The following is a 133,231-nucleotide window of genomic DNA, read 5'->3' as shown; positions in this document are numbered from 1 at the left end:
CACACATTGCAGATTGAGGCAGGAAGATACATCAACCAAACAGTAGAAGAGAGAAAATGCCACTACTGTCAGGAAAAACAAATAGAAGATGAAAGCCATTTTCTATTAAAATGTTCTCTTTATGCTGATTTAAGAAACAAGTTCCTCCATACCACAAAGGTCATTACAACAATTGACAAATCTGATATTGAAAACACTGTAGACATTCTAAAAACAAAAGATAAACAATCACTAATTCATTTGGCAAAATATATCTTTGAGTGCTTCAATTTAAGAAATGACACTCATAAACAAAAAATACCAGCTGCTTTATAATTAATATAACTTATTAAGATACCTTTTCTGTTTTGTTTTTTTCTAACCATTTCTTGTTCTTCGTTTTTATTTGATTTTATTATGTTTTCACTTTGTCTTCATTTGTATTTTTCGTCTTGCCATTCTATATGTATTTGAAACTTTATTGTATTTTAAAAATCCAGATCCTGAACAGGATATGATTTCAATAAAGGCATTACTTACTTACTTACTACGTTCAAACATATTTACATTTTTTTTCTCGAAAAGTCGATCATTACTGGACATGGTACTTACTACGCTCGTACATATTGACTACAAATATGTTTTCGTGCGTCAAGTACAAAAGTGAGGAGTCGGCCATTTCGGTACAGACTTCGTTCGTACATAATGACTACAAACATTGTTTTTCGTGTGTAAAGTACGAAAGTGGGAAGTCGGCCATTACAGTATAGACGTAAGTCAGAAGTCGGTTTTTACAGTACAGATTGCGTTCGTACACTTTGATTACGGAAAATGTGTTTTCGTGCGTCACGTACTATTAAAAAAAATGTGAGTAAGTAGGAAGTCAGCCATTACATTACAGACTAGGAATTCAATGTATTTAATTGTTATTTTAACCATATCCGTCTCCCAGAAGACGCGATTGTGTCTTGAATAAACTAAACAGTTAGTGAATAACATGTCTTTCTATTTACAGAGTACTGAAAGGATTTCAGAGTGAATGCATCGGACTAAAAATGTTTTTCTTGTTTGTGTTTAATCACAGTCCCTCAACACCCAGAACTCTGTGCGAATCCCCCTTGATTCTGGCTGCTGGCCATTTTCGTTCATGAAATCGTTGGATATCATCAGAAAACGCGGGATTTGTGCAGTTTTGAATAAAACCAAGTTAGCGATTATGAACAATGGTTATTAACGTAACACCTGACCCCCTCTACCCCAGTTTCGCATTTTAAAGTAAGAAATCGACATTTGAAACCGACAGGGTGTCGATTTACTAGGTGCCGTGTTTCACAACTTGTTTATTTATATACGTATAGCGGATGATTTTTTTTGAAAATTAGTATTTATTGATTTTCAGCCTCCAAGTGACTGTGCAACTGACCACCGCCGCCGCTAACGACCAACTCAGACCGCTATGTGAATCATGTATGTAAATGTGTTGAGATGGGCATAGTGCGAGTGGTTAGTGCTAGTAGCACTAATCCGAAAAAGTACTAGATCTAGTCATGGAACTATAAACCATGGTTTATAGTTCCATGATCTAGTGGTAAAAATGGCACTAGATCTAGCGCAAAAATGGCACTAGATCTAGTGCTAAAATGTGCACAGTGCGAGTGGCATTGTTATCGCATTGTCAACGACGTCGAATAATAGGAGGGGCATCAACAACCACTTCATATGCAAACTGCAAACAGTATAAAACATCGGCAATATCTGTGAGATATCCATAATAATACTTTCTTTATATAATACCGGATTCTGCTGTAAATTCGCTCATCAGAAAAATCGTCCTGGGGATTTCACTGCTGGTGGGCGCTTATTTGGGGTTCAAAATTTCAAAAAATAATCATCAAATATTTTTGGGGGACTTATTTTCATTGAAGTATCCAACTACGCAGACTTTCAACGCCGTTAGTTGGGCCACCCAAGACGAAAGAAACTATTTCAGAATTAACAATAATTAATAATTCTTGCTGAATTAAAAAGTAGACTGCCTGAAATGTCATTACAGTGTCGCCCAGTGTCATTTTTCAAATACATTTGTTTTTATTTTATTGGTAACGAAAGAATATTTTAAACGAAGTTTCATATAAAAACAAACACAACTGCATTGCGTAGTAGCAAACGATCAGTTGCGTAATCCGATCATGCTGCGTTTGACAATTGTTGATTATTACTCAGTAGTGATTATAATAACGCACAAAAAATAAATTCGTTGAATTGTTATGAAATTCAAATAAAATTCAACTTAGTTTCATCGTAAGCAAATGATTCCGATCGCATATAAACGCTCGATGCTGTATGGTATCCGCCATGTTTCTCTTGCATGAGTTGAGGTCAAATCGCTAATTAACCAATCAAAATGCTGAATGATGCCAACGTGTTCAAATCACCATAGCTCATTTAAATATGTTAATGTTATTGAACGCAACGCGGAGAGATTTACCGATGTTGTAGTACGATCTTTTGGCTTGGATTTTGATAGGGAAATGCCATGATTTTTTTTTTCAAATCTAAAAATAGTTGTTTTCAAAAGATGAACTGAGCATTAGAAGAATAATTTAACATTGTTTACAGTGATAACAGCTCTTTGTCCAAACGAGGCTTACCCATTCACACTAGTCACAATAAACACGCTCTTGAATAAAGATGTGAAGGGTTAAAATACGCATTTCACAACCGGAAATTCAACAGACGAACTTGTTACTTCACAGATTTTACATGTTTTAATTATTAGCAACTGTAACAAGAACAAGATTTCGAGAGTCTACAGCAAAAAATCCTAAGAACTCCTAACAAATATCATTGCAGAGAAAGTGTCTAGACATATATTATATGGTCACGTTAAAAAAATCGGCGAGGTATATCATATTCCGCTAACTGGTTACTTGTGTAAGCAATCGCAAACTATCATCGACATCAAAGATGAGCTAGACAATGTCCATATCAGGATTAACTTGTGTTGAAACAAAAGGAAATAAGCCAGGCTTTATAAATGGTCACTTGAGATGCGTCGTGGACCCTTTAGTACCTCCATGCTCCGAATATTACCGAATGCTTGAGATTAGCGTAATCCATTGTAAAAGGGGGCTAAGAGCTAACGAGACCAATGTTTGTGAACGAATATTGACAAACGATCACAGGGTAAAGCTAAAACAATAGCGTCGTGGCTTTTTCCCGTTAGTACCGCCATGGTACAATGTAACAACAGAATTGCGTGAATCCACTTTTACCATTGGTTGATTATGTCCGCAAAGGTCAATGTCATGACAACCAGACAACGGTTCATTTTCTGTCTAGTTCCCAGCGGTACTGAGCAACATGTCCATTCACAGGTCGCCGTACACACAAAATCCGCCGAGCTTTACAGGGACCCGGGACTTAGACTAGCAGTATACACATTTTTTATTTAGTTCATATATGCCATCATAATTTCATTTACGAAGATCTATTTTTATTGAGTGTGGCGCCGACCAGAAATAAAACGGCACGTCAGCGATTTTAAAAAAAAAGATCAATGCTGAATTCCACCATTTACATACAAGTTACAAGTTTACATACGCCGAAGTTGAAAACACAAACTTCTACACAATACCATTTCATACAGTGTATCTATTCACAATTTGTAAAAATTGCGAAGTTCGACCTGCAGTTTCACTGACCATGGAGCTAGTTTCCCGGCCGATCGCGTTGTTACGATACACGTGGACAATGACATTCATGTACATACTCAGTTTTCCCACTGTAGCACATTTCCAATAAATGAAAGATACAACAACTTTACGTAAATATTAATTTATTTTCAGACAATTACGGGATGTCTCGACGTCGTTGACAACGCGATATCAATGCCACTCGCGCTATGTACATTTTAGTACTAGATCTAGTGCCGTTTTAGCACTAGATCTAGTGCCATTTTAGTACTAGATCTAGTGCCATTTTAGCACTAGATCTAGTAATTTTTCGGATTAGTGCTACTAGCACTAACCACTCGCACTATGTCCATTTCGACGCATTTACATACCTCGAATACGTTCAGCAAACATGGATGAATGGGAGATGGGAACCACACACTTGGTGCGTATTTAGACGAGCTATTAGAACCAACAACGACTTGGAGGGATGGCATAACCGACTAAACACCAAAGCCCAACGCGGAAATATCCAATTTTATCTACTAGTTCAGCTGCTCCACACAGATGCCAAACTTATTACATTACAGCAACAACTAATCAGTGAGGACAAACTTCGACGTTATCAGCGAAAACAGACACGGCTCATGGAAGGAAAATTAAACAAGTTATGGCGGAGATACAGAAGAAAATAAATCACAACGTCCAGATTGATGAAGGCAGCGTCTTACATCGCAGCACCGACACGCAACTCGATTACCTTTTCGTTATGTACTTTTCATGTTTTGAAATAAACTTAAATGCTGACTAACAAATTTCTCTAGTGTTTTTTTTTCAGCGCCGTTTACTTTCGTTTATCATCGCAACTCGATTACCTTTATGTTATGTACTTTTCGTGTTTTAAAATAAACTTAAATGCTGACTAATAAATTTCTCTAGTGTTTTTTTCAGCGCCGTTTACTTTCGTTTATCATCGCAACTCGATTACCTTTATGTTATGTACTTTTCGTGTTTTAAAATAAACTTAAATGCTGACTAATAAATTTCTCTAGTGTTTTTTTTTCAGCGCCGTTTACTTTCGTTTATCATCGCAACTCGATTACCTTTATGTTATGTACTTTTCATGTTTTAAAATAAACTTAAATGCTGACTAATAAATTTCTCTAGTGTTTTTTTTTCAGCGCCGTTTACTTTCGTTTATCATCGCAACTCGATTACCTTTATGTTATGAACTTTTCATGTTTTCAAAATAAACTTAAATGCTGACTAATAAATTTCTCTAGTGTTTTTTTTTTTAGCGCCGTTTACTTTCGTTTATCATCGCAACTCGATTACCTTTATGTTATGTACTTTTCATGTTTTAAAATAAACTTAAATGCTGACTAATAAATTTCTCTACGTCTATGTTATATATCTTATCGAAATTCCATTAGCATTTATAATATGTAATGTGTATTTCAGGTTTTGACTATTTAGATTTTTGTTGTAATATCAGTTACGTTTATGTTATATATTTTTCGTTGTTCTATTAAAATAAACTATTTTGAATAATTCTATCACTTTGAAACGTCTCTAGTTTTTTTATTGCCATTTTCTGGCAACGGAACTGGGCTACTTTTATGTGATGTATTTTTACTGTTTGGAAATAAACTATGGAATGCTTGACTTTAAAATGTTTCCAGTTTGATTTTATAAATAATTGTCATCCAACATCCGTAAAAAACAGAAATAAATAAGTATCTGTGATCCGTAGTCTAGACTCAAGCCAACGTCCCTCCATTTCCACATGATGTGTCAGTTGGCGGCGAGATGACTGTAAGTTCATATCACTTGTTTGGATGTAGTAGCTAAGACAAAGCATTGTAATCCAGCAATAATCGCTTAACATTTTGGAAGAAAAATACATCTATTTTATGAAACACCGTACATGTACTGAGAAAACGTTGTTAGTTGCCATTTATTAAATCATGGATCTAAAAAATAGCTCCATGATTAAACGTACATTATACGTAACGAAGACGGCAAATACATTTTTTTTGTTCACGTTATAATGAATATAATGAATATAATGAATATAATTTATGTGTATAATAAATGGCAACAAATGACGTTTTCTAATGTACATCATTTTATAAAATCATACGGCAGTTCAAACAGTCGAGTTGACGTGAACTTACACAACAACTATGAAAGTAGCGGACTTCACGGGCAGCAGTTCAAATACGCAGTTCAAGCACTTCCATTGTGATACATAACTTCACACTTTCACACCCTCGGCAAGTTCAAATATTAACAGTTTAGACAATGAGTATAGTTGTGATAAAACACGACATTATTTGTTCCTTTTAGATAAATCATTGTCATTGTTATGTATTCTGTGCAAAACGAAAAGACTTATATTTTATGCACAAAACATAATTAGTTCTTTCTGGCTAAATAACTATGACCTTACAGGTAATCTTCCCTCACTGAACTTCCGTTTTGCCATAAGGTTTTACTGAAAGAGAAAAACAAACATTGTTCTAGTAATCACCATGCACCAACACATTGCCACCCCCGTGAAAAAGGTGGTAAAACCAGGCTATCCACGTAACAATATGGCCGCCGGCACGTTCTCTCAACCACAGGTTCGCACTGTTTATTATTCATGGAACACATGTGTGTCACTGCAAGATTTCGTTTTAAAAAAATGAAGATCTAATGATAACGTATGATAATAAATATCTGTCAAAAGTTTCTAATAAGTATTTCAATGCGATCACCCTGAATGAGTCCCAAAACTGCCATGTATCGGCGAATGGTCAATATTTTTGCTTGTCGAATGCTGTGATGTAGGGGTCGCCTGGTACCCAACAGCCAGACATGCAGTGGTTGTACTATTATAGTAGGTAGCCTATATGAACTCAGCAATTTGCTCTGTAGCTTACGAACATAGATTTGTACAGTCTCCCTGCCTAGTAGTAGAGTTGAAGTGGCCGACTTCTCCGCCCGGCCGACATCTCCGACAGGCCGACCTGATAACAGGCCGACTTCTCCTACAGGCCGACTTGGCGATTGGCCGACTTCTCTCGTATTCGTTATAACACATAAAACGGAGCCCGACACAAAGCATTAGCCGCCCTTTGCAAGAGGAGCTTGAGTGAATTACAGAGACTATGGCTGTTAGAATATCCGTCAACAAAATCAACGACCAACTACTGACATGTTCTATCTGTTTGGAGCGCTACAAGAACCCAAAGATTTTACCGTGTCACCATTCATTTTGTGAGAATTGTTTGGTGGGGTGGATGGAACAACATGGCGGACTGGAGTGCCCTAACTGTAGAAAAAGATATTCTGTACACATGGGAAGCATTCAAACACTTCCACCTAGTATCGTGACAAATTCTATGATAAGATTAATTGAGGAACAAGAAAATCAAGGTGGTGGAACATGCCATGGTTGTGCAGAGTATTCATCAGCAAACAGGTGCGTCAATTGTGCTATGGATCTCTGCGCAACATGTACCAGAGCGCACACAAAAGCACCAATCACGCGACATCATCGCATCGTTGCTGCTGATCACTTTAAACAATCTAAAGGGTCTGCAGATTTGTCGGTAGCATACTGTACTACTCATGATGAAAAAATAATTGAACTTTACTGCGAAACGTGCCAGACGTCAATCTGCCATTTATGTCTGAGGTCAGAGCACAAAGGCCATTCCGTGGTCGATTTACAGGGAGTAGCCGATGAACTTCGCAATGTGTTTGCAAGCAACATTTCCCAGTTGAATGCACAACTAATTGAATTGGAAAATGGAAAGCAAAATGTGGAAATACAATCCAAAGAATTAGCAAAACAACTTATGATTCAAAAAAAGGCGATAAAAACACATTCACGGGAAATAATAGAGCAGTTAATAAATGTAATAAAGTTGGAGAAACGTGATCATCTGCAAAAAATAACAAATGACTATGATAAATTATTACAAGAAATCAACAACGAAATGCATCAGTATGACACAACTGGGGCACTACTGGAAAGTACAATAACATTCGTGGACAATTTATTACAATATGGTAGTGATGCACAGCTGATGAAAGAAAGTGACGAGGCATCAAAGAAAATGCACACTGTGATGTCACTTAAAACAAAATGGAAAGATACCGATAGAACACTACCACTGTTTTGTCCTGGTGTCACCACAGTGCGTGGCAAGTTAGGAATATTCAAAAAACCCAACAGTAGAATAAGGAGCATTTTCAGAATATTTTTTCAATTTATTCTGGGTATTGTTTGTTTATATCTATTCCGTTTATTAGAATTTGAGAAAGCGCCAGTGCCACTACAGTTAGAGGTTATTTCCACTGATTTCATTCAGCTTGTTATTTTTATTATAAGTATTATTATTATTCTCGTATATATATGTTGTTGCCGCAAATCAAAAGCTACGTAACCAACATTGTATTGTGGTATGAAACGGTGCATCCCAGATTCAAATTGTTCAATGATTCTTTAAACCTTAAATTTTTAAAATACGTAAAGATGTGATGTTGTCATCTCTATTCTCCTCCAGAACCACACAGTCTATTTCGGCACATATGGTTATTAGGCTGGAAGATGAAAAAAGCCCTGAACGATACTTGATCAGTTATTAACTTTTTTGCAGATAATTTTATGTGCAATTATCTCCAAGAGTTAATGTTGTATAATGTACCTTTTGCACCTGGAATTTGACAGTCAGAAATGTATTTCCTTTTTCATTATTTATTTGAGACTAATTGGGTTAATTACAGAGAATACGTAGTGTCTGCATATTTGTATGATTCCTGTATGAGTGTTTTCCCCATGTAATGCATTATCGTGCTTTCCCATATACGCTACGCAGCAACAATGATTGACAACACCGCAAAGGATGATGGGAGAAAACCAGAGGTACAAGAAACAAAAGCGCGGGAGCATGATGCCAACTCTTCACTCTGCCGTGTTTCACTGAAATAACGGACTGTGCGTTACAATCTTAGCACATACTGGTGAACGATAATACTGAGATCTGCCAGGACTCGTGATTTGAGTTGAAATTGATTGCAACTCGTAGAATACCAAAAGTTCAAGTTACCGACGACTAAAGAAACCGCAATATTGGGAGCACGAGACCGTACAAACAAGTACAGTGTACGCGTTCAAGCCAGTGAACGTTTTCCGCGCAGAAACGACACAGTGATCACGAAGAAAACCGTTTTAACGAACCGATTCGCATCGTAGATGCTATCCTAACCCCAACACCGAAGTAGCAACCTTTATCGACAGGTACCGTTCCCTTTATATAGCGTGAAAAGTTTCACTGAACTCCACCGATAAATATAAATAAATCGAGTTGAAGCCGCACTTCGCATTACAACCCCGTGTGATTCGGAGAGTGTTTGTAGATTATAATACGAGTTCTGGATAGATTCAGGCCTTTTATTTCGTTCGGTGATTCACAAAACAGGCTAAACTGAGTTCTTTCCGACGAGATATTATAATCGAATGAATTTGTGTATATGTGAGGCTACGTATTCTGTTTTAATTAGAGTACTTGCTAGGCCATATTTTGAAGTCACATTTATTTAACAGCCACAGTGAAAGGCTATTTATGCTCTGGTTAACCATCACTGTTATTGCTAATTTTCTGAGTAGTTGTGAATGCTTTTCTGACGTTGTTGTATTATTATTGTTTGATCAATATATCAATATTTGAGCGTGGAACCACCACTCTTACGGTTCTGAAGACTGTAATTAAGCAGATTGATATTACTTTCTTTATTGTAAGCGATATCGCGTTATAGTAGTAACTGTGTTCGTGTTCTACAAATGCTAGAGCACATTCTGGTGAGTTACCTTTACCAGCATATTGGTCGCCTGACAGAGCAGTCAGACAGTTCTTGGTATTAACGGAGAGCGCCCTCATTGGTCAGTTCTCATTTGACTGGTCTTTCGTTTTTTGATAATTACACGGAAGTGCTTTTTCAAGGTCATACATTTGTATTTCCTGCAGTTGTTGAGCTTTTCCAATACCCATTGTGATAGTGCATTGTGGGTAGCATTGTACTGTTTGCCGTTAGCGGTCTGTTGATTAAATGTTGTTCCTATGAGATTTGGGGAAGACTGAAACACAACTTTGACAGGTGTGAGTGTGAGTTTATTTCTATAACAATAATTAACATTTTATTTTGTGGTGCTATCACTCTCAGAGCCAAACAAGTTATTAATGATCTGTGAAGATATATAGGTTTCCGAGTACCGTATAACAGATATCCCGGTGCAGTGGTGATTGATACCATTCAAAGTTTTTACCCTTGCTACACCGAGTTTGGGGTGTGGCATACCTAAAATATTCAAATTAAAGATATCATTTCAGCATATATTTCTGAGAATGTCAGGACCCCCCATGTGTTAATATGAAAAGGTTTCTAGTCGTATTGTAAAAATGTTATGACTCAAGATATTTGGTTTTACACATGAAAAATTGTCGTTTGTGTGTTATGGAGTTACCGACTGTTCATTTGACTTTGTTAATTCTACATATATTTAATTCTCAGAGATGTATTTCAGATATGCATGTGTTACTATCTAGTGGACATGGTTGTGCATATACCAGTACTACTATTTTTTGTTAATTCTACATATATTTAATTCTCAGAGATGTATTTCAGATATGCATGTGTTACCATCTAATGCACAAGGTTATGCATATACCAGTACTACTATTTTTTGTTAATTCTACATATATTTAACTCTCAGAGATGTATTTCAGATATGCATGTGTTACTATCTAATGGACAGGATTATGCATATACCAGTACTACTATTTTTTTGTTAATTCTACATATATTTAATTCTCAGAGATGTATTTCAGATATGCATGTGTTACTATCTAGTGGACATGGTTATGCATATACCAGTACTACTATTTTTTTGTTAATTCTACATATATTTAATTCTCAGAGATGTATTTCAGATATGCATGTGTTACCATCTAATGGACAGGGTTATGCATATACCAGTACTACTATTTTTTGTTAATTCTACATATATTTAATTCTCAGAGATGTATTTCAGATATGCATGTGTTACCATCTAATGGACAGGGTTATGCATATACCAGTACTACTATTTTTTGTTAATTCTACATATATTTAATTCTCAGAGATGTATTTCAGATATGCATGTGTTACTATCTAGTGGACAAGGTTATGCATATACTAGTACTACTATTTTTTGTTAATTCTACATATATTTAATTCTCAGAGATGTATTTCAGATATGCATGTGTTACTATCTAGTGGACAAGGTTATGCATATACCAGTACTACTATTTTTTGTTAATTCTACATATATTTAATTCTCAGAGATGTATTTCAGATATGCATGTGTTACTATCTAGTGGACAAGGTTATGCATATACTAGTACTACTATTTTTTGTTAATTCTACATATATTTAATTCTCAGAGATGTATTTCAGATATGCATGTGTTACCATCTAATGCACAAGGTTATGCATATACCAGTACTACTATTTTTTGTTAATTCTACATATATTTAACTCTCAGAGATGTATTTCAGATATGCATGTGTTACTATCTAATGGACAGGATTATGCATATACCAGTACTACTATTTTTTTGTTAATTCTACATATATTTAATTCTCAGAGATGTATTTCAGATATGCATGTGTTACTATCTAGTGGACATGGTTATGCATATACCAGTACTACTATTTTTTTGTTAATTCTACATATATTTAATTCTCAGAGATGTATTTCAGATATGCATGTGTTACTATCTAGTGGACAGGGTTATGCATATACCAGTACTACTATTTTTTTGTTAATTCTACATATATTTAATTCTCAGAGATGTATTTCAGATATGCATGTGTTACCATCTAATGGACAGGGTTATGCATATACCAGTACTACTATTTTTTGTTAATTCTACATATATTTAATTCTCAGAGATGTATTTCAGATATGCATGTGTTACTATCTAGTGGACAAGGTTATGCATATACCAGTACTACTATTTTTTGTTAATTAGTCCCCGTTCGGACGCAGTCCGAAAACGGGGACTTATGTTTTGCCCTGTGTGCGTCCGTGCGTCCGTGATCACCTGTATCTCGAACATGCATGGACCGATTAAGTTCAAACTTCACTCATACATCACACATTATATGGGACATATGCACATGCATTTTTTTCATGATCCGATTAATGATAGCCGAATAGCGGCCATTTTAAGGCCGAAAATGCATCAAAATCGCACATTTTCACCATTCCGGACCCGGATCTCAGTTATGCATGGACGGATTTTGTTCAAATTTGGTACATACATTAAACATAATAGGACCTTGATGCACGTCATTTTTTTTTTTGGATCGGGTTCGAAATGGCCGACTGGCGGCCATTTTGTTTTAAAGAATTCAGTTCTGGATCCGTATCTGAGACATGCTTGGATTGATCGAGTTCAAACTTCACACACACAAGGTACATCATGTCACAAATATGTATGTGCATTTGTTTCATGATCTCATTAACGATAGCCAAATGGCGGCCACTTTAAGGCCGAAAATGCATTGAAATCGCACATTTTCACCATTCCGGACCCGGATTTCAGTTATGCATGGACGGATTTCATTCAAATGTGGTACATACATTAAACATAATAGGACCTTGATGCACGTCATTTTTTTTTCCGGATCAAGTTCGAAATAGCCGACTGGCGGCCATTTTGTTTTAAAGAATTCAGTTCTGGATCCGTTTCTGAGACATGTCTGGATTGATCAAGTTCAAACTTCACACACACAAGGTACATCATGTCACAAATATGTATGTGCATTTGTTTCATGATCTTATTAACGATAGCCAAATGGGGCAGCTTTAAGACCGAAAATGCATTGAAATCGCACATTTTCACCATTCCGGACCCAGATCTCAGTTATGCATGGACGGATTTCATTCAAATTTGGTACATACATTAAACATAATAGGACCTTGATGCACGTCTTTTTTTTCCGGATCAAGTTCGAAATGGCCGACTGGCGGCCATTTTGTTAAAGAATTCAGTTCTGGATCCGTATCCAAGACATGTCTGGATTGATCAAGTTCAAACTTCACACACACATGGTACATCATGTCACAAATAGATATGTGCATTTGTTTCATGATCTGCTTAACAATAGCGGAATGATGGCCATTTAAAGGCCGAAAATGCATCAAAATCACGTATTTTCACAATTCCAGAACCGGATCTCAGTCATGCATGGATGGATTTTGTTCAGATTTAGCACAATGTGTTGTACATATGCAGGTGCATTTCGGTCATGATCTGCTTTGAATGTATATGTCACTCAAATATGAACGGAACGGGGACGTGTCATTGACAATGACTTGTTCTACATATATTTAATTCTCAGAGATGTATTTCAGATATGCATGTGTTACTATCTAGTGGACAAGGTTATGCATATACCAGTACTACTATTTTTTGTTAATTCTACATATATTTAATTCCCAGAGATGTATTTCAGATATGCATGTGTTACTATCTAGTGGACAGGGTTATGCATATACCAGTACTACTAATTGTATATTGTCAATATAGATGAAGAAATGTGGATGGACAATTAGTATAATCTTACTAATTATGCACATAATTGATACCCAGAGATCTATTACCGATTTATATTTACCACTAACTGGATAAAATTTGGATGAACTATCAGCTGACCATGTCAGGTTCACAAAGATGTGTTTCAGATTCACATTTACTAGTTTCTGGATATTATCCACATAGATAAAGTGATTACGGTTACTTAGCTGGTCGCATAACACCAAAAACTATCCATATATTATTTCCAAAGATACATATATAAGTACATATAGGATATAAATGTACAACTCACTGGATATTATCCACGTAGCGTGTCATTGACCTTGTTAATTATGCTCATATTCTAATGTTTTGCAGTTACACATGGACAAAGAAATGTTGATAAACCATTAGCTGATCATGTCATGTCATTAATATATGCATAGTAATTTCCCAGGGGTCTATTACTGATAAACTGCTAAGTATAGTACTGTGTTGACGAGTGATCGCAAATGAAAATGAGTTGATTGGTTTAATCTGGTTATTCTATAAAAATAGTCTAGTTACGCAAATACGTCACTGGTTCGAATACTAGTCTGTGCCGCCGAGGGCGCATGCAAGGGACACAAGTTTTGTTTTTTCCGCGATCATTCTACTATTTCCAATTTTTTTAAAAAAAATCTGCCTGTGTGTCATTTTATGCTCATATTTTTGTAGTCCAAACAGCGGATGCTCGTGAGTGCGCAACTTCCAGATTGAACACACCATGACACCATCAGAGAAACATTAACGTGTTCTCAATGAACAATAAATATGTAACACAGTTTATAGCACAGTTATCAACTTTATAACATAACCACCAACACTGATAACACTTTTGAATTATTTGAGTCACAATAGACCACATGTTTTGGAAGGTAATATCCTACTGTAACAAGCCGGTAGGCTGGTTGGCGATCTGCTCCGCTCAAAAACAAGCAACATGTTTTTGGCTGTTTCCATGGTGTGACATAAACGTGAAGCTAACGTCGGTTTATAACTAATACGAAGTTCGCAAACACCATTCAGTCTTTAGAAGTCACTTAGTTTATTACTAGGACCACAGCCACTCTACTAGTAGAGTGACTGTGCTAGGACGTATTCTGCTGTTACATTTTTTATTTCCAACCGTTTTGCGATAGCATTTTCTAGAATGAAGCGTTTCCTGTAAATGCTGGAAAACGAAATGGTAAAAATTTACCTAAATTGCAGTGTGTTGACCTTCATAACAATATACTTCATAATGCAAAACACTAGTCACGGTGAGTTATTTAAATATACCACTCCTAATCGAAAAATATGACCACAGTCCAGAATTTCAGACGGATATTAAGCAACCTAAGAGCATATCAGAAGCATTTACTCTCAAATATAAAAAAGAACTGCAGTCAAAAGTCAAGAATGCCAGCAAATAAAGGACTCTGTCCCACAATCCTTTGTGCGCGTTATTACGGACACGCGCAAAAAACTGTACCACGCTTGTCAAATCTGGGTCAAATATACAGTACGCTACTATCTTGCCACAGATTGTTTAGCAGTGGAGTGTTCGGTGACCAGTGAATTAGCCCGTGATTCATATTTTATGTGTATTAAATTATTCATCAATTTTCGTGACTGACAGTACTGCCCAAATTTTAGTCCAAAAAATGCAACTGGTGAAACGGAAGAGCATCGCAAGGCATGGACGCATAGAGGTCAAAATACGCGTTCTATTTTTACATGTTAAATTTGGCTCTTCCGTTTCGCCCCCTCCGGAATGTTCTACTTTCGCAGCCTAATCGCAGGTTTTTCGAAAAACGTCGAAAAAACACAAGAATTAGTAGAAATGTTCCTGTTTTGGGCGGATTATTGATGGAGAATAATGTCTTTATTACAAAAATGCTGAAAAACCGTGAGTTGTTGCCTTAGTTATTTTTTTATTGGCGAAAAACTGCGAACTCGGCAAATTTGGTTGCACAACTTCCCTTTATCATATACACCCAGCGACACCGATGCCAGCTGACTGTGTACAAAACTGGTAGGAGGTAATACATTTGGGGCGAAAGTATTCAAAAATCAGTTTTTGGATGTTGCAATGACAGTGGTGGGCCAGGATTGTTTTCCAATTAGTGACGGCACGACCTACCTGTGAAGTATGAACAAAACCAGCCGAGCCGTTGCTGGTGAAAAGTTACCCCAACTTTGGGGTCAAATTTCTCGATAATGAAAACAGATATCAAAAATTCAAATAGTAACTTTGTGCCCACACTCAAGCTGAGTAGAATGAGCTATGTTTGAAGTGTTTTATCCCAAATTTGTAGGAGGAGATACATTTGGCGCGAAGCTATCCAAAAATCAGTTTTTTGGCTGTTGCTATGGCAACGGTGGGCCAACAATTTTTTTCAGATTTTTCCTTATAACTAGGGTGAAGGTGTGACCTACCTGCCAAGTTTGAAAGAAATCGGCCAAGCCAAAAAAATCACAGAAGAAATCATACGTGAAAACACTGGAAATGTACACACACAGACACACAAAACGACAAAAGTGATTATAAGGGCAATCCTAGCGGAGCGGATCGCCAACAATTAAACTTCTCATAGACAATAATGTAACAACATAATATTAACCATGGCTAATGAGTGAACGACTCAAAACAAATTTAAGTCTTGGATGTTGAAATACAAGCATCTCTTGCAAATTTTATTTGTTGATGTCTACGTAAAAACCAACGCCTGGTTGTGATGTGGAACGTAATACTTGGCTGCTATGTGGAGACGAGTAGCCAACTCTTAATGAGAATAGAGTCAAATTATTTTTGAAGCCTTTGTTATAAAATAATATGCATAGCATTGACGTTATTTACCTATGAGACCATTCATCTTTGAATGTCGTAACGCATGGAATATATCTATCCACCCACCTTTATTAATACAACAAAGTCATTACAGATTACAATAATAACAGACCCATGACATTCACATTTGTTTCTACCAATACATTGTCCTTATTTTAACAGTTTAGTTCCTCATTGTTGTTCATCACATTGCGAGGCAAGTTGGAGACATTTTAAAAAATAACAATGGACTAAGAAAAATTATTAATATAAATAATTGGTTTAGTGATTTGAATTACTGTAATTGCGTGTATATACTGTTGCTTGCAGAAAGAAATATGACTTGTATCCTATATTATATTCACATGATATTTATGCTAATATTTTTTTAGAAACATAGAATCTTCGTGACACCAAAGAACTGAAGATAATGGTAAAAAAACAAAACATCGGCATTAAGCAATTAAACACTCCAGGGAGTTTGCTTTTCGTAAACACTCAGATACTACCCGGTAACACTAAAACATTTGTAACAATCTTATTGAAAATGGGTATATTTATCGATATTTATAATTTAACTCACAATCAATGCTTCAACTTTTTGACATGTGTTTTGTTTCCTCCTTCTTAATTAATATATATTTTAATTATATTCCTAAATTGAATAAAATTATTTAACATAGTTAGTGGTCTGTGGTGGCTGAAGTGGTATATTGTAATTTTCACATACATTTTTTCGAATCAAATTATATATGATCTAGAAAAAATGTGTGTTTTCGTTGATAGAGATTACATTCATGATTCTGGGAATCCAAACTGAATGTTGCCAAGTCTATATCCGATTAAGTGGAGTTGGTAACAATTTCATCCATGCTTTTAGGAATAACATACATGACAATAAAAATAATTCTTAAAAAATAATTTATTTATAAACCTGTTTACAATTAAGAAAATATAAATATTCTCAGAAAATTATATTAAGTATGATAATAGCATATAGCACGATGTACACTTATTCGTATTCCCCAAAAATGTTGTTAGAATAGATGCAAATACAATATGAGACGACATATTTCTCCCATTATAATTTATTAAACATAATTAGTAGCATTTATCTACTATTTGTGACATGATAATATTCTAGTTATAGTAATGTAATCATATCAATTTCAACACTAATATTTCCATTAATGTTGACGGCTTTATGGAAGGGAATATAATGTCTTTTTTTTTTAGAATTTAGCAATTGTCATATATGTACATGACATAACAGACAGCACTCAAAGTGTCGGCACGTTCATCCAAGCGATGCATTCTCTTACGTCATATATGGCACTAAACTACAAACTGTATCACATTGTGGGGGATTGGTTGGAAATGCTGACGATGATTTGACGCACTCGTCCAAGTTTTCAATATTGTTGCCATATTGTTGTCATCGTGTATAATTTTGAACTTTAGGACGTTGTAGTATTTGATGAGCTTCTACCGCATGAGGGTGGTCTTCCCCAAGCACCTAGAGATTGAAACACACACACAATGACAATATAAACATAGGCTACCACAATAAATCACATACACAAGTAATGATATTTACTGAGAGTTAATAGCAGTACATAATATGAGGTTATTACGAGGATACGGCAAAGTAGGCACGAAGACAGTACAGCGGGAGCGTCGACCAACGCGCAGCAGATGTCGATGCTACTGCGCGCTATTTGAGTGCATATACTTTGCAGTATCCTCGTAATAACCCTATTATTATACATCTTTTCCTCCCAAAGATACATCATGGGAATGCCGAAATCCAAAACGTTTAGAACAGAATCCGGAATTGTTGGAATTGGATTTGGAATTCGCGTTTCCTAATATGGTTGGATGAAAATATCCAGTGCAATACCGCAAACTTATTGCACGCTATAATGTAATTTAATGTAATGTAAGTATAATATAAGCATAATTTAATAATCATTGATTGTCCTTACCTCATTCAAAATTTTGACATTTAAAATATAATGTTTCGCAGCTCGTTCATATGCTTTCTCTTTTTCAAAATATTCTCCAAGTCTATAGTTTATTTTTGCTGTTAATAAATGGTTTTCACCGTATGCCTTCAGACATGCGTCAAGGGCGTCTGTGTATGTCTGTTAAAACAATTAGACACAAGATACAATCAATTTAAAGAAATGTGTTTTTATAAATTTTATAGATGTCTAAATATGTGCTCAATAATTGAGGCATGACTACATATGCTAAACATGTGTACCAGAGTTTTTTTGCAGCTACTTCGCCGTATGTGCTATTATCTTATACATATCCTGGTTAAAACATCATTACGTCGCATGTGATTTCCTGTTTCGCGGAAATGATCATTTTAAATGCATAGTTAAATATTATAGTATTTTGTTTTGGGAAGTTATTTATACATTGTAATTTGTGTTAGTGATCACGAGATTAGGTTTTTTCTTAGACCCGGCATCTTTTTTTTTCAATTTAAACTTAATAAGCTTTTCAGTTTAGCCTTTGATAAACGTGTTACAATTAACCTGCAGTTGTTCCTCTCCTCCCAGCATTGCTTTGGTCATCACGGATTCAGCAAACATGCCGTAACTCTTAACCTTTAAAAAAGATGAAATAATGTTGCAGTACAGTATTGGTATTAATTTAATTCTAATCTATCAATACGTCTATCTATCAGTACATCTATTTACTATTCTATTTTCAAATGCTCGACAAAATAAATATACGTCGTAATCGTACCTCTCGACTTATTCTAATAGCCTCTTCTATATGTAAAATTGCTTCTCTTCTCGCTTCATTCTCTGTGAATGATTTATCTGCACCAATGTGTATCCACCAGTATAGGTCTTCAACATATTTTATTTGACTCATAGCCATCTTGTACTGTTAAAAACACCGCAAACATGTTAGTGACATAATAAGCAATACGACGCCAATTAATGAGGTTAACTGACCAGGTATTAGTTTATCCGGTTCTTTTTATTCACGTTTTAAACCTAACCTACAAGTTGTATTTTTTTTTTAATAAAAAAAAAATGAGGAAATATAAAAAAAAACGATCCCTGAAAATAGCCAAAATAGAAAAACAAATGATTTGTGTTCCTTACATGGGCCCTCAATGGCATGGACTAGGTTTCTAACCAATGACGTAATCCTCGTAACACGGATCTATTTCTAGAATAACCATATGCAGATAATATTTTCCGTTCAAACTTTTATTGCTCAACGTGTCGCGATGACTATATCATTGTTAGCATAAGGAAGAGTAGCCTACATAAAAATCAGTGATTTGGGGTTCGTTTGAACAGACACAAGTCTTTTGTATTTTCACGATCACTCGCTAGCACTGCACTATTTTACTTATTTCTTATCCATTTTCATCTTTTTTTATTTTATAAAAAAAGAATAAGACTTGTAAGCAAATCTATCAATGAAACTGAATAGCCAGCTTGAAAAGGCCTGTAGTGAACATCTTCTGCCGTGTCTAGATTCAAATACACACAGGCCTGAAATTCGGACAAATATAAAACACCTCTTTCGCATAATCACGCCAAATAAAGAAAACCATAAAACAACAGTCTTGTTTAATTTGTTTTCATTCATTCTGTTATGTGCTTTTATGAAATAGAGAGTTGTTTACCTTGTGTCTTTCTTTCGTAAAATAGAAATTATGTCTAATTTTGATAGCATCTTTATAGGACCTAAGTAACTGCCTTAACTGATCTCTTTGTCCACCAGTAATGGGTTTGTAGGTACAATGTAAATACTGTAGAATATAAAGAATATGTCTGTTACATACATATGCACATTTCCTGAATTTGTAAATGATATGTGTATTGTTCTATACATTCATAATTGTATTGTTACATACATTTAGTTGGTATTTATTTCATAATATTGAATCAATATTATGTTTATACAAAGAATTGCTATAATTTTTAATTCATACATAAAAGAATATTTGTAAATGACTAATTATGTTCGTATAATATATGTATTTTTATTTGTGTTCTATCGTAATTATTTCATTTCGAAGACAACCGAAATCATGCTTGAATTAGATTTGCTAAATTATTAGCTTGTCTAACCACTGATCATTTACTTACTTTATGTTGAATATCACCTGCAAGCGTGTACATCTCAACCAACTCTTCGTTTGGGTTTGTCCTGCAACGTTTCTGTAATTCTATGGCTCGTGAAATTAAATCTTTTGCACCAATGTACTGTTCGCCTAATAACCTGAAATAGAACAATTATATGTAGTTATAATTTTATATGTATTTATGTTTATTTTATCCTTATTTTTAAAAACCTTATAATAATAATTAATAACAAAAATTGATATCTAATATAGACTACATACATTATGAACACATAAAGGCGCGGCACACGAGAATCGAATTCATGACCACGGAAAAGCGCTTCCGTCGCCGCTGTAAGCAAACACACCTCGCCTCGTCAAAAACCATAGTGAGCCATGAGAGCGGATTTAAATTAATCCAGTATCTACTTACCTGTTAAATATATAATGATAAAAATTGTATACACAATATACAAGTATTATAATATCTGATTGTTAGTATTCGAAAACAATAATGTAAAACACGTTAAAATAGCTACATGCCATTTTAGCGAACATCACTCTGTACAACAGTCGTGAATTAGAGAAATTACGGATTAGCGAAATTATCTAAAATACTAGTAACATGCTCGCTAAAAATACGTGTTTTACAGTACTTTATTATAATAGGTGGAAATGTGGAATTGATACTGCAAACCAAACAATATACCCACACAAGTTACCAAGAACATGACTTTAAAATTATTTCGCTCTCATACTAAAATAACCATCCCGATTACACCGTTACATAACTTACAAAAGTTTGGCAAGTTGGCTGTATCTGTGGGCTATTAATTCTTTGCTATCTTCAGTTTCTTCTAATTCTTTCATGGATTCTTTGTAAATATCTACCATAGTGTTATGGCCGCCGACCTGAAACACGACATTGTAGGTCCTCAAGAATAGTAAATATGGAATATTCAAACATGCCCGTATTGTTTTGAAGAGTATACAGTAAGCCAATTGACCAAATGATTGAGAGTGCAGTAATACAAATAATAGTACGTGTATCTGAAAATTTACAGCATTGCTAGCTTCAAGCGCGGCAGTCGTCGCGCTGCGCATGTGCCACATTTGTGTTGATAAACATTGATTTTCCCACAACCCAATGCGCTCTTCAAATGGAAATCATAAGTATGAGGTTTGACCTGGACGCGACTTGCACTGATTACCGCCGATGACTCCTTCCATACCTTCCAATAACATGAAAATTACTTAATTAAAGCTTGGAAAGGTCTCAGTTCGTACTCGTTGATCTGCGCAACAGTCAAAGTCGCCATTTTTGTTTACATGAGACCCATATATCTCGCACATGCGCAGCGCGACAACTATCGCGCTTTAAGTTTGTCGTTGAAGACATTTCACACAATTTAAGCTTATATTTTCTCGGAAAGTTACTTATTTTGTGTTCATACAGCGTGCTGAATATGTCTTAAACATACAGATGATGATGAAAATGGAATTTGTAGCAAAGATCGGCGTGTGTACAAGGGTATGTTTAATTGTAATGTGTGCTTACCTGTTTCCATACACCTAGTACCCTGAACATATCGTCTTGTAGTAGGGAATCCAATATTTCCCAGTCTGTCAGGCATCTGTGGATTTGATCCTGTTTTCCTACTTTCACAACTTGGTAGAAGAATTCCTACAAGAATTTCAAATAAAGACTCCGTTTACTCTAACTATATAAATAACTATACACATTTTTCGCTGTACATGTACTTATATAAGTGATATTTTATGTTGGATCACCAATACAATATAATATCATTCTATGCGGATATTCATATTTATTTCATCTGCTGACTTCTAAGATAAAACGTACAGAGCATAGTATTATCACCCCAGGTATACCTCGGTTTTTCTGTCGTTTCCTTCAAGTTCAAAGTAGTCAGACAGCTTACAGTGCCACCAATCTTTGTTCTCTTTCCGTTCTGTGTCCGTTATCTTGAAACAATCATCATCTCCGTCACCAGAAAGAAAATTCCTGAATAAATACAAGAAAAAAGTACACACATCAACGGAAAGTCGTCCACTTGCACTATAAGTGTTCTTTAATTAGGTAATTTCATCAATAGAGGGCGTTTCAAAAGACCATGGCTTACATTCTGCGAACTGCGTTCTTGATCGCATGATGGCGTAGATCAAGCTTGATATCTTCATCGTCAATACCGTCATTATCCCTTTTAACGTAAATTTTAAGTTTCCTGGTGTAGTGACGCAGCGCTTGATACACGGCATTCCAACGTTCTTCGGCCACTTGTTCGTATACCCTATTGAAAGCTTAAACAAATGAAATTTGGCAATGTGACTGCAAGCTGCAAAACGTGAAGCTCAGATAAGTTATGCTGGCCTGATCCCCTATAAAAACAATTAAAAAGCTATGCCAAGTCCTTTTTTGTGCAACAGTATTCACCAAACGTTAAATGCAGTAATTGCTGAGGTTAATAATCAGCAATTTCACGTAAAAATTCACAAATGAAATAATAAGTCACGAAAAATAACTAATAATATGATAACGTGAATGCAATAGAACAACAAGGTTATTATGCAGGTATTGTATGCCGCATCCAGGGTTCAACAAATTTTCACCACGACAAACCGCATATATATAGGAGTTATTAAAATTGACATTCTGCAAAAGAATTCCTTGTTTTACAGCATTCGGCCTGTAGGCTGTGAAACAAAACAAAAAACTCTGAAACGGGGGTTTAACATCATTATGGATTTGTATGATGCCAACACGAGAAATTGGCCAGTTTTATTATTCTTTTGTCTACAAACTACGACTATCCAAACACGTTAACAGACTCTGAACCACTACTGTTCATACAAAAGAATACACCGTTTAGTATTTTGTCCGAGTTTAAGCAAATCTGTAAAGAGCTTCGGAATAATTAAAGTATAAAAATAGTTCAGGAAATATTGCTGCTCACTTATTTTGATATCTCCCAATCCCGCAACATGTACCGGAAATATGGTACTCTCGTCACCAAGAATCCATTTCATTTCCGACACCAGCATGCCTTGCGCGGAAAAGCTAAGAAGAAAAAGAAACCCGGCTACCAATCGATCCGTTCGATCACCTGATACTTCGAATCGCTTAATCACATCCGCCAACATCCTGTTAAAACACAACATTCAGAAATCAGCAAATTTACATCCATTCCTGTTCACTGCATTTAAAACATATTGCTATGAATTGCAATGATCTAATAATAAATGTGACGTAATTACGCACATATTTTTTTATTATATTCACAACCTGACTGGACTTTTTTTTTAAATTTCAAAATGACCTTTCCGTACAAACGATCCATGCACCACTGTTCTCTGAGCCTACATTAAAACAATACTTATAATTGTCACCATATTACTAGTATACTTAATTAATATCCTAATTGTTACAGATTTACACATAACATCTGATATGTCATGTCATGTCTTCACTTACGTGTCAATGTTAGGCGGTATGTCTTCTATTCGTTTCGTCACCATTCCGTCTTCCTCTATTGCAGCTAGTTCGTCGCACGCCAAATTTAGCCACAGTAAATTTGCAGACGACTGTTTAGCCGACAAACAGACTACTTGATCAGCGGAAAGCTCTTTGCCAAGTCTGTGCATAATAGTTTTAATTAGTTCCTGAGGAAAAGTTACAGGGTATTCATTACAATATACATAGAAATTATGAGATTATTAATCAAATTTCGATCATTTTAAATTACTAGTAGTACTTTCACCCAACAGTGGTGATGTTTCACCAATTTTCACCAATTTCTTCAATATTTTAGACCAATCAGGCGAAATTCGACCTTTTTACAGATTATAATCAAATATATTGAAAAAAAACAAAGGATAAAATTGCAATTATCCGTGCGCGTCGTCGTCTCACCTGTCGTTCCGACGGACTCGGTGGTAGAATATGAACCTCTTTTATGGATGGTATTCTTTCCTTCAGTTTTTGATGGACAGCTGTGCCTGTTTCTGTGGAGCAAACTAAACGTACTTTTGATGACAGTTGTTTGGGGATCCACCTTACGACGTCGTCGTCTTCAAAGAAATCGTCAAACTAGAGTTAAATAGGTTAAAGACAAGAAATGATTAAATTTAAACGTAGCACTAAAAAAATACGTATACGCCAAATTAAAGATAAGGAATTTTACTAACCACGTGACACGCAAGACTAAATACATTGTAACGCAGGGTGTGCTGATGACATACATTTACGTCACGCTCATATCTGTCGCTGTGATTATAATATCATTTTAATTTCAGACAGGCATAATTGATTGGATGGACAGCCAATTCATTCATTCATAATTAATTCCAAGGTCATACGATTTGCTTACTGCTTTGGTGCACCTTTATTCAAGTTTTCTTACTTTTTAGATTAAACAAATGTTCAAATTCAAAGTATGCCACAAACTGTATTTGTTTTTCATTTTATTTGCGTCGTGACTCGCTGCTATCGTGACAGACATTGCCACGTGCAGTATTGGATGTCATCTTACCTGGTCTACCGCATCCATTACCAATATCATGGGTTTGCATAGAGGATTGGATAATGCTGCGTACGAAAGTTGTACTAGTTCAGTCATACTTTCTGGCACTGTGAATTCCTAACAACAATAAATATATAGAGTGGTTCAAATAAAAGTATTTGATAAATGTGTCGATTATTTAAACATCATGTCTATTACCCATGGCCCACTGTTCATCGATGGAAAGAAACAAACCCAAGATGTACATAACATTTAAAAAATACCCTCAATTATAAAAATATAAATAAAGTTATTAACATTGTTTTACGCGATCGACTGGGCAGTTTTCGGCTATAAAATATCAATCTAAAAATAGCCTGAGAAACCGATGGGAATACAACAACACCCTCCCAGCTAAGTAGTTTCTATTTCATTGTCAGCGTTCGGAGTATTCTTGTATTTTAGTCGGTGTTTGTCCGCAACTGTGTTACTGGTACCTGTAACTGTAAGTCAGTGCTGTATCAATAAATATTAATATATTCACTCACAGTTGCAGCACCGATTTCTAAGACTAAGCGCCTTAGCATATGGTACAGGTTCCCAGAACCAGGAATAACTCTGACGAAATAGTAGAAGACATGCCAGTGTTGACCGTTTGAACTATAATAAAGACAATACAAGCCATCAGTAAATCACAAATATATAATAATTATGTAACGCACTAACACATACTGTGATTGTGGAGTAAGATCACCAGTTCAATTTTGATGGAACATCATATGACACCACATCCCGCAGATTCTAAGCTCTCGCGTGACATTGGTGCCGTAAAGAAGAGGAATAATATGTAATACGCCTCTGGTCTTACCTGTTGTGTTCTCTGTCCCCAACCACCTTCGCCAGAAGTGACGTTTTCCCTTCTCCCGGTTCGCCATGCAACAATAACGGCACATGTTGTGGAGGGCCAGTAATGTACTCCAATATTTGACCCAGTATGTCAATACGGCCAATAAAGTCATTTTCCAGATTTCGTACAATTTTCTGAATAATACGTAGATCACTTATAATTACAATTATATTTCACAGTGAAGATGGCATTTTACTATACATATTAGCTCTAATGTAAAATGGCTAAAATATACGATAAGTGATATAAGTGTTGTTTACAAACAATATCTACCTGTTGCAGGTCCACGTGATCAGAAGCATCGATATCTTCTGCCTTGGCTGAATTCTCCTCGGCTACTGGCTCGGACCCATCGTAATACCAATTCGAGTCCGTCGGTTCGACGGCCGTATTGAACTCTGGTACCATGGACGATGTGACGTCAGAGTCGTACAATCTGCTATCGTCAGCCGTAGTAGAAATCTCATGACCGATTTTTTTCTTCGGAAATTTTACCAGATTTGTAGATTTGTTGGTGTTGATAACTGTTGGCTTCGATGTGCCACACCCCATGGCTGATATCAGATCATGTCTATGCGTCGTTCGATAGCTGGAAACATGACAATATACTAGTAGTATATTTTTATAACTTCATTTTTTTGTATTGGATTTGTGTTCAGGATGATGCTTCGCAGCAAATTATTACCCTCAAAAAACAAACTATGACATTTTAGTGCACACCATTTTGTTATAATATTTTTTATATTTAGAAAGTTTTAGTGACTATTAAAAACGATTCAAATCTATTAAAACATCAAAGTACACTTGGTTATGTGCTAAATTGTGCCTTAATTCAGGTTCTTTAGTTGGTCACGGTGAAGGGTTTTCAAAACTAAATAGCTCCTAGAGTTTTTTTTTATCTTCCAATTCATTTGAAATCTTCACACTTAGTTGGCGGCATGTAAGGCTAAACTTAATATAGGAACCAATGCCAATGCCAGTGTTAAATATTTGAGTAAAAACATTCATTTTGACTCATTGTAAGAGAAACACACTATCATTACACCAGACGCTTTTTTTTTATAAAAAAAAAAGATATCATCATTACTTCAATTATACTTATATTTTGGTGCATGCGCAGTACCCTCGCACAGTCACGTTAAGCAGGCCGTTCGAAAATTTACCTTTTGTTAATTTTTTCAGCAATTTGATTTTTATAAATTAATATGTTCCACTTTTAATAGAGCTATGTATGTAGTTGGCTAATACATATACCGGGAAGTATTACTTCTATACGGTCAATACATATAACCTTTCTAGTCCCACTCTTTCCCATGACGGTGTGACATCGGTATGCGCCAATCGATAGCATGGCGGTGCACTATGACAATGGTTGGCGTGGCTGGTGAAATTACTGCATATAATTCATGTGAGTTACTCATGCAATACAATAAAAGACAGATGGATATTGTCATCGAGCTCTTAGGAAATATATAACAAATCGGTGAAGTTAGTGTGGTTTAATACTCTACGCAGTAAAGTTTAGCATGTGACAGGATCGAACTAAGTTGTTTTATCTATGTGATTCTATCGTAACATAGGATCTATTGAACATATTACTATCTACTCAGTACATGCAACTGATTTTACTCGTAATATAATATGAATGCGTTATATTATTATACTATGAGGTAAATGTAATTAAGCGGTGTGAAACGATTAACTGTATGTGAATTGGTGAATCGCATTATTCAAATCACATTCCAGAGCTACGTCATGTGACCAATGCGGAAACAGTACAACAAAGCTATGTGCGCGCAGTGTGGAATTGTTGACGTGAGTCGGTTGTGACCTCGCTGTCGTAACATGAGTTGATACTATCAATAACTGATACCAGAGTGTGGATAAGTGGTTAAAACATCAGGCACAGTCACTGTCAGATAACAATACTTACAGTTAGTCAGAGCGTAAACAACTTCGCGATCATGTGCTTACATGCGGACAGCCCGGTCGCCTACTATCCACTTTTGCCCCTCCGATCTTCGTGGCCAATACCACTCCAAATAGTCGGTTACAAAGATATATCAACCAGTCATGACTATGTCTTAAGAGTGCTAAACCAATGCTTACGCGTAATGAATGACAACCACACTATTTAGTTAGAGTACTATAGTTGTTCAGCTGGGCGGTAATTGTTGAAGCGTTGCCATAAGCGACACATGTCAGACGAGGACACACGACTGCGCCACCAACGGCATGTTAGAATTTGTATTTAATATGACAGAGTTTGATTTATAAATATGAGAATCCACGATATTTAATTAATCACACAGGAATATTAACAGGACTGTGTATACGCCTCGTTCCTATGCACCCGACTGTTATACACAGATCGCCCGCTTTGTCAAGTAAATAGGCGTTGTAACGGCAAACCGTTAATTGATCATGATTGGCCTCATTAGCACCAATACATGATTTATAGAAGATAATATTTGGTAATCGTAGTCCTAAATAACTATTAAAAATAGCTAGACGTTTCGAGCAATGACTTTTTATCGATAGCATAGAAGAAAAATAGCAGTAAATATAAATAAATATAAATTTATAAATATAAATTAAATATAAATTTATAAAAATAGCAGTAAATAAATATTTGTTATTTTTCTTCTATGCTATCGATAAAGAGCCATTGCTCGAAACGTCTAGCTATTTTTAATAGTTATTTAGGACTACGATTACCAAATATTATCTTCTATATATCATATTTATCAGTCCGAGCAGCGTTTATTTATTTATAAAGCACCAATACATGTTGTGTATCGCAGTTAACACAAAGGAACGAAAAGGCGTTTGACAATTTGAAAACAAATTACGCATTCATGACAATTTCGATGGCGTGAGGGGGGGGGGGTGCTGATTGTTACAGAAACAAACATAAAAGAAAATTAGAAAACAACAAAACCAAATATAAAAAAAACACTAAAATTACAATTACCATCCACAAGAAACACGATTTAGGGTTAGATTACGACTCCATGAACTTGACCTGTTTAACGTAGTACACTACTTGCATGCACATCTGTTCATTTCTCCGACCTATTTTTTTTACAAACATATAATTGTTTATAAACAACTGTGTTGCTTGGACATGTGCACGATTAAAATCTGCATAAAATTTCTTTCTTTTAGATTTGTATTATGTTGTTTAGGTATGTGTGACCTATAAATTTTCAGTTGTGATTAGAAACAGGTTAGGAACGACTTGTCGTCAATAGGACTGGAATAAAAATGAAGGTTGGTAAAATAGACCAGAAGTTAGAAGATCGAATATTTCTTTACCGTAAAAATAAACAAATCGAAAAAATGTTCTACTAAGTTGCATTATATATGAAACTCAGTAAAGTTTCAAGAGTTAAAAAAACTTATATTTAAGGACATGATATACGAGTCAACATTTGTTGTAACAAAAAATGCGTCGTGTAACATGCCATGTTGCATGTTGACTGATTTTCGTCAACATGTTGCAACTTGTTGATTTAAATGGTGATATGCTCTTTTCTTGATAACAAGTTGCGGGTTGTTGAGGACACTGTCAACTTGCAACATTGCACGAAACACGGAAAAACATTTGTTGTCAACGGAAGTTGCAGCTTGTCGATCCGTGTACCCGTGCCTTTACAATCCTTTATATAATAACCATTTAGCGAAAAAAATTTCATTTAAAATCACATATTTGTTTATCATTTTGCTATGACACCGTATGGGACACCGTATATTTACTCGTTTTAATGTAGTTTGGTGGCGCGGCGAAAGGTACACGGGGCCAATATACTTAATATTCGAGATTTATAGCAGTCTTATTTTCCCCTACCCATGATTACAACGTCATGAGGAAGGGGGCATATTGTGATCGCCCCTTCAGTCAATTGTGTTTGTAGTGAGTGTAAACTAAACTACGGGGGTTTGGGGTACAAATCATGTAAAGCCAACAGAGAGGGCGCCAGAGAAGGTGACCACTGAACCGCGATGTGCGATCTTATTAAAGGGCGGTGGTCATCGCGACACGTCCTGTTCGATATGGGACTCATAGCGACGTATACAACGCGTGTAAAATGCATTATTTACATGGAATTCGAACACGCGCTGCGCGATGACCATCGCCCTTTAAAGGTAAAACTCTCTCAGCAATTCTAATCTGTAAAACAATGTTTCCATAATTTAGTGTAGGGTTATAGAAAAGGCTAAGGTATGATACAAGTCACATATCGGTAATACTAGTATACCTAACCCATTTTTATTATCCCTAAGCTACGTAAACCATTATCAATCAAGTTACAATGAATATGATGTCATTTCTACTACTTTGAGCTTCATTTAATTAAACTCAATCAAAACGCATCCCTATACAGAGTTCTTATTTATACGAGTTTAATTAAACTATAAATCGCATCGCAATGGTGGTCTACTGAAAACCTTCAGAGAATATAGGTTTATTGGTGGCCTTCAAAAAATGGCGGTTTAGTGGTGGACGTCAGAAAATGGCGGTTTGGCGATGACGGTGAGAAAATGACCAATGTTTATTGCTGGACATCAGGAAATTGCAGTTTGGTAGCTCAGGCTGGTAGAGAATGGTTGTTCAATGTAGGCAGTCAGAAAAAAGGCGATTTAGGGGTTTTCACAACTTGACAAATTATGTGCAAGTTGAGTGTTGTATTTGAAATATAATAATAATAACTTTATTCTTTCATACAAGTCACTCTACAGGTTATGGTAAACAGTGATATTTTATTATAATAGATACTTGAAGTTAATAAAATGAAATCTGTAATACTTATATTCTTTCTTTATTTATTTCTTTATTTCTTTATTTCTTTATTTCTTTATTTCTTTATTTATTTATTTATTTATTTATTTATTTATTTATTTATTTATTTATTTATTTATTTATTTATTTTACTGTTTTTCCTTTTTTTATATTTTTTCATATAAACAATTAGCTTCTTTTCAATCAAAAATGAAATTTTTATTTGATTTGAATTATGTTCCCGTTATTAAAAAGCTTATTCCTTTAAATATATGTTTATTACTCGAATGTAAATGTCAATATACTGAATCCAAATAGTTACGAATACAAATTCGAATGCAAAGCGTGTCGGGTACCTGTGGTTTTGCGTCGTTTTGGGTCCGGATAAATCTTGTCTGTGAAGCCCACGAATTTCAAATATCCTGACACAAAACAAAAACCGCAGCTATAGTATTTTTTCAAATTTCCACAAGCCCAAAATATTAGAAAATACATAAAATTAAACTGTATTTGACATACAATGGTATTTATTATAGCAATTAATTCAATTTTTTTTAAATATTGACTTGGTGACAGATAACAATAATTCTAGCCAGTCTATACAATGATGTCATTTCCATTTTATTATGAACAAAATATGTTTGAGATACGACTATTAGAGGGCGTGTCGGGTTATCTTGATAGGTAGCTCCAAGTTGGCATCGTATTAGCATAGTATTAAAAATATACCAAAAATAAGCATTTTTATTTTCAAAGTTAATTGAGCTACAAATTTGCATACATGTACTTGTTAACATGTTTTCAATACCTTTACTTCAATCTTCACGAAAATTGAATTTGTATTCATCGCGTGTAAAATACATTGTTTATTTACATGAAATTCGAACACGCGCTGCCCGACGACCACCGCGCTTTAGCAACTCATTCTGTTGTTCTAGTGAAAAATTCATGTTGCTCATCATTTTTTGTATTGAAGAATACCATTGTAAATTGGATTTCTTTTGTTCAAGGTATGTTTGTTTTGTGATATTATTGCCTGGTAATTTACTGAATTATCTACTAAGATATCTACTAAGAGTGGAATTATCCTATTTCGGCTCTGCGTGCAATATTTGCCACAATTTGTTCAATCCTAGTATTTTGTAACAATTCAATTGTGTTTTTTTCTGTTATTGTTTTGTCCCATTTGTTGTAATCTTGAATTTCATGTTTCTATATTTCAGACCCGTACAATAATATTGGTTGAATACACCTTTTAAAAAGATGGATGTAAGTTCTACAATTTGTTTCTGGTGGTAGGTAGGTTTCAATGCATACATTGCTCGGGCTGCTTTAGCTGCTAAATTTCGTTTGGCTTCAGTGTAGCAGCTTTTTATATCCAGGTACTTGTACATTGACCGTACACTGACATGTGCCTTAATTTGATATTTAGCACAAAAGTAAAATAAATATACAAGAGTAAATAAACAAGAGACTCAGTGCAAGTCTCGCAGAGGCGACGGCACGACCTTTTGCATGGGTGCGAGATCTGTTCACCTTCCAATACTAGGGGGTCCGAGGGCACATGCTTCCTCTTAAAAATTTTGAAATCTGGACCCTCTGCATTTTGAGAGGCAAATTTTGTTGACACAGAGGATTTCAGCTTGATTTTAGAGGGCGACGCCCCCCCCCCATTTTTTTCGAGGGGTCGACTGCACCCCCCGTGTCGCCGCCACTGTTCAACAAGTTCTTATCATAATAACGTCACTTCCGGAAATCTTACTACCTGCGAAAACCTGCCTCCATGATGCGATTGACTTGCACATTATTTAGCTATTTGCCTAGTTTGGGGAAGTTTCTGACTTAGTTTGGCCGAGTTTGGCTTGTTAAGGGGTCGCTTTCTGCTCGGAAATAACACAACTGCCAAATTCCGGAACGTACAGATTCCACAGAAAACTACCAGAATTCGGGAAATACAGAAAACGTCCTGGGGAAGCCCCAAACTGTTCTAAATCTACAAAGTGGTGCAAGGAACCCTGGGAATAAAACGGGGAGAGTCCCGTACTTTGGTCACGTGACGACAAGGACGGAAAGTCCCTTTTACCGAAGCCAATTTAATAGAAACACGTAGTTCTTTTCCGAAGTGGTTTCTGTCACTCCCAAATTGTACCAGAATCATGTTCAAGTATAACATGTGTAAAAACCAGCGAGGGTTGGACGACAAGTCACTAGACGCGCTTGTGGAGAAATATGGCAAGGATAAATTATTGGAGAGTATGACGGAGGAGGAACGTGCAGAATTTGAAAAAATGTACCAGCGTGTACTATGCTCCGATAATTATCGTGGGTTAAAGTACATGCTGGAAAGAGGATGCCCTGTAGACATGGAATTCAGGGAGGCATACGGAGGTATGAAGTTCGAAGTTGGTGAGTACCTGAAAGAAACAAGGATCGCTACTATAACAGGTAGCATGACGGACCCACCGTTCAATCCCATCACACCTCTAGCCATCGTGTCGATTTGCAGCGAGATGGACAAAGAACCCAAGCTGTTGAAGTTGTTGATAGAGTATGGGCTCGATCTGAGAAAATGTAAAAAGTCTGAGTATGGGGAAGTGTCCAGAGAGAGATACAGGGGGGTGAAAAACGCGTCAGCACTGTACTGTGCGACTGTTAGATGCAACACCGAACTAGTGACCATGTTGCTAGAAAATGGTCACCCACCCGAGGACGAGCTACTCTACGTGCTGTCCACGAGGCGATACCTGGCGCATACTCCCAGGGAGAAAGAAATCCTATCGTTGCTTATAAAACACGGCTGTGATGTCAACGCAAGGAAAGGCGAGAATGGCAACACACTGGCCCACATGGCGCTTGCGTTGTGGTTCTGCTATGTCGAGGGCCTTCTGAAGAATTGCGATGATCTGGATGAGGGTCCTTTCGGGGGTGTCCAATTAACGGCTAAACAATGGATTTTTTTAAACTTAGAGAAGATGTTCCTAACAAACTACATTGAGTTTCTCGGTAACCATGGGTTTGATTTTAATGGAAAAAATGACCGTCAACAGACATTATTGCACATTTTCTTCAAGAACGTGCGTATGCTGAAAGAAATCTTCCCAAGACCTTTCTTAGTCGTCGGCCATATTATCAAAGATCTGCTTCCGATGATAGTTGATAAAGTAGATGATGTGAATACGGTTGATTCAGATGGGAAGACAGTATTGGATGAATTCATAACAGGGGCTAGAAAGGACCTGCTTGTCGTCTATAAACCCACCAACTTCGAGTGGCTGAAAACGCTGATCATGAAAGGAGCTTGTTTCTCGCCCATTGACTACTATGATTTAATTATGGCAATGAGTTCGTTGTATTATCGCCATATAGATACAGTAGGATTTATAGTAAACTCATTTGCAAACTGGAATTCCACTATGTTTCTAATTCATTGCGAGGCTGCCGTCACTAATTACGTAATAAAGCAACAAAAGTACCACTGGGACCTAGCCACTCCTGATGATCTCCTTGCTGCGTTAGATAGCTATATCTTGTTGTGTAATAAAGTGTGTCAAATGAGAAGGATTCCGCGGACTCTTCAACATCAGTGCCGGCATGCACTTCGAGTGATGCTTGGAAAGAAGTATGTAGATGCCATAGAGAAATTCACTCTTTCCAGACAATTGAAGAACTTCCTTCTGTTCACAGATCCACAGCAGGTGGACTTTTCGTAAGTTACAGTTGATGCATATAGTGGTGGGCAGAAAGCTGGGGGTCAGTTTTATAAATACATATTTTTATAAATCAAAATTGATGTTAGAATTCAAATTTAGCAATCAAGCAATGATGATGTGGTGGTATCATTGTTAGTTCTGATTAATATTAATGAGATAATTAACATTATCCAATCAGCAAGTGCCTAATTTTGATTATATGTGCATGTGCAATTTCAATGTCAAGTGAAGGCATATGCATGCATTTTTGGGCATAGACAATGCTTAGGTCAATCTCTATTTAATATTTGAATTTGTTTTCACTGGATGTCCGCCCAAGGATATGATTGGACACATATTTCACAGGCACTTCCAATCAGATCTATTACATGATCATTCATACATTCCTACACAGTAGGCTTTGCGAAAGAAATTGCACTTTTTTTTTTACTCAACCATTTTCAGGTGGGTTCCTTAGAAGGAGGCTGAAAGTTGATTATCTGGCCTTCTACTCACTCACTAACCACCTACGGTACTTTTCTAAATACTGTGCGTGAACAAGTATGAATTTATTTGCCTATCAGGTGTGATAACCCTGTGTACCGTAGTTGTAATTCTTGCGTAAAAATTGAAAAGCCAGTCTCCATAGAAAATACCATTAAAAAGAGCACTATTCAAAAATAGAATTAATATTAATAAAAATTTCTATATTTTATCTTTGTAGAGAAGCAGTAGAAGACTGAAGATAGAAGTTATTCTTGGCTGTCCTCCTGACCATGAATGTTATTGTACTTATGATGTGGAAGGCTGCCCTCCTTTCTGGCGATGGGAATATTGGTAAACAGAAGATGTTTATCTTTTTTTGATAGTGATTAAAGTGTCCAAGCGTGAATTCAAAATTTGTATTTTATCATCAAGACCACTTATACTTATATACCTATACTCAACTAACTTGAAACAATTGCAGGGGGTATTGCTGCAAGCACCTCATTAGCATGAAGTGTGTTTTTAGCACATGCAATGATAATTTTGGTAGGCCTTCCTAATGGATTTATTTGCTAACACAGCTGTATAGTGTTTTTACCTTGTACAGATTCATGATTGCCTTGTTCCAGTTACTCGTACTCACAAGGGTACATGCTGGTTATTTCTCAAATATTTCACATATATGCAATTAAGCTTAATCCTTTGAGCGTCATTTATAATCTTTTTTTTTTCCAAATGAAATTTTGCAAAAATTTCAATTTTCGATCAACAACTAGAAGTCATGTCACATTTTGTCTGTGTGGTCCAAAATTAAGAATTCAGTGAAAATTGCAGAAAATTTGAACAAATTTAAAATGATGTGCTCAAATGGTTATTGATATCAAGGTGACACACCTTGAATGTTATTAACAGTTATTGTTTTAGGTGCAGGGTTTGTTTGTTTGTTTTTTTAAAAAAAAACAAAAAAACTATTGTGATAATTTGCTATTGTTACTAAGGTCAGATGTTGTTTTTTCATAATCTAGACAGACATATTCAGTGTTTTATATTACCAAAGCCAATATTAATATACCATGCTGTACCTTTAATTTGAAAAGTTGATATGAAAAATAGAAGAAAGCAATTGTGATAATTTGCTATTGTTACTAAGAACAGATGTTGTTTTTTCATAATCTAGATAGATATCATATTCAGTGTTTTATGTTTATATTACCCAAACCAATGATAATAAATCATTCTGTACATTTAATTTTTGATATGAAATTTTAAAAGTTGATATACATCCTAAATTAAGATGTATGTGCATTTTAAAGCATATCTTTTCAAAATGTTAATAACGTAGCGAACAGAATGTGTTAACTAAATTTACAAATGACGACTAATTGAGCTAACTAGTGCACATGGTTAGAGTAGTTTAATACTGATTTTTATCATTATTGTATTTACTACTTTTTGAAACTGTCTATACATCTTACTATAGATCAATCAAGGTTGTTTCTATAGCATAAATCAATCGATTAAACATAATGTAAATTTTTGAAAGATGTTTTTTTTTTTTTTTTTTAACTCTCAATTATTTACAAATGGGAAGAATGATAGTTAGGTTCAACTCGGCAATGAAAAAAGATTTTATGCTAGTGCCGAGTGTAATTTACCGTTTAAATAGCATCTCGTTTTTAAAAGTCTTACATATCTACTAGTAAATTGTACAGAACAATCTTTCTAAAAATGTCCTTTATTAGTAAAACAGGTAAATATTACAAAGAATATTATGGATGATATTCATTTTAAAATTATAAATTTTAATGAATAGTCAAAGCCATGCCGATAGCCAACTTGAGTTTAGTTATGCCCAGGACTGCAGTGTACATTGTTTAATTATTACATTTATTAATAAAGACATTTATATGGTGGTGGGAGCAAGGGAAAATGTTTCAAAGTACAAAATATGTATAATGATAGAATTATTGTATTTATGAATGCAAGATGAATAATAAAGATCTCTTATAATTGCTTTCATCTTGTAGAATTTCTATAATGACAATTTGGATGAACAGTTTGTGATTGCTTCCACCTAAACTTATAAGTGCCAGCTTGAGTGAGACAAGTCAGTGGAACTGGTCTACCAGGAGTTCAAAGCAAAAGCCACAGCAAGGACACAAAACAGACTGCTTTATCAGTATTCTCTTTATTGTGACAATTGTTTCCTAATTTTGAGCTATTTTATACATGATATCTTACTGGACTTTTTTTTCTTACAAACAATTCAAATGATACAATTAATAATGTACATAAAAAACATCTGCTCCCAATAATTATGCAAAGACCAAATATGGTAAGGTTTTACCAAATATGATATTACGATGTCAAAGATGGAAACATGGAGTATCACATATGAATAACTGGGTTATGACAAGTTTAAAATACTTTATGCCATGGTAGGTTATATTGTTTTACTTCAACTACGGTACCAAATTGTTTAGTCACTTTGTAAACAGACTGGGGATATGACATTTTTCAATTTAATGTCTGGTATTGAAATGTCTTTATCACATAACCTTGGTGGTATATCTTTCATAGAATAAATGTTCTGTGTCAATTTCACATTAACCATTGCAATATGGATTTAGAGAAAACCAATCTGTGACGATACTGTTTAAATTAATGCAATATGGAAATTACGGACTGGATAATTAGAATTACCATTATATGGTGGAACTCGTAATAAACATGATTGAAAAAAAGATCACCGAGAAAGTTATTTCTGTCAATGTTGAAGCCATTGGCAGCTGTAATTGCAAACGCATGTTCAGACCACGCTTAAACAATACTCCTAATAAGCGTAAATTAACATACAATTTTGTAAGCAGATGACACTGGGGATTCATCTGTGTTTTCACGTTGACATAAAGGGACACCAAAAACAATTATTTATAGTTTGAAATTGGTAAAAAGTTAAAAGTAAATCATTATTGGTGTTAGTAAGCAAAAGCCGAGATGAGACATCTTCTAATATGCTTAACAATGTCAAATTATATATAATTACATATTGTCTTATTTGATTTGCATTGTTGATATGGGTTTGTGTATCGAAAAAAACAACATTTTTCACATATAAAAGTCCACATACAGCAATCTATAAAACAGTGTATACGGTGATACAAAAGTTAAAATACTAAAGTCAGGTAAAAATAAAATGTGTGAATAACAGTATAGATTCTCCTCTTTCTTAAATTTTAATACAATATATACATTGAACAAACTGTATTGCATATTATAAACTGAGATTAGACACCCCCCCACCAATCATAACAAATAAGTTACATTTTAACAGTGCTTTCAGCTGTCAATTGCCAGCACTTCAAGTATAAAAAAAATGCCTGATGATATAACAGTGTGATAAAAACTTGTATTAAAAGTAGAATATTCTTTAAATCATAATTTTTTTCTAATTTCAAAAAGCAAATGGATGAAAATTTGCTGATCATTTTCACTAAAATCAGCCTCCATTCTATTCTGACAATTAGGTATATTACATCCACGTGTTTACTCATAATTATTATATATTATTTTTCACTCTAAATCTTATATAATTTCTTAAAACATGAATAGTATTTGTAAATGTAGTACTCAGTATAAATATCCAGAAAACATAAATATATTTGCACATAATATATACCATGCATTGTATTGGTACTTTGATTAGGTTAAAAATGTCAGACTTACAGACAGTTTAGAGTTCACCAATAAAAATGGGCTCTTTCTGAAATCAATACATGTATTTAAAGCATCAACTATCCATATAACCATGGTAACATTTTATTGTCGTGGTAACCTCATATAAGATAAAAAACGTTTTTGACTATTGAAATAAAACTCCCACACAATGTGATTATGGTCTGTATATTTAGGGACTGACTAATATAAACTGGGGGGGGGGGGGTTAGGTGAAAACAAATCTTACGATGGAAGTGACATGGAGTAATTAAAGAAAAACTATATATATATATATATATATATATATATATATACCGTATATATATAAACTCAAACATAAAAAAATAGTTTACGTAGTTTTTCTACTATGCCCCCCCCAAGTTGCTCCTCCTCAACTCCTTATATGCATTCAGCTGAATTACCATATACTCCATATCTTTGTAGTCTTTCTACGAGTTTCTTGCTATTCTGACGTACATCGGCTCTTCCAGTGTACTAATTGCACGTTTTGTTTTTGGATGTTCCAATCCATATAACTATAAAATATAAACATATATTTGAATAAAAAAAAAGCATAAATGAAACATTACAACTTAGTTTTCTTTACTTTTTCATGATTTTAGGCTTTAAACGAAATTTATATTTACTTAATGATAACACAAGGCATTTACCTGTTCAGTAACATATGTCCATTTTTTAAAGAAGTCATACGCTTTGTAGTAATCACCCACATCTTCATAGTATATCCCGATATTTAGCAATTGACGACAGCGTAGTACATGAATTTCACCGTATGTCTGTAAACACAGCTCCATGCTTTCTTCATAATACTAAAATTAAATAAACACATTTCTTATTATTTCATATTCAACATAAAATATAGATTTATAAGTGATACAGTGAACTGTGACAAATTTTAGTATTCAAAATAAAATACAGAAGTGATAGCATATACTGCTGAAGAGACAAATTTCTAAAAGAAAATTGGAACATTTTGCTGTGAAGATCTCACTGGTTTTCCTAGCAAGGGGAATAACAAAATTGTATCCTTACATCTTTAAAAGCACCGCAAACAAGCATTGTTTATGTTACATGGGAATCATATTGAACAAGTCATTGTCAATGACACGTCCCCGTTCCGTTCATATTTGAGTGACATATACATTCAAAGCAGATCATGACCGAAATGCACCTGCATATGTACAACACATTGTGCTAAATCTGAACAAAATCCATCCATGCATGACTGAGATCCGGTTCTGGAATTGTGAAAATATGTGATTTTGATGCATTTTCAGCCTTAAAATGGCCATCATTCCGCTATTGTTAAGCAGATCATGAAACAAATGCACATATCTATTTGTGACATGATGTACCATGTGTGTGTGAAGTTTGAACTTGATCAATCCAGACATGTCTTGGATACGGATCCAGAACTGAATTCTTTAACAAAATGGCCGCCAGTCGGCCATTTCGAATTTGATCCGAAAAAAAAAAAGACGTGCATCAAGGTCCTATTATGTTTAATGTATGTACCAAATTTGAACAAAATCCATCCATGCATAACTGAGATACGGTTCCGGAATGGTGAAAATGTGCGATTTCAATGCATTTTCGGCCTTAAAGCGGCCCCCATTTGGCTATCGTTAATGAGATCATGAAACAAATGCACATACATATTTGTGACATGATGTACCTTGTGTGTGTGAAGTTTGAACTTGATCAATCCAGACATGTCTCGGATACGGATCCAGAACTGAATTCTTTAAAACAAAATGGCCGCCAGTCGGCTATTTCGAACTTGATCCGAAAAAAAAATGACGTGCATCAAGGTCCTATTATGTTTAATGTATGTACCAAATTTGAATGAAATCCGTCCATGCATAACTGAGATCCGGGTCCGGAATGGTGAAAATGTGCGATTTCAATGCATTTTCGGCCTTAAAGCGACCGCCATTTGGCTATCGTTAATGAGATCATGAAACAAATGCACATACATATTTGTGACATGATGTACCTTGTGTGTGTGAAGTTTGAACTCGATCAATCCAAGCATGTCTCAGATACGGATCCAGAACTGAATTCTTTAAAACAAAATGGCCGCCAGTCGGCCATTTCGAACCCGATCCAAAAAAAAAAATGACGTGCATCAAGGTCCTATTATGTTTAATGTATGTACCAAATTTGAACAAACTCCGTCCATGCATAACTGAGATCCGGGTCCGGAATGGTGAAAATGTGCGATTTTGATGCATTTTCGGCCTTAAAATGGCCGCTATTCGGCTATCGTTAATCGGATCATGAAAAAAATGCATGTGCATATGTCCCATATAAGGTGTGATGTATGAGTGAAGTTTGAACTTAATTGGTCCATGCATGTTCAAGATACAGGTGATCACGGACGCACGGACGCACGGACGCACACAGGGCAAAACATAAGTCCCCGTTTTCGGACTGCGTCCGAACGGGGACTAACAAAACGTGATGCTACCGTTGTAGCATTTAGAATGGTATTTGTAGTATTCATATGGTGAACATTTCTTTGTTATAATAGTTACCATGCCAACAAACCCCACATGACATAAATAATATGAAAATGAGTTATTTACCTTAAGTTGTTCAATACTACCTCTAGGATACAATACACCCTTGGTCATGATAGCTTCAGCAAGATGGCCGTCATCTCCTAGCTATGTATAGATATAATAAAAGATGGGATAAGTGTCAAGGGTAGATAATAATCAAGGGCAGTGGACTGAACATGACACTGTAATCACATTTTAGGCCAAATTTGCTTAGATTCTACTTAATACTAGTGAATGTAATCTAGTATACCATACTAGTGGTGATGTACATATATACATGTAGTATAGAAACAGATGAATAATTTGTACACTAATATCAGTATTGTCATAAGTTGTTCAAAACATATGGCGTATAATTGGCATATTCTCCAATGTATGAAACAAACTTGTTCAGCAACAAGTACATGTAAGAACAAGATAATTAGTAACACTTTTTGTTAGATTTTGTGGAACATGCGATAATATGTTCCCCCTACATGAATGGTAAATTTGAATGGACATAATTGAAGATCTTGATAAAAATTTGTGCAAAAGTTCTGAAAAAAACAAATTAAGCAGCTTTGATTTGTGAAATGTGACTATTTAAAAGTTGATATTGACATTAAAATAATTTTAATGTCAATTTACAAATGCCATGTGATAGGACCTGATATTGTCACTACAACAGAGTCAATACATTTGTATAAATTAGTCTGTGTATTATTCCACAGTTTCATAACAATCAGATGAGCCATATTTAGAATACCAGTCAAACAGACATTCAGACACATACAGGGTAATCATTGTGTGAGTTAAAAAGTAAGGTTGGATACTGTAAAATACTTCATTTTAGCTGGAATTAATTTTCACTGAAAAGACTTTTAAGGTGTTTTGTGTGGAATTTATTTTCACTGATTTCTGATGAGTTGAATGTAAAATATAGGAAAAAAGGTATATTTGCTGGATCTTATTTTCACTGAATCATACCTCTGTAAATATTGTGATAGCTTCTTTAATGTGTTTCATGCCTTCTTCAATAGCCTCCTCAGGAGACAATGAACTGTCTCCTCCCAAACCATTCCAAGACTCTAGATTGAATGCTAGGGTCATTAAGGATAAACCCATCTTGAACTGGAATTCATGAAATGTAATAGAACATGTGTTCAGTCTGTAGGTAACAGAAGTGTGGGATGGGATGGAATCAGAGGAGAATGGCACAGGAGTTGAAATGAAAAAAGATGACAGGAAGTATGATAAGTTGGATGAATTATGTTGAGAGAAAAAGGGATGCAAAGCAAAGGGATAAAATTAGATGGGTGGAGTGGGGGAAGTTGGATGAAAAGGATGAGATAATAAGAGATGGAGTTGGGGAAAAATATGTAAAATAATGAGATGAGAGAAACAGGGATGGGAGGCATGAAATGAGTAGGGACAAAAGTGAAGACACTAAGATAAAGAAAATAGAGTAGCCTAGATGCAATATTTCTATTGTTAAAAAAAATAAATATAAAATATCAAAGCTTGAGAATAATGAGATAAAATTATTCAGAATCTATCATTACCTTATGTTGGTCACCAGAAAGAGTTTCTCTAATTTTAATAGATTTTCTTCCATACTCGATGGCTGGACGCAATTCACCTATTTGACTACGTTGAATAAAACTGTATAACTTTAAAATCTAGGATGAAAATATGATGTTAAATTTGTTATTAGCAGTATATTTTCTCTATGAGTATATAAACCAAATATTGCTTTTACAGCGGTTTTAAGAATTATTTGGATAGGCAGTCAGTTAGATGGCATACAACTTTGTGAAACACTTGGCTTTTATTTTGTTCTAGACTTGACACACTGTTAGACTCATAGCATGGTGTATCTAGCATTGTAATTTTATGGATTGTTAACATGAGAATTTTCTAATCTCGTGTACATACCATCATTCATCTATGTGATTCAAGAGTGTTAAGACAAATCAAAATGATGTGTTACTGCATTCCAATGAATGTATATCATCATGAAAATTTGCGCTTTACCCTTCATCTTGAATAATGGATTTATCTAAACTCTGTGATTGTTGATAGAACAGCACCTTCAAGTCCAGAGTGGACAAAAAAGTGCTTTGCAAAGTTGCAAGCCATCTTGCTAACTAACTGTCCGGATAATTCTCAGAGTGCTACATATGTATAAGATATAACTAATTTTTGTTCATAACGTATTTTGATCACTGGTAACATAATGGTTGTTACCTACATTACCTAATAACCTGGTGTTCAATTTCCAATTTGTTTATTTAAAGTCAGTTTGAAATACCTAGCAAAAGGCTACTCACTTACTACTAAAAATTACATCAAACAAAAGCAAAAATTACAAACATCAAACACAGAGAAAAACAACATCCTAATGATAAAATATCCTAAAATGATGGTGACCACAATGACACCATTTGCTTAAAAGAATACAAATCTTTGCACTCCTTCATTCGATTAGGAAGCGAGTTCCACATTTTAGCACCATAATAAGACAATGACTCCAGTCCATAGCGTTTAGTCCTTGGTCGTTTTAACTGTAATTGATGAGAATTTCTTAAATTGTACATTACATTTTTCTCTTTGTATAAATCCCATATAAAAGATGGGGAGAGTTTGTTCACGCTTTTATAAACTTCAACAAGTATGTCACGATTCCTGGACATCTCTAGTGCTTGTAGTCCAGCATGTTCTAATAAAGTTTGATAGCTGGACTGAAAATCATTGTACACATATTTCAGAGCTCTGTATTGAATACGCTCCATCTTAGCAATGTTTACTTTACCACAAAAATTCCAAACTAAAGAACAATATTAAGTAAAATGTGATAAAATAAAACATCAAAATATACATAGTCTTGAGGCTTGATCTAAATAGCCAGACATTCTTTGCAAAACCTTCAATTGGGCACCTGCCCTTTTACACAGAACATTAACATGATGATGAACATTTAAATTCTGATCAATATTAATCCTGAGCAATTTAACACTAGTTTCAGTTTCAATAGCAACACCTCCAATAATAAAAGTGGTATTGTCAGATTGGTCATTTAATATAATTGCTTGAAATTTATTTATATTAGCTTCCATCATGTTATCTTTGAACCATTTGACAGCTATTTCTGACTTTTGAGTTAAGTTGTTTATCAGCTCATTTTTATTTGCACCAGTAGCTGATATAGTATTGTCATCAGCATAATTATAAAGTGATATATTTCTAGATATTGCAAAAAGGTCATTTACAAAAGTATTAAAAAGTACTGGCCTTAAAACAGACTCCTGTGGGAGCCCCCTTACATAAACTAAGCCAGGGGTCAATGCCACTATTTGAGTTTGTATTGCACCAGGGGGTCAATGCCACTAACCAAGTTTGTATTGCACCAGGGGGTCAATGCCACTATTTGAGTTTGTATTGCACCAGGGGGCCAATGCCACTATTTGAGTTTGTGTTGCACCAGGGGGCCAATGCCACTATTTGAGTTTGTATTGCACCAGGGGGCCAATGCCACTATTTGAGTTTGTATTGCACCAGAGGCCAATGCCACTAACCAAGTTTGTATTGCACCAGGGGGTCAATGCCACTATTTGAGTTTGTATTGCACCAGAGGCCAATGCCACTAACCAAGTTTGTATTGCACCAGGGGGCCAATGCCACTATTTGAGTTTGTATTGCACCAGGGGGCCAATGCCACTATTTGAGTTTGTGTTGCACCAGGGGGCCAATGCCACTATTTGAGTTTGTATTGCACCAGGGGTCAATGCCACTATTTGAGTTTGTATTGCACCAGGGGGCCAATGCCACTATTTGAGTTTGTATTGCACCAGGGGGCCAATGCCACTATTTGAGTTTGTATTGCACCAGGGGGCCAATGCCACTATTTGAGTTTGTATTGCACCAGAGGCCAATGCCACTAACCAAGTTTGTATTGCACCAGGGGGTCAATGCCACTATTTGAGTTTGTATTGCACCAGAGGCCAATGCCACTAACCAAGTTTGTATTGCACCAGGGGGTCAATGCCACTATTTGAGTTTGTATTGCACCAGAGGCCAATGCCACTAACCAAGTTTGTATTGCACCAGGGGGTCAATGCCACTATTTGAGTTTGTATTGCACCAGAGGCCAATGCCACTAACCAAGTTTGTATTGCACCAGGGGGTCAATGCCACTATTTGAGTTTGTATTGCACCAGAGGCCAATGCCACTATTTGAGTTTGTGTTGCACCAGGGGGCCAATGCCACTATTTGAGTTTGTATTGCACTAGAGGCCAATGCCACTATTTGAGTTTGTATTGCACTAGAGGCCAATGCCACTATTTGAGTTTGTATTGCACTAGAGGCCAATGCCACTAACCAAGTTTGTATTGCACCAGGGGTCAATGCCACTATTTGAGTTTGTATTGCACTAGAGGCCAATGCCACTAACCAAGTTTGCATTGCACCAGGGGTCAATGCCACTATTTGAGTTTGTATTGCACCAGGGGGGCCAATGCCACTAACCAAGTTTGTATTGCACCAGGGGGTCAATGCCACTATTTGAGTTTGTATTGCACCAGAGGGCCAATGCCACTAACCAAGTTTGTATTGCACCAGAGGGCCAATGCCACTAACCAAGTTTGTATTGCACCAGGGGCCAATGCCACTATTTGAGTTTGTATTGCACCAGGGGCCAATGCCACTATTTGAGTTTGTATTGCACCAGAGGGCCAATGCCACTAACCAAGTTTGTATTGCACCAGAGGGCCAATGCCACTAACCAAGTTTGTATTGCACCAGGGGCCAATGCCACTATTTGAGTTTGTATTGCACCAGGGGCCAATGCCACTATTTGAGTTTGTATTGCACCAGGGGTCAATGCCACTATTTGAGTTTGTATTGCACCAGGGGCCAATGCCACTATTTGAGTTTGTATTGCACCAGGGGCCAATGCCACTATTTGAGTTTGTATTGCACCAGGGGGCCAATGCCACTATTTGAGTTTGTATTGCACCAGGGGGCCAATGCCACTATTTGAGTTTGTATTGCACCAGGGGGCCAATGCCACTAACCAAGTTTGTATTGCACCAGGGGGCCAATGCCACTATTTGAGTTTGTATTGCACCAGGGGGCCAATGCCACTATTTGAGTTTGTATTGCACCAGGGGGCCAATGCCACTATTTGAGTTTGTATTGCACCAGGGGGCCAATGCCACTAACCAAGTTTGTATTGCACCAGGGGGCCAATGCCACTATTTGAGTTTGTATTGCACCAGGGGGCCAATGCCACTAACCAAGTTTGTATTGCACCAGGGGGCCAATGCCACTATTTGAGTTTGTATTGCACCAGGGGGCCAATGCCACTAACCAAGTTTGTATTGCACCAGGGGGCCAATGCCACTATTTGAGTTTGTATTGCACCAGGGGGCCAATGCCACTAACCAAGTTTGTATTGCACCAGGGGGCCAATGCCACTATTTGAGTTTGTATTGCACCAGGGGGCCAATGCCACTAACCAAGTTTGTATTGCACCAGGGGGCCAATGCCACTATTTGAGTTTGTATTGCACCAGAGGCCAATGCCACTAACCAAGTTTGTATTGCACCAGGGGGCCAATGCCACTATTTGAGTTTGTATTGTACCAGGGGGCCAATGCCACTAACCAAGTTTGTATTGCACCAGGGGGCCAATGCCACTATTTGAGTTTGTATTGCACCAGAGGCCAATGCCACTAACCACGTTTGTATTGCACCAGGGGGCCAATGCCACTATTTGAGTTTGTATTGCACTAGAGGCCAATGCCACTAACCAAGTTTGTATTGCACCAGGGGGCCAATGCCACTATTTGAGTTTGTATTGCACCAGAGGCCAATGCCACTAACCAAGTTTGTATTGCACCAGGGGGCCAATGCCACTATTTGAGTTTGTATTGCACTAGAGGCCAATGCCACTAACCAAGTTTGTATTGCACCAGGGGGCCAATGCCACTATTTGAGTTTGTATTGCACCAGAGGCCAATGCCACTAACCAAGTTTGTATTGCACCAGGGGGCCAATGCCACTATTTGAGTTTGTATTGCACCAGAGGCCAATGCCACTAACCAAGTTTGTATTGCACCAGGGGGCCAATGCCACTATTTGAGTTTGTATTGCACTAGAGGCCAATGCCACTAACCAAGTTTGTATTGCACCAGGGGGCCAATGCCACTATTTGAGTTTGTATTGCACCAGAGGCCAATGCCACTAACCAAGTTTGTATTGCACCAGGGGGCCAATGCCACTATTTGAGTTTGTATTGCACCAGAGGCCAATGCCACTAACCAAGTTTGTATTGCACCAGGGGGTCAATGCCACTAACCAAGTTTGTATTGCACCAGGGGGGCCAATGCCACTATTTGAGTTTGTATTGCACCAGAGGCCAATGCCACTAACCAAGTTTGTATTGCACCAGGGGGCCAATGCCACTATTTGAGTTTGTATTGCACCAGAGGCCAATGCCACTAACCAAGTTTGTATTGCACCAGGGGGCCAATGCCACTATTTGAGTTTGTATTGCACCAGAGGCCAATGCCACTAACCAAGTTTGTATTGCACCAGGGGGCCAATGCCACTATTTGAGTTTGTATTGCACTAGAGGCCAATGCCACTAACCAAGTTTGTATTGCACCAGGGGGCCAATGCCACTATTTGAGTTTGTATTGCACCAGAGGCCAATGCCACTAACCAAGTTTGTATTGCACCAGGGGGTCAATGCCACTATTTGAGTTTGTATTGCACCAGGGGGCCAATGCCACTAACCGAGTTTGTATTGCACCAGGGGGCCAATGCCACTATTTGAGTTTGTATTGCACCAGAGGCCAATGCCACTAACCAAGTTTGTATTGCACCAGGGGGCCAATGCCACTATTTGAGTTTGTATTGCACTAGAGGCCAATGCCACTAACCAAGTTTGTATTGCACCAGGGGGCCAATGCCACTATTTGAGTTTGTATTGCACCAGAGGCCAATGCCACTAACCAAGTTTGTATTGCACCAGGGGGCCAATGCCACTATTTGAGTTTGTATTGCACCAGAGGCCAATGCCACTAACCAAGTTTGTATTGCACCAGGGGGTCAATGCCACTAACCAAGTTTGTATTGCACCAGGGGGGCCAATGCCACTATTTGAGTTTGTATTGCACCAGAGGCCAATGCCACTAACCAAGTTTGTATTGCACCAGGGGGGCCAATGCCACTATTTGAGTTTGTATTGCACCAGAGGCCAATGCCACTAACCAAGTTTGTATTGCACCAGGGGGGCCAATGCCACTATTTGAGTTTGTATTGCACCAGAGGCCAATGCCACTAACCAAGTTTGTATTGCACCAGGGGGGCCAATGCCACTATTTGAGTTTGTATTGCACCAGAGGCCAATGCCACTAACCAAGTTTGTATTGCACCAGGGGGCCAATGCCACTATTTGAGTTTGTGTTGCACCAGGGGGCCAATGCCACTATTTGAGTTTGTATTGCACCAGGGGGCCAATGCCACTATTTGAGTTTGTGTTGCACCAGAGGCCAATGCCACTATTTCAGTTTGTGTTGCACCAGGGGGCCAATACCACTATTTGGGTTTATGTTGCACCAGGGGTCACAGTCACAATTTGAGTTTGTATTGCACCAGTTGCACCATTCTATTAGACAATTGTAATTATGGGTAACTCTGTTGAGCAGGTTTAGCAGGTACTCATATGCCCAACTGACACCAAAACAGTGCATTAAATTGGGCCATTCCAGTTTATATCTGCACCCCCCCCTGTTGATGAGTTTGTGTGTTTACTTCATACAGGGTATAATTTCCATGGGTGTATAAGTCATACAAAGTTTTATTTCAAAATCACCATTCACCATACAGTAATGGAAATCCAAAACTATAGGTCCTACTTATGGTGTTGATGAGTTCCTTTGTGACACCATACAGAGTAGGATTTCCAAATATACCTCTCATAATATGCTAATTTACCAAGTTCAAAATTTTATATCTGATAATGTAAATCCAAACTAGTCCTGATTCACGGTGTTGATGAGCTCATTCGTTCCACCATCATTATCTATTTCATACTGGCCCAATACAGTCAGAATTCCAAGTTTTTTTAGTCATAGAGTGTTGGAAATCCAACCTCAGCAACCGGTATGTGGTGAGATAAGCTAGGCCATATTTTATTTAGTAGCCATAACTGCCTGGATTTCCAGAATTTTTATTCCATACTCGTCTGGATTACCAGACTCTGTTTCACCATATACAGTTGGAAATCCGGGGTATTTTCCCCATCATACAGTGCTGGAAATCCGACCTCATCAACAGGGGGGGGGGGGGGGGGGTGCATTACACATGCACATAATTGTATGTAATGTCACATCAGCACAGAGAACCTAACAATTAGCACTTAATATCTAATTTGAAGAGACTATAGTCTTTCCTACATCAAACTGTTTATAAAAAATTGTGGTTATCTTAACTGTGGCAAAGCTAACATTTTGTCCTGTAAAATACCCATAATTCGTTGTAAGAGTTGTAACAGTTTGGGTGAATGAAATGCTATCATAAAAATGGCCTATTGCAATCATATTCAATAGAACTGTTGCATGGCAAACAATAAATGATAATGTTCACAGGGCAGTAAGGCTAGACACAGCAAATATTGACAGTGAGCCAGGTGAATGATTCCAATGTTTTTAAAGCCATATACACCAGGGACCTTTGGACTGACTATTATTAACATTGAGTCACTTTGATTAAATTTAATGTTAATCAATAAACTGTCACCACTCTAAATGTTTGCATTTAACAATTTAAAATACGCTATGACTCCTGGTCTTAAAAAACCAAAGTGAAATGTTCCTCACAAAATTCATAAAAATTTATTTTCTGGTTAAGATGATTTATAGAGAGGGACCTTTGACCAGACTATCATAAAATACCAATCAGCTTCTTATCAGTTATAAAGTTGAATTGCAGAAATAATATTTATTAAGTTTAACTCTGCAAAACTCCTGTGTGAATACAGAATATATGCAATCATTGTTGTTTTATGAAAACATATCTAGGAAATGAAAATTCACAACAGTCATTGAAGGAACAATGGTATTAGAAGTTAAGATCATCAGCCAACTGATGTTCACCATAAAATTTGATCAAAATCTGTTTTTGCTGAGATTTTGTTTAAATAAATAGATATGAGATGATTAGTAGCTTCACCACACACAGGAGCTAAAAAATGATATCAGTCTGAAGGCCAAAGACAATTTCTGCATCCTCTAACAATATAAACCTTTTTTTTTAAAAAAAAACAAAAAAACAATATAAACCTGCATATTATTTTCTATATTTAATTTAACCTCCAAATAGTAATGTTTCTCTGATGCACCAATGACAGAACATCATACATTCATACAGCGATCTTCAAAAAAATATTCATGGAATTTGTAATTCAGGAATATGAAATTTGTGTTTAATAAAAAAAAAAGTAAAAAATAACACACAAGAAATCAGGTGTCACAACAGTTTGTGCTATCAGGGGCTCCCTGGCTGCAGCCACATACAATTTCTATTTTTATTAAATATCTTTCTCTACAGCTGATAAAATCCTAAATTCTATTGTGACTCAAAATCCCTACAACATTGGAAGACACAATAGTTGTACTCATAAATATACCAAACAAGGGGAATCACACACTAAATTTAGATCAAGTAATCTTTGGAATGAAACCAAAACATGACAGATGTCATGGGTAAAAATAACCACATGTGAATAATGGGTGTAATAATTCACTCTATGTACAACAAAGAAATAATACATGCATTACATGAAGGAATACTGTAGTGAGAAAATAAATTATTATATATCAAATATATAATAGAATAATTTTGAATTTAAAATTGTGTAACTCATTAGTAGTAATAAAATAGATATACCGGTAAGATGAGAATATTAAAAGGTGTGATATGTTTCGAAGACGTCATGTGAATTAAAAAACAAAATTGCATGACAAATGACAATTTCTAGAAATATTAATTCAAACAAGTCTGTGAAAACACTGGTTATATTTTTTGACTTGATCTGTTCTACTAGTGTCTTTGCTTATAGCAAGATATCAAAACTGCGAAGCCACTGGCCGAATATCGGACAGAATTCTGGCAGAACCCTCTGCAAGTGCTTATGTATGACTGGGCCTGGTTAACAGTAACTACTTTATGTATTCACTGTCATAAAGTGTACTTGAAATTTGCACATGAAAAATGTCAGGAAAGATAACATCATGTTTGGAAATGTCATCTGGTACAAACAAATATTTGAAAAAAAATAGAGTTATATAAATTTACTCACATCAGTATAATTTTTACTGCAAACATCGTATAATTCCACCATTCTCTCAGGACGGGCCCCTAACTCGTTCTCTTCTATATCCATAGCTTTCTTGAGTAGATCCAATGCAACTTGATATTGACCAGCTTGTGTACTGAACAATGCAAAATATATGATATCAGAAATTAATTTGAATCAAAAATCAAATACATTTACAAATAAACATGGAATCAAGTCAAGAGGGTGACTTTATATTTGCTGTGTTACAAAGGGAAAAGAATATCAATAGATTTTTGCACTGACAAACTATATCAATTTTTTTTTTAATTTGTGCCCAACAGCTGTAATGCATATTTTAGTACTATCAGTTTAAAAGGAAACCTGCCAAACCCAGGGATTGCACAAAAGAATCATGGAACATTAATGTTTATGTTGTTAACAATGTTAATCTATCTTTTGTTATCCATTATAATTTCAATCCAGAAAGCAAATTTGTTGTGAAATTAGGCTTAAATGAAGATGCCCCTTTTAACTGTTCTTTCTTTAGGTGCTGAGTACTCCCTCTTGTGGTGGAAATGCTAAAACTTTTGTTATTTTTTGTCAAAGCGATATTATTCTCAACCCAACATTACTTTAGTAAAGTGAGCAGAAAAAAGGCAAGTTATGGGGCCATAATATAGTAACTGGACTCCTTAGAACACCTCAGCTTTTCCTTCCTCATACTTAACTTTTGTTTGACTTTCCAGTCAGTACAGTTAAAATTACTGCACATAGATATAATTTGAACAGGGGGGTGGACGACATATGAGAAAGTGTAAATTCATTAAACCAAATATGAATAAATGATTACAATAATAAAAAAATTACAATTCATCCTATAAATATCTTGAATATGAAAAATCACATGAATATTGAAAATATTATAATTTTTTGTGTATAGACTTATTTTTAGCCCAAATATATTAAGAAATAAATCACATGTTATTTGGCCAGCTCAAAAGTGTTCCTGTGATTGCAGTCTAGTTTCACACATATTTACATGTTTAATAATGACTTACAGAACCCGTGCAATACTGGCTGTCCTCAATGCAAGCAAAGCTCTGTTAGCGCTAGGGTCATTCTCCAACTCTTCAAGACATGCTTTTGATCCTTTCACCATTTCTTCATAACCACCAGCCTAGGGAGTACACATAAGATTATGATAATTGTTAAGTGTTATGTGTCCAAATGTCAAGATTACGCTAACTGTTAAGTTTTAAGTGTCTCCAAGCGTCAGGTGTTCTTAAGAAATAACTTCAAGAGTTCAGAAAGAGTTAACCTCATTGTTAAGTGTGAAATTTTCATAGACATAAGAACTAGGAGTACAATGACGGTTCACACATCTGTTAACAAATTCATTAATAACAACCTAGAAAGTGAAAAACGGTTCACTCAATATAATTATCAGCCTAGGGAGTACAATGAGAGTACACTCAAGTGCTCATAAATAAAGTGTATGTGTAATGTATTACCATTCGCCAGAAAAACAATAATTTTGAGCTGAATTCTTCATCATAAAGTTTGTCGAATGTCTTCCAGTTAGTCAGAAACACTTTTAGTCTCTCTGTGTCTTTGATCTTGATCAGATGATGAGGATATTCCTAGAAAAAAATATTCAGAAATAAGCCAATGATAACTATGATGTGCATAGAATGTGAGACAGCTCTGTGTAACTGAGCTGGTATGTGCATAACATATGGGACTGCTCTGTGTAACTGAGCTGGTATGTGCATAACATATGGGAATGCTCTGTGTAACTGAGTTGGTATGTGCATAACATGTGGGACAGCTATGTGTAACTGAGTTGGTATGTGCATAAAATGTGGGACAGCTCTGCGTAACTGAGTTGGTATGTGCATAACATGTGGGACAGCTCTGTGTAACTGAGTTGGTATGTGCATAACATAACGGACTGCTCTGTGTAACTGAGCTGGTATGTGCATAACATGTGGGACAGCTCTGTGTAACTGAGCTGGTATGTGCATAACATATGGGACTGCTCTGTGTAACTGAGCTGGTATGTGCATAAGATGTTGGACAGCTCTGTGTAACTGAGTTGGTATGTGCATAACATATGGAAGCTCTGTGTAACTGAGTTGGTATGTGCATAAAATGTGGGACAGCTCTGTGTAACTGAGTTGGTATGTGCATAACATATGGGACTGCTCTGTGTAACTGAGTTGGTATGTGCATAAAATGTGGGACAGCTCTGTGTAACTGAGCTGGTATGTGCATAACATATGGGACTGCTCTGTGTAACTGAGCTGGTATGTGCATACCATATGGGACTGCTCCGTGTAACTGAGCTGGTATGTGCATAACATGTGGGACAGCTCTGTGTAACTGAGCTGGTATGTGCATAACATGGGACTGCTCTGTGTAACTGAGCTGGTATGTGCATAACATATGGGACTGCTCTGTGTAACTGAGCTGGTATGTGCATAACATGTGGGACAGTTCTGTGTAACTGAGCTGGTATGTGCATAACATATGGGACTGCTCTGTGTAACTGAGCTGGTATGTGCATAACATGTGGGACAGCTCTGTGTAACTGAGCTGGTATGTGTATAACATGTGAGATAGCTCTGTGTAACTGAGTTGGTATATATGTGCATAACATGTGGGACAGCTCTGTGTAACTGAGTTGGTATGTACATAACGTGTGGGACAGCTCTGTGTAACTGAGTTGGTATGTACATAACATGTGGGACAGCTCTATGTAACTGAGTTGGTATGTGCATAACATATGGAAGCTCTGTGTAACTGAGCTGGTACGTGCATAACATGTGGGACAGCTCTGTGTAACTGAGCTGGTATGTGTATAACATGTGAGATAGTTCTGTGTAACTGAGTTGGTATATGTGCATAACATGTGGGACAGCTCTGTGTAACTGAGTTGGTGTGTACATAACGTGTGGGACAGCTCTGTTGTAACTGAGCTGGTATGTGCATAACATGTGGGACAGCTCTGTGTAACTGAGCTGGTATGTGCATAACATATGGAATCTCTGTGTAACTGAGCTGGTATGCACATAACATGTGGGACAGCTCTGTGTAACTGAGCTGGCACGTGCATAACATGTGGGACAGCTCTGTGTAACTGAGCTGGTATGTGCATAACATGTAGGACAGCTCTGTGTAACTGAGCTGGTATGTGCATAACATGTGGGACAGCTCTGTAACTGAGCTGGTATGTGCATAACATGTGGGACAGCTCTGTGTAACTGAGTTGGTATGTGCATAACATGTGGGACAGCTGTGTAACTGAGTTGGTATGTACATAACGTGTGGGACAGCTCTGTGTAACTGAGTTGGTATGTGCATAACATGTGGGACAGCTCTGTGTAACTGAGCTGGTATGTGCATAACATGTGGGACAGCTCTGTAACTGAGTTGGTATGTGCATAACATGTGGGACAGCTCTGTGTAACTGAGTTGGTATGTGCATAACATGTGGGACAGCTCTGTGTAACTGAGTTGGTATGTGCATAACATGTGGGACAGCTCTGTGTAACTGAGTTGGTATGTGCATAACATGTGGGACAGCTCTGTGTAACTGAGTTGGTATGTGCATAACATGTGGGACAGCTCTGTAACTGAGTTGGTATGTGCATAACATGTGGGACAGCTCTGTGTAACTGAGTTGGTATGTGCATAACATGTGGGACAGCTCTGTGTAACTGAGTTGGTATGTGCATAACATGTGGTCAGCTCTGTAACTGAGTTGGTATGTGCATAACATGTGGGACAGCTCTGTAACTGAGCTGGTATGTGCATAACACGTGGGACAGCTCTGTGTAACTGAGTTGGTATGTGCATAACATGTGGGACAGCTCTGTGTAACTGAGTTGGTATGTGCATAACATGTGGGACAGCTCTGTAACTGAGCTGGTATGTGCATAACATGTGGTCAGCTCTGTAACTGAGTTGGTATGAGCATAACATGTGGGACAGCTCTGTAACTGAGTTGGTATGTGCATAACATGTGGGACAGCTCTGTAACTGAGCTGGTATGTGCATAACATGTGGGACAGCTCTGTGTAACTGAGTTGGTATGTGCATAACATGTGGGACAGCTCTGTTACTGAGTTGGTATGTGCATAACATGTGGGACAGCTCTGTGTAACTGAGTTGGTATGTGCATAACATGTGGGACAGCTCTGTTACTGAGCTGGTTTGTGCATAACATGTGGGACAGCTCTGTGTAACTGAGTTGGTATGTGCATAACATGTGGGACAGCTCTGTGTAACTGAGTTGGTATGTGCATAACATGTGGGACAGCTCTGTGTAACTGAGTTGGTATGTGCATAACATGTGGGACAGCTCTGTAACTGAGTTGGTATGTGCATAACATGTGGGACAGCTCTGTGTAACTGAGCTGGTATGTGCATAACATGTGGGACAGCTCTGTGTAACTGAGTTGGTATGTGCATAACATGTGGTCAGCTCTGTAACTGAGTTGGTATGTGCATAACATGTGGGACAGCTCTGTAACTGAGCTGGTATGTGCATAACATGTGGGACAGCTCTGTGTAACTGAGTTGGTATGTGCATAACATGTGGGACAGCTCTGTAACTGAGCTGGTATGTGCATAACATGTGGTCAGCTCTGTAACTGAGTTGGTATGAGCATAACATGTGGGACAGCTCTGTAACTGAGTTGGTATGTGCATAACATGTGGGACAGCTCTGTAACTGAGCTGGTATGTGCATAACATGTGGGACAGCTCTGTGTAACTGAGTTGGTATGTGCATAACATGTGGGACAGCTCTGTTACTGAGTTGGTATGTGCATAACATGTGGGACAGCTCTGTGTAACTGAGTTGGTATGTGCATAACATGTGGGACAGCTCTGTTACTGAGCTGGTTTGTGCATAACATGTGGGACAGCTCTGTGTAACTGAGTTGGTATGTGCATAACATGTGTGACAGCTCTGTCTGACTGAGTTGGTATGTACATAACATGTGGGACTGCTCTGTGTACTGAGCTGGTATGTGTATAACATGTGAGACAGCTCTGTGTAACTGAGCTGGTATGTGCATAACATATGTGAGACAGTTCTGTGTAACTGAGTTGGTATGTACATAACATGTGGGACAGCTCTGAATATTAAACTGAGTTGGTATGTGCATAACATGTGGGACAGCTCTGTGTAACTGAGTTGGTATGTGCATAACATATGGGACAGCTATGTGTAACTGAGTTGGTATGTGCATAAAATGTGGGACAGCTCTGCGTAACTGAGTTGGTATGTGCATAACATGTGGGACAACTCTGCGTAACTGAGTTGGTATGTGCATAAGATGTTGGACAGCTCTGTGTAACTGAGTTGGTATGTGCATAACATGTGGGACAGCTCTGTGTAACTGAGTTGGTATGTACATAACGTGTGGAACTGCTCTGTGTAACTGAGCTGGTATGTGCATAACATATGGGACTGCTCTGTGTAACTGAGTTGGTATGTGCATAACATGTGGGACAGCTCTGTAACTGAGCTGGTATGTGCATAACATGTGGGACAGCTCTGTGTAACTGAGTTGGTATGTGCATAACATGTGGGACAGCTCTGTGTAACTGAGTTGGTATGTACATAACGTGTGGAACTGCTCTGTGTAACTGAGCTGGTATGTGCATAACATATGGGACTGCTCTGTGTAACTGAGTTGGTATGTGCATAACATGTGGGACAGCTCTGTGTAACTGAGTTGGTATGTGCATAAAATATGGGACTGCTCTGTGTAACTGAGTTGGTATGTGCATAACATGTGGGACAGCTCTGTGTAACTGAGTTGGTATGTGCATAACATGTGGGACAGCTCTGTGTAACTGAGTTGGTATGTGCATAACATGTGGGACAGCTCTGTGTAACTGAGTTGGTATGTGCATAACATGTGGGACAGCTCTGTGTAACTGAGTTGGTATGTACATAACGTGTGGAACTGCTCTGTGTAACTGAGCTGGTATGTGCATAACATATGGGACTGCTCTGTGTAACTGAGTTGGTATGTACATAACATGTGGAAGCTCTGTGTAACTGAGTTGGTATGTGCATAACATGTGGAACAGCTCTGTGTAACTGAGCTGGTATGTGCATAACATATGGGACTGCTCTGTGTAACTGAGTTTCTATGTGCATAACATGTGGAACAGCTCTGTGTAACTGAGCTGGTATGTGCATAACATATGGGACTGCTCTGTGTAACTGAGTTGGTATGTACATAACATGTGGAAGCTCTGTGTAACTGAGTTGGTATGTGCATAACATGTGGAACAGCTCTGTGTAACTGAGCTGGTATGTGCATAACATATGGGACTGCTCTGTGTAACTGAGTTGGTATGTGCATAACATGTGGGACAGCTCTGTGTAACTGAGTTGGTATGTGCATAACATGTGGGACAGCTCTGTGTAACTGAGTTGGTATGTGCATAACATGTGGGACAGCTCTGTGTAACTGAGTTGGTATGTACATAACGTGTGGAACTGCTCTGTGTAACTGAGCTGGTATGTGCATAACATATGGGACTGCTCTGTGTAACTGAGTTGGTATGTACATAACATGTGGAAGCTCTGTGTAACTGAGTTGGTATGTGCATAACATGTGGAACAGCTCTGTGTAACTGAGCTGGTATGTGCATAACATATGGGACTGCTCTGTGTAACTGAGTTGGTATGTGCATAACATGTGGGACAGCTCTGTGTAACTGAGTTGGTATGTGCATAACATGTGGGACAGCTCTGTGTAACTGAGTTGGTATGTACATAAGGTGTGGAACTGCTCTGTGTAACTGAGCTGGTATGTGCATAACATATGGGACTGCTCTGTGTAACTGAGTTGGTATGTACATAACATGTGGAAGCTCTGTGTAACTGAGTTGGTATGTGCATAACATGTGGAACAGCTCTGTGTAACTGAGTTGGTATGTGCATAACATGTGGGACAGCTCTGTGTAACTGAGTTGGTATGTACATAACGTGTGGAACTGCTCTGTGTAACTGAGCTGGTATGTGCATAACATATGGGGCTGCTCTGTGTAACTGAGTTGGTATGTACATAACATGTGGGACAGCTCTGTGTAACTGAGCTGGTGTGTACATAACATGTGGAACAGCTCTGTGTAACTGAGCTGGTGTGTACATAACATGTGGGACAGCTCTGTGTAACTGAGCTGGTGTGTACATAACATGTGGGACAGCTCTGTGTAACCATGGAAATTAGTAGGAGAGGAGAGAGGATGCTACTGTTCTTTGTTATTGATCACTTTGATATATTTACTTGGTAAAAATTCCTGTAATGAGATTACGTGAATAATTAGCATTCATGCAGGCCAGCTAGGAAGCAGTCTGAGTTTTACGGAGATAATGTGACACCAAAATCACACAACATGACCAAATCACAGATTCTTCTAAAATAAAGATATTCTATCTCAACAACAAGTTTCAATGGTCCTACCAGAATCCTGGTATCATATTTCATACACACAATGTTTTTAAAAGTCAGTTTGTCGTGAATAGATCGAAAACAAAATGACGAAACTATAATTACATAAAATAAATATTTTTTACAACATTGCTCATCAGTGCACATGTAAAAGACTGAGTTTATCTGAAAATGTCCAACTTAGACCTTTTAAATACTTCAGTTTTTATTGATTTCAAGCTGGAACAATTTTACTGAAGGAATGAAGCAGTCTATCATCTACTCGCACTGGAAAACAACTGACAAGTATTTTATTTCCGATGACAGACCTTCCCAGTGATCTATAACATCACTGGATCCATGCTGCATATGTATATATGTACTGTAGCTGCTGTTGCTTTTCTAATGCGCATAGCAAGTTGCGGTCACGATTTGTTTTCAGCTCTAACAATCAGGAGTCAAAAAACAGAAGCGATGACGGGTTGAAAGGAAAAATAGACAATGCCACTAAGGCAATAGGCTAAAACAATAGGCTTGAAACAAAAAATGCTTGTTCTCTCTCCTCCCCTACTACCTTCCATGGTGTAACTGCAGAGGTGGTATATGCATATCATGTGGGACAGCTTCATGCGTGCAATCCAATTCAACTTTATTGCTGATACACTTAGAAAATAGCATGCAACTTCACCGGGTAACAAACCTGATGATCATTGAAAACTGTCAGTTATGCAATATTTGTATGTGTGAGCTACTGCTTAAATGTTGCTTGTAAAATATGTACCATGCAGGCCTACACACACTCAATTGTCATGGCTTATTTGATATAAGATATAGATTGCAAACCATTTCATGGCTACCAGTTATTTTAGAATACTAGGACTTAGTCTTTTCCACGAAACGAAATGTTAACCCTAACCTTGAATTTTGAACGACTTCAAACATCGCCCCGTCACAGAAATAAATTTGTCGCGAATATTTAGTTTCCACCTCTTTTCCGCCTACTCTGCAACTCGATTCATTTGTGCTGACATGACGTGACAGCCATTTTGGAATTGTTGAACACTGATGGTGCTATTCATTTCGTGTTTCACAGTGTGAAATTTTCTCAGATATTATTAGGCCAATGAAAAAAAAATGCGGGTTAGGGTTAGGTTTAGGGTTTCGTTTCTTTTTCGTTTTGTTTCATGGAAAAGACTAAGCCAAAGACTAGTAGTTTGACAACATTCATTCAACATTTCTCGACAGTCTTCATGACTCGTCTTCTTAAAGTTTCCATTGAAATATTTGCTGCTATGAAATTTCATGTTTTCCATGACTCAAAAAATTTGCAGTTTACAACAAAACAAATGTGACACTGCATCACCAATATCAAGACAGAGCTTTACATGGTTGAAAACCTGTGATGTTGTGCGTAATTATAATATCATACATGTGCACTTACCTCCAACTTTCTGTCAATGTTTTTATTCAACTCAAAGAAATCTGCTAATTTTTTATGCCACCAGTAATAGACATCTCGGCTGTCATCATCATCTTCATTATCATCATCATTTAGGAAATACCTGCAAACATACGGGGTTATACATGTACATTGCTGAAAGCGTCTTATCACACCTAGTTGAAAGTGATGCTGTAGTATTTAATTAACGCTTAGATCTCTACACAATAAACCTGTACAATTTGTAATCAGGACCAATGGGAAATTATATCAATGATGTCGAAATCTAGCAAAGAAATTATTGAAAGATACATAAAAATGTAGGAAATACTGCACCTAGATGTACGCATTCAAAGGGTTCATGAAGTAGCAGCAGTGATATTTTTCAATGTTTCCGTCAATTACATAATGTTATTTGTGATAGAACCAAACCACATAAACAGACATGCCTTAATCTTTAGATTGTAACATTTTGTACATTTCTATGTGTTTTTATGTGATTTCTTTTATACGAAAAGTTATTCCATTTTACTTACATATGTCTGACAGCTTTACTTAAAGATCTATGATAGAAATCTAGTCTGCCTTCTCCACTGTCACCAAATGGTCTTAAAAATGGCTTCAGTGCTCGGTACACAGTAGCCCACTTAAATGGTGCTAGGGGTTGTTTGAACTGATTGACCACATCAGATTCTTTGCCACTTGCACCTTGGGATAAAACAAGCAATGCTACATTAGACTATTGTACATGACTGTGGATGACTGGACCATACATCATATATTACTTATATAGCAAGTAGGATAATTGATCACCAACCAAACTTTAATTTGTGAAGGTGAAAATTGTCAACTATAATGAATAACAAGGCTTGATAATTTAAGCAATATTTGTTGGTTGAGTGATGCATGAAATTGAATGTAAAAACAGGAAAACGTCATAGTAGTGTAGTAGCATCAAAGCAACAAATTCCACACTTATTAATATGCAGTGCTATACACATTTTAAGAGGGTCACTTTTGACGAAATAAAGATATAACCATATTCCTCCCTGAATTTCAACATTAAACTACAAAAAGAGAAATTGAACTTTAAAATCAAATCATTTATTTTTGCAGCAGACATTCTAACAGCATCTTTCATGCATGCAGAAAGATCTCAAAATGAAAGTCACCTATTCAATGGTGCATTTTTGAGGATAAATTACTGTAAAGGGGGTAATTATTCACTGGGTTTTAATTTAGCTTATTTCGCTGACTGGAAAAATGCGCTAAATTAAAACACAGTGAATATGTAAAATTTAGCATAGAACACATTATCTAAATGACGAAACCGTGAATTTAAAACCCACTGAATATGCCTGAAATGGTAAATCAGTGAAATTTAAACCCAGTGAAAATTAGTCATTTTACAGTATATGGTGTATATCTTTAAACACAAAATACTGTTATAAATCTTTTTTTAGTATTGCTATTTTAGTCCACTATTAAACGTAAAGTAACTAAATTAAATCAATGTGTATAATAACAAATATAGAACTTAATGTTTTCCAGTCAAGTTTATAGACTTAAAACCTAGTGAAATTGTTTTAAGCATAAGAATAATGAAATTAAATGCCAGTGAAAAAAAATGGTTTTGTAGTAAATTGTGTTTGTTTACATGTACTGTAAAATACTTTATTTTAGCTGGAATTAATTTTCGCTGAAAAAAAATATTTTTGGTGTTTTGTATGGAATTTATTTTCACTGATTTCTGATGAGTTGAATGTAAAATATAGGTATTCGCTGGATTTTATTTTCACTGAATCATTCCTTCAGCGAAAATAGCGAAAATTAATTCCAAGCGAAAATAAATATTTTACAGTATTTCATGCAGTGCATGAAACCCATTGTTTTTAAATGAATAAATTACAAATGCCATGCAGGAAAAAAAATGGACAAACACATGGTTACACAAATATAGCAAAACTTTTTAATTTGTACATGTACATGTACATCATCTTATACCGCAATGTTATTCCCATATACAAGTGACATGTATGTTCATATATGCATGCTAGTAAAGACTTTGACACATGTAAAAATGATTGGAAATCAACTAAACTACCGGATAATCAGTATAGTAAAAAAGCTTTGCAAAGTACTTTCAACTATTGGTGTCTCAAAGTATCGGGAGTAATATTCATTCATATCAATTTTATGTTTGAGAATTTTTGTCGGCTTTTTGCAACCATCATTTTGAGTTTGTTATTCTTACCACCGGCAATTGAATTTTTGACATGTGTTCTAGTTTTAAGCTTGCCATGTTTGAGCTTGCATTTCTGTAGTAATGTATTTCACTGTATTGTAGCAGTATTTCATCCTGTACATAGTCTTGTTCAATGTCAATTAATTCAATGTGAATTTTGAGCATTTTAAAATAAACATATCAAATTTTCAGTCTTACCCTTTTCCTCTTCATTGTGATCTGGAGGCATCAAGTTATCTTCATCTCCAAGAATATATAGTAATTCTGTTTCTAACAATCCTGTTGCTGAACATTCTAAGACACATAGTGTAGCCACCAACAACTGACCACCATTCTCCTCCTCAAATCGCTTCAAAACTTGAGCCAATAAACTAAAATATGCAGAAAAAGACGTTAATGTTTGTCATATAAATGCATATAATTATACAAAGAAAATAATGCATTAGCCCCCCCTCCCCCAAAGTTTTTTGCTTCTCATGTTCATGCATGTCAGTTGTCAACTTGTGCCTCACACACTTTTTACTCAGTTTCACAAACTGGTGAAGTGCACCATGTATGGCAGAATGAAGAAATTTTCTGTTTCAAAAAAATGTTTTGAGGTCTCAAATCAACCTTTAATGCAAGTATTTGAAAGCATTATTTAATAAATATATTTACAACTTTTTGTTGTGGTATTAAATAATCTTTAAAATTAAAAACGTATCACCAATCATTTTTCTGGGATAAGAAGCTATCATGCAATAAAAAAAAATGGTTCATTTTGACTTACAGCTGTTTTAGAGAGGTGACCAGTTATGTTTTATAAAAAAAGAATAGAAAAATAATAGTGATAACAAATTCTTTATTTCATAACAAAAGAATAAAAAAAGTTTTCACTATGCTAACAGTTAAGACCTAAACACCTACTGTCAACCAGTTAACTACTGATAGCCAGTTAACTACTGATAGCCAGTTAACTAATGATAGCCAGTTAACTACTGCCAATAACTTATCATACCCCAATGAGTCTGTTAACTGGAATTAATGGCTATCTTTGTGGCGAAGGTCTGGTAAAGTTTTGAAGTACAAACCACAGAGGACTTTTACATGACCTAGGCTTCAAAAGTCGCTGTTAATTTCTGTTAATGTAGAAGTAGTATGATATGGATGTGTTATGGGTATGATAACAAAGTTGAATTGCAAATTAGATGAGTTTTAGATTTTTTTTCTGAAGCATGGGTTGTGTATTGTCATATCCTATGTGTTACATACTGACAACACGAAAACTGTCTGCTATTGAAAATTTGGGCACAAGAAAAGGAGTAGTATAATGAGTTAACCAATGATAACTATATAGTTTATAACCAATAATAACTAGTTAACCAATTATAACCAGTTATAACTACTGGCAGTGAGTTAATAATAATGAAGATATCAACTGATAACCAGTTAACTACTGGTAACTGCAAATACTTACTCTAATAGACCATCAGCTAATGTGTTTATTTTATCATTGATTTTATCAAACACCCCATATACCCGAAGCTCCTCGCATGCAACAGCTAACCACAAAGGATTCTGGGAAGACTCTTTAGCTAATAGATTATTCATCTGTTCTTTGTCAAGTCTCTTGTTGTACCTGCCTAACATTGCTGAAACAATCTCCTACAGACAAAACATAGTGAAAGTAATGATACCTTGCTTTTTTCAAAAATGGCTTTGCGTGTGGTGAAGACAAATCTATTTAAAGGCTCCAGAAGTTTTTACCAGTGATTCAGGTTAACAATGTATGTCACCTTTAAATATATCGGACCAAGTGTCTGCAAATTTAAGGAGCTCTCTTCTGATGGGATTTGTCAACCAATTAGAATGTACCAGACAAGAGAGTGTCTGTAACAGAAGTTCTGATTGGTTGCTAAACTTATAAGAGCAAATTGCAACTTTCATACTAGGAATTGATCAGATGTAGGTAGACGTAATATACACAGATATCAACAATCTGATCAACAGAAGCAGATGGAAATTCAGCTTGAAAACATTTCAGGAAATTAAGATCCTGTGACCTATGACACCATGTCTGAGTGAAAACATTTGTACAGAAGCTCAGTCGCAAAACAAGAATGTAGATATTGTTGTTATGACAACCACCATGTGTTAAAATGACATACCATTCTTGAGTCCATATCCAATGGCGTAACCGGCACTTCCTTTGTATCAGCATCTCTAGCTTGTAGCATCTTGTGAGGAGCAGAGTTGTTGATCATAGACAAGATAACACGGATCTGTGGAGATAACTTCTTAGGTATCCAGCTTACGACTCTGGCTTGCTGCTCCTCATCAAACTGAGAATAGAGGAAGTGTAATTAATAACAAAACTTCAATGACAGCTTTCAATTGTGAAACCATTGAATGTCATCATTTTTTCCCAAAACAATTTGGGTACAATATTTTGCGTCTTTTTTCACAATTTTTGTTGGATTTCTTTATTAATTTTGAACCCAATGAGCATAATTCCCTAAAGGTTACAACATTTTACAGAACAATATGGAAACAATCACGTCACTTAATTTATTGAATGGTGACTAAAGTCAACTCAAAAGCATTAACAAGTGATATTAGAGAACTTATCACAGAAACACCTTAAAATAAAGCAAATGTAACAGTAACTGCAAATCAGCAAAAACTATGAAGAAATTGTTCCACTGAATTCTTGCCCAATAGAAGGTAACATTTGTTTTACATGTTTTCAAGAACTAGTCGATTGTATAAAATCATGTCCACCTATTAATATTTAGAGCAATGTTGTCAGACATGCCCATGATGATTGGAAAAAATGTAAACTAAGGATATCATGGTGTGCCACTTTTATAAAGCTACTTTTATAATTTTCAAAAAATAGATAAATTGTTGATTTGCTATGTTGATGTTCAAGGACGTCTTGATATTTTTATCCATTTTAAAGTACATGAATAAATACTGTAAAACATGTTGAAAAGCAACATGCAATTTTAGCGAATTGTGGTAAAATGAAATGTTGATTTAGCGAATTTCTCTTGCAATTGTTGATTTCCTGTTTTCACAATGCTTGTCTGTCGCGCGCCAAAACAAATGCCTCCATAAAAACCTCCATAAAAACAATAAAAACTGCCAAGTGTAATTTGATTTTGTTCGCAATGATAAAAAAAATTACTACTAATTTTCGTAATAATATATCAGTATCACGTCATTTATTTATTTTCATTGAAATAATGACCACAATGAATACGTTTATTTTTTTGTGTTAATTTAATTTTCAATAAAGTGTATCTATCATGTCAGTACGTTTTCTTTATGTTGTTTACAAAGTGTGTGTGGAAAAAAAAGACATTGTTTGGCAGCCATTTTGAATTTATAATAAAGTCATCAGCGACATCTTGAATTAGCGAATCAGTTCTCTCGCTAAATTCGCTAAAAATACATGCTCGCGAAAAAGACATGTTTTACAGTATTCTACGCTGAGAATCACACACAGTTGTTTTCTCATACAAACCTGATTGACAGCATCAATAATCACAATTGTAGGTCGTGTTTTAGCGTTAGACAAAGCACTAGCCGCCATCTGACATGTAGATTCCAAATCTGTTGGCATGGTATTCTCCTAAGATATTAAACATAGAAGACTATGTCAAACAAAAATATAATCTCTTTACTGTCATTGCCATAATGTTTTGCACACATCAATAATGCCAGCAAAGAGTGTTTGTTGTGTGCATGCTTTAAGATTCTATACCTGTATAGTAACGAGTTGTTCAAACTATTTTAATGAGGGTGGACCATTCAGGTTTAAGTACAGACACTGTAAAACATTTGAGATATACTGGTAATAAAGTGTTTCTAGTCTTGAAATGGGTAACTTTAATTCATATCGCATGATCTTTCGGAATGAACAAGGTTATACATCACATGGCTTATAATTATATTGATAACACAATAAAATGACATGTGAGACTGAGTCAGTACATAAATTCTTTTAAATTGTTTGTTTTACTTTTGCCACAAAGTATTTTATATGAATAAATAAAATAAATTGAAAATAAAATGTATCAGTCATTGAGATTTGTTTGTTGATTTGACCAATTCAATTTCAATTGAGTCATGCACATAAAAACAGTCAGCATATGATAACTGACATTTTTTGTTGTTGTTGTTGTTGTTGTTGTGCATGAAACAACATAACAGTGAATTCATGAGAGATAAATTTGCCTCCATTCCTCAGAAATAAGTAAAGAAAAATGTTGTGACAACTTGATTGTGTTTCATACTACTCACTGTGACAGCATCTATCTCTCTCAATAATCTCTTGAGACACTTTTCCAAGTCAGTTGATCCGGGTAAGGCACCAACAAAATGATAAAACACATACCAACCAGCATCACCTCCACTGTGAATGCAGAAGAACTGATCAGGATATATGAATTCAAAAGTATTCAAAAGTAATGTGATGTAATGTAATGTAATGTAATGTAATGTAATGTAATGTAATGTAATGTAATGTAATAGAATAGAATAGAATGTAATAGAATGTAATAGAATGTTATAGAATAGAATATAATAGAATAGAATAGAATAGAATAGAATAGAATAGAATAGAATAGAATAGAATAGAATAGAATAGAATAGAATAGAATAATGCTTTATTACATCCTTAATGAAATCTGACATTTCAGTTTCGGTAATTGCTGTAAAGGGGTTAATTATTCACTGGGTTTTAATTTTGCTTATTTCGCTGACTGGAAAATGCGCTAAATTAAAACCCAGTGAATATGTGCAATTTAGCATAGAACACATTATCTAAATGATAAAACCGTGAATTCAAAACCCAATGAATATGCCTGAAATGGTAAATTGGCGAAATTTAAACCCAGCGAAAATTAGTCATTTTACAGTAGGACAGAATGGAATTCTATAGGAGTCATCAGCACATGGAACTAACCCTGGTATATCTTTCTTGACTGCTCTGACACATGCTACTTCTGCTGTCATAGCCATAATAGATGATTTACCAACACCAGGACCCCCTAGTAAAATGAATGGTTTATGTTCAGCAACCCCAACGACATAGTCTTCTATTTTTTGTAGAATATCATCCCTTCCGAGAACCATCTGTGCACGACTCTTCATAAATGACTAAAATGGAATAAAACAATCAGTCTGATTTGCCAAAATGCATTTTGTGATGAGTAATGAGTAATACAAAAGTAACTTGATTTAAGAAACAAGTTTCTCCATACCACAAAGGTCATTAGAACAATTGACAAACCTGATATTGAAAACGCGTCAGAAGGTGTTCATTGCAAACCTACAAATACTTTACATTTAATTTAAATAAGAATTTAGGTCAAGAGGAAGTAATCAAATTACTGATCAGAAAGTCTTGCATGTGATTATTATACATTGTATTTTAAAGTTAAAAACTTCATCACAATGAAATCTACTGAATTGCTGTGTGATGTTTGGCTATGCAAGACATGCATATCTTATAAATAATGTAATTGTTTATTTTTAAATATCAATGAATTCTGCAATTAATTACATCTAAGAAAAAAATACAAAACCACTGATTGTACAAAGTTAAAATGATGACATGACTTACCTCGTGTGCTTCCTTGGACTGCTGATATGAATCTAGTTTAGTGTCATCTAATGGGTACTGTTCATTGATTCTTGTCTTGAAAAAATTAAACACCTGAAAATACAAGAAACACATTTTAATTAAATTAATTGTATAATGTAGATTTGAACCATAAAATACATAAAAACCTTATGAATAAAGTGAGTTTAACAAGTACTATAATTTTCCCACCAACCCATCTTAACCAGTTGACACTTTCAAACTCATGTTATGAACACATTTCAAAAATTACAACAATGTAACAAAAATTGTGATCGAAAACATGATTTTAAAGATAGTTGCTAGACCTGTGCAGAATTTAGTACTGTGCATAAACAACCAGTTGAAGTGGCCATCCAATAATTACCAGGTATAAAATGTTGTCATGTTCGAATCTGATTTTGAAATGAAAGTTTGTAATGCAAACTTACTGTATTAGCAAATGTACCATCCAAACCTTTGAATCGTACAATACCATCATCTGTTACACCATCATACTGACAGTTGTACCATTTCACTCTTGTTCCCTGCAAATAATATATATATATGATGAATCAATCAATAATTTTGTTATGAATTAAACAAACAAGCAATTAATTAATTATCAAGCAATTGTGATTTCTGTACCATAATCTCAAGAGCCACATCAGTTCATGTTGTTTATTAATGTGACATGTGACATATGATATGATAGAAGCTATACAATTGGATATGATCTGGTTTTCTCTAAGCCATGCACCAAGTTGCTTAGCAACATCACTAACCTGCTCAGTGACATCAAGATGCTCAGTGACATTATTAAGCTGCTCAGTGACATCACTAAGCTGCTCAGTGACATCACTAAGATGCTCAGTGACATTATTAAGCTGCTCAGTGACATCATCAAGCTGCTCAGTGACATCACTAAGCTGCTCAGTGACATCACTAAGATGCTCAGTGACATCACTAAGTTACTCAGTGACATCACTAAGATGCTCAGTGACATCATCAAGCTACTCAGTGACATCACTGAGATGCTCAGTGACATTCGAGAGCTACTCAGTGACATCATCAACTGATCAGTGACATCATCAAGCTACTCAGTGACATCACTAAGATGCTCAGTGACATCAAGATGCTCAGTGACATTATTAAGCTGCTCAGTGACATCACTAAGCTGCTCAATGACATCACTAAGAGGCTCAGTGACATTATTAAGCTGCTCAGTGACATCATCAAGCTGCTCAGTGACATCACTAAGCTGCTCAGTGACATCACTAAGATGCTCAGTGACATCACTAAGTTACTCAGTGACATCACTAAGATGCTCAGTGACATCATCAAGCTACTCAGTGACATCACTGAGATGCTCAGTGACATTCGCAAGCTACTCAGTGACATCATCAACTGATCAGTGACATCATCAAGCTACTCAGTGACATCACTAAGATGCTCAGTGACATCACTAAGATGCTCAGTCACATCATCAAGCTACTCAGTGACATCAATAACATGCTCAGTGACATCACTAAGATGCTCAGTGACATTCACAAGCTACTCAGTGACATCATCAACTGATCAGTGACATCACTAAGATGCTCAGTGACATCACTAAGATGCTCAGTGACATCATCAAGCTACTCAGTGACATCAATAAGATGCTCAGTGACATCAATAAGATGCTCAGTGACATTATTAAGCTGCTCAGTGACATCATCAAGCTGCTCAGTGACATCACTAAGCTGCTCAGTGACATCACTAAGATGCTCAGTGACATCACTAAGTTACTCAGTGACATCACTAAGATGTTCAGTGACATCATCAAGCTACTCAGTGACATCACTGAGATGCTCAGTGACATTCGCAAGCTACTCAGTGACATCATCAACTGATCAGTGACATCATCAAGCTACTCAGTGACATCACTAAGATGCTCAGTGACATCACTAAGATGCTCAGTGACATCATCAAGCTACTAAGTGACATCAATAAGATGCTCAGTGACATCACTAAGATGCTCAGTGACATTCGCAAGCTACTCAGTGACATCATCAACTGATCAGTGACATCACTAAGATGCTCAGTGACATCACTAAGATGCTCAGTGACATCACTAAGATGCTCAGTGACATCATCAAGCTACTCAGTGACATCAATAAGATGCTCAGTGACATCAATAAGATGCTCAGTGACATCACTAAGATGCTCAGTGACATCATCAAGCTACTCAGTGACATCACTAAGATGCTCAGTGACATCACTAAGATGCTCAGTGACATCATCGAGCTGCTCACAAGGTTTTTTCCCTAATGTTAGATTTGTTCACAATGGTTGCTGTGATGTAATGTAATGTAATGTAATGTATGCTATACTTACAAGTCTCTGTTTCAACATATCTTTCAGAATTTTCAATTTTTGTTCTGCTAAAGGATTTGGATCTAGGAAATCCTTTCTGTAGTCTTCTGGAACACTTTGTATAAATGCTGACTTACGGATCATGAACAGTGCTATCATGGTTCAAATGGAATTAAAGCAATATGCTAAGTATAGACATTGTAGTACTCATACATGGATAAACCCACAAGACAGTTTAATTTTTCTTTTCAGGTATGAAAAATTAATATTTGGATTTTAAATGGATGTATTGCTATTATATAATGTAGTTTAAATTCTCATTTATTTTTATTATTGAAACTGATATCAACCACAAAAACTACACTACAGAGAAACTGAGTAATAAAGTGAATACGAATATTATCGTATACAAGAAAAGTGTTTTAATAGTTTACAAGTTAATAAGTTTTCATATGTTTGGTTTATAAGTGTTTTATAAAAATATGTCTAAAAACTAAGAATAATAAAAGTGTTTACAGAAGATGTTCATGTATAATACAACAAGCAGCCTCTCAGCTGAGATAGCTCCACTGTTAGCAATGTACATTTCAATTTAGAGAATTGAAGATATCACAAAATGAACAAATCTGAGATCAGTTCACATGAGGTACCTGTATGTATAATATCAGAGCCATCAAACTTGCAGTTTTTAACAAGAAGTCGAAAATATCACTTTTTACCACAAAAAAAAGACAAAAATATTCATTAAAATTAGAGAATTGAAGATGTCATCTCGAAATTAACAAACTTGAAAGAGATCTACCTGAGGTACCTATATATATAGTATCAAAGCAATCAGACTTGTGTTTTTTAACAAAAACTCGAAAATATTACTTTTTAGCAAAAATTACAAAAATATTCATCAAAATTAGAGAATTGAAGATATCATCATGAAATGAACAAATCTAAGAGAGGTCTGTCCAAGGTACATGTACATATACACCAAGTACCAAAACAATAAGAATTGTAATTTTCAAGAAGAAGTTGAATATGTAAAAAGATGCCACAGTCGACGGGCGCCGAAGGACAATCACTCATATGATAAGAAGCTCCATTCGACAAAGTCAACAGCGGAGCTAAAAAGTGAAAATTACTCATAGATTTTCCAAAATTGTTATACCATACATGTATGTTGTTTTCACATTGTGACTATACAATGGTTAGTGATAAGCAAAGATTGAAAAGTAATAAGCAAACTTTGTAACATTTCATACTCACAGTTTGGGTTATCAATGCGATAAGCTCCATGCATGATTTCCATTTCTGTCACTGAAAGTCCTCGTATCCATTTGTACTCTGACACCAATGCTCGAGGTACTTCAAAATTAGTAGGAATCCAACCACATCTCTCACTGGCAATTACAAATTAAAAACATATTTTAAACATTGGAAAAATAAATTTGAATTAAAATCAAAATATCTCAATTTGAAATACTTTCATATACTAATTTATTAAAATAATAAGACGATATTAATAGCTCATTTAAAATTGCATTTCCACTTTGTGAATCTGTGAGGTACTATCAGCTGAACAATTTATTTTTATTTAACACTTCATACACAAACCATAACAAGTTGAGAATATGAATTTATGCAAGCATATATGTATATTATGTTCCTTCTGCCACAAAATCTAGATCAATCAAAAATCAGAAAGACATAACTGACTGTAGTTATTTTTATTAATATTTATATTATATATTTACTATGATTTAATATATTGCAACAAATGAAATCTTCTCATTAAAAAATATATTATCCAAATACTATAATTCATCCATGAGTAAACATCATATTTTACATTCTATGACCTATAACCTCTTTGTTGCTTGGCAACCCAATGTATACATAATGTTTACTTTCATTGTCTGTATGTATTCAATAGTTTCATTGTTGCTCAAGGTCAAATAACCCTAACACTGAAATAACCTTTAGTTATAAGAACATAGGACAGCAGAGGACAGTGACAGTGACCTTGTTTATATAAATGACCTAGTATACAAATTGGAAAAGACCACATTTATATAAAGACCACCTGTCTAATGCAATCAGTGCTTTTTTACCATCTGCAGTTTGGTCATATGAGCCAGTGTAGATTGACAAAAATTATTATTATAATTATTATACCTGCTGAAAAACTGACCTTTAAACTGGGAAATTATTGTTATATTTTTATTCATTTATTATTATTATTACTATTAGTATTATTAAACCTGCTGAAAAAATGCCCTTTAAACTGGGAAATTATTGTTATATTTTTATTCATTTATTATTATTCTTACTATTAATATTATTAAACCTGCTGAAAAAATGACCTTTAAACTGGGAAATTATTGTTATATTTTTATTCATTTATTATTATTATTACTATTAATATTATTAAACCTGCTGAAAAAATGACCTTTAAACTGGGAAATTATTGTTATATTTTTATTCATTTATTATTATTATTACTATTAATATTATTAAACCTGCTGAAAAAATGACCTTTAAACTGGGAAATTATTGTTATATTTTTATTAATATTATTAAACCTGCTGAAAAAATGACCTTTAAACTGGGAAATTATTGTTATATTTTTATTCATTTATTATTATTATTACTATTAATACTATTATATCTGCTGAAAAACTGCATTTTAAACTGAGAAGTTATTGTTATATTTTTTTTCACTGATTAATTAATTAAACAACTTTTTAGCTTGTCTGTGACCATTGACTCTTTACTGTAGAAGCCATAACAGTAACATCAGTTGTCTCTAAAAACTATTTAAGCTAGAAGCCTACTCATGATTTCAGATACCCAGAATTTATTCATTTTTTAATAAATTGTACCTTTGGCAAAATAAGAACATTGACTTAAAAAAGTTGGGGGTCACCAGGTTAAATTTCGAGAAAATCAAGGTTGTATTTTAGTGGATAGTGGCCATTTTGGCAGTATTACAGTGCTTTTAACATAAGTTCCTATGGCAGAGATATTATGCCATATCTCAAATTGTAGGCTGGTGACATAAGCTGAACAAATAAAATATTGTTAATGATGGCGTACTTTTAGTTTTCCTTTATTTTTTAAAAAATCTGGGTTTTAAAGAGTGTCGAAAAATGCAATTTTTGTTTAACATTCTACTCTACTGAATAGCAATTTTTGAAAAATATTAATACAAGTTTCTCAAAATACGACACTGTAACACACAAAAGAATGCTAGTAAATATGCCATACCAATATTTATATCTAAGAGAATACAAAAAACGACAAAAATATTCAGCAAAATTGAAGACATCATCACAAATTGAACAACTCTGAGAGAGGTCTAAAAGAGGTTATACATAAACAAAATCAAAGCAATCAGACTTGCGGTTTTAAAGAAGAAGTCAAAAATGTAAAAAGACATATATGATAAGTGATTTAATGTACAATGTCAGTCAATAGCAGAGCAAAAATTATGCACACAACGCAAACCATTATGAGAAATGACATGCATAAAATCATCAGTGAGAGGCAGAAAGAGAGAGACCAAGATGTCAACTTTTTTGAAATTTTATCCAGGCCCTTGGTAAGTTGTTATCATGTAATCTTTGAAATTCGCTTGACATAAGTGGAATTCTATAGATGGCGCCCTCTGGAGGCTTGGTTGCAGCCATTGTTTTTTACTTACAATAGGTGATTTACCGTTCAACTGCAAGATCTCGCGAGATGCATGAAGGACGCGCGTTGAATGTCTGCTGCAAAAATCAAAACGATTTGATTTTGAACTCGAATTTCTTTATTTCATAGCTCATATTGACCGGCCGATCTTCGACAGAGGAATATTGCTTCTGAATACCTTCATTTAATCAAAATTGTCTATCATCAAATGTGTATAGCACATTATTAAGCATGGAAATGCCCCCCCCCCCAAATATTTTCGCGTTTGTTGAATCCCACGCGATGTTTGATGCCACTACGACGCTATGACCTTTGTTTGTCCTGTTTTTACGTTCGATTTCATGCATAATGCCTGATTCTCGCAGTGAATGGAAAATGGTCTATTGATTTAATGTACAATGTTGGTATATAGGTATATGCTATGCTTTCAGTGTCCACATTTTGGCAATGACGCTTGTGAATTGACTGAGATTTCAAAAAAAATATAAAAAAAAAAGAAATTCGTAAAAGCTTCTGTAGCTTTAATGGTTTGAACACCAAATTCAGATGTACTAGAACTAGCCCACAATTTAGTTAAATGCTGTCAAAGTGACGCTATAATCATAAGTTCAAAAACTATTTGTTATGTTTAATTTGTTGTTCAATAAACTGGCTGCAATTCATGTTCAAAGACCAGTGTTGCTGTATGCAAATGATAGAGCATGCTAAAACATGTAAGTCGCATACAAACGAATAACAATTTTCATGTTAGTTTCTGTTGGCAAAAGAGGTAGAAATTTGTGACCAGGCAATATCATATTTATTAAACATGTTTAGTAAAAAACATATTACTTATATTACAAATTTTGATAACTTACACGGCCACTAATGAGATATCCACTTTTTATATATCATATGTATAAAAAAATTTTAATTACCCAGTTAAATTGAGGAAAAAGGGCATAATATTATCAGCATAACATCGGTCTATTTCACCAAGACATATCCTCAAGGTTTCCTCTGTTGTGGTGTCTTTAGGAACTCCCTGGTAATGAGAATAATAAATTATATATTAAAAAAAGCAATATTATAGTAGCAATGAATGAATGAGTGAGTGAGTAAGTGAGCGAACGAACGAACGAATGAAAAAACAAATAAACTCACCCATCTGAGATCACATTCTACGAGATGCAATCTTCTTTTTTCACACCATGCCTTAAGATCTGGAAAAACCTACAAAACAAAACAATTACTGAGTAGGATTCCATGGATAGTTACAACTAATACATTTAACTGTAAAAATCCCCTTTGAGGCGATGTTGTGACACGATTTCATCACTGAGCAAAATTTTGAGATATGAAGGAATATAATCTGACCACAGTGTAAAAATGACACTTTGAACAATTTTCTATGACATTTCAAAATCTTGTATCTGATAAAATACTTTGGTGACCTACAATTTTTGTTTTTATATTCTGATGGCATGAACACCATTATATTGAAAGACAAACATGACATAACAGGTTTTAAACTCTTTACAAAATTTCACCTTTGAAGAATTCAAATATGATAATACACAAAATGAAATAAATTAAACAATATACAACCAATTCAAAAACAATTTTTGATGTACACATTGTAATATTTACACATTTTATGATTTCTTGGACACTATCCAAATAATTTCCTAATTATTATAACAATCATGATTTTTGAATACATACATGGGAAAATTTATGCAGGGTTACTTTGTGAAAGGTTTGAAGTTCACAGCCATACAGCATATAATTAAATTTTATGTAAATAAACCTCTTACATGGAAGACATTACTATCATGCTGTACATGTATATTGGAAGAAACCAACTTATACCTGTTTAATCAATATTTCTCTTTCTGCATAGAAATCACGGAAAGTGGAAGATACAAAGATTCTGACTGTTTTCCACCCGGATCGTTTTATGACTGGATTTTCTTTGACTGATCTCTTTTTCACTGTGACTGACTTGGATACTTCGTCCCATGACTGCATAACTGTGTAGTGGTAATCATGTGAAGAACCACAACCCATATTTCAACAACAGTGCCCTATAAACAATGGAAAACATTGTGATGGGGCTATTGATTGAAGTTTGTATGCAACTACACTGTAGGAGCCACCCAACTTTAATCAAACTGTGACGCAGTCAGATTGGTCAAGTATTATAACAGCCATTTTGAATTTAGAAAAAATATAATTTAAAATTTGTTTATAAAATATATATGCGTCATTGTCTTTGAGTGGTGTACTCTTTGAGTTTATGAATATTTATGAACATCTAGAAATGGGTTTGTTGTGTCAACAGTAAAAACATGACACAGTATGATTTGTTATTCTCACTGTTCTCGTAAGTATAAAATGGTGACGCTCAACATGAATACCAGCAATGATATTTCACACAAATGTCACAACTGTCAATAATAAGACCACAGTAATTCTAATTTCTTTTTCAAGAAGCCATGACATGTACTGATTAATACAGTCAAACTCGGCAAGATTCAAAATCTGCCAGATCATAACAGTCAAACTCGGCCAGATGGAATCGCTGTGGTGTGAAGTGTTTGAGGAATGATAGAACCAGGGTAACGGATCAACAAGTATCATCCTCTTTCATGTTTGTTTCATTTGTTTTACATAGTGTCATTTCATTTTCAGGTACCACTTCACTATATTGTTTTTTTAATTTCAATAACTGGCATGATCGCTTCGTGTTGATTTCAATGACGAATGTTTTTTTTAAAAAAACAAACAAACAAAAAAACAGACATCGTGTCGGCGAATGAACTGTGTTTCAATTTGTTAGAAATTGTTACATCGATTCTGTGTCACTGAAATCAACAATCTTTGCCGTACATGTATCGTACAGTAGTTTATTTTACTACGGTAAAATAATATGATATGACTCAGGGTCGTCTGTAATAATAATAATAATAAAAATAATAACAAATGTTATTGCATCCTTGAAATAAATTTTCATCAGTTAAGAGCAATAACAACGAAATACATGAAAAAAATGAAAAATGCACAAAAGAAAAAAAGTACTGTAAAACATCGACTACAAATAAAATGATGATCTGATAGAAAATGTAACATTAACCCCCCCCCCCCCCCCGCCATTCACCGCCTGACCTACTGGCCATCTTCAACTGCTAACCGAGTTCTACCATTAGCCGAGTTCTACCACTGGCAGAGTTCGCTCGTAACCGCACTGATTTTATGTCACCTCACGTTTAATAAACATGTGTGCGTTTTTATCTGTTAATGACAACTGTTCAGAAGAAATTTCACATGTATTATCTGTACCGATCATTTGTGTGAAAGGTAAGCTTGTTTGTTTGTATGTATGTGTGTGTGTTTACGGTGGTATGCAGGTACACACCCGGGGTGTACACATAAAGCAGCTGATCTGACACCGCGTTTTTTTTGTCGCCATGTCAACCAGCTGGAATTATTAAATACAGCTACTCGCAAATAAAGGATTGTAAGGAGAATGACTCTCTGATTACGTATCGATGTTAACATATGAAACCCGAGACAAGTAAATGAGAAATAACTCACCTGAAGTCACCCCCAAATTAAACGTGAAGAAGTGAAACTAAAATGACACTAAATAGAGGAAAGAAATAATCAACACACGTACATCGAAAATACTTCCGGCTGTCTTCCGGGTTTTGTGAGTGTCACGTGCACGTGCAGTCTGCTGTTTTGTGGCGATTTCATGATGATTTGACGGTACTCGTTTTTTTTAATGTGGAAATAAGTCATAATGGAATAACTGTCTTAAAAGGTAAATATTCTGCCAGCATGTTAAAATAGATGATGGTGAGACACAAGTTTTGGGGGAGGGTAGTATGGGTAGAGGTTTGTGCCGGAATATGGAGGTGTTAGTTTTGATTCGATTTTTTTCGGTGCAGAGAAGTCCCATTGTAAATATCACCCCCTAAAACAGAGCCATGTATGCAGGGCTAGGGTGAGCGTTACAGAAACCTCACCCATGGGGCATGAGACCTCACCACAAATCTAAATGGTCTACTCCTTATTTACTGTGCAAATTGTAAATATAATCATTAACAATAACGTTGCCATAGATAAGTATAAAAGTATGAATCATTTTCGTAATAATGATAATTATTATAAATTTGTCACTGTAAAGCCATAAGTTACAACGTGCTATAATTTTGCGGTATTCATCCTAAATGTACCATATTAGGAAATGCGATTATGTGTGTAAGTGTCCTTTAATAATAAAAACAAACATGGCTGCCACCAGGGTTTGACCGGACTCCACACAAATATTCACTGATTCTGTTCTAAACTTTTTGGATTTTGGCATTCCCATGATGTATCATTCGGAGGAAAAGATGTTTAATAATAAGGTTATTACGAGGATACTGCAAAGTATGCACTCAGACAGTATGCTGTCGCATCAACCTCTGCCGTAAAAACCTCATATATATTTAACATGCACACATAAATGCTAATAATTTTAATTTGGTCGTATGTTTTTTTTACACAAGACTATTAAATTTTGTCTGTCTGTGTTGTAAATAACATTATAATGACTTCACACACTTTGGGTTGACAGACGTATTATGCTATCACAGTCACTTTATTATTAAGTGTGATGCTATGTACTGTGCTAGTCATTAGTCTCACCTGTTCCAAACATTAAAATCAAAAATGTATTTCATAAATTAAAAATTCATTAAACATCAAACACTTATAATATTATGTTTTTGATTTAAACTTCTCAATGCATGTACGTGTATTTTATCTTGGTAGGTCATCATGTCAACTAGGCGTATTATAAGTCCCGGTTCAACGGTTGGTCGGCTCTTTAGAGAGTCATTCACATTTGGACATAAAGAAACAACATATTGGTTTCCTTCACATATGGCTAGAGGTAAGAAATAAACCATAAGTATAAACGATTATGTGAATGTAAAATACCACATTCAAATTTTATGAAAATGAAAACATCACATGGGCCCCACATTGAGCTTGCCATATTGTGATGACTAGCGCTTCTATCTTGGTTTCAGACTGATGCTGATTCATTTTGTACTCAGAGTGCCTGACTGTAGTATGACATTTCCAGTAATTGACTGTGGTACCACATTTCAAGTAACTGAATGTAGTGCGACATTTTCAGATAAATCTGTTGTAAATATATACCAATAGAAGACAGGTTACGTTCCAATTGTAATGGAGTTGAAGATGAGAAGCATCATTTAATACATTGTAAATAATATACAAATCAAATGTAGACAATGTTTTACAACAGTTTAAATGCAAATTTCATGAATATAGATAAAAGAGAACAAGTGCATGACTCAGGTAGTTTTGATTCAATGCCTTTATTCGGGAGAGTCTGATCTGACATCCTCTCCTCATCCTAGCAAAAATCTTGAAATCATTGTTTTTGCTTTCAAAATATTATTTGTTGACAGTTTATACCCAAAAAACTGTTTTACTGTCACAATTTGGGAGGGTTGAAATCTATGATGTAAATCCATAAATATTGTGACTTTTATTAGGGTTTGTGAAGTTCTTTGTAATACTCATAAAACTTGGATGTTGTGGGTCGAAAATATGGTTATTAGACTACTGGTATATCTGGAGATGTGTATGAACATAAAATCATGTTGTTTTGGAAACTTATCTTGTTGTAAAGGAATAAATCTAAAAATTTTTTTTTTTTTTTTGGCTAGAGTTTTATAATATTTGCATATTACATTGTATATATATTTACTAAGTTTGTTCCATATTATTTCCTCTAATTGGCAAAATATATACAAATGATTCTGTATTTTAAAAAATGCTGAAATACATTAGTATTTCGTTGAAGTATTAAAATGTAACCTCAGCAACTTGTAATTTCAAGATTACTGATGCATTTACTATGTGTTTATTTCAGGCATGAAGAAGATGCAGGCTATGCTCAGAAAAATGGACTGTGTTTTAGAAGTACACGATGCAAGAATATCCTTTTTCTATATTATTGTTATGTTGCCAGAAATTTGTTAGATTTGATAACTGGGGTTCATAGTTCACTTGAGGTCAGGTTCACTTAGAGTTGAAGTTCACTTGGGGTTGTAGTTCATCCTCGGCTACAAAATTACCATTTTTTTTGACAGCTTGTGACAAGCAGTGCCAAAATATGTCTTGTTGTGAAATAAAATATTCAGTGAATCATGTGCCATGCCAATGCTTTTCAAGTTTTGAACTAAAAAATAAATATAAACTACTGAAGCTGAAGTTGCATGTAATGTTGGCTGACAGTGATCTAACACTGGTTTATTGTAGCAAAGTAGTGCAGATTATTATGTATGTTTGTTTGTTATCTCTTTTCTCTTCTATATGTTGAATGTCTTTGACTGTAAGGTAGCGTATATCACAAATTCAAAACATTCAGTGATCCATAAAGTTATCAGTCCTGTCATAGCACAGTTATTATATCCAGTGATAAAATATCAACTAAAATTCTGATTATTATTTTTCTTGACTTTTATGTATCACATTCCTTTGACGGGTCGTAATCCAATGTTTAAAAAGTTACTTGGTGTTAAGCCACATCTACTGGTTCTCAATAAAATGGATTTGATAGATTTGTCTAAAAGAAACGTAAGAACACAAACTTAAATATTACTTCGTGCAACAACATTGACAGAGTATGGAAATAATATGAATAATAAATAAATTCTTATTTTCATCTTGCACATATTTATTCTAACTTATAATAATTTATTCTGAAGGAAATAAAAAGCAAACTTGCGGAGCAAGGAGTTGACAATGTTTTATTTACAAATTGCAATAAACAAGAAAGTAGAACAATTAAACATGTGAGTATGTGTAATGATTGCATCAGTTCTTGTCTTGTTTGCATATTAATCTGTCTGAATGATTCTTTTCTGAAACCATTGGTTGGATACTACCAATTCTTCGTCGAGCAGAAATAATCATATTCCTGATTGTCCATCGGCATCGACTTCAGACTTTGTCTTAAAACCCGATCATCCAATTGCTTTATTTTTGTATATGTAGGTACCTCATGTGAACTCGTCAGGATTTGTTCAGATTGCTTGTGAAATTTGCATTTCTAACACTGGAGTTACCGGTAAAAATGATTTAAGTTGAATATGATTTAATAGGAGATAATGTTTTTTTTTGGAAGGTTGTAAAACATGTTACTGAGATGATTGAAGAAAGTGAACGATATCAGCGAAGTGAGGAAGAAAATTACAACCTGATGGTCGTTGGTATTCCCAACGTTGGTAAGTCATCGGTTATTAACGCAATGAGAAGAATGCATCTCAAAAAAGGTAAGTAACATTTCGTCATTGGTAAATTGTGAAAACTGGTGACTGTCATAGTTTTACTATGTCTACCCGTAAAATCACATAATAACATAGTTTGATTGCTATAAGCACCAATAAAAGGGTAATTCAGCAAAATAACCTTGAAACTTTAAACTGTTTTATCTGCACTGATCACCTTCTATATATGTCAAATCAAATACTCAGTGGAATCAGTGTTTAAAATTTGGCATAATGTATTACGAGTCAACAGGACAGGTAACTTTAAAAACTTGCAAGCCCTGCTAACAATTTACCAGCCCTGTTTATGTTTTAAATATTTTATTTATTTTCAATCATTTCACTACAATTTATTCAATCATTGTCTCTGCAGTGACTTTCATTCAAGTCAGAAAAATCTAATTCATTAAGACCGAGCATCTACATCAGGCAATCTAGTAAAATTTGAGGCCTCCTCCTCCTGTGCCACTTGTGTTGCTGCCGTCCGCTCTTCTGCTGCCTCATCTCGCTATTGTATAATGTTTAAAGTTTTCTTCCTCTTGCCTTCTATAAATTGAGGCTTTCTATGATGATGTTTATTTCATTGATGAATTGAATGTCAACTCCAGCTCTGAAAAGTTTGGATCAACTGGAACTCACGGATATTGAGAGTTCACTGAAATCATGCATAGCCTGAGCATTCACTAAATCACACTTAGTCTGGGAGTTCGCTAAATCATGCATCTTTCATGGATTGTTGTTGTTTATACCTGTTTTACATGTTGATGTACTACGTCATACATCCATAGACATTTTGTGATATTTTCTCAAAAAGTCTACCCGACCACAGAGCTAGTAATATGAGATTTTCACCACCCCGACTGAATACCGGGCGGGCAGTAATATCAAGCACTGGTGAAATATTGAGTAGATTTGTAAACATTATATGAACTGACATGTGGTATTTATAATTTCAAGTCTTGTATGTTCTGTTTATTACAGGAAAAGCTACTAGAGTTGGAGCAATTCCAGGCATTACAAGGGGTGTACTCAAAGATATACAAGTAAGAATGACTTTGATGGCACGTTACCATGTAGTGTAATTAGTAAACATCGTGTATGTACATTATTGCACTATATAGTGTGTACTTATTACATGTATGTTACTTACTATATAGTATAACAAATATGTACCACTTCATATATACCATGTAGTATAAATACACCACATTAAATACACCCTGTAGTGTAACTAGTATACACACCATAAACACTATATAGTATAATATACATCACTTCATATATACCATGTAGTATAAATACGCCACTTTATATACACCCTGTAGTGTAACTAGTATACACATCATAAACACTATATAGTATAATATACATCACTTCATATACACCATGTAGTATAAATACACCACTTTATATACACCATATAGTATAAATATATCACTTTATATACACCATGTAGTATAAATACACCACTTTATATACACCCTGTAGTATAAATACACCACTTTATATACACCCTGTAGTATAAATACACCACTTTATATACACCCTGTAGTATAAATACACCACTTTATATACACCATATAGTATAAATATGTCACTTTATATACACATGTAGTATAAATACACCACTTTATATACTCCCTGTAGTGTAACTAGTATACACATCATAAACATTATATAGTATAATATACATCACTTCATATACACCATGTAGTATAAATACACCACTTTAAATACACCCTGTAGTGTAACTAGTATACACATCATAAACACTATATAATATAATATACATCACTTCATATACACCATGTAGTATAAATACACCACTTTAAATACACCCTGTAGTGTAACTAGTATACACATCATAAACACTATATAGTATAATATACATCACTTCATATACACCATGTAGTATAAATACACCACTTTATATACACCATATAGTATAAATATGTCACTTTATATACACATGTAGTATAAATACACCACTTTATATTCACCCTGTAGTGTAACTAGTATACACATCATAAACACTATATAGTATAATATACATCACTTCATATACACCATGTAATATAAATACACCACTTTATATACACCATATAGTATAAATATATCACTTCATATACACCATGTAGTATAAATACACCCCTTTATATACACCATGTAGTATAAATACAGCCCTTTATATACACCATGTAGTGTAACTAGTATACACACCATAAACACTATATAGTATAATATACATCAATTCATATACACATGTAGTATAAATACACCACTTTATATACACCATATAGTATAAATATGTCACTTTATATACACATGTAGTATAAATACACCGCTTTATATACACCCTGTAGTGTAACTAGTATACACATCATAAACACTATATAGTATAATATACATCACTTCATATACACCATGTAGTATAAATACACCACTTTATATACACCATATAGTATAAATATATCACTTTATATACACCATGTAGTATAAATACACCACTTTATATACACCCTGTAGTATAAATACACCACTTTATATACACCCTGTAGTATAAATACACCACTTTATATACACCCTGTAGTATAAATACACCACTTTATATACACCATATAGTATAAATATGTCACTTTATATACACATGTAGTATAAATACACCACTTTATATACTCCCTGTAGTGTAACTAGTATACACATCATAAACATTATATAGTATAATATACATCACTTCATATACACCATGTAGTATAAATACACCACTTTAAATACACCCTGTAGTGTAACTAGTATACACATCATAAACACTATATAATATAATATACATCACTTCATATACACCATGTAGTATAAATACACCACTTTAAATACACCCTGTAGTGTAACTAGTATACACATCATAAACACTATATAGTATAATATACATCACTTCATATACACCATGTAGTATAAATACACCACTTTATATACACCATATAGTATAAATATGTCACTTTATATACACATGTAGTATAAATACACCACTTTATATTCACCCTGTAGTGTAACTAGTATACACATCATAAACACTATATAGCATAATATACATCACTTCATATACACCATGTAATATAAATACACCACTTTATATACACCATATAGTATAAATATATCACTTCATATACACCATGTAGTATAAATACACCCCTTTATATACACCATGTAGTATAAATACAGCCCTTTATATACACCATGTAGTGTAACTAGTATACACACCATAAACACTATATAGTATAATATACATCAATTCATATACACATGTAGTATAAATACACCGCTTTATATACACCCTGTAGTGTAACTAGTTTACACATCATAAACTCTATATAGTATAATATACATCACTTCATATACACCATGTAGTATAAATACACCACTTTAAATACACCCTGTAGTGTAACTAGTATACACATCATAAACACTATATAGTATAATATACATCACTTCATATACACCATGTAGTATAAATACGCCACTTTATATACACCATGTAGTATAAATATGTCACTTTATATACACATGTAGTATAAATACACCACTTTATATACTCCCTGTAGTGTAACTAGTATACACATCATAAACACTATATAGTATAATATACATCACTTCATATACACCATTTAGTATAAATACAGCCCTTTATATACACCATGTAGTATAAATACACCCCTTTATATACACCATGTAGTATAAATACAGCCCTTTATATACACCATGTAGTGTAACTAGTATACACACCATAAACACTATATAGTATAATATACATCAATTCATATACACCAGGTAGTATAAATAAACCCCTTCATATACACCCTGTAGTGTAACTAGTATACACACCATAAACACTATATAGTATAATATACATCATTTCATATACACCATGTAGTATAAATACACCACTTTATATACACCATATAGTATAAATATATCACTTTATATACACCATGTAGTATAAATACACCACTTTATTTACACCCTGTAGTATAAATACACCACTTTATATACACCTTGTAGTATAAATACACCACTTTATATACACCCTGTAGTATAAATACACCACTTTATATACACCACATAGTATAAATATATCACTTTATATACACATGTAGTATAAATACACCACTTTATATACTCCCTGTAGTGTAACTAGTATACACATCATAAACACTATATAGTATAATATACATCACTTCATATACACCATGTAGTATAAATACACCACTTTAAATACATCCTGTAGTGTAACTAGTATACACATCATAAACACTATATAATATACATCACTTCATATACACCATGTAGTATAAATACACCACTTTAAATACACCCTGTAGTGTAACTAGTATACACATCATAAACACTATATAGTATAATATACATCACTTCATATACACCATGTAGTATAAATACACCACTTTATATACACCATATTGTCACTTTATATACACATGTAGTATAAATACACCACTTTATATTCACCCTGTAGTGTAACTAGTATACACATCATAAACATTATATAGTATAATATACATCACTTCATATACACCATGTAGTATAAATACGCCACTTTATATACACCATGTAGTATAAATATGTCACTTTATATACACATGTAGTATAAATACACCACTTTATATACTCCCTGTAGTGTAACTAGTATACACATCATAAACACTATATAGTATAATATACATCACTTCATATACACCATTTAGTATAAATACAGCCCTTTATATACACCATGTAGTATAAATACACCCCTTTATATACACCATGTAGTATAAATACACCACTTTATATACTCCCTGTAGTGTAACTAGTATACACATCATAAACACTATATAGTATAATATACAGCCCTTTATATACACCATGTAGTATAAATACACCCCTTTATATACACCATGTAGTATAAATACAGCCCTTTATATACACCATGTAGTGTAACTAGTATACACACCATAAACACTATATAGTATAATATACATCACTTCATATACACCATGTAGTATAAATACACCACTTTAAATACACCCTGTAGTGTAACTAGTATACACATCATAAACACTATATAGTATAATATACATCACTTCATATACACCATGTAGTATAAATACGCCACTTTATATACACCATGTAGTATAAATATGTCACTTTATATACACATGTAGTATAAATACACCACTTTATATACTCCCTGTAGTGTAACTAGTATACACATCATAAACACTATATAGTATAATATACATCACTTCATATACACCATTTAGTATAAATACAGCCCTTTATATACACCATGTAGTATAAATACACCCCTTTATATACACCATGTAGTATAAATACAGCCCTTTATATACACCATGTAGTGTAACTAGTATACACACCATAAACACTATATAGTATAATATACATCAATTCATATACACCAGGTAGTATAAATACACCCCTTCATATACACCCTGTAGTGTAACTAGTATACACACCATAAACACTATATAGTATAATATACATCATTTCATATACACCATGTAGTATAAATACACCACTTTATATACACCATATAGTATAAATATATCACTTTATATACACCATGTAGTATAAATACACTACTTTATATACACCCTGTAGTATAAATACACCACTTTATATACACCCTGTAGTATAAATACACCACTTTATATACACCCTGTAGTATAAATACACCACTTTATATACACCACGTAGTATAAATATATCACTTTATATACACATGTAGTATAAATACACCACTTTATATACTCCCTGTAGTGTAACTAGTATACACATCATAAACACTATATAGTATAATATACATCACTTCATATACACCATGTAGTATAAATACACCACTTTAAATACACCCTGTAGTGTAACTAGTATACACACCATACACACTATATAGTATAATATACATCAATTCATATACACCATGTAGTATAAATACACCCCTTCATATACACCCTGTAGTGTAACTAGTATACACACCATAAACACTATATAGTATAATATACATAATTTCATATACACCATGTAGTATAAATACACCACTTTATATACACTATATAATATAAATATATCACTTTATATACACCATGTAGTATAAATACACCCCTTTATATACACCCTGTAGTGTAACTAGTATACACACCATAAACACCATATAGTATAAATATATCACTTCATACATGTATACACCATGTAGTATAACTAGTATACCTCTACTACCCCCTCACTAAGACGCACCTCAGTAAGTCATGGTTTTGGCTAAGTCACAGGGAGTTGGATGGCTCCCAAAAAATTTGATTGTGTTTAAAAAAAAAAAGAACTAATGTTTTGTCGCACCATGTATTAAATTGGCTGTCTCAGAAGTATTATTAGTCAAAACCAAAGCAGTTAGCCAATTCACTAGCGAGTTCGCAAATTGGCTGCCCCAATACTTCTGAGACTTGCTGGAAAAGACAACTTAATACCTACTGCTCGTCAAGTACCGAGATACAAAGGGTGATGGCGGCCTGACTCGAGGTGTCGATAGGGGTATGAAGTTGCAACTTTATGTACTTCTCGACCGGTGGAAAGCTCTATAAAACTCACTGCAATGAATTGAATCCATGCAGACATGTACGTTGTAATGTGTTTCAATAAAGAAAATGTATGTACTTTAAATAAACCCTTGTACTGTATATGTGCTTTTTATAAATTTTCAATGCATAAACCCCCTTTCACGACACCCTTCGGTAAGTTGCACTCTCGATAAGTTCGATCCCAACACTTGTGACTTAGCGAGGGCCCACTGTGGTATTATATAACTAACATACTCATCTTGAAATTTGAAAAATCAGTTAAAATGATTTATTTTGCAGGTTAGCAATAGACCACCAATATATTTAGTGGATACACCAGGTATTATGGACCCACATATTCCAGGAATAGAAGCTGGAATGAAACTGGCACTATGTGGTAAGCCATGTGGAATTACCCGGCAAAAGACTATATTTTGCCTAAATATGTTTGTATTCCTACCAATCTTTATTGTTTATATTTAGTATACATTGTATAATATGTCTTTTAGCTCCGTTGTCGACTTTGTCGAGTGGAGCCTATCATATGAGTGATTGTCTGTCGTCCGTGTCAATGTTTTACTTTTTCAACTTCTTCTTGAAAACTACAAGCCTGAATGCTTTGATACTTGGTAGGCCTCTCTTAGATTTGTTTATTTCATGATGATATCTTCAATTCTCTAATTTTGATGAATATTTTTGTCATTTTTGGTAAAAAGAGATATTTTCAACTTCTTGTTAAAAAAAGAAAGTCTGATTGCTTTGCTATTACATATATAGGTACTACATGTGGTCCTCTCTCAGATTTGTTCATTTTGTGATGATATCTTCAATTCTCTAATTTTGATGAATATTTTTGTCATTTTTGGTAAAAAGAGATATTTTTGACTTCTTGTTAAAAAAAGAAAGTCTGATTGCTTTGCTATTACATATACATGTATAGGTACTACATGTGGATCTCTCTCAGATTTCGTGATGATATCTGCAATTATCTAATTTTGATGAATATTTTTGGTGAAAAGTGATATTTTCGAATTCTTGTTAAAACAGCAAGTTTGATATTGTTCATTTTTTAATGATATCTTCAGTTCTTTAATTGTAATGTGCATTGCTAACAGCGGAGCTATCTCAGCCAACAGGCTGCTTGTTCATTATTGTTGTATTTATATATTTACAGTAGAATTAATCTGACAAACACTTGTAGTTTTTAGTGTACGATGACTTTAACTAATTGAATGACAACTTTTGCCATCTTTCATAAAATAAACCTGCGTAATGTTTCTACATTTTTTTTCCAAATTTTAATCACGACCTGTAGTAAATGGTAAATTATGTCCATTTTGTTCAAAATTAATAAAGAAATTTCAGAAAAATACCTAAAAATGTGGAGATTGAAATTATGATTTTGCATTAGTTTTAACATCTCTACAATCTACGGTGAACACTACTTTGTCACTTTATACTGTTTAATTTTGCTGTTAGAAATTTTCATGATTTGGTGATCTATGGCATAAGTGGAGAAAAAGTCACTAACAAAATTCAGGAAAATTTGTCTCCTGTGAATAGGTGATTTTCCGTACAATTGCGAGATCTCGCGAGATGTATGAAAAACGCGCGCCGCAAAAATCGACTGATTTGATTTTGAACTAGAATTTCTTTATTTCGTAACTCACATCGACCGGCCGATCTTCGACAGAGGAATATTGCTTCCGAATACCCTTACTTAATCAAAATTGCCTATCATCAAATGTGGACAGCACATTATTAAGCATGGAAATGTCCCCAAAATACTTCGCGTTTGTCGAATCCCACGCGATGTTTGACGCTACTACGACGCTATGACCTTTGTTTGTCCTGTTTTTACATTCGATTTCACGCATAACGCGTGATTCTCGCAGTGAACGGAAAATGGTCTATTAAAGTGGTTTACAGTGCTTAGTGAACCAGTTTAATTTTGTGAATTTTATTGACTGAATACAGAACACAACTTTGAATCACATTTTTGTCTTCACAGCCACTCTTCATGACCACCATATTGGTTGTGATGTTGTCGCCGATTATCTTCTGTTTTGGTTAAATAAACACTCAAAGTTTGAGTAAGTATTATAACATTGTATCAAGATACAATTATCTTAATGATATAAACTTGGCACCCTGCAGTTAATCGCAAAGTTACGGTCCAATTGGTTTACAAATTAGTTGATTTCGTAAAGAACAGTGATGAACTCTGTTATAGTTTGTAATCCAAGGAATGATGTTTAGTGTTGTCGTTTGTGAACTTCAAAGACTTTAACTTCAGTGAGATAACAACACTATATGGTCAGCAAAAAAACACATTTTATCTGCATGGCTGTGATTCTATTTCAGCCACCCAAAAAAATATGATTATGATTTTACGATTTGTTTTTCTGCCTTTTAGGTATGTAGAGGAGTTTGAATTGGAAGAACCAACAGATGATATCATATTTTTAATGACACACTTGGCCAAAAAGGCAGGAAAGATGCAGTACTTTAAGACTTTAGATGGTAGGTTCCAGATGGTGTGGAGTTGGTACATAATGGCATTTTGGTTGGTGTGTGAGGACATTGGCTTGGTACATGATGGCATTTTGGTTTGTACCAGATGGCATTGATTTGGTACATGATGGCATTGATTTGGTACATGATGGCATTTTGGTTTGTACCAGATGGCGTTGAGTTGGTACATGATGATATCGGGTTGATACCAGATGGCGTTGAGTTGGTACATGATGGTAATGGATTGGTATCAGATGGCGCTAAGTTAGTACTTGATGATATCGGGTTGATACCAGATGGCGTTGAGTTGGTACATGATGGTATTGGATTGGTATCAGATGGCGCTAAGTTAGTACTTGATGATATCGGGTTGATACCAGATGGCGTTGAGTTGGTACAGGATGGTATTGGATTGGTATCAGATGGAGCTAAGTTAGTACTTGATATCGGGTTGATACCAGATGGCGTTGAGTTGGTACATGATGGTATTGGATTGGTATCAGATGGCGCTAAGTTAGTACTTGATGATATCGGGTTGATACCAGATGGCGTTGAGTTGGTACATGATGGTATTGGATTGGTATCAGATGGCGCTAAGTTAGTACTTGATATCGGGTTGATACCAGATGGCGTTGAGTTGGTACAGGATGGTATTGGATTAGTATCAGATGGAGCTAAGTTAGTACTTGATATCGGGTTGATACCAGATGGCGTTGAGTTGGTACAGGATGGTATTGGATTGGTATCAGATGGCACTAAGTTAGTACTTGATGATATCGGGTTGGTACCAGATGGCATTGAGTTGGTACATGATGGTACCAGGTTGGTATCAGATGGCATTTTGGTTGGTACCAGATGGCATTGAGTTGGTACATGATGGTACCAGGTTGGTATCAGATGGCATTTTGGTTGGTACCAGATGGCATTGATTTGGTATATGATGGCATTTTGGTTGGTACCAGATGGCATTGAGTTGGTCCATGATGGCGTTTTGGTTGATACCAGATGGCATTGAGTTGGTACATGATGGCGTTTTGGTTGGTACCAGATGGCGTTTTGGTTGGTACCAGATGGCATTGAGTTGGTGCATGATGGCATTTTGGTTGGTACCAGATGGCATTGATTTGGTATATGATGGCATTTTGGTTGGTACCAGATGGCATTGATTTGGTTCATGATGGCATTTTGGTTGGTACCAGATGGCATTGAGTTGGTACATGATGGCGTTTTGGTTTGTACCAGATGGCATTGAGTTGGTCCATGATGGCGTTTTGGTTGATACCAGATGGCATTGAGTTGGTACATGATGGCGTTTTGGTTGGTACCAGATGGCGTTTTGGTTGGTACCAGATGGCGTTTTGGTTGGTACCAGATGGCATTGAGTTGGTGCATGATGGCATTTTGGTTGGTACCATATGGCATTGATTTGGTATATGATGGCATTTTGGTTGGTACCAGATGGCATTGAGTTGGTACCAGATGGCATTTTGGTTTGTACCAGATGGCATTGAGTTGGTCCATGATGGCGTTTTGGTTGATACCAGATGGCATTGAGTTGGTACATGATGGCGTTTTGGTTGGTACCAGATGGCGTTTTGGTTGGTACCAGATGGCATTGAGTTGGTGCATGATGGCATTTTGGTTGGTACCAGATGGCATTGATTTGGTATATGATGGCATTTTGGTTGGTACCAGATGGCATTGATTTGGTTCATGATGGCATTTTGGTTGGTACCAGATGGCATTGAGTTGGTACATGATGGTATCGGGTTAGTACCAGATGACATTTTGGTTTGTACCAGATGACATTGGGTTGGTACATGATGGCATTTTGGTTTGTACCAGATGGCACTGATTTGGTACATAATGGTTATGTGGTCAGTACATGGCATCAAATGTGTACCAAACAGATTGTTAAGTGACGGCATCAAGTAGGTATGTAATGGCATTGCATTGGTACCAGATGGAGTTGGGTCACTTCATGCCATGAAATAACAATTCAAAAAAATGCATACATGTATCACAATTGATCTGAAAAACAAACATGTATCCATTTTTAAATCATACTCAGCCACTGAAGTTAATTTTGTTTGTAACTTAGTACAACCAAGTATTATCAATAATTGATCTCTAGTCGTATTTCTAACCAAAGTTTGCCATCTTTACAATATATTTTACTATACTGTAGAATACTTTATTTTCGCTTAGAATTTATTTTCGCTGAAGGGATGATCCCGGGAAAATAAAATCCAGCGAATATCCTTTTTTTCCTATATTTCACATTAAACTCATCAAAAATGAGTGACAAAAAATTCCATACAAAATGCCCAAAAAGCCTTTTCAGCGAAAATTAATTCCAGCAAAAATAAAGTATTCCACAGTAATTGAAAACTAAAAACTGGGTCACTAATAATCATGCCACTTGGTGGCGCTGCACTGCTCTCCATAGCAACAATTTAGAAGACTGCATTGTACAAAACTGATCTACAATTCACATACTTTTCATTACAGCAACAAATGTTGTGCTAAAACTGCAAAGAGTTGTGCAAGAACAATTTTGTGTATTATTTCTTCATTAATTTTGGACCAAATGACAATTTCCTAGTCCTGAGAGAAGTTTTCTTTTTTATGAACAGTGACTTTGGGATTCAAAGAGTTAACCAGCTATATTTTTGTCTCCCTAGGTTCCCGAGAATTAAGACCTAATTTAGATGCGTCTGCAAACTACATTCTAAGACTATTCCGACAAGGACGTCTTGGTAAACACATCATAGACTTGGACTGATGCTTCATTTCCAGCAGTTGTACTGTATAAAACATTCTCTTGAATATTTTGATGAGAATTAACAAAGTTGTTATAGACTGATTACAAGTACAGCAGGTTTGACAAGAAGTTCCGGGAATGATGATATGGAACTGGTTTCATTTGTGGTGCATCTACTGGTTATTAAATAAACTCTGCTTGTACGTGTGTTGAATAGTGTAGAGAACAATTTAAGAAATGCAAAACAAATGTACACCAGGAAATGGTTCACCAGCAGTAAATCATATCACCATGAAGAAATAACTATCACGGTTTTCCACAAATAAATTTCAAGGAGAGGACTAATTGGATACCGACAAGTAATATATAGATTTTTTTTAAATTAAACGTCAACTTATTTAACAGGAATTAATGCCAAGAGATACAAGCGTTTCAAATGTAGTCTTTTATTTAAAATTCCTGTCATGTCAGTTCAAAATGTTGTTGAACTTTTTGTGATATACTGTAGAATACTTTTTCACTTGGAAGGAATGATTCAGTGAATTTACCTTTTTTCCTATATTTCACATTTAACTCGTCAGAAATCAGTGAAAATAAATTCCATACAAAACAAGTAAAGTATTTTACAGTATACCTTAAGAATGAAAAGCTGTTAGAATTTGTTTTGACTGGCATTAATGCATTAACAGTGCAATTGTTTTCCCAAAATGTTCTGTTGATAATGTGTTTCACTGTATACAGTGAATGAAACGTGTTCTGGTTCGATATTTGTGGTGATTGACAGTGTGTTCATTTGCACAGTTTATTCATCATTACAACTTGGGTGATAAAACTACATAAACAAACAAGACAAATAAAAATAGCACTTCTTTTATTGAAATTTTACATTACACAGTGATGATATGTCAAATGAAGCGTGCATGTTTGGAAGATTTTTTAGTTGGTCTTGCTCTGTTTTGATACAGTATCTGGTAAATATTGGTCTGATCCAGTCAGGAAGGGATAGCCAATAAATTATTGTTTGCACTAAAGATCAATTCAATTTGCACTGCAACGACAATTTATGACAATCTCCCTCTTCCTATCATTGCCCTAATTTGTTGGGCAGCATTTTTGTTCATCTTGGCCAAAATTTAAGGTAACAATTTCAGTTGTTTATTTTGAATTAGCAGGTTTATTATTGTTTAAGGAATAACCACCCTCAGGAGTGAATATACAACAAGATTTTGACCAGTTCCGTGACATATAAAACACAAGTGTGTACTGTAAAATGACTAATTTTCACTGGGTTTAAATTTCGCTGATTTATCATTTCAAGCATATTCAGTGGGTTTTAAATTCACGGTTTTATCATTTAGATAATATCTTCTATGCTAAATTTTACATATTCATTGGGTTTTAATTTAGCACATTTTCCAGTCAGCTAAATTAGCAAAATTAAAACCCAGTGAATAATTAACCTCTTTACAGTATATGGAATGAACTGGTCAAAATCAAGTGAGTAACTGCAGATGGAAATTAATTTTTTGGCATGGTTTGCTCAATTCTGTAAAATTATTTTTCTTGTCCTTTTTCTTTTAAACCCAAAATACTTGATGGTTGTAATGTTCTTGGCACAGAGTAATATTTTTCGGTGATTTCCGTTGTGAAAGTGGTATAACCCTTGCTGTGTTATATCAGGTATTTCAGACCATCTTGCATAAATTAAGACCTCTCATCCAATCGCAATCATAGGCGTGACACACTGGTGAAATATATTAATTTAAAAGCTTGTCTTTGTTTTTGCACAATATCATGCAGTCTGGCATTTTAGGGATGTAAACATTTTAATACAGTATTATTTAATGTAACCTTTTCAAATGATACTTTTATTGGGAGGCTTAATTCAATCCAGGGTTTGACCCAAGTAATTGCTCAGTTTTCTTTTAGCTCCATGACAGAAGTCATTGTTTTCCATTGTGATATATTAACTCTACAGGTCTGTCAATGAGGACCAGGTTTATCACATTCTGTAACTATTGGACTTCATGGAAATCTGATAGCTCCAGATATCTCACTGGCATTGAGTTACATCCAAGAGTATGATCTCCCAACGCTATGACACTATACATACATGTACATGTCCATTCACTTTTAGTTCACAGTGTATAGATAATGACAACGAATCCAGACAACTGTTGCATACTATAAAATAAATTCAATAAATATAAAAAACATCTCCCCAGGTTGTCATCTCTTGCTGCCTTTCTTTTTCTTTTTCACTGTGTCTTGTTTTAAATTATTTGATTGACTGCCGTCTACACGCAGTGCATGGCCGGTTTGCTTGATGTGATCAAATAGTTTATTACGAGTTCCAAACTCGGCAGAACAAACATTGCATATTCTGATAGACTGACCAACAGATCCTCCCTAAAAATAAACAAATTAAATATCAGAATGCTGTCAGTAGGACAGACAGACAGACGTAAATCTGGGAAAGGAACTGGAGGGTTTTTCTAGGGTGGAAACAGAACTATCTTCTATATAAAATTGTTATCAACTTAATTTAAGATGAGACCCATGTTCATAAGCAATTTTGGGTCAAAATTTAGTTTTTCTGAATCTACAATTTCATGTGAAAAATGACTCCAAAAATGATAAAGCTTTGCTGACTTTATTTACACTTTGCATAATTAATGAGGTCATTTGACAAATGTGGTCATACATTGTACCTTGAAGTCATCTCAGTCTTTACATTACATTTTGTACAGAAAATTGATCAACTGATTCAACTGTTTTTATTTGAAAATATGTAATTAATGGCATAAACAGATTGATTATGCAAATTATTGAGCTAAACTTATTAAAAGAATTCAAAATAATATAAGCACCATCATAACCGACTGTTGGTTACAAATGATTCTTGCACATAATATATGTATTGTCCCATTTTTTTGATAAGCTTTCTAGAATGAAATATATGATTGAAATTAATGAAAAAGGAACATTAATCTCATTCTTAAATATGTCCTAAATACGTACCGATGATGTTTGATTTTGTTGAGTTGAGCCACCTTTCTTGTTTTTCTTTTTTTGTTTTGTGGATCTATGTGAAAAAGAAACATTGTTGGTGAATTTTGGAAAAAACGAATAATTGAAGAATGCCCGCCATTTTGGGAAAAACGAATAATTAAAGGAATGCCCGCCATTTTGAAAATATCAAATGATTGAAGAATGCCCGCCATTTGGGACAAAAACGAATAATTGAAGGATGCCTGCCATTTTGGAAAAAACGAATAATTGAAGGAATGCCCGCCATTTTGAAAATATTAAATGATTGAAGAATGCCCGCCATTTTGGAAATATCAAATGATTGAAGAATGCCTGACATTTTGGAAATATAATTTTGAATATAGAGAAAATAAAATTGTGTTAAAGTATAGTACATTAACAAGTCTAATAAGGTTACAAGTACCTTATTTTGTCTTGTGAGGGCGCTGTTGTTGATTCAGAACAAGGCTCTGCATCATTGATTTCAAGATTGACTGGGTCACTTGGCATGTCATCAATGTTCAAGGCACTATCAATAAGGTCAGTGACCTCTCCAACATCATCTGCTTCTACATTCTCCTCCTAAAATGAAATATGCAAAGTGGCTATTAGTAAACAATTCAAAGCAAGGGCAGATAAGTGAAGTCTGATAAGTCTGACAAACGGATCTTACTGACATCACAGAAGCTGCAAAATGTACTGGTCAGATAAATGTGATTGAAAGTGAGAAAATTCAACAAGACCTTTTGCAACTTATCATGATTTTTTTTGTTTGGCATGGCACATCACTATGAGATTTAAATCTACTTTAAATGTCTCGCATAAGTTATTAGTTGTCACATGTCATACACCATTTCACTTACAGTAATTTCATCATACATATCACCCAGTTGTTGCTGCTGCCGTTGTCTTTTTTTCTGTTTCTTAGAAAGTCTGTGAATGAAAAAGAACATTGATGGAATCTAAAAACACAGTAAATTACCATTTTGTTTTACTTCTTATATATTCCAATTAAATTATGTTCCAAAAGCTTTCTGAATAAATGTATAAATTAGAGACATATTTTAACATCTCTGACCAAGGTTCATTTAATTCTACCATCATACCTTTGCTAGCCAAATTTCATTAACTCAGTTGTCATTTCACCATTACACTTAGCAGAATAAACCTACAGTATATTTACTGTCGAGGAAATCAATAAAAACAGTGTGTGCTCTGATGCATTTCTTTGGGAAATGGAACACAAAGTCACATGCTGTGTTGGTTTCTATGGGAAATTGAATTTGAAATCACATGTTTTTATCAGTAAAACTATGACATGATATATAATGATCAAATCTGGTGATTTAAATTGAAAGTGATTTGAGTTGTTACAAGAACCCTGTTTGATAGATCCAGCTCCTTGGTCATTACACAGTCCCTCTATCTCCCTTTGATAGAGAGACTGTGGTCATTAATTTGAAAAAATGTTATCAAATCACAAAACATACAAGAATATCCTAGGAGTATAATACATGTGTGCACACTTTAAGGTAGCAAGAGAAGGGGAAACAAGAAAAAAATACATTTCCCCCCCGAAAAATTGGATTATGTAGAACTATAATGTGTACTTTATCCTTAGTCAAAATTTACTGTACACGATGCACTTGATGTGTAATTTCTGTTTATTTCCATGAACCTAGCTATGGGTAAACATGTAAACATTTACATACTCAGATTTTTGAAAAACATGCACATTGCCATAACGCTTAATCGTGGGTGGGGGAAAGTTCTAATCACAATTAAACTATTATTCGTTTTTCCCCCTTGCTACTTTAAACTGAATCAATTGTTCTTCAATCTTGATAAAAATATGGCATGCATCTGTAATCCAATATGCATGATCCTCATACAAAGTTTGAATGAAATCTCTCAGTTTATCTCCAAGAAACATTTCTGGACACCTTCAAGTATCAGTATTTAGCAAATTTGAGAATCAAAATGGCTGCCAGTCAGCCATTTTTCATCAAATACATGTAGTAAGGAAAATTGACAAGCATATATAAGTTCTTATACTTGGTCTTTGTGTTAAGTTTGAGTATGATCCATCAAAGCAGGCATGAGAAATAGGTCTGGACGCACACACACAGGCACAAACAGGGACATGGACGGAATCCATGGACAGACCAAATTACAGAGACTAATAAAAGCTTAATTGAAGAAAAGACAAGCCCTTACTTAGACTTTGGTCTGTCATCTTGTAATCCTAGTAAATAATCATCTGCATTATCTTCACCCTCAATGTCATCTTCCTCCACAACATCCTCTTTCTCCTCTTCCATTGGATGCTCCATTTCATCACGTGCCATCTCCTCTTTCAATAATGCTACATTTTTCTTGTGCTTTTTGGAGCGCTCATGGTTTTCAAAACTGACAAACAAAACAACAAAGACTTTTATTAATAATATTATGAGGTTATCATATGATATCACTTGTTCGTAAAGCTGGTTGATACGAGTGATAGAATAATATGCTAATTAGGCATGATATCTAAGTGTGTGGATATATGATAATATGAGGTCATTACGAGGATATCTCAAAGTATGCACAAAGACAGTACAGCGGGAGTATCGACCGACACGCAGCGGAGTTCGATGCGCAGTGTACTGTCTGAGTGCATACTTTGAGGCATCCTCGTAGTAACCATATTTTTATACATCTTTTTATTCCAACGATACAGCATTGGAATGCCGAAATCCGAAAAGTTTAGAGCAGAATCAGCAAACTTTTTTATTATTAGAGGACGCTTACCGGTATGTGCGTAATCATTCCATTTGGAATTCACATTTCCTTAAATTGTAGGATGAAAATACCTCGTAAAATACTGCAAAATTACGCTGTAACTTATGGCGTTACTGTGACTGATGTATAATAATTGTTAGTATCCAGTCTAAAATTCCCTCATCATGGTACATAACACAATTCTACGCACTGTTCAAACATGCATAAAATGTGTAATGTACATATCCTGACATTTACTCCTGATATTTTAATATTAAGTAGTTAGACTGAATGCATGGTAAATGCCTACATTGTTCATATTAAAAAATGGAATTGATGAGCTTTTAAACCACAGCACCCTCTAGAGGTTAAACATATGTATGGATATTTCTCCAGATTTTGTTCTCAGTGGAGGTGAGAAATTACTTACGCTTTATCGCTTGTAAACACCCTGTTACATGCAATACAATGCAAGTTTTCATAATATTCTTCCTCACTATTTGAATTATCAGATTCTACACACAAAAAAACAGAAATAAATGACAGTCAGTGCATTGCTATCAGGGAGGTGATGTTGTTCCAGAGAAGAAGAAACATTATAAATGACATGCCAAAAAACATAAAACTGGTTTTGTCAATATAGAATTATAGCAACTACCCTGAAATTTAGTCTTCATTAATGCCACAAACAATACAATTACAAAGCCATAGCTTACATACAAATTCATTGATTATTTTTTTTGACACATGTCAGTATCCTCTTATAGTATATTAAAGAGTTGTCAGTTTTTAAAAATTGGTCAATTGATGTGATTCAAATCACTTACCAGCTCTCGCCTCCTCATCACCAAATTCACCATCTAGATGCGTTTCCAACATGGCAAGATCTTTCTCCAACTCGGTAAATGATGTCCACTCTTGCTCCACAAAGTTTTCAAGCTCTCTGATAACATAATGTGATATACAGTTTTACTGGTTCTGAGAGTCAAGTAAATGTCGCTTTTATTTTCAGATTTGACCGCCTTTCAGGAAAATGTCGATTCAGCTACATGTATGTTACCATATTACTTACTTCATTTTTTCTACTTTATCTTTTTCTCTTCTGGCTTCAAATTGTTTTTGTCGTTCTTCTACTTTCATCTTCTGCAGCATCTGTGAATTTCAAAAACAATGAGAGACTAAAACCTTCAAAGTGAAGTAATATTTATTGTTCAGATGATTCCAATCATATAATACACCACAACCAAATGTCTGTACGTCACATGTTTGTAACACTGTAAATCATTTGTATTACTATAAATTAATAATATTACTGCATATTTTTTGTATTACTGTAAATCATTTGTATTACTGCATATTTTTTGTATTACTGTAAATCATTTGTATTACTATAAATTAATAATATTACTGCATATTTTTTGTATTACTGTAAATCATTTGTATTACTGCATATTTTTTGTATTACTGTAAATCATTTGCATTACTATAAACAGTTTGTATTACTACTAGCAGCCTATCGGCTGAGATAGCTCCGCTGTTAGCAATGCACATTGCAATTAAAGAACAGAAGATATCATTTGAAAATGAACAATATGTATAGTAGTAAAGCAATCAGACTTTTTATAACTTTTCATCAAAAATATTCATTAAAATTATTGAAGATAATTGAAGAACATAATCATCACGAAATGAACAAATCTGAGAGAGGTCTACCTGTATGCCTATGTAGTATATATAATATCAAAGCAATTAGACTTGCGGTTTTTAACAAGAAGTTGAAAATATCACTTTTTACCAAAAATATTCATGAAAATTAGAGAATTAAAGATATCATCATGAAATGAACAAATCTGAGAGAGGTTCACATGTAGTACCTAGATATGTAATATCAAAGCATTTGGGCTAGAGGTTTTCAAGAAGAAGTCGAAAATAGCATTTTTGAACAAAAATGACCAAAATATTCGCTATAAATAAAACGGTTGAACATATCCACACGAAATGAACAAATCTGTGAGAGAACCACCCAAGGTACCTTTCTAGAAAGTTTCACAGCTATACAGTTTGTGGTTTTTAAGAAGAAGTCGAAAATGTAAAGTTGACGACGACGACGGCGGACAATCAGTAATACCCGGTACTATAAGCTCCGCCCGACAGCGGAGGTAATAAAACATTTGTATTACTGTAAACAGTTTGTATTACTGTAAATCATTTGTATTACTAACTGTAAGTCATTTGTATTACTGTAAATCATTTGTATTACTGTAAATCAATTGCATTACTGTAAATAGTTTGTATTACTGTAAATCAATTGTATTACTATAAACAGTTTGTATTACTGTAAATCAACTGTGTTACTGTAAATCATTTGTATTACTGTAAACAGTTTGTATTACTGTAAATCAATTGTATTACTGTAAAAAGTTTGTATTACTGTAAATCATTTGTATTATTGTAAAAACTTTGTATTACTGTAAATCATTTGTAATACTGTAAACAGTTTGTATTACTGTAAATCATTTGTATTACTGTAAAAAGTTTGTATTACTGTAAATCATTTGTATCATTGTAAAAACTTTGTATTACTGTAAATCATTTGTATTACTGTAAACAGTTTGTATTACTGTAAATCATTTGTATTACTGTAAATAAATTGTATTACTGTAAAAAGTTTGTATTACTGTAAATCATTTGTATCATTGTAAAAACTTTGTATTACTGTAAATCATTTGTATTACTGTAAACAGTTTGTATTACTGTAAATCATTTGTATTACTGTAAACAGTTTGTATTGCTGTAAATCATTTGTATTACTGTAAACAGTTTGTATTACTGTAAATCGTTTGTATTACTGTAAACAGTTTGTATTACTGTAAACAGTTTGTATTACTGTAAACAGTTTGTATTACTGTAAAAAGTTTGTATTACTGTAAACAGTTTGTATTACTGTAAACAGTTTGTATTACTGTAAACAGTTTGTATTACTGTAAACAGTTTGTATTACTGTAAACAGTTTGTATTACTGTAAACAAATTGTATTACTGTAAATAAATTGTATTACTGTAAAAAGTTTGTATTACTGTAAATCATTTGTATCATTGTAAAAACTTTGTATTACTGTAAATCATTTGTATTACTGTAAACAGTTTGTATTACTGTAAATCATTTGTATTACTGTAAACAGTTTGTATTGCTGTAAATCATTTGTATTACTGTAAACAGTTTGTATTACTGTAAATCGTTTTTTGTATTACTGTAAACAGTTTGTATTACTGTAAACAGTTTGTATTACTGTAAAAAGTTTGTATTACTGTAAACAGTTTGTATTACTGTAAATCGTTTGTATTACTGTAAACAGTTTGTATTACTGTAAACAGTTTGTATTACTGTAAACAGTTTGTATTACTGTAAATCGTTTGTATTACTGTAAACAGTTTGTATTACTGTAAACAGTTTGTATTACTGTAAACAGTTTGTATTACTGTAAACAGTTTGTATTACTGTAAATCGTTTGTATTACTATAAACACTTCATACTGAATACAGTGATCACTATGAAAAATTATAAAAATAATAAAATGAGTTGGTATGACCATAAACCTTTCTTTAGGGTTTGGCAAGAAATCCTGAAATATTTGATCACTGACACTAGACTGTGACAAGTTTGTGGTGTCTAATCACAAAGTCAAACATACTTTTTATCGATGTGATCGTTCATGACCACTTTTACTTGATTTTTATCATTGCTAACAACAGTATGTATAGTTGCTTTGACAAATCAGTTACATTCTATGAGAAAGGTTATATATTGAATACATGTCGATTTTACCTGATACTGTTGAACTCGTTTATCTCTTTTTCTCACATAAGCTGCCAAATCCTGTCAAAACAAAGAAAAAAAAAAGTTAGATAATAATTCTTTTACTGTAAAATACTTTATTTTAGCTGGAATTAATTTTCAGTGAAAGACTTTTTCAGTGTTTTGTATGGAATTTACTTTCACTGATTTCTAACGAGTTGAATGTAAAATACAGGAAAAAAGTTATATTTGCTTGATTTTATTTTTACTGAATCATTCCTTCAAGTATTTTATTAAAAGTATTTATTTAAAGTATTTAAATCACCTCATTCATCCCAATGGCCATATTCATATTTGGTGTGTACAATGTATTTTATGTTTTGTCGCTATGAAAACATGACATATTATTACATTAAATTATGACATAATCTCATATGATATTCACAATACCCACATTATATTTTGTACGCATTAAAAACTACAGTTCATATTATGAACTAGTGGCAGCACCCTCCATTAAAGTCTAGTGCCCTCTGGAGTTGGAAATGAATTAATATACATACCCTGACTTGCTCGTTGTAGTTCTTTTTTGCTGCATCTCGCAGCTTTTTATTTTCTTTCTCCATGAGTTTTGCAACTCGTCTGTTTTCAGCTTCTCTTGTGTCGTATTTTTCAAGCCATACATAGGATTTAGGAGTGACATAATTCAACCAGTAGTTGTAGAATGGCTTTATAATCTTCATGTGAACAAGGGTGAAAAAACAAACAAATTAGATTACAGAAATTCATGTTTTTAGGAGAGGGAGATGCAAATACACAAGAAGCACACATTACACAATTTGCATTATCATTTAAATCATAAGTCACCTTTTATTTACGACAGCAAAGTTAAATTCAGTTATATAATTTGGTGTTCAACAATTTTTTTTCCGGAGGGAAACTCACAAAAGGAGAAATAAAGGAGGGGGGAAAATCTCAACAATTTTCTCTAGCAATATATTTTATTATTTTCATAATTAGTAATATTAAGAATACTTTATGGGACTTCTTCAAATTGAAACAAAATTATCTTTGATGTGACCTCCCACATTACAGCTAGTGTAAATTTCTGAGTATTAAAATTACATGTATTTATCATTTAAATGTTACCATAGTCACTGCTTAGTTAAACTTACCTCATTGTAATCACTATGTGCATTCCCAAACTCAGGGCACTCATAAAATGACAAATCCTGTCCGGGATCTTTAAATCCTGCGTCTTCTTGTGCTATCGTCTGAAAAACTTGTCTGTAGACGTTATAAAATCCCTGAATAGAAGATATTAAATTAGTTTTATAGCATTTGCTATGTGTTCCTATTAATGTCAGTTGCTATTTGAACAGTTAACCTAATTCATGGCATATAAGAATGTAGTTGTCTATGCTTGGCTTGGTGGCAATAACAATGACTGTCTGATACCTGATATGCATGTCATACTAGGAGACAACACGTACACTGCACAGTAAGCCTTATCATGTTATTTTCATAAAGATAATTAAGGCTACCATTCAATGCGTTTCCACCATTTAATCATTCTCTTCATATTAAATGTTTATATAAATTATGTGTTCCTTGCATCTGTGTATGAAATGGTTAATGTGACACAATCTTTTGTAACACTAATTTGTACATTGTAAGTAACCAATGAATGTATTGAAGTTCTGTTCAGTGCGCTTGGTAGTGTGGTAACCTGAACCCACAAAAAAGTTTGAAAGTATGTTTTGCTGTCTTTATATTTTGGAGTCACATATATCTTAGGATTAACTAGGGGTGGCATTTATTTACATTCAGGCTTCCTAAATGTTTTTGGAAATGCTAAATACCTGTATGATGTTTTGCCTGGCAACTTAAACACAGATTTTTGACATCTTTTATCTCCATTGTGTATGCTCTTGCAATGAAATACAACATGTGTTCATGACATGGTGTATAGTACAGCCTCACATGGAAGTAGATTGCAGCTAGTGAGCATGTTTTAGAATGATTTTATTCATCATTTTTAATCAAATTTAACATTTTCAAAGTGGGAAATTTATCTTTTCATGATTTGATTTGGTTGTTATTTAGGGACGACGTCAAAAGATCGATGTCGGATAAAAAACTTAATTCCTTTAGTTTTTTTCCAAACCCCCCTACCCCCCACTGAAACTTAATTGATAAATATTGGTCATGGCGTCAGACTACATTCACTATTAAATACAAATTGATAATCGGACAGTAGTATTGCATAGCAGTTGGTTGTCGGGTGGGTGTAAAGAGAGTTTACAAATGCACCTCATTTGACGCACAGATTTTCACTCGAACCAAACCATTTTTCTGGTTTTTTTCCCTTTTCGGTTATTTCTGTCCATGATTGGATAGAACTACAAATACTCCAAGATTTTTTTGACTTCATTAAAAAATAAAATCGTTTTTGTAGGATGGAAACTTTTTGACATCAAAACCCCCCACCCCAAACTAAAAAGGAAATAAGTTTTTTATCCGACATCGATCTTTTGACGTCGTCCCTTATCAAATTATATTTCATATCAATAGGAAATTCCAATATTTAATGAAACTATTTAAAAGTCAATGATGCATGTTGATACTGTCAGTGCCACTTAATTTTTGACTATCTACCATGCAGGGCTTCCACTGTCCCCCCTAATTTTTTGATCTTATAATGTTGTTGTTATTTTGGTGACATAGATGGATATTTAGTACTAGCCACCAATGCTACAATTACTGTTCACCCATAGATGAAGAAAACTAAGTTATTGATATTGATAAATAATTAACTTGCTTCTTGACATGTTTTCGAACACTCTTGATACAAAGCAGGACTGTGTTTTACTAAAACTACTAATCAGTTTAAATGACTTTTACCTTTTTGTTGTCTTCATAACCGGAGTACATGGCTGGCCTGAAGTACTGCATTATATTTAAAAATTGATCTTGATAGTTATCTGAGAAAATAAAGTGCGAGTAAGGTCAAGTGATGTCGTATTAAATTGTATTAATTTACTCACAGTGATTTCTGTACAGACATGTAAGCCACATGACCAACACTAAATAGACGATAATTCTTACAATTCAGACTGGCAGACAACATTCCACACTGGCAGATGACAATCCTCACTGGCAGACGACAATCAATCCACACTGGCAGATTACATCCTACACTGGCAGACTACAACTCACACTAGCAGACTACAACCCACACTGGCAGACTACAACCCACATTAGCAGACAACAATCCACATTGGCAGACAATCCAAACTGGCAGACGACCACCCACACTAGCAGACAACAACCCACACTGGCAGACGACAACCCACACTAGCAGACAACACCCACACTAACAGACGAGACCCACACTAACAGACGAGACCCACACTAACAGACAACACCAACACTAGCAGTCTACAATCCACACTAGCATATGGCACCCACACTAGCAGACTGCAACCCAAACTAGCAGATGACACCCATACTAACAGACGACACGCACACTAGCAGACTGCAACCATCACTGGCAGACTACAACCCACAACAGCAGACAGCATCCACAATAGCAGACTACAACCCACACTGGCAAATCACAACCTACAGAAAATGATTCACTCATTATCAACACAAATGTACAATGGCCAACAGAATTATATACATTAAGACACTCAGGACAGACACTTCAGGAACCAAGTCATTTTCTCAGTTGGCTTCACAATGTTAAATACATATAGCTGTCAAGCTAACATTTGTTCCTCTCTATATCAGATATACTGACCTCCTTTGAGAAGAACATCTCTATGTTTGTCATACCATGCCCTTTCTTGTGGATCATTCAACACTTCATAAGCTTTCTGTATAAGACGGAATTTGTCAGTGGCTTCATCTTCATTTTCACGATTTTTATCTGCAGCCAAAAATAGAGAAAACTAAAACTGTCTGTGATTTGATAAATTTCAGAATGTTTCGCAAAGTCACCATGAAAGCATTGTCATTGGAGACTGTTTACCCATATTCTAATTTACAGTATGAGTAAACATACAATTGCAAATCTCATGGGACCCACATCATAGAATAAGTGGTGTGACAACTGTGCATAGTGAAAAAGTTACAAAATATTACGATTTTCTAGTTAGTGAACATTTATCGCTGGAGCAGATTCCAATCCAAATACTGTAAAATACTTTATTTTCGCTGGAGTTAATTTTCGCTGAAAAGACTTTTTGATTTTTAACAAGTTGAATGTAAAATATAGAAAAAAAAGGTATATTCACTGGATTTTACTTTCACTGAATCATTCCTTCAGCGAAAATTATTTCCAAATGAAAATAAACTATTTTACAGTAATGCATCTTATAACCGTTAAAATGGTACACCAGTACATGACACTTTATATAAAGATCACGAGGGACGGACATGTCCAGAATAAAACAAAATGTGTCTTAGAACTTGTATTTATATGTATTTACTATAAATTCCAACTTGACATAATCATTTGTTTCTTTTCAGATTATCTTTCATTGAAAATCAGATTGAACCATGGACCCTCTCTAGTGTTTATGATTAAAAATATTTTTGAAAAACATCAATTGCCGAAAAACACCAAACACATGCGACACTACGCTGCACGTGGTAAATTACCTAACAGCCATGATATGAACAAGTACAGACAGTAGTTGTGTGTCAAACTGCTATGAGCATTTGTCACAATCCATGCAGGGAAAGGTTACTAGCCATGTGATTCTATTGAAGATGACAAAACCATACACAGTACTGCCATATTTGCTACATTAGTAACTATTACATAATAGTTACATTATATTGGTGCTGATACTATTTCTGCTTCTGTTTATATTTCTAATTTTTGAGTCAGGTTGACCATATAGTAATCTAGTTTACCGCCATGGACTGATAGTGTTACACACACAGAGGCTGACGATATATTTATGTGGTTGGTTACTCAAATCAATACAATGAAGGCCATGGGGCGAAACGAATCTTATCATATACCTTGTATTGCCCGGCCTCGTAACGCTCTGGGAATCCCGATGCGCGAGCCATGCAATAATTTTCCATATCACGCCCGGGCCCCGTTTACCATATTTGGTAAACGAGTCTATTTCCTGGAACTACTTTCTGTTTATAAACAAGGCGCGTAATTTGCATCTGTGCTTCGATAATGGCTGACGATATTATTCTGTGGATGGAAAATATACCGAAAACACCAGTTGGACTCATTATTACCCTGACGAAAGCCGACATTCCACCACAACCAATCATAAATATAACTGGTCACAAAAACGTGTCAAGTTTACAGCACTACGATACTCACATTCAGCTGACATCGGTGTCGCGGGATACACCCAGCGACACAGATGCCAGCTGATCGTCTGACGATACTGTCTCTCAACGGAAGATCGTCGGCGCATTTCAGATATTGTTGGTTACGCCAGAATCTGGAACTGTAAACCAAACTGCTTCTTGTCAAGCAATTGTTTCTCGTTCACCGACTACGGTTTTCAACAACTGTGAAATTAACGTGTCTTTACCCGTCTTTACCTGTGGCTACAACATCAGCTCCAAGAAATCGTTCGTTGTCGGACAGTCAGTAAATGACCAACTTAGCTGGACTGTAGTGTCCATTCTTAAGAAAGCAAGTTTATAATGAGTTCGTATTTATTACCATTAAAATATTGTTATAAATTTATGTCCATTTGCTGTTTCATTAAAACGTAATTTGTGGATATACTTGGTGACATTCGTTTGTCTATAGATCCCTGTCACTGACGTCATGTGGTACCGGTCGTGTGAGAGATGTTGACGCGTTTGCATCATTTAGAATCCTCCGTATAAATCCGCACCAGTAAAAAGGCCCGTATCGAAACCCGGGTGTAATCGAATAGGTTTTCTTTTGGGCCAGACGAGCGAAAAATAACATAACTAAAGACTTTTTTTTCATATAAGGTATATGATAAAACCTTTATGGACTGGATACGGCTTTTGCTGCCCTTGATCGTACGACTTACGCGCCCTCGCAAGCTCGGGCGCTTCCGACGCACGACCTTGGGCCGCAAAAGCCGTATCCAGTCCATAAAGAATAATAGCATCGAAACAGTTGGTAATGTAATGTAAGCATTTATCATGGAATTTAATCATCCGCGCTCCGAAAACCCGCAAACTAACTAATACTATTTACTTTGCTTTACTTTGATTTATTTACTGTATTTTAATTACTTTCTGATTTTTTTGTATTATTTTTAGTTTTATTACTTATATTTTATTTTACACTATTTTTACCTTACTGTATTTACAGCAGATTACAGTTGCGTAATAAACTATTAATAATAATAATAACAATAATAATGATAATAATAATAATAATAATAATTATTATTATTATTGATTATTGATTAGCAAAGCGCGGGCTGATCGGCCAGAAACAAGTATAAGTGATTTTGGGGGTTTCAGAGCGCATAGTCCTTGTCGTTCCGCCCCATATACGTCTATGTATTGACTTCAGCCACACGAATACATCGTCAGACCTCATTTGTGTTATATGAAACAACGACAAAACAGAATCTCAACACTTACCGGGATGCCATTTCAAAGCTAGTTTTCGGTAAGCCTTCTTCAGTCGATCGTCGTCCGCGTCCAACGACACCCCAAGCACCTCGTAGTGACATTGCATGGCCATATTGTGGTGCACTTAACTCGATTACGTATATTTTATAACTGTGTATCTTTCGCACATGTTCGTTTCTTACCGGTGATTTTGCAACCAAACAGCTGCGCAACTGGCACGTTGTGCGCACGCGCGACGAAAGAATGATGGGAAAACCGGAAGTAAACACCTACACGTGGATTTCGTGCGTTTTCTTCACGCTCGATAACGTTGTTGCTATTTTCGTAAAGTATGGTAATAAGCAATACTATTTATTAATAATATTTTCTTGTACAGGATTGTTTTACCAAGAACAATTATCCTGATTTGCTCAGTATCAGTAGTATTTAACGCATAGACATTTTTCCCAAAATGAAATGAAATAAAATGAATGCTATATATATGAGTTTTAAGGGCGGCGGTCGAGGCGCCGCGTCTTGTTCGATATGGGACTCATAGCGAGAGGGTCGGCAAGGGGTATTTTCGGAAGCTGTAATCAATTGTTTTTTATTTTCGTAATGATGTAATTTAAATAAATAAAAAATCGAAATTCGAAAAAATGGGCAAGGTTTAAAATGTAATCAGCTATTTTATTCGACCGTAATTTGTACAAAGAGTATATTTTTTGTAAACGTATAAAGCATTTTCCACGTTAAATGTCACATTTCGTACGCATTTTACAATTTTGATTCTTAAACACAAATTATCACATATATTATAAAAATGTAAATTAGGAATTTGCTTTATCTGTAAAGTGTAAAAAACTATTTGTTACTGTTAATGGAACTTTCATTTTATTTCCTGTACTAAAAACGTAAAATGCTTTTTTTATTTCTTGTAACCTGTACCAGTTATCCCCCTTGCACCCTAGCGACGTACACAACGCGTGTAAAATACATGGTTTGGTAACACGCGCTGTGCGACGACAACCGCCCTTTAAGAAAATTATTGAAAATTATTGAAAACAGTTATGCAGCAACTTAATTATGTGAGCTGTTAATGCAACTTACTCAACCGTTGTTTTCATTGGATGTTTCTGGCAGATTTTACATTTTCAGGTCACAAAGTCAGACACCGGTATTTGGCTACAATTTTATTCTAATCTATTCCTTTCTCAGATGTGTACCTCAAGTAAATAATCAATTAACTATAACAATTCTCACCAGAATTGTTTTTAAATACTCCCCGAATCTTCAAAGTCACGATCATCACATCTAGTGTCTCACTTGATGTTCATTATGTAAAACGCGTACTAAAGAACATAGATCTCGTAACCGGGTCGTAGAAAAAGATCCAATGTAATAAAGAATGGGAATGTATTTGAATAGGAAAACGTAAATTGTTCATTATTACTATGTGCTGCTATGCGATCACGTGGTACGAATCAATTACGTGATCTTGCATTAACATCGAACTTTAAAGTCGGGGATAGATTATTATCATAATCAACTACTAGTATGTCATCTGAATTTGTGAAGGTTTCCACTGCAGAAACGGCTTGGCTGGAGAGGAACTTGTTCTAACAAATGAACCATTATAAATATAATTTGTCGGCGTGTCAAATATATTGCGAATCCTTATACCTCAGGCTGTTATACTACAAGAAGAAGTTATGATACAAAATTAATGCATGATTACGACTGTACTTTTTAATGATTCATATACAACGGTACGGTAACAGGACCTCTTTCTCGAACGTGGAAATTTGTGTTAAGAAGTGCCGCCAACTAGAACTTATTTTTGAAAGAAAGTGTCTGCAGATGCAGCGGCACGAAGGAGGGGAGAGATCTGCTCACCATCCTTGCGCCGAATCGCGACCTTACTACCGGGGGTCCGGGCAGTTCCGAGGCTCTCAAATTTTTTAAATATAGACCCCCTGAAACGCGATTTCCTGCATTCTGAGTGGCGAATTTTGCTGACACAAGAGGTTTCAGCTCTGTCCCCATGTGCCGCCGCCACTGGTCTGGAATTGACTCCTTTTTTTCGAACTGTCTCAACGGTCAACTTGTTTAGCATTCAATTTTAATGAAACTAATCGAAAAATCACCAAACATAATTGTTAAATTAAATTTTAACAATCGCTTATTTATATCATACATTATAATTGTCAAAAAAAAAGAACCATATGTATAGTCACTGAAAAGGTATATATTTCCTTCGAAATATTATTGTACAAATGGGTTCCCTTTTCGCGTTTGACATTCTGAAAATACGCAGTGAGTCTCACGAAATTTGCATATTTATTTCCCAAACCGCTTTAGATACTTTAGAACACTGAGTCTTGCAGCTGTGTGGGTAATGGAAAATCATCCACTTTACGCTTGACCCTTTGAACCCGTAGGATCATTACTAAGTCAATTTAATGATTGTTTACGACTGAATTGAAACGACAGTGAGATCACGCCGGTAACACGAATCTTCTCTGTGATCGATCGAGGCATGTTCTATCGTATTAGCGTTTGTTGTGCCTCGTATGTTTGCGGGTAAACAACACATATTTATTTCGAGCTAAACCCCGTTTTCATTATACAACTCTTCTTTCAATCCGCACAACTTAAAAATCTACGTTTACCTTTGTTTTTAAAACCAAATTTAAAGGAATACATATTTATGTGATGCGGTACATTTAAGGATGTAGATGTCAAATCTACAACTAAAAAATAACATAATTAGAGTAGAAGCATACTTGGTACATTGTTGAGAGATACCCATTTTCTTAAATTTGCACTCTGCGATCATACCTAAAGCTTTATTGAGAAATATAAAAAATGATGGTCTGAATTGCATTGTGGGAAATTTTTGAGGATTGTCCGGGATTGCCAATTACTGCGATCACAGTGCAACATTATGGATGATCTCTTAGTGTAATTTTAAATAATATAGACTAAATTTCCGAACATAACAACATAGGGCCCATAATTAAAGTGCCTGTGCAATGCCCACCCTCACGTTTCCCATTTTAGATCTGTGTCCCACTGAAATGGGCAGTTATTGATTTTTTTGCTGGAAATGATTACTCGTATCCAAATTAATTTGGGATATTTCTCGTGTTGTAACCACGCCCACCTATCCTGAAACGGTCGACTGTTTCCGGATTTCCGACTCTCGCCGAAAGTGCGCCACCAAATGCCAAAAAGTCATACCACTGAGCCGTAATAACACTGGTCATTCAGTATACTTTTAAACGATATACATTTTTCGGTCGGCGTTTTTTTTGTCTATTTTATTATTTTTTTTTCGAGAGAGAGAGTTTTTAGATGTTGTGTTATGGGCAGTTGCAGTGAAACGTATAGTCATAGTGTAAGTATTCACACGTTTCTTTTTTGTGTGCAAAAACTGTCCTCGTCCATGAAAAAAACAACTAGGTTTAAAGAGAAACGCCGACAACATAAACCTGGCGCAACACTTTTGAAAGAAATAGAATCCGGACCATGATCACGAGGCAGATTTCAGAAGAGAGAGAGAGAGACGGCAAGTGTTTCAAATGAGTTGACTTTTTTGCGATCCTGATTATCGTTTTATAGAGACCATTTAGTCCCTGTTAAGTAAAGAGTAGCAATAATTTTGACAGTGACATGAAAACGAAGCGTCGGACGAACAGGAAATTACACAGCCCTTACACACTGCTAATTGTTTTCATTTTCGAAGGCTAAAAGTTTCTGAATTGTTTGGTGATTGGTGTTGAATGTCGAATTCTCACCTCCGTTCTTTTTTACCTCCATGCTTGCAGCTTGATCTGCGTAATAATTTATGAAATAAGAATCCGGGCTTGGTCAATGTGTTTCCACCAAATAAAGTTTTAATATGATGTTATAATTATGACAATCACGCCATGAATCACGCTAACTCGAATCCACTCTGAATTTATCTGTATGTGTGTCGATCTCGATTATTTTTGTTATCCAATTAAACACCGCTTTTAACGCACTTGCCCTCGTCGTGACCCGACGCGTTCACCTATTTCTACAAAATTTCAATTTATTTCCACGCGGCTGTCATTTGTTTAGTAACTGTGATTTGTCATTTTTTAATTATTTTATAGTGATCACTATAGTCTAATGTTTAGAATGTCAAAATATGTTCTCTTTTATTTTAATTTTGAAAGTTTTACTCAGACGATCGATGAAATATAAATGCCTAGTAACCTATTTTGTCCAGCGACAGTGTACAAACGTGCGCCGGTGACGATCACGGTGACCAGCTACACCAGAACGGACATATTTCGCATCTAACTCAACCCCATGCAACAAAAATTGACACTATGTGTTCATTATGGTCCATTCCACCTCGACGAACAAGTACATAAGTGAAAATTTAGTCAAAGACGAGAAAACTGCACAAGAAATTTGCCTTGTTTACACGTATCGGCAATGCAAGCTGCCATGCGACTTCCCCTTCTGACGTCACAAGGGGAATTTCTGTATGCAAATAAGAAGCTAATGAGGAGCCTCGTTTTAAAATACACAAAAATAAAGTTGTCGTAGATTGAGTTTAAAACACATTTTTTCACTTAAAAAAATAATTCATGCTTAGAAACATATAAATTAATAATATTTATGTATCAATGGATAATTTTAGGCGTGAAAATAGCAGCCATTTCACAGGCACTTTAAAGTAAGTCGCCGTTTAAGGTCTCTTCTGTATAGCAACAGATGTTTCAACTCATGGGACACTTATTCTTTCATGGTTACAAGGAGATTTCCCTGACAACAACTCCAACGAATGATAAAACAAATTGAATTGTACCAGTCTCCAATCTAAATTTGCTTAGTTACTTTATTTTAGTGACCGGAAATTACTTTTTTATGGCATTCGACTTGTTATTTTAGCATATGTGCAACTTTGAGTACAAAAATCATAACTGACAGAGAGCTTGATATACATAGTACACGCAACATGGCTATTACGCCCGCCAACATTTTTCTATTACTTTTGGTTTTAAAGCTGAGTGAGCAGCTCCACGAAGAGGTACATTTTGTGATTACTGTATTATTTATGTGATTTGTTCGTGAGTATGTTTTATGTGATTAACCTACTGTATGCCTAAGATTGAACATTGAATGTGTTGGCACATTAATGTAAGGGTATGATTGATCTTAATTGCTTAATATACGGTGTGCACTCACGTACTGGCATCATTTGTAAACACGATTTCTACATCATTGATATATTATTATAGAAAAAAATCAACAATAATGTGTTATATTTGTGTTTCTCCGTAAACAAAAAATGTTTGTATAATTTTTCTAGCGTAGTATTCATGAAAGAACCTTTCTCTGTACACTCTTATTGTAGGACGTTCTTCCTGCGCCTTGTTTAAGTGAGGATGAGTTGTTCTCCTATTGGAGAGGAAAATCAGGTATGTCTCAGAATCGACAGTAACAATTACACATGACTAGAATATGCATAATAAAGGTCACACATCCGGGTACTTCATGGGAATACTATAATTTATACATGTAATATCATACGTCAGTTCTTGCCATGTTTTTTGAACTATAATGACAAACACCTTAATGTTGGTACTCGTCGCCAAGAAGTTCGTAAAAGGAGGTCGTGCCTCATAACACTTATCATAATTTAGTTTCGATTAGGTGCTTACCCACCAAGATTATTGGTGCAATTTCCACTTACATCAACCCCAAAACAAGTAAAAAACCGAATTGGTCTTATTTTAACTCATCTTTTAGACACCGATATCTACAGTGTAACTGACCTTCAAAGATTTAGGAGAGTATTTACAAATACAAATCTAACTTAATTTATGCGAACCGACTGGACAAATTCATATTCTGAAGTTATAAACAGCGCCCTCACATGTTTGTAAATTTATATATCTAAATATGACACGACTTTACGAAAGGATACGCAAGTACATAAAAGTGTTGATCGGTTATTGACCAACTTACAAACATGGCAAATGTATTATACCGCGACTATGGTGTTGTACTGGTATACAAATACTGCGTACATATGTTTATAATTTTTGTTATGATGAAATCATAATAGTGTCTTACATTACCTAGAACCGATATCACTAAACATATATTAGATGATGTGATTTATATTTGTATTTTCACAGTTTTTCTTGATGATAAAACGGCTTCAAATTTCTTGCAATCATTGAGTGACCTTTGTAAAGAAGACAGACGGCGTCAGAAATATTTGCCACAAGTACGGTACATATGACTATTACGTGATGGAAGATATTGCCAGTGAATGTTATACATGGAATCGAAACTCTCCGCAACAATTGTCATATGTACGCTTTAACTTTATCTTACTTCTCCTATGTCATCGGTGGACTGTTGACTAACACCCAACATGGGTGCTCAAAGAAGGCTTTTAAAAAAAGGCTTTAATGCATTAAAAAAATAACCCATTCCAATTACGAAAACATCAAAAACAAACCCTATTTGGAATCTCCGGAATTCTAAACGTCATGCATGATGGAATACAAATTTACTTTGGAGATTTACCGGTTGGTTCGCCGGGATATTCACAAAAGAAATTAAGACATGAAGATTGAAAAATAAGCATTTCTTGCGTTTATCTTGTCGTTTTGAAAAAAATATATATATACCCTTATTTTTATAGCGAGTTTAATAACCCGAACGGTGTGTACATGCGTAGACGTGGCGATCCGTTTGAAAACCATCCATAATATGCGTTTTTTTTTTGTATTGATGTAAAAATTGGATCGGGCGTTGTCCCGCACTGAATCGGCTCACTCTATGGGTCCAAGGAAAATGCGTTACATCACAGTCATTCTACTAGTAGATGTACGCGCTTTTTCGCTAAAAGGTGCAAGTTTAGAAAATGTGTAACGACAGATATATATTAAAATTTTATTATCGGGAAAACTTTAAATGGTGGCGGTCGTCGCGTCGCGCATATGCGACTTTTGTGTTGATAAACATTGATTATCCCACAATCCAATGCGCTTTTCTAATGGAAATCACAAGTACGAGTTTTGAGCTGAGCGGAACGTGCATTAAATACCGTCGATGACTCCTTCGATAATTTCCAATCACCAACGAAATCACCTAATTAAGGCGTGGTAATGTCTCAGTTTGCACTTGTTAGTATGATGAATTTGTTTTTGCGTATCTGTTGATCGACTTAATTAGCTGATTATTAGCTGAATGGCTGTGTTGTGTCTGGCATCGTTTAGGCCATGCGAGGTTCTGAACGGAACTTGGCTCAGTGATTTGGAACTAATTACGAGATAACCGTAGCTATTCGGACTTATTATTATTTCTGACAGTTGGTATTCGTAGTTATTAATGTAGTGAACGATTATTCAGTACTTAGTGTGATTGGCTTTATGATTGAAGGCCACGTCTTAGAGTCTTAATACTGTTTTGTAATTGGTTAGAGTTTTGAAAATGAATAAAGTTGTTTTAGTTGGTCTTGGCGAGTACACCACGACAGACGTAGTCCAGTCCTGGAGAGTCTTGGGGCGAGCCTTGAGGCAGTCCAGTCTTGGGCTAGTCTTGGGTCAGCCTTGCGATAGTCTTGGGGATTTTTCCCCAGGGCGCTGTGTCTTATAGAGTGCTCGACTGATCGACTAAGACGAAAGTTGAAACGTATTTCGCTGTGTGTGTCTATTTGACCGTAAGGCTTAAGTGACTTCCCAGATCCCGTACCTCAAGGGGACGCGATAGAGAGACGAGACGAGATTCCCCCCTGACACGTGTGGAGAACCCCAGAGGAGAAGAATTTTAGTCTGCGCAACAGTCAAAGACGCCATCTTTGTTTATGTGAGACCCCTATCTCGCGCATGCGTGGTGCGACGACCACAGCTTTTAATAGTTGAAAGCCCTTTCAATTTTAGGTAACTTGGTCAAAACAATAATATGAAATTTACAGCCTTCACGAGTTATATTGATCGATATTATTTGTCTCCACTACAATAAATCCCGTTATGCATTGCTGATCAAATTCTAGGACGTAGTACGCAATGTTCGAATTTCGTACTGACGCGGTGGTAACATGAGTTAAATAGTCGTCTTAAAATAATTCAAAAGTAGTAAGACGCCTAATGGCTATACAGGAAACAACTCAAGAGTCCGGTGTGTATCGCGGATTGATCCTAATGGAAAATGCGTCACATTGGATATTCATTTTGTAATATAATCTTTTTTTGATCATTGAAAAGAAAATCCCGCGTGTGATTCGGCGATTTGATGACACATTAAGACACTGAAAACTCAAGCGCAACAAAATCTGCGGAACTGCTCGCAGAGGCGGTGACACGAATTTTTTTACATGGGGGGGGGGGGGTCTGCTCCGACCTTGCGCAGATCATGCTCCCCCTTAAAAATTTGGAAATCTAGAACCTCTGAAACGCCATTACCTGAGGAACAAATTTTGCTGACACGAAGGGTTTCAACTTAATTTTGACGCGACGCCCCCAACATATTTTTCGAGGGACCCACCTGTGCCGCCGCCACTGGCTCAGTGATGTTCGGCTATTGGTAAGTCATACCATATTACACAAAGATGCAACATCTTTATAAGCCGACATGATACAGGCCAAAGGGAGGATTAACAATCACAGTAAATCAAAATACCCGCAACTTTTTTTTAAAAACCTTTGCCAAAAAGTAAATTAAACTTAATACAGATATTGCGATAAGTAAATTAGGCAAAAACAGTTTTGTGTACATGACATAAATATATATTCCACTGCACAGCCTCAATTCTATCAAAATGTCCATTTCCAACAATTTTCCATACAGTAGAGGTGTACTAGTACTTAAGTTTTCGCGAATGAAGAGTACACAACTATCAGAGCTTTGCCAAATATCTTGATGATACCAAGTAATCGCCTGCTATCAGAGACAATGTAGTTTACATGGTTTGTGAACAATAATTTTGTATCACGAAACCCCTAGTATACGTGCTCTCTGACTATATCGTGTGTAACTTTATATTGGAAGCGTTGGTAATAGGCATGCACTTCAATGTAAGTCGAAGTACTATCAGTAGTACCGTCCTGTAAAATATCTGTTCTCCTCTTTAACACATGGTAAACATTAATTTGGGTAAACACATTATATCGAATGGGTTTTGCATGGTCAATAAATATCATTTAGGCCAGTTTCTCACAAAGTTATGTAGTCACGCTCTCACATAATTCTATATGCAGTATGTGAGATCGTGTAATCCGAGTGTGTAGATTATTGAAATGAACATGCGCCAACTCACGTGTGACTTAGATGTTTACATCCAGTCACTTAAACTGCATGGGGAAATATCATGGATTTAGTAGAAGAAGATTAATAATTACCCCCTGCCGCAGGTATTTGCAATAATTATTTTTGTTTTGTTTTATTATTTTTTTAAAGTTCTGCCACATTTGGTATGTTAAATAATTTGAAGCTTGATAAAGCAAACTCAATCAAATCAATAGGTACCCCCATTAAACAGCTCTGTATTTATACGCCGCAGTTATTGATCCCCCAAGACCACGAATATTCTAAATATAAGTAATAACATTTACTGAACATCATGATGTTAGACTATGTACACTACCTACAATCCACTATTGAGATTTAAGGCTGTAGTTCAGTTCTGCTCAAAACGTCGCAAAATGTAACTTGCACGAAATGACAAAACGAAATTATGCCAGAGAAAAACGTGAATGTGGGATAGAGTGTACATTCGGTGTATAATCCTCTAGGTGTGTGGTAATAGAGATGTAAAGAATGCATGATTACACGTACAAGTTATACAATAGCCTGATTAAGACCCTCTAGGTGTGTGGTAATAGAGGTGTAAAAGATGCATGACTACACGGTACAAGTTATACAAGAGCCTGATTAGGACCCAGTTATAGTAGTCAAAGGATGCTGTATGTCTTTTCAAAATCAGCATCAGTCTGTGAGCCATTGGTTGACCTCATTAGAATAGGTCGTCCATACCATAGCCACTTAAAACTTTGGTATTAATCCTTGACAACTGGCCTCAAACTTGAATTTTGCCCCGAAACACGTTTTGTAAGTACATAATATCAAAAAATCATAGAATAAACAATGGTCACGTGACTTGTTGAACGCGATAATAGAACAAGCAACGCAGTACAATGAGTGACACAACTAGAGAAAACTTGCTGCTTTCGTTTAATTTGTGCTATTGAGAAACAAATTAGATGTTTTTGGTTTTTTGTCAAGGGATTTTCTCTGGGAGTATGAAATCGATAATTTTACGACTATTGATATCCTAAATGCATAGTCTGCCCGGCCAAAACATTTACCAGTAATTACGTGTTTTATCTTGCAAGGTTGCGTACCCGACATTCAGTTGTGTAGCCCATTCACACAGACGCCGGCATACACATATTTCAACATTTTGTCACCAACCTCAGCGTGTGTCGTTGCGATTTTGCAGACTTTTCACGTGACAACTTTCTCACAGAAAAATGGGCATGAGCTAATATTGAATGCTGGTCACACGGGGGGTGGGGTGGGGGTGGCAGTCTAAAATCAACAAGCAAATGTTTTATTCGCTGCTATCATTTACTTTATTGAAAATGAGATATTGACGTAATAAAAATAATCATAAAGACGGCCGAGTTGAGGTTAAGGGAGAACGTTATTATGTTATCTTCCTTTTTTACGAATATTACATATTTTCATACATATAACAAGACTATGTATAATTTTCTTGTGTCAAAGTTTATATAATCATGGACAAAACTATGAAGAAATTCTTTGCCAGTTATTTGGTTAGTTTGGCTAAATTGGTAAGAGATTAGTGCTTGGCAATTACATTACTAGTCGTGTAACCCTCAGGTTGTGGTATCAAAATCTAGCCTGGTGACATAGGCTGAAAAAAATCATATATTGTTAATGATAGAGTATTTTTTGTTGTTCTGAAAAAATCTGGGTTTTAAAAAATGTCAAAAAATGCAATTTTTTTAACATTGTGTTCTATGGAATTGTTCTAAAAATAGCGATTTTCAAGAAATATTAGAACACGTTTCTCAAAAAACTTAACTGTAACACATAAAATAATGCTATTTCATTGTACCATAGGACATTAGCTGCAAGATAGGACATAATAAACATTGTCATGCGATTTGTGACCAATTTTGTCAAAAATTATGAACAGGCTTCTACCTTAAAACAATACACTGGAATTGTGTATGTTGGTAATGAAACACCAACATAATGGGGACTCCTTGAGAACGGTAGCACGTAAAATACCAGCCACATCACGACGATATACATTGAGATTGGTGACATGGTAATGATCACACAGTTGTGGTAAATATGAATTATATTTATTTTACATTTCACAAAACAGATTTACATCTATATTATATAACATGAAATATATAAACTGTTATACTTCGAATACAAATATACCAGCATACACTATCAGTTTGAGGTGTTTTATTGCTTGTTAAATTATATGTTGGTTAACCATTGTCAACAAATGTTTGATTAAAGATCCTGCCTCTTTAACCCCAATCCAGAACATCGCATACATGTGAGGTTACTATTACTAATGAATATTTTGTGCAAAAATAAACTTCCCCGTCTAATCTTGTTGCAACAATGACTGGACATATTTTGATTGATAATTAATACGTTACTTAACTAAACACGCATCACATATTATAATGTTATATTATAATGTGACCAGTGTATATCGAAACAAGGTTTATCCTGTCAGATGTACTTGTTCCTTCTTTGGTTGCATGATTATAACGTAAAGACGCAAGGTACAGCATTACATAAGAAGTAATTATCGACAAATCGACTTTTAGGACGGTATAAAAAAAACATTTAATAAATATATCCACTGAATGGAACGGTAACTTTAAAGCGGGATGGTCGTCACCTGCGCACGCGCTGGAATTGAGTCTCAAGCGACGATAACAACACACGCTAAAAACGCAAAGTATCATGGATAGACGCTTGCTCGTAAACAATGACACGCTATGGCTATCTGACGCATGCGTAGGTGACGACTCCCCGCTTTAATTAAATAAATACAATCGTACACTAGCTATGTGTATGCATACGGATAAACTCATAATAGATAATTAATTAATATAATCATGTTTGTTCATGAGACAAGAATTGAGAAAACTACATAGCATGTAGGGAAGATATGAACATAACATATCGAAGCAGAGTCGACGATGGTAACAACAAATAATTTAATATCAGCGATTATCATAGTGTAATTAAAATAAATACACCTGAGATATTACAATGTCGTACTCTGCAACACCGCTGCATCTTCGTGATTACGAAAAACCCGATGTCCAAATGTACTACGTGATCTGTAAATATGAACCTGACTTGCGATTTTCAGGACAAGCGGAAAAGCTGGTGGTTTATGGATAACGAGGTAATATCGGTGACGACAGGGAAGGAAACGGAATGGTGGTACAGAATGGCATTGGATGATGACCAGCATCGTCACTGTAAGGTGGCATATAAACCGTCCATTGTCCAGGTCCTCACATACATGTCCAATGTTTATCATAACATGCGAATATCCGACACGTTACAACATTTAAATGGTTTAACATGTAAGTCACAATTGGTAACTAAGGCATCTTCTAATGGTACACTTGTTTTGTTAAATCAATATATGATCCTCGTCTTGTTAACGTGGAATACAAGAAATATTGATCACAATTAGTTAGTCTTCCAGAGAAGTTGAAACAATCGGTTATTCATAGAAAAGTAATTTTAAAAGGTCGTTTTCCATCACACAATTTCGCCAGCCTGCCCTTTCTTTTATGAATTATTGTTCCTTTCCTGAAAGCAATAACAATATAAAAAAAAAAAAATTTGTGTCAGTTAATTATTAGGTTTATATTAGTTTTTCTATTTTTTTAGTTTAGTCTCGTGCAATATTATACAATTATCTAATGTTAAACAAATATGCAATGCATGTAGTGCCACATGCATAAAGGCGAAATAAAGTTTAAAAACGTAATAGCACAATCATCTATAAAATTATATCGCAATCCAGGAGTACGAAAGCCTCCACTAGAATTATAAGACAACATGATAAATAAACACTACTAGGAAATACACAGTTTATTAGTTGTGATATATGTTTGATATGTTTATTTAACGACATTATGTACGTGGCGAATATAATTAGAAAACAAGGGCTTCAGAGAAATCCAGGGCACTATAATATGTTGTATTTGTACACGATACATCAATATATAGAAATATAAAGTAAGACTAGTGCGCCACCAACCACCCTAAGCTCAGGTACACGAACATGTATTAAATTATGAATATAACCAGAAACCCAAAACACTTATTGAGTGAATCACAAACTGAAAACAAGTTTATGAACAGAATAGGTAAGAATGCGACCAAATGTTGACAAATACAATAATGCATATAAATCTAATAAATTAATTAATGGTTCTCATGGTAGACGTATATTTTATTAAAAAAAGTATTCACGTGTAACTAAAACAATTAGTCACAGATTTATAGTCGACTAAATGGTCGCAATTATTAACAATAATATTAACAAAAAATTAAGCATGGTCTTGATCGATATTGTGAAACTGTTTATGAAACCAGAGGGATCAATGAAATGTGCATTTTGAAAATTCTATTTATGAACAGAGATATAATGATTTCGATAACAATAGTATTTTTGATTTTTATGTACACTATAAATAAATATACAACACAATATACTTAAATATGGACTAGTTTTATTAGAAAAGCAGGCCTTCTATTACAAAACTAGTACACACATATATAAGTTCATTGTCATAATGCATAACTCTGGATATCATTTTCTCATATATTTCTCAATTTGGTGGATTACTATTTAGATAGACTGTTGTTGTATTCGCATGGCGCAATTTCTTTTACAATATCTTGTTAAATCGGAGAAAAAGCTTCAAAAACACGTACAGATCCATGGAACTTAAATTGAAAAATTAAAATGATTGTTCTAGTTATGTTCACTTGACTTATCTTGAAGAAGTAACCATCAACGACGCCACAGAGAACATAATTTCAGCATCCTACCTTGATTTGTTTCTCCAAAGTAAACCTAATGGTTTTCACACTAAGCTGTTCTATAAGTGGGATTATTTCAATTTTAAAATTATCAATATTTCAAGTAACATTCCCTCAGCCCCAGCTTGTTGTGTATATATGTCTCAACATTTAAGAAGATGTATGGAATATAGGTCATATGTTTTTCTAGTAAGACATAGCTCACTAGCCTTCAACAAGTGGCATCCTATCTTCAGATTGTAACAACCCACCAATCCTTATTGACAAATATGCAAATTCGAATAAGTCGTTCATTTCGTGCTATTTAAATTTTCTAATCGCTTATATGACACAATAAATGCAGTGTCACCTTGGCAAGACCATTTGTAACGTTTTGATGGAAAGAAAAACAAACGAACACCTGTTGTCCGTCTCTTTAGGATAAAACATGCGTTATCGACCGCATTTTGTTAGAATTGACATCATTTTGAATTCAGTAAGCCCATTTTATTTCTATAATGAAACTGCTCCCACACTGTTTAAGACACTAGTGTGTACGTAGATTTAGACGACCTACTGCAATTTTCTATACATCATTATTCAAAATAAAGCGTTTATAGAGGTGGATAAACCCTCCATATTTATATCGTCTATCAAGTTCTTTTTGTTTTGAATTTGTTATCATGGCAGCTGTGACAAACCAATAAACAGATAATGTTATTTTCTATTTAATAATACGTGCAACTTCTCTTGTTTTTGTCAGTTCAATATCTCGTACATATCTTGTCTTGCCAAACAAACAAGTTTTTGATGTATAGCGTTTCAGAAAAACATTATTGTGAGCATCGCATATTTTAAGGTTTACCAGGTCTCAAGATAAATATATAAATGAATATTATTCATGAATATAATAAATGAATATTATTTATTCAGACATATTGTCTATTGATAACATAAACGGTTGTTGTAGTCCTAATTAATATGCATAACCATACTCAATACCTCCATGCAATTATCACAGGCGATGTTCAGGTCATTAAAATACAAACAAGACACAATGCATAACTCCCATGCTTTATTCTTAGACTGGCTAATTCGATGCATTATATCTGAAAAACTGTCCTGTCCCTATGGGTAAGCCTCAAAGACCCGTTGGATTCGTTTTTTTTTTTTTTGTCCCTACCCATAAATAAAAGTATTGAATAGTAGTGAAGAAATATCCCTACCAATTACTGACATTCCCATTTGGAAGTACTTTCTTGCAACAAAACACCTGTAGAAGTATTCTCCTGAACGCTACTCGGAATTCTGGATTGCAAATTCCGTAAATCACGACATTGATTGCCGAGTTGCTATGCAGCATTATTCGTCCGACGGCCCTGTAAAATTAACAACAGAATGTTGATCAGGCTAAAGATAAATATATAAATATACATATTTATATAATAAATATATAAGAAACCTATATATAGGGTCATGCAATACACTTTTATAAATAACATTTAATGTGACGCCATTTTAGCGACACAAGCGACGTTTTCGGTGCATTGTACAAAGCGTAGTGCAGTGCCACAAATCCTAGCAACAACCCGACATAGTTCCGATTGATACTAGACACTAAATTAAAGTTAAATTGCAATTAGCGAGAACTACGTGATCCGCACTAATGTCGATAATTAGATTTCAGAGTTGGATGCTGTTAACGTGCGGGTTCGCATAGCAGATTGAACCAAGAGTAGCCCAGTAGTTTGAATCAATCAGTCTCATAACCGTGATCAGCGTAATATGAAGCATGAAACAATCAATAAATATACCTCCCAGTGATTGGTATGAATTCCATGAAATAGGCTAGACTTACATACTAATACTGAATCAAAATTTTGATATTCCTATTACTCATTTTCTGGAGGCCTTTACAAAACCATATTGGAATCGATACTGAAACACTAAAATTGTTTACTCGATTCTAAATCGTAATTTTAATAAATGTAACGGCAGATATCACTTGAAGTAATTAATTGGACACCACAGGGAAATCTTTACCTGAAATAACGGTTTATTTCACATTGACACGACAGCCCGAAAAAGAGAAATAATAACATAGGAAACCAAGCCAGAACAAAATAACCAAGAACTAACGCAACCATTTTAGTGACTTTCCATTCTCGTTTGAAGGCAGTCCCTTCTTCCCAATTGATGGCCCTCACCTGATGAGAGACAGAAAACATGAATCAACACAGCAAACTGATTTGCATATATGTATGAATCAATTTCAAAATTATGATACATCTAATCATTATAATCTCATTCAGCTTTTCAACATCCATGGGAAAAATAGTTATCGTAAGTTCCACATCATACTTCTCTAGCGATGAATAGGGAAACCGAACATTTAGGCTGACACAAAGAAGTGATAATTTACGGCAAACCAATGTATAAATAGACATGGTGACTTACCTGTCTCCTTGCTATAGTCCATATTCTAGCATATAAAGTTATCATCACAAACCATGGTATTAGGACAACAAGTGTGGTTAATATTAAAGTATGCCATACTTTATCATACATTAACTCGTATCGACAAATTCCGTTGAAGTTTACTGTTTACAAAAACAACAAAAATATTTTAATTCGGTAGCATGTCTTCGTATATAGTTTTAGTTAACATGTATTTCTGTGCGACGAGGTGGCATGCGACGTGGTCTTACGTACTCATAAGCATGACACCCGCAAATCCATGAAATTACTATAGTTCGTTGACACCGTAACACAAGTGTGTTGTAATTTATTAGTAAATTCCAAATATTGTACGATTATATTCCCATTCCCACTAATTTCACTATTTTTCCGTTATGGGCTTCACATACCAAGCTGTTAGACGTATAATAATACACACATAGTACGTGGTCGCATCGATCTCCGCGTACTTAAACCTTAAATAATTTGTAATTTGCATATTTGCATAATGACATCAATCATACGAATTAATTTTGTAATAATGACCAAACCTACCGTCGCCGACTGGACGCGCATATTGCGCACAAGAATACACAAACGCGAATCCCCATACTGATAATATTCCAATTGCCGTACGTCGAGGAGTTACTCGTTCGTGGTACATTAATGGATCTGTGATAGATATATACCTAGTCACGGTTATTGCAACCAATGACCAGGCAGAACAGCAGTGAAAAACCTCCACTCCAGCCAATAAGAAGAAACACAACAACCACGTGTCTAGAAATTAAAATAATGTAGTATATTAGTATATATAATGTACGTAAGTTTATTAAGAATGGTGTATAGCCGAGACACATTATTGGTATATGATTCAATACAAAGTATAATCAGTATCAAGTGAAATAATGGGGATCACAGAAAGAGGCAAGTATGAAAATAATGGCCTTTGGGACAAATTCAATGTATTTAAATGAACATATGTAAATGTACAATAAGTTCTCATAGCATGTTAACAATGTCATTCGAATGATATTAACAATCGTATAGATAAATACATATGATTCAGTCGTCTCACGTTGTCGACCCCGTTGATACCATCATTTGTTGCATAAATCATTTTTAAGAATATTATTCGGTAAAATGACTTTTGGAAAATTCGACTAAACGATTCACGGTTACCCACACAATTATTCCAAAAACAAAAACCCACACTCTGAGACGTTTGCAAAAAATCTAAATTAAGCCTTGACAATGAATAATCAAATATGTAAACATATTAAATTAAAAATTAAATAGGTCACTGTCACAAAGAATAAAGGCATGTGTGTACAGTTCTTTACTCACATGCATATTATTCCATGATCTAGATAAGTAGTGATGACAATAATTGTATTGCTATATGGCACTAACGGTCAGTGTTAAAGCAAAGTGAATAAGTTACTCAATGCACTGCTAATTTGAATTTGAATATGAATATTGTTAAACCAACAATAAATATTGCGTGCAAAAAACTTATTATTTCATCCATTGATCCAGTAATTACTTGCCTATAGCGATATAATTCTCAGTGAATACGAACAATCATTTCTGTCATGACTGCTGGCGAGGACATAATTATATTCACTGAATGTTGCCGAGTACAATTCCTCAACGAGAATCAATAAGTACCTTATCAAACTTTAATATAGAGAGATTGCTAACACTATAGGACATGTGAGTGTTCTATTATTTTTCTTGCTGACAAACAAACGTGAAGAGCGAGATTTACTCGTGATTTATGTTGTGCGAATTTAGATTACTGACATATGCGAGTTCTCGCTAAAGCTGTGGTGATATCGATATTTCTATAAATGCGTGTAAAACCACGTGGAATTCGCACAATATAAAACATCCGTGTGTTGCTGAAAGTAAATTCTCTTGAACTGAAATGTGCATTGAAAAAGTTCCTACTATATTAACATAACTTGTATCAGTATCTTTTTATCATTTCGGTCTATCTAATACATTTCATTTCAGTTTGTAATAAATCATTCTTAAATGTTTATCAATATTATTTCGGTTGCACGTGCTGACAATAATGAACATTATAACTATAATATATTCACAACATCTGTTCAAAATCTAAATCTAAAGCGAAATTATATATATATATATTCTTACATTCTTACACATTGAGTTCTATTTATACAAACCTAGTTATAAATATTCATTTATGCAAATTTACAATTGATGGTGAGCCCGTACCCTTCTCAATGTATGTACTGCCAGATATTATAAACGCATGGTGTATTGTGGGTAGAAATAATCTTAATTGATATCCTGCTGAACTTTTCGTAAACTGAATATACCTGCGTAAACGTTCTCAAGGACGTATTTGACAAATCGACTAATGTCTGGGCTTCGCCACTGCAATACAGAAAGCTACAAAATAAATAGATGATTTCCCGTTCAGTGTGAGATCACGCGTATTGAGTTTTATGGCGCTGATGTTTGCCGCAAGAATTATTTGATTTTGAACTTAATTTTTTTTCAAAATAGCTCAACGTCGAAATGCCTATCTTTAAAAGAATATAGCCTTGAGATACCCATACATCAAAATCGACCACAATCCAATGATTATAGCACAGTATTGCTGTCACCGCCATAATGTTCCAAACACCAAAACAACAACATTGCCAGCTAAGTCGCCGACTGATTTGCTATGTACCTCACTAGGAGAGATCAAACTAATAGTCACGTGTTGAATATAAATTGATCACGATGCAATTTATTTATTGCTATATAATCAATGGTAAATTTATCCAAACAAAGTGTATGTACTGGCATAGTCTGAAATGCCAGGAAACAATCAATAGTGTGTCTGGCGAGTGTCACAACGCTTATAAATGTGCTCATTTACCCGAACGGCGTACCTCGTAAAATGAACTTCTAAGCATGGAACGATCTTAGGACGCGCATTGCAAACCAGTCAGCTGGCAATGTTGCTGTTTTGTTGCTATGGCGATGAGAGTGGACTATATGTGTTCGTCTTGTTTTTGCGTTCGATTTTACGCATAACGCGGAATCTCGTAGTGAAAGTAAAGTGGTCGACTGCGTAAATGAGTTTATATGACATATATACACTTGAACCTTTTCGACAACATGTCAGCACGGGTGATTATGTAAATGAGGGCTACACTACAAGTCATTTCCCCATGGCATTTACAATAGACGTATATCGTGCAATTGATGTTTATTAATGACGAGAGGGAACTAATGCGTATATTTTGTGATTCAAAAGAATTCGTATCAAGTCGTGTATACTGTTTGAGAAAGATGAAATACCAAGCTGACGACAACATACTTCGACTGATTGGCAATGTATTTAATTTCTCATCATAGGGCACGTAATGCATGGTTATGTATTACGCATTATATCATTATGATAGAGAAACCAAGTGAACCTTTGTAATCTCACCAGCATCAATTATCTCTAGAAATCGTAACACGAGATTTGCTCGCATGACTGAGTAAGCTAATAAGAAAGCTGTCATTATACGGATATTTGAAGATATAAAGAGCGGATCAAGTGAAGGTCGAACGAATGTCATTAGATGTATTTTGCCTCAAAGTGAAAAAAGCTGTAACGCTTTCTAACCTGTGAAAATTTACGTCAACATTAATTTTTGATTGAACAGATTGTTTATTTCTCTTACTGGTAAAATCGATGAATATGTTATGAGTGAGGTACTAAGGTGCCAGCTGGTGGCCGAAAACCAATTTCACTCTCTGTGGATGTTCTATATATGCACTCTGCGTAGAAAGCTGTATCATCATGATTCCTTGTTACCAATTCGTACGAATGTAAGTACTCCCTACAAAGAGTCCTGATTACGATGCGTGCAATACGGTAGGCGTTTCTACTGATATTGTTATGACGTACCGACGATGCGACCTTGATTCGATCCGTGTGATTCTTTATTTTGAGTTACTTTACAGCGTACTTACACTGTGTTATTGAATTCCAAGAACCGATAAAAAGAATGACCCAGATGATTACACTAAGTTGAAGGGTTGTTTTCACTGACAACATTGGTTTTTGGCGAGTGTTTGTAGTATATAATCATTGCACTTGATGCGATAAAAACGATAAATATCAATTCTGTGAATCGTATTTTCACAACCATTACACTTTATTGATGCCCTGAGATATGTTCCCACTTCCTGTTCCTAATTTAGCTGGGTTTGTCTCGTTTCTCCCCAAAGCGTACATATCAACATCAACATCAACATGAGGAATCATGACATTGATATCTGAATGAATATGTAAATGTCACACATAAGACTGTGTGATTGCATTTCCCAATGATTTCATATACCTAGACTATTCGATTTTGGAATGAAAAAGGACGTGCAAAGCCTTGCTCGTCGCAATGTAGTCTACTCACCCATGGTCTTTTGGATCTCCGGCACTTCCATATGACTGATATTATATGGTGTGTAAATGATTCCCATCAGCAAGTCAGATACGGCTAAATTCACAATGCAGTAGTTACAAGAAGTTCGTAGATGACGGAAACGGACCACTGAAGTAATTACTAACAAATTTCCGAATATGTTCGCCAAGGTGATGAGGAATAGTATGGAAAGGTAGAATATGTAGTAAGCTACATCGCTTGAATCTAGACCAGATGGCGTTGTAGTGTTAATGACCACGTCAGATTCCTGTAAAAATATAAACAGATCGATCGATACAATAAATAACAACATATTCCTCCCAGACGAAAGAGCTGTACAAGTGCAAAAAATTGTCATTTATATTTGTATCACTTTTCAGTTTCTATATATTCATATTTTCATCAGTATTATGCTGTCCACCACCTTAATTTTCGAACAAGGGGTTATGGGTAAAGTAACCCAGTGGTTATGGGTAAAAATGTGAAAATAATTTCTTCTATAACTAATTCGTTGAAAGTGTAACACATATATGTACCGGTGCCAGGCATACATATAAAACAGTTTTCATGGCAACAGAACTGAAAATATGTATGTACTATGCTTCATGTATTATATATTGACGAGGTTATACAGTTTATATACAACATTACAATATTTGCAACATTTGCACCGAAAAGTTGAACTAGTTCGCATCAGTACTTTACAATTATCAGATAAAGTCACTTTCTCAATTGTTCACAAAAGTGACTATGATGTCACACTTTGCCCATAATCCTTTTGCTGGAGAATCTACATAATACTGTGAAAAATTGAATATCTGGAGAATGAAAAGTAAAATGTAAATTATATTCTCCTATATTTGTGGAGCTCATTCATCTGGGAGCAGTATGTTGTTTTCCAGGACCCACCTTTAATATGACGCTTAGCGGCACGAGCAAATGTTTTCGGTGCATTGTACAAAGTGGATTGTTATCTGGTAGTTGTGCAGTGTCACAAATCACATCAACAACAATTGCCTCAACCCGACATAGTTCTGAACACTCAGCATTACAAGTCACGTTGCAATTACCAGGAAACCCATGATACAAACTAATATCGATAATTAGATTTCAGAGCAGAGTTGATTGCTGTTAACGTGTAGCTTTTAATAGTTGTTTGATCCAAGAGTAACCAAGTAGTACGAAAGTCTCAGTAACGTGATTTTCTCTGCGCAATTTGCGAACAAGAACCTTTAACCACATAGTTTTAATTATAGGAAAATCTGCTCTTGAATTATGACAATTTTAATGGCATACCCAGTTTGACGAAGCCATACGCATTGCCTGAATTGAAGTTTTCATATTAGAAGCTACAGACTCCCTGTTGTTTACTACCGTTTATTGACGTTGGCGAGAGTTCTTCTTTTTATGAATAGATACCGACTGGCGCTGTGGGGCTAAATCATTAGATACAGTCTTTATATTCAAGCCAGTTTGTTCATGTATTAAAGTCAACGTTCAAATGAGAATGACGAATTTCTATTAAAATTGATTGTAATTATATGGATTACATTTATCCCATCTTATCCGCCGGGACCAGCGACACGGAATACCTATAAATGTGCAAGGCAAGTGAAATTAAAATAATATTAGGAAGCAGTCTTACACATTTTCGCATTGATTCATTCTCCGAACTCGTTATACCGCTTCAATAAATCATTAGGGCGATCGATCATGTATTGCAATGTGACTCCCCTGTGATTTTTGCCATGCACTGCCATTTATGGGACGATTCAAACAAGGCAGTTTTTGAATTACTCACTGCATTAATGCAGGGTTCCGTTATACGTGTTCTTTATTTATCATCCTCTCGGTTAGAACATTTACTCATTCATGAAGTAGTTGAAATCGAAAACCAACTCTTTCAATAAATAACGTCATTTTGTCCATAATTTATTCAACATTTTATAGTATTTTAAAAATATTTTTTTGACAATTCTAGGACCATTCTATAGCAAAAACTAATTTTTCTTCATATTAAAAAACAGTTTTTCAAACTGAAAATGTGGAGAAATCAAACCTTCATTGACCGAAATAGGTATACTATTTTAAAAAAGTTATATTAATTTATGGTTAATAACTATAATCTAACTCATCGATATCACATCAATTTACATTCAAAACAATATATAATATTACAATATCTTCAACAGTTTATAAAGGTAAGTAAAATACAAATGATAAAATACACACACTTTTCACGAAAAAGCCAGTAAAACAAACTGCCAAATAAATGTAAATCGTACTCACCGTGGAAGGAAGAGAATAAACAGAAACCTGGCTGTCCGGTTCCATCTTTCTAGTATATGTTTACATTCCTGTAACGATAAACAGCGCATGAGCAATTTGTCTGTCATTGGCTCAAAAAGACCTATTATACATAAACTGCGTCAGAAACGAAAATAGTGTCGGATCCTGACGTAGCGGATATAAACCTTCCTATGCAGAAGCTACTATTCGTTAATCAGTAGTCATGACAGTCTTCCAGGTTGCCATAGCAACTCATGCTGGAAATTTATGCTGAAACCCTTTCGTTATATCCGGTCCCCGCCATGAAGGCAATTTGACATTCTTTATTCAGGCAATTCTGGCAAGATGGAATGATTTGTATACTAGAAATAGCGGCACTATATTGCGACTGTACTGTTTCTGGTTTAAACAAGTTAAAGAATACACGTGTTGGAGGACAAATACAATGAATCATCATCAAACTAGGTTTTGTTTAATATAAACAAGTTTTTTTACTCCACATCTGACGTACA

General features: G+C 35.1%; 7 protein-coding genes across 7 annotated transcripts; 3 read left to right on the top strand and 4 right to left on the bottom strand.

Moving 5' to 3' along the window:
- The first annotated feature begins 6,745 nt into the window (after nucleotides 1-6,745).
- On the top strand, nucleotides 6,746-8,451 carry LOC102804069 (tripartite motif-containing protein 2-like). Its single transcript, XM_085503806.1, has one exon. The coding sequence runs from the start codon at nucleotides 6,809-6,811 to the stop codon at nucleotides 8,090-8,092; it is 1,284 nt and encodes a 427-aa protein (XP_085359932.1). The 5' UTR covers nucleotides 6,746-6,808; the 3' UTR covers nucleotides 8,093-8,451.
- Nucleotides 8,452-17,024: 8,573 nt separating this feature from the next.
- Nucleotides 17,025-27,772, bottom strand: LOC102804188 (uncharacterized). The gene is made up of 18 exons (XM_006812594.3): nucleotides 27,583-27,772; nucleotides 25,923-26,238; nucleotides 25,611-25,783; nucleotides 25,291-25,402; nucleotides 24,773-24,880; nucleotides 24,154-24,330; nucleotides 23,716-23,903; nucleotides 23,198-23,385; nucleotides 22,367-22,544; nucleotides 22,116-22,248; nucleotides 21,781-21,906; nucleotides 21,019-21,134; nucleotides 20,248-20,380; nucleotides 19,782-19,907; nucleotides 18,881-19,024; nucleotides 18,667-18,738; nucleotides 18,106-18,264; nucleotides 17,025-17,636 (listed from the first exon to the last, which is right to left on the bottom strand). Exons 2-18 carry the CDS (start codon nucleotides 26,199-26,201, stop codon nucleotides 17,556-17,558), a joined length of 2,493 nt encoding a protein of 830 aa, XP_006812657.2. The 5' UTR covers nucleotides 26,202-26,238; nucleotides 27,583-27,772; the 3' UTR covers nucleotides 17,025-17,555.
- Nucleotides 27,773-32,198: 4,426 nt separating this feature from the next.
- Nucleotides 32,199-36,622, top strand: LOC102803831 (uncharacterized). The gene is made up of 2 exons (XM_006812591.3): nucleotides 32,199-34,138; nucleotides 34,846-36,622. Exons 1-2 carry the CDS (start codon nucleotides 32,589-32,591, stop codon nucleotides 34,862-34,864), a joined length of 1,569 nt encoding a protein of 522 aa, XP_006812654.2. The 5' UTR covers nucleotides 32,199-32,588; the 3' UTR covers nucleotides 34,865-36,622.
- Nucleotides 36,623-36,779: 157 nt separating this feature from the next.
- On the bottom strand, nucleotides 36,780-77,653 carry LOC102810294 (telomerase protein component 1-like). The gene is made up of 24 exons (XM_085503367.1): nucleotides 77,600-77,653; nucleotides 75,875-76,089; nucleotides 75,167-75,235; nucleotides 74,941-75,047; nucleotides 71,597-71,730; nucleotides 70,361-70,491; nucleotides 68,437-68,532; nucleotides 67,988-68,080; nucleotides 67,328-67,521; nucleotides 66,664-66,775; nucleotides 65,885-65,992; nucleotides 64,524-64,697; nucleotides 63,833-64,020; nucleotides 62,575-62,747; nucleotides 60,668-60,839; nucleotides 60,135-60,255; nucleotides 52,745-52,873; nucleotides 52,292-52,410; nucleotides 51,255-51,387; nucleotides 42,451-42,567; nucleotides 41,876-42,019; nucleotides 40,934-41,014; nucleotides 38,996-39,154; nucleotides 36,780-38,860 (listed from the first exon to the last, which is right to left on the bottom strand). The coding sequence occupies exons 2-24, from the start codon at nucleotides 76,070-76,072 to the stop codon at nucleotides 38,774-38,776; spliced, it is 3,039 nt and encodes a 1,012-aa protein (XP_085359493.1). The 5' UTR covers nucleotides 76,073-76,089; nucleotides 77,600-77,653; the 3' UTR covers nucleotides 36,780-38,773.
- Nucleotides 77,654-77,696: 43 nt separating this feature from the next.
- On the top strand, nucleotides 77,697-93,682 carry LOC102809959 (mitochondrial ribosome-associated GTPase 1-like). The gene is made up of 11 exons (XM_006813498.3): nucleotides 77,697-77,828; nucleotides 78,824-78,944; nucleotides 79,959-80,023; nucleotides 80,561-80,665; nucleotides 80,797-80,883; nucleotides 81,216-81,363; nucleotides 82,339-82,400; nucleotides 88,278-88,374; nucleotides 89,989-90,070; nucleotides 90,394-90,500; nucleotides 93,176-93,682. Exons 2-11 carry the CDS (start codon nucleotides 78,830-78,832, stop codon nucleotides 93,274-93,276), a joined length of 969 nt encoding a protein of 322 aa, XP_006813561.1. The 5' UTR covers nucleotides 77,697-77,828; nucleotides 78,824-78,829; the 3' UTR covers nucleotides 93,277-93,682.
- A 427-nt stretch (nucleotides 93,683-94,109) lies between these two features.
- Nucleotides 94,110-109,687, bottom strand: LOC100372361 (dnaJ homolog subfamily C member 21-like). The gene is made up of 14 exons (XM_002732325.4): nucleotides 109,459-109,687; nucleotides 106,646-106,774; nucleotides 105,745-105,824; nucleotides 104,016-104,147; nucleotides 103,404-103,577; nucleotides 102,871-102,921; nucleotides 100,118-100,197; nucleotides 99,873-99,988; nucleotides 99,476-99,560; nucleotides 98,503-98,694; nucleotides 97,149-97,218; nucleotides 96,710-96,867; nucleotides 96,277-96,340; nucleotides 94,110-95,664 (listed from the first exon to the last, which is right to left on the bottom strand). The coding sequence occupies exons 1-14, from the start codon at nucleotides 109,559-109,561 to the stop codon at nucleotides 95,485-95,487; spliced, it is 1,614 nt and encodes a 537-aa protein (XP_002732371.2). The 5' UTR covers nucleotides 109,562-109,687; the 3' UTR covers nucleotides 94,110-95,484.
- Nucleotides 109,688-120,802: 11,115 nt separating this feature from the next.
- LOC102810191 (adenosine receptor A1-like) lies at nucleotides 120,803-132,764 on the bottom strand. Its single transcript, XM_085504053.1, has 7 exons — nucleotides 132,720-132,764; nucleotides 130,422-130,698; nucleotides 126,547-126,771; nucleotides 125,992-126,134; nucleotides 125,578-125,741; nucleotides 124,761-124,913; nucleotides 120,803-122,313 (listed from the first exon to the last, which is right to left on the bottom strand). Exons 1-7 carry the CDS (start codon nucleotides 132,762-132,764, stop codon nucleotides 122,229-122,231), a joined length of 1,092 nt encoding a protein of 363 aa, XP_085360179.1. The 3' UTR covers nucleotides 120,803-122,228.
- Between the last annotated feature and the right edge of the window lie 467 nt (nucleotides 132,765-133,231).

The sequence above is a fragment of the Saccoglossus kowalevskii genome, chromosome 9 (assembly GCF_978046115.1).
Source record: "Saccoglossus kowalevskii chromosome 9, keSacKowa6.1, whole genome shotgun sequence".
NCBI lineage: Eukaryota > Metazoa > Hemichordata > Enteropneusta > Harrimaniidae > Saccoglossus > Saccoglossus kowalevskii.
This window is presented reverse-complemented; position numbering and strand designations above follow the sequence as displayed.

What these genes read in the sequence shown, in the direction of transcription:
- LOC102804069 (XM_085503806.1), top strand. Translation starts at nt 6,809, where the DNA reads ATGGCTGTTAGAATATCCGTCAACAAAATCAACGACCAACTACTGACA.
- LOC102804188 (XM_006812594.3), bottom strand. Translation starts at nt 26,201, where the DNA reads ATGGGGTGTGGCACATCGAAGCCAACAGTTATCAACACCAACAAATCT. An exon ending in TACTAGGTGTATGGAAACAG is followed by an intron (nt 21,135 to 21,780) that starts GTAAGCACACAT and finishes GTCGTGTTTCAG; the next exon opens with GTCGGCGGCCATAACACTAT. An exon ending in CTATTAGAATAAGTCGAGAG is followed by an intron (nt 18,739 to 18,880) that starts GTACGATTACGA and finishes TCTTTTTTAAAG; the next exon opens with GTTAAGAGTTACGGCATGTT.
- LOC102803831 (XM_006812591.3), top strand. Translation starts at nt 32,589, where the DNA reads ATGTTCAAGTATAACATGTGTAAAAACCAGCGAGGGTTGGACGACAAG.
- LOC102810294 (XM_085503367.1), bottom strand. Translation starts at nt 76,072, where the DNA reads ATGGGTTGTGGTTCTTCACATGATTACCACTACACAGTTATGCAGTCA. An exon ending in TCGCATTGATAACCCAAACT is followed by an intron (nt 70,492 to 71,596) that starts GTGAGTATGAAA and finishes GAACCATGATAG; the next exon opens with CACTGTTCATGATCCGTAAG. An exon ending in TTATTGATGCTGTCAATCAG is followed by an intron (nt 64,698 to 65,884) that starts GTTTGTATGAGA and finishes CTCTATTCTCAG; the next exon opens with TTTGATGAGGAGCAGCAAGC.
- LOC102809959 (XM_006813498.3), top strand. Translation starts at nt 78,830, where the DNA reads ATGTCAACTAGGCGTATTATAAGTCCCGGTTCAACGGTTGGTCGGCTC. An exon ending in AAAGTAGAACAATTAAACAT is followed by an intron (nt 80,884 to 81,215) that starts GTGAGTATGTGT and finishes TTTTTTTGGAAG; the next exon opens with GTTGTAAAACATGTTACTGA. An exon ending in AATAAACACTCAAAGTTTGA is followed by an intron (nt 90,071 to 90,393) that starts GTAAGTATTATA and finishes TCTGCCTTTTAG; the next exon opens with GTATGTAGAGGAGTTTGAAT.
- LOC100372361 (XM_002732325.4), bottom strand. Translation starts at nt 109,561, where the DNA reads ATGGCCATGCAATGTCACTACGAGGTGCTTGGGGTGTCGTTGGACGCG. An exon ending in GTTATGAAGACAACAAAAAG is followed by an intron (nt 104,148 to 105,744) that starts GTAAAAGTCATT and finishes TCTTCTATTCAG; the next exon opens with GGATTTTATAACGTCTACAG. An exon ending in ACTACAACGAGCAAGTCAGG is followed by an intron (nt 102,922 to 103,403) that starts GTATGTATATTA and finishes TTGTTTTGACAG; the next exon opens with GATTTGGCAGCTTATGTGAG.
- LOC102810191 (XM_085504053.1), bottom strand. Translation starts at nt 132,764, where the DNA reads ATGGAACCGGACAGCCAGGTTTCTGTTTATTCTCTTCCTTCCACG. An exon ending in GGAGATCCAAAAGACCATGG is followed by an intron (nt 126,772 to 130,421) that starts GTGAGTAGACTA and finishes TTTAATTTCTAG; the next exon opens with ACACGTGGTTGTTGTGTTTC. An exon ending in AATGGGAATGTCAGTAATTG is followed by an intron (nt 122,314 to 124,760) that starts GTAGGGATATTT and finishes TATTGCTTTCAG; the next exon opens with GAAAGGAACAATAATTCATA.